Here is a 144179-nt window from a genome sequence, read left to right on the forward strand (position 1 = left end):
AAAATAAATGAGTCTTTATTTCATTTATTTGTTAGACCATTTATTTGTTACTGGAAAATCAACTTAACACATACTGCTTAAATATCAATTAGTTCAACTCTGTCCTTTTGCAAATTAGAAAACTAAGGCTCATAAAGGTGAAATGACTCATGCAAGGTAATATAAGCAGTAAGAAGATCCTGATCCTAGGCCAGGGCCTCTGACTCCAAATTCAAAACTTTTTTACTCTAGTACAGAACAGCCAAAAAACCTTTGTAACAGGTGAGAGGCAAAAATTTTCTGTGGGCTAATAATTTTTTTTTTAAACTAGTTGTCAAGAAACAGAAAACCACTCCTCTGCTATGCAGAGCCCTGTACATTCCAGGGAAATGCCACTAATCTAGGGAAACAGAGGTAGCATTTATAGCAAAGATAAAAAGATGGTCCTCATCAAAGCTAAGGAACAGCTTTGCAGAAATGGTTGTGGAGAATAATAACTTCCTAAACGATGCTGCAGAAACTGATGAAGCAATGAAGTTGCTGCAGTTGAGGAGAGTGACTTTAAAAAAAAAAAAGGAAAAAGATGCACAAATGCATTCACTGTGAAGTTTGAGAAAAACATGGCATTTCAATACCACCACCAAAACCTACGTATGGCATAAACCATGGCATTTGATAGAGCGTAGTTAGGGTGAAAACCCAGACCCCAACCTTCCTGTAAGAGGCCTGGAACTTGGCTAAATGATATTCTTCTTGCCTTTTTGGAGACAAGAGCGTGCTTATGTGGCTGCTAACTTCCTGAGCATGCTGTGATCCACATATTTTGCAATGTGGCTTTGGTTTGGGTATTTTTTTTTACTTTGGTCTTGGATATAAATCAAGATATAGTTACCTTAGTTCAGTAGCAAGCCACTCATGCCTTTTCATGAACTGAAATATTGGGACAAGACAGAGGGGAAAGATTGCCACAGCACTCAGCTGGACCACAGTAAGATAAGAAATTCAAGGCACACTACAGTTGTCTGAGAGATAAAAGGAAAATGACTACGAAAATTACCTACTTCTTAGGGCTTATGAATAGACCTGCGATTAAATGGCCTTAGAATCCAGGTAGGATCAGGAAGAAAATGATCCTGTTGCGATACTTCAGTTCTTCAAGGATCTATTATTTACATTGTGTGGGTGAAGATTTCCCCACCTTCATACCTTAGCAGATAGCCTTCATGAGCTTCTGGAAAAAACAACAATCAACACTGGGTGGGCAACCTCCTGGGGCTGAGGTTTTCTGAACTTGGTCAGGTTGGACCTCAGATGACAAATGCAGCCTTTGTGAAGTTTGAGAAAAAAACGTGGCATTTAATTAAAGAATTTTAGAAGCAGTTGCACAGCTGGGAAATTTATATTGAAGTAGTCATCCTTTCAACTTGTAAAAATCTAATCTAGCTTATTATATTGCATGGAAAGAGGAAATAAGGTAAAGAAAATTTTAGATGTTCCAATGAATGTTATCCCATTTCAAAGTATTCACTTTGAAGAGACACCTTAATTCCCCAATGATGCCATTGAAACAAATAGTCCTATGGTTCCTCTTTGGGAATTACCTTCAGAACCACTGATACATTCATTGAGTTTTCTCAAGGTCTCCTTCAAGGACAAATTTGATTCTTGGGAATAGCCAAAAGTCATATGAAGCCAAGTCTAGTAATTTGATCAAAGTTGGGTACAAAACATTTTGAATTGTGACCCTCAAGTAAGGAGTCTGGGGGAGGGGGGGAGAGGTGGCTCCTAAAGATAACTCTGAGAGCAGCTGCCAAAGAATTCATAACTGTTTTTAGCAATGTTAGCATCGTTGGAATAAGTGTACCAACCCCCAAGATGAGTACCTTGCAGAACAACAGCCATTTTAATGGATTAATTCTGGCATATTTGTTAATGATATCAATTTATGTTTGCACAGGGTTTTTTTTTTTTAATTTTCTAAGTGGTTTTTTTTTTTTAATGACAAACCAGGTAAGCAGGTAGTGCTCCCATCATTGTCCCCCATTTTATAGGGGAGAAAATAAAGGCTCAGAGAGGTTGTGACTTGGCAATTGTGACACCACTAGTAACTGTCAGAGCCAGGATTCAAATCCCGATCTGATTTCAAGTTCAATTAGTGCTCTTTCCATGACTCCACACTGCCCCCTATTTCATTATGCTAGAGTAATATTGCATCTATCACTTTAAGAATCTCTTCTCTAAATGGTGTTGTTGAACATGGTACTTTAACCTAAAAGTAATAACACTGTGATTTTCATGTAAATATCTTATTCTCGCAGTGATCACCATAGAATGTGTAGTGTAAACATTCAGAGAACATGTCCTTGCACTTTGAAGGACTTTCTCCTTGATTTCAATTTCCTGTCCTATACATCCCTCCCTGAGAATCTCTTAGAATTTTTTTTCAGTGAGCAGTCGTTATCTCTTTAAAATGGCCAAAGTAAATATTTCCATTCAGTTCAACAAACTTTGTTATCAACTAACTTTTTATTAAGGCATAGTACTAGACTTTGGGAATACAAAGAAACATTCAACAGAGAAATACAATGATGAAAAATAATAGCTAATATTTATGTTGAGTTTTAAGGTGTGCAGAGTGCTTTCCATATGTTATCTCATGTTATCCTCACCTACCCAGCCTTGTGAGGAAGATGCTCTTAAGCCCCTCTTACAGACAAGGAAACAAGCACAGGTGAAATGACTTGCACAGGGTCATACACTTAGTAATTTTCTAAGGTAGGATTCAAGCTCAGGATTTCCAGAGTCCAAAGCCATCATTCGTATCTACCATATCATAGAATCGCCTCAACTTGTACACAGATTAGTAAATGCAGAGTACACATATAAAGTTGTACAAAATGTTTTGGAAAGGGAAGAATGGTAAAAAATAAGGCAATAAGGAAAGTCTTTAGGAGAAGGGGAGGCAATCAGGAAAGGCTTTCGTGTAGGAAGGAGCGCCTGGCCTGAGCTTGCAGTTATGGGGTGAGTGCTAGGTGGAGGATGAGTTGGAGAGGACAGAGACTAGGAAAAGGAAGGTCAGTTAGTCTAGGTAGGAAATTAGTGGTGCCCAAACTAGACTGTGTTAGTGGAGAGAAAGGGACAGATGTGAAAGTTACTTTGCAAGGAGGATGACAGATATGCCATCTATTTGGTTATGGAGGAATTATGTAGAGGGAAGATTCCATTTGGTTATGATCATTATTATTACTAGGGATGGCTAAATGCCATGGCAGTTCTGGAACTTAGGTAGACCTGAATTCAAGTCCAGCCTTAGACACTTACTAACTGTGTGATCCTGGACAAGTCACGTAACCTCTGTTTGTCAGTAACCTCATCTGTAAAAAGGGAATAATCACAGCACTTAACTCCCTGGGTTTTTGTGAGGATCAGTTGAGATAATACTTGTAAATCAAGTAACATAGTGCCTGGCACATAGTAGCTACCATATAAATGCTAGCTATCATCACCACTTCTATTATTATTAATTACTTTGCATTCAGTAGTGACTGTTGAGAAAAAAAACATTTTTAAAATGTAGTCTTCAGCAAGGAGAGATGGAACTGATTGCTGTCAATTGGGAAATACATTACACATTTTCACTACATATTTGTGCCTACTTTTTAGTAAGTTGGTTCTAGATTCCTTCATAATTATGAGGTGGTAAGGAATGGGATCAATGAAATTCGGGCCTTGTTGGATTTAGAGAAGAATAATATATAAATGCATTATTGTTTGACAAGAAAACTTCAGAAAAATAATTTTATACAAATTTAGTTAGGACTGTAGAAAAATAATTTTTATTCATATTTAATCACTCATAATTAGATGCATGACTCTTATTACATGCACATATGTTCCATGGACATAGAAGGTGCATAAGGAACTCACATTTTGATCATGTAAATCGATACATAGAAGATAAATACTACTAAGGAAAATGTGGACTTTGTTATGTATATCAAATATCTATCAGGTTTATCAAATATAAATCCCCATATTGTTCTTTCAGGAAGAGTTCAGAAAGCATGTGTTTTAAAATGTATTTTTCCATGACCCTTACCTCAGTGGGATCAATAAACATTTATTAAGTACCTACTATTCACTAAGCTAGAAGTATAAAAATATAGAAGGGAAGAATAAAATTTTCCTGCTGCCTAATAAAGACACTTCAATATCATATCATTGGATGTGATCCAGTCTGCTCATCTAACTAGAGTAATATACATTGCTTACCTTTGTTTCAGATGATTTTTTTATATCCTACCTCTGTCTTTTTGCACAAGAGAGATACTTTATGAACATGGAACAGCCTCTTTCTCCCCATCTACCAAACTATTGACTTGGCTGTTAATACTTTACAAGTACATGTACTTAAGTATATTTTAAGTACATGTACTTAAAAGACATCTTTTCTAAGATATGTGTGTGTGTATACATACATACACATATATCTTTAAATCCTTCTGTTATAAAAAAATAAAATCTTAGGGCATACATGGTGTCTTTCTTCAATATGACATGAAAGAGGAATGAGATGTGTTCTACTTGTCCCCAGAGGGAAAAACTAGGAATGGTGAGTTGAAGTTTCCGAAAGGCTGATTTAGGCTTGGAGTAAAGAGGTGCTTTCTAACAATTGGGGCCCACTTGTGCCTCCTTGGACAATACTGATTCCCCCACGTTTGGAGGTTTTTCAGAGGAGTCAGGTTGATTGCTTCCTGGGGATATTGTAGGAGGGATTGTTTTTTTGGTGGGGCAATGAGGGTTAAGTGATTTGCCCAGGGTCATACAGCTAGTAAGTGTCAAGTGTCTGAAGCTGGATTTGAACTCAGGTCCTCCTGATTCCAAGGTTGGTGCTTCATCTACTACGCTGCCTAGCTGCCCCGGTATTGTTTTTTAGGTAAGGATTGGATCAGTGGCCTCTAAGGACCCTTCCAACTTGAAGATTCTATGATTAAGTATAGTATATGCCCTTAGATATGGGGCTGTTAAGCTGAGGTTTATTAATTATTTTTTTTTAGTGAGGCAATTGGGGTTAAGTGACTTGCCCAGGGTCACACAGCTAGTAAATGTTAAGTGTCTGAGGCCAGATTTGAACTCAGGTACTCCTGACTCCAGGGCAGGTGCTCTTTCCACTGTGCCATCTAGCTGCTCCCATTAATTTTTTAAATGGTCATACTATTTCAACATAATTGGTTCCTTTATTATCTTGGTATCTTATTATATGCATTTAAAAACACTATTCTGAGAAAGGACCTATAGGCTTCAGCAGACTGCCCAAGACACACCAAGTGAAGAATCCCTGCTCTATCTAGTGAGATAGAGACAGAGACACATTGACAAATGAGCATGTACTTGCAGTATAACACTTCATTGTGTGCAGCTTTGTGTTCTATGAGGTAATAGATAGATAAATAGATGATAGATAATATATTGTATATATTATATGTGTGTGATTTATATAATATTTATACATGTATATGCACATGTTTCCAATATATGGCTAATGAGGGGGCAGCTAGGTGGTACAGTGGATAAAGCACCGGCTCTGGATTCAGGATGATCTGAGTTCAAATCCAGCCTCAGACACTTGACACTTACTATCTCTGTGACCCTGGGCAAGTCAATTAACCCTCATTGCCCTGCCCCCCCCAAAACGTTGCCAATATATGGCTAATGAAAACTCAGTCAGTTCAATAACTAGGTTCCCTGTTATTTATGTCACATGGATGTTTACATATCCCTCAACATCAGTTTCTCTGAAATTCATTAATAGGAGCTATACTCTAATCCTAGACAGCTTTGATATTTTCATACTAGGCACTTCTGTTTCTTTGTACATATAAACAAATACATATATCCTCAATATTTCCTGATTCCTACAACTTAATGTAATCTCCCTCCTAGGATTGTTGATCTGAATTTTACCTTTCTCTGTGACATCCTGACAGATCCCTTGTATCACACTTATTTGTCAAATTCCCTCTAGTAGACTTTAAACTTTATATGAAAGAGTGTTGTAAGGGATTCCTTAGTAGGAATCAGGAAGTCAGGAATCTCAATATTTGAACTTATGCAGGAAAGCTTTGAAAGAATGGACATTTTAAGATGGCTCTGCTCTCTAGCAGAGAGAGTAAGAGTAAAGCTGGAGAAAGAAGGGGAGAGGGGGAGGGAGGGAGAAGTGGAGTGGAGGAGGGGTCACAGATTAAGGCCATGTGAGGAGCCTTTGGAAAAGTGGCATGGAGGTCTGGGTCCAGGGGAGCAAGATAAGGCAAAAGTTCACCTTTCAGAGCCAGGGGATGGGGGAGTGAGTCAAAGTTGATAGTTTCTTTTATAGAAGTGGGGAAATGATGGCGGTAGAGTTATAGAACCTAGGTTTGAATCCTAGTTTTGCTGCTACTATCTTCATGTCTTTGGGCACTTTGGATCCTCATTTTTCTTATTTGCAAAATAATCAGGTTGGACCAGATGATCTCCATTAGGTCTCTTCCAACACTATGGTCCTATGAGCCTGTGGTATCCATAGGAATTCCCCTTCCCTCCCAGTTGCTACATGTTGGGAGTTTTCTCTCCTCTTCCCCTCCCTTCCCTTCTTCCTTAACACTGGAAAGCCAGCTGCTCCCTAGGGCTGACCACCTCCAACTGGTTCCTTCTTTTTGCATTGTCCCAATTCCTGTTCAGGCCTGAGTGGCAAGTAGAACAGCAAAAGAGAGGGAAAAGCAAACGCTTATGGCCACTTCTGCCTCTTCCCCCCTCCCCCTCCCACCTCGGTTTTGCAGGCTCCCTTAGCTGCTGTGATGAAACACCAAGACAAGACAAGAGTCGGGGTAAATTTCCTAAACAAAGATGACTCTTACTTCAGCTCTTTGTAACCCCAAAGAATCAGTATTATCTCCCTTGTCTTTTCCTGCTGATTCTGTGGGAGAAAGAGAAGGAGAAGGAAGTTGGAAGGGGTTGGGGACACATCATAAAGGAACCTTCTAACTCTTGTTCTGCTGTTAGTAAGTCATTAGAATTACCTGAAAGAGCTGTGAGCCTGTTTCAGGGCTAAAATGAGGGGTCACTGCCAAGAGATTGGGTTGTGTTCTGTGGAGATCAAAGGAAAAGAGAAAATTCTAGTTAGAGGCTTGTCTCCATCATCTGATACACCCCCTGCCCTCAGGCTATGAAAACCATCCTCTGTGGTTAGGCTAGGAGAGTCCCTGCTCCTACTGCTTGAGAGATGTGGGATATGGAGAGAGGAAGTACCCAATTCTACTACCAGGGCTATAGCAGGCAAGGGTGGGGGTCAGGATGGGGGAATGATCCTCATCTCCCAAGGTTGAACTTGGAAATTTCCCAAAGAAACATTATTGTATACTCTATATACTATCCTGTATTCCGTAGGACTCTTAGAACAGGATTATGCTTTAAGGACCTTAAAAAAATCAATCCTGTCATTTCACTGGGCTAGTGAATTCCCAGTATGACTCAAACACAGCTCTGAAGCCAACTCTGAAGACTTAGAGTTGCCTGGAGTATTGAGAAGTTAAGTTACTTGCCCAGCATGTGTCAGAGGTGAGACTAAAACACAGGTGTTACTTGTAGGCTGGCTCTCTTCTCCATGCCCCCTTTCAGGCATATCATTTATTAAAAGAAACTTTGGGGGAACCTAATCATTCTGTGTAATATGTCAATACAAGAAAATGAGTGCCAAGTTCCCAAAAAATCAGGTTACAAGCAAGTTTCTAAACTCCCTAGTGATTTTAACCTGGGAATTGCCTTTATTTGTCTTCTTTGGGCAATACATCTACTACCCAAAGCCAAATTTCTCCATGGTATAGTCAGTTAATCCACAAGTATTTATTGACTACCTACTGTGTACGTGACCCTGGACTAGATATTGTAAAGAATGCAAAAAACAATAAGGTTCCTTCCATTCATGAGCTTAAGAGAGAAGATATATGCATGTAGAATTGTCATTGACATAGTACATTTTCAGCATCTTGTTGGGCTTCTCTGTCTGAATGTCCTATTGGTACCTCAGACTTAGTTGATCCTGACCTAAGTTCATGTGATCATAGATTTAAAGCTATAAGGAACCATTTATCCAGCCCCATCACTTGACAGATAAGGAAACTGAGAGACAGAGAGATTAAGTGATTTGCCTAAACTCACACAGCTAGTAAGTATGGGATTTGAACCTAGGTCTTATTGACCCCACCTCCTACTAATGCTCTCTCTTCTACTCTGTTCTGGCCACTCATTGTCTTCCCGTGTAATGCTACCCTTTCTTCAAACTTCCCCAATTCTGTTGCTGGCAACACCATCTTCCCAGTTCACCCAGACTTAAAACCTCATCATCTTCTTTGGCCCTTTCCTTTCATTCACCTTTTTTTTTTTTTTTTTGGTGAGGCAATTGGGGTTAAGTGACTTGCCCAAGGTCACACAGCTAGTAAGTGTCAAGTGTCTGAGGCTGGATTTGAACTCCAGTCTTCCTGACTCCAGGGCCAGTGCTCTATCCACTGCACCACCTAGCTGCCTCCTTTCATTCACCTTTTACATCTATCACTTGCCAACCCCTAACTTTTGTCCCACAACAATATCTCTGACATACAGTCATTTCTCTCTATCCTACTGATAGCACTTATATTAGAATGTCAACATCTTTCACCTTTAACCAATGGCCTTAACAGCTCTTCCAGGCCCCCATCTCTCTTCAATCTGTTCTTCACACAGCTGCCACAAGAATCTTTGTAATGCATGAGATCCCACCTCGTCACTGATCTGTGCTAAAATATTGGGGGTTCTGTTAACCAGAGAGCAGGTGACAAACACACAGTCCCAGTAACACATGAGGCCTGCAACACTCCCAAAGGTGGCCTGAGCCAAATTAAAATTCAATAAATGAAATATTTCACAAAATAAATAAAAATACAATAAAACAGTTCATATCACATTTTAAAACTAAGTCAATATGCAGTATCCAGGGATGTTTATTTATGGATTAATGGCTCCCTTTTTTGAGTTTGATATCACTAATTTACAGAATGAAATATCCCCTCCTTAAACTGGCATTTAAAGCCCTCCAGTATCTCCAATCAGTCAACTAAGCTACGGTTTCTATAAGTGATATTTTAGAACCTTAAAGATCTGGAATTCTTAGATCTTTCCTTCACCTCAGATTATGAGCCTTTTACCAATTCGGGTCACAGCTCCTCCATGCCTTAGTAATTTAGGTTTTATGAGTTCCTCAGTACTACACCAGCAACTTGTCTGACTTTTTCCCCCTTATTAAATTGACTCATGTGTGTGTGTGTGTGTGTGTGTGTGTGTGTGTGTGTGTGTGTTTTAAATGGAGTCATATAATAGGATTATAACTCCAAAGTGACTACTATAGACCTAAACACGAGTATTTAATAAAATAGATGCTTAGTATACTGAAAAGGATAGCATACTGGACTTGGAATCAGGAAGTCCTGAATTCATATTGAGTCCCAGACACATAGTAGCTCTGTGACCCTGGGTAAGTCATTTAACTTCTGCCTCAGTTTTCTCATCTATAAAGTGGGGATATAAATGGCTCCTACTTTCCATGGTTGTTGTAAGGTTAAATTTTGTAAAACACTTTGCAAACTTTAAAATTCCATAAAAATGCTAGCTATTATCATTTATTCCACTGTACCTCTTAAACTTCGTAAATACCACCATTTCTAATTTATACCTCTTGTTTAGGCACAATAGTGGATAGGTCACTGAACGTGGAGTCAGAAAGATGTCACATACCGCCTCAGGCAATTACTGGGCAGCTGTGTAAACCTGAATAAGTTACAACCTCCCTCAACTTTATTTCTTCATCTGTAAAAAGGGGCTAATAATAGTATGTATGTCAGGATTGTTGTAGGACCATCCAGGTGGCATAGTGGGTAGAGTGCTGGCCCTGGAGTCAGGAAGATGTGAGTTCAAGTGTGGCCTCAGACACTTATTAGCTATGTGAACCTGGGCAAGTCACTTCAACCTGTTTACCTCAGTTTCTTCATCTTTACAATGAGCTAGAGAAGGAAATGACAAACCACTCCCGTATCTTTGCCAAAAAAACAACAAAAAGACAAAAACAAAAAACCAACCATAAAGAGTTGGACAAGACTGAAACAACTGAACATCATCATCATCTAAGTTGTTGTAAGAATCAAATGAAATGCTTTACAAACCTTAAAGCACTACATAAATGTAATTTTTTATTATTATTCAGTGGGAAGACAGGAACTTTAGAGTTAGAAAAAGTTCCTTATTTCTAACGTTTTATAGAGCAAATCACCTTATGACCCCAAAGCCCTCTGGTTTAATTATATTTAATTATATTCTGTATTCACGAGTGAAGAAAGAAAAATATGCCATATAATAACAAGAGGAAGCATTTCTTTTGACCTAAGTGCCATCAATAAAAAGGCAAAAAATTCAAGTCCCAGCATCCAAGGAAATCACATTCACTTGACACACAATGTTTAAGAACAGAATGTCTCATGACATCTTGCACTCTGCAATATCTAAGTGACACCAGTCCTTTCACTTACTGTATCTGTATAATCTTAGGAGTTGAAATGTGACACTCCCAACAAGAATTGACTCTTTCCTTACTCAAGAACAAAAATGACATTCGATTCATTTCCCCAAATCTGTATCAAATATCTCCTGTATTCCATTCACTATGCATTGTGTTGGGAAAATATGAGGATTAATTAGGCAGAGTTCTTACCCTCCTGGATTTGACCATTTAGCAGAGTTGATAAAATATTCACAAATAACGACCATATAAAACAGAACATGATAAACACATAGACCACTGTGTCACAAGATCTACAATAGCTGGAATGAACTTTATTTTACAGATGAGCAAATGGAGGCCTAGAAAAGGGAACTTCATGCCCAAGGTCACACAACCAGAAAGTAGAAGAGCTACTAGCTTATGACCTTAGATAAGTCACTTAATGTCATTGGGCCTTAGTTTCCTCGCCTGTAAAATTCAAGGGCTGTACTACATCACCTTCAAAGATTATATGAAATCATATCCAGATTTGTATACAGTATCACTGTCATCCACTTGTCTTTCCCAAAGATGTGACCCATTATAGATAAGAAATAAATCCTGGGGCGGGGGGCAGCTAGGTGGCGCAGTGGATAAAGCATTGGCCCTGGATTCGGGAGGACCTGAGTTCAAATCTGGCCTCAGACACTTGACACTTACTAACTGTGTGACCCTGGGCAAGTCACTTAACCCTCATTGTCCCATCCCAAAAAACAAACAAACAAAAGAAAAAACCAAGAAATGAATCCTATATCACTGTAGGAACAAGGTAAGCAGGCTAGATAGTATATCTTGCCAAATGATGGATAGTTTTAAAGACATCTTCCGTATTTCCTCCTTTTATGGTTAATAGTTGTACAGCCCTTCAGAAGGCAGAATGTTTATACTCTTTAATAGTGTGTCAGGGAGTGGATATCTCAGATTTTCAGGAACTTTGTGGAGAATCTGTAATTCAGAAGAAAAATTAAAACAACAACAACAAGCCTGCAACGTAGTAATCTCAAGAAATACCCATCAAATATAAGGGAAAGGAATGCTGGTTGATAGCAGTATTATTACCTCACAAAAGGCAGGCATACTATCAGGCGATTGAGTGGTATAGGGGAAATAATACTAACTAGGGGTTGGAGCCTAGGATATCTACTGTTTCTTTGCTGTATGACTATGGACAAGTCACTTTGCCCCTCTAAGGAAGAGCTGCTTCCTCTCTTGAAAAAGGGTAATATAATACCTGCACTATTTACCTCACTGGGTGACTATGAAGAAAGCAAAGTAAAATGTAAGCTATTAATAAATTGATTCATCCTTGGAGGTATTTTTTTAGAGAGGAAGGGAAAATGGAGGGAGAATCCTGTGTGTGTTATTAAGATTTGGAAGATAGTACTAAAAGCTTTGAAGCTGCAAAAAATGAATAGACGAATGAATGAAAGACCATGTATCCATTTTCAAATGTTTACTTGTATTCCATCTGTATCCAAAGTTGTTCATAGATTTACCTGAAGCTATACCTCAATACTATTTAGTGACAAGTATAATAATCCAAATCATTCAATATTATTAAACACACAAAATTCAGTTCAACTCAACAAATATTTTATTACATGCTTACTATGTGTAAGACAATATAGTAAGTGCTGGGCATGGAAAGATGGAGAACTAAATAGTGCCTGCCCTTAAGGATCTTACATTCTAATGGGACAGATACATCAAATATACAGATACAAAACAATAAACAGTTGCATATTCTTTAGAAATTTCTTAACATTTGGTAGGAAAGCCCTGATAGGCCTACTTTATGGCAGAAATTCAGATGGATGGATGGATAGATGGATGGATAGATGAATATTTAGATAGACAGATAGATAGATAGATGAATAGAGACATAAAATCATATATGTAAAGCCTATGTGAAAATTGGATTATTCACTTAAGATAGCCCAAATACAATTCCAGATTTGATTCAGGGCTAAAACAAACATAAAAGCAATTCATTTAAAAAAAAAAACCCTTTCCTTCTTTGATACTTTTTCACCTTCATTTGGTTTTCATGGGGTGGATACTGGTTCCCAGCTCCTACCAGTTCTTAGCACCCAGTGTTGGTCTGTGAGGTTAGTGGCCCCTAGGGGAAGGAAGGTTCTACACCCACTAGTTCCTTGTGGCTCCCTAGTGATACTAGTTTTGAAAGAGAAGGAACAAATTGCAGGTGCTGGCGTAGCAAGATGGAGCCGACCAGACAGGAGTCCTGCAGACAAGAAGATAAATCGAGTTTCGATAACATGTTACATAAATAGGCTCTAGCGATGCCCTTACATCACTCCCCAGATAACTCTGCCTAATGCTCAACCGTCAGAAGTTCGTTATGGAGTAAAAATAATTCTCCTGCCTCCTTTCTCACCATGGTGTGTTCTCTCGCTGCTTGTCATTTGCATCTGTTACTGAGAAATGGAGATTCTTTGTGATGCTGGTCTATACATAGGGTTTGGGGAGAGAAATAACAACAGTAAGAAGAGCTGTACTTTTTATCCTTTTAAGAATCAGTTTTTGTGGGTTGTCAGAGTGGCTTCAAGTCAGGGGTGGGAACTCTGTCAAAGAGGCTTAAGGTGTGAAGGGAGGAGTATGAGAGAATGTTACTTTGGTATTAAGATTGTACTTACACAGCAAGGGTTCAAAAAGTTTCCTACACTTTCTAACATCCATGGTGTTGTATATACTATTTATCACAAGCTTCTGAGTTCTATTTATTCAAAAAAATGAATCTTTCAATGCATTGTTATGGAACTTTTTGGAGTGAACATTTTTTGGCAGTTATGGTTTTTGAGATGTTTAATCCCAAAATGTGTCAATTGATGTTTGAAGTGAAATGATATGTCATAAACCTTGATAAAACTCATTTTATTTCATCATTTCCCAGAAGGGGCACTGAATTCACCTATTTCCTGTTTTTATGCTAAATTGCTATACATTTCCTTTCCTGGAAACTGGACCATTGGAGCAAGTTTACACTAAAACATTTCTCCCTTGGTGTCTACATTTTCTGTAACATGCATTAAGGTTTGTAATTCTTGGACATGATTGCAATTGTATCTCTCTCCTGCCTTTGCTCAAGATTTGAAGTCTTGAGCAAAATTTGATGGTGCTGTTCAATACTTGATGGTAAAATGGCATGCAAGTTTCTTGAAATGTGCAAGAAATTCCTATCAAAGCTCATGGAAAACATTGTTCTAGAGCAGTCACTTGCCATTTCTCCAGCATTGTTGTAGTGTTCCACATGACCAAATTTTATAGAAGATTGAAACTTGGAGTAGTAGAGAGTGAGCCTCAGATTCAGCAGACTCTGGGTTCACGTCCTGTCAATAATGTTGTCACTGTCGTTCAGTCATTTCAGTTATGTCCAGATCTTCATGAGCCCACATGGGTTTTTCTTGGCAAAGGTACTTGAATGGTTTGCCGTGTATTTTTTCAGCTCATTTCACAGATGAAGACCTGAGACAAACGGGGTTAAGTGACTTGCACTTAGATAGTGATTTTCTGAGGCCAGATTTAAATTCAGGAAGATGAGTCTTCCTGACTCCAGACCCAGTACTCTTATATACTTTGCCATCTCTCTGGCCCTGCTAGTAATATGTATTGACTATTTTAGGACTGTGGACAAGTCACTTAGATTCTCTCTCTCTCTCTCTCTCTTTTTTTTTTTTTTTTTACAAAAGCTTGTGTCGGGGGCAGCTAGATGGCACAGTGGATAGAGCACTGGCCCTGGAGTCAGGAGTACCTGAGTTCAAATCCAGCCTCAGACACTTAACACTTACTAGCTATGTGACCCTGGGCAAGTCACTTAACCCCAATTGCCTCACTAAAAAAAAAAAAAAAAAAAAGCTTGTGTCAAGGGCTGACTTTCAATAGATCACATCGAGGGAGCTGCTCTGCTCTGCACAAAACCCCAACCACTTAGATTCTCAATGCCCCAAGTAACCCCCCAAAATAAGTGGTAGAAACACTGCTACCTTGTAAGAGGCCATTTCTTCTTTGAAAACTCCCTAATGAGGGAAATCATAGGTGTAGAACAAAAAACTACAACTTACTACCTTAAAATACAGAATTTAATATTTTTTAATGAAAATCTTTATAAAATGTATCACATACTTTCTTTCCTTTTTAAACAGCTTAATACTGAAAAATAATGTTCTTAAAGATTAGGAATGTTATTTATAACATATGTGTTGACTGAGAAGTCAGTCAACATGACAGGCAAAGCATTGCTTACTTTGTTCAGGCACTGAGGATAAAAACCCATTTATGAAAATAGCCATTGCCCTCAGGAAGCGTCCAGTCTATGAGGAGAGACAGTAGGCCCCAAACTTCTGTACCTGTGAGACCTTGGCTAGCTTCTCTGACTCTTCTCTAACTATCTGGATGTCAGTTGTCATTTCGCATTACCATAACCAATGCTGCTTCTAACCTTCTATTGAAAAGGGAAATTGGATAACTAAGTTTGTTAGAATTGTTTAAAATAAAGGACGTAGGCTCTGATTGAATTCTCCCAAGATTGAGGACCATGAACTTTGGGTAGGAGGGACTTTATATTTTTTTTTTTTGGTTACTCCAGAGTCTTTGGTTTCTCCTTCATGGTTCTTTGTTGGGTTTTGGATGGGTTGAGGTTGATGTGATGTCACTAGATAAATGAAATGTTGCTTTACTAAGAGCTGACGGTATTGCATCTGTTTCAGTTTTCTCATTCCAGAATATTCTAAAAGTCTCTTGCTTCCTTGGTTGCTATTAGTATCATTCTGATTATGAGTTATCTCCAACTTACAATAAATAATATGAAAATAATATTTCTTCAAGTCCTGTGCAAAAAATATGGCTATTTCCTTTTTGAAACAGTGATGTGGTACAGTGGATAGTGCAGATGGCTTGGAGTCAGGAAGAGCTGAATTCAAATTCACCACAGATACTTACTATCTGTGTGGCTCTGGACAAGTCACTGAATCTTTGTTTGCCTGTTTCCTCATATATAAAATAGGAGTAGTCATAGGGCCTACCTTCCAGGATTATTGTGAGGATCAAATGATCAAATGTAAAGTGTTTATTAACATAATACCTGGCATGTAGTGTTATCTAAATGTTAGCCACTGTTATCCTTATTATTTATTGGTATTATAAGTATCCCTCTACTGTGAGAAATCTTTGAAGAATGAAAGGTATAGAATGTGGAAATAAACAAAATAAATTTAGCGGAATGCCTGCACATGTTAGGTGCTTAGTAAATGCCTATCAATTGATGAAATAAATGTACTTATTTTTTTTCTAAATTGTATTTTTACTGAAAATGTAAACACAAGCTTTTTGCTTTATTCAATGGCAATAGTAATAAAAATTTATTGTTGTTGTGTCGTTTCCAACTCTTTACGACCCCTTTTGGGGTTTTCTTGACAACGGTACTGGAATGGTTTACCATTTCCTTCCCCAGCTCATTTTTGTAGATGAGGGAAACTGAGACAAACAGAGTTAAGTGACTTGCCCAGAGTCACACAGCTAGTAAGTGTCTTGGGCCAGATTTGAACTCTAATGAGGATGAGTCTTCATCACCTATTTATGTGGTACTTTATGGTTACAATTCATTTTACTTGTGTTGCTTCATTTAGCCCTCATAACAACCTCAGGGAAAAGGTAGCATAATCACTATTAGCACCATTTTACAAATGAATAAACTATAACTCAGAAAATTTTATGTGACATCACTCCCTAGTAAATGTCAGACCTAGAACCAAAGCTGAGGCCTGTTTATCCCAAGTCCAGTTCTCTTTCTACCTCAGCATCCTGCCTCCCAATATGGTTCTAGGATATTCTAGGATGCTGTCTTCTGGCTTTTGGATCATTTCACATACATCCTGGTATGTTAAATGAAAATCTTGGAGGACTTCTTGACGGTTGCAAAGTTGTCATAAATGATTCATCTCCACATATTGCTTCAGTTATAATTCTTTGAAATAAGCTTTGGGGATCAAATTCATCTGGTGAATATACAACCTCTTCTGGTTTTCTCAGCTCACCAGGGTCCTCTATATAATAACAGGAATAAACCAAAAAGTTTATTCAAGCCTACTAATCAACATTATTGCTTTAAAATGTTCCAGATACTCTTACATGCCACATTACTGGCCCAGAAGATGCTCAGGTTGTCAGGGTGGCTACTGCTAACAGTGAATGAAACTTGAAAGTTTAACGGACTATTCACCTTTAGAGAACAAGGAATTTCAGGGACAGCTAGGTGGCACACTGGATAAAGCACTGGCCCTGGATTCAGGAGGACCTGAGCTCAAATCCAGCCTCAAACACTTGACACTTACTACCAGTGTGACCCTGGGCAAGCTACCTAACCCTCATTACCCCACCAAAACAAAACGAAAGAGAGAGAGAGAGAGAGAGAGAGAGAGAGAGAGAGAGAGAGAGAGAGAGGAATTTAATATGGGAGACAGTGTGGTACAGTGGAAAGAGCTCTGGAGTTGAAGAACTTGGATTTAGACACTAACTATTATACTTGCATCCTTGGGAAGTCATTTCAATTCTTTGCTAGAACTCAGTTTCCTCAGTTGTAAAATTAAGGAATAGGACTAGACTAGAAAAAATTATAAAGTCTGCTCTACCTCTGATTTCTCAGTTTTTGTCCTGCTCTTCCCAGCACCTTAGCCCAGTGCTTGGCATATAGAAGGCCCTTGCTAATTGTTGGTTGAATAGAATAGAATTTTCCTTACAATTTAAAATTGCTTTGCTTTGGTACTATATATATAAATGAATCCTACTTAGAAGATTAAAAGAAATGAAGTTTTGTCTTACTCTCTCTGTCTCTGTCTCTGTCTTTCTCTCTTTCTCTCTCTTTCTCTGTCTGTCTCTCTGTCTCTCCCTTCCTCAGTCTATCCACGATACTGCATAGGTGACTCTGGGGTACCAAGTTTAATTTATGGATGGCATCATAACATACACAGCAATTTCTTGAGTTCTCATATGTTTAAGATTCTTCACTTTAAGACATAGGATCAGGGGCAGTTAGGTGGCGCAGTGGTTAGAGCATCTGCCCTGGATTCAGGAGGACCTGAGTTCAAATGCAACCACAGACACTTGACACTTACTAGCCGTGTGACCCTGGGCAAGTCACTTAACCCCAATTGCCTCACAAAAAAACCCAAAACAAACAAACAAACAAAACAAAAGCAAACAAACAAACAAAAGAAGACATAGGATTATAGAATTAAAGATTCTAGATTTGGGGCTAAAAAAATCTTAAAGATATTTTTGTCTTAAATTCCTACATTTTATAAAACAAAAATGGAGGCTCAGAGAAGAAAGGGAATTGCCCAAAGTCACACAGCTAGGAGTTCCCTTGACAACAAATTCCATGCTCTTTCCTGTAGATCACAAATCACTCTGAAATATTGTCATGAAATAAATTGAATTTACTCATCATTATTATTTAATTCTATCTTGAGATGGATCTTAATATTAATGATGACTGGCATCTGGGGCTGTCAAACTGTGTCCACCCTTTGATCAAAAATACCACTATTAGGTCTGTATCCCAAAGACATCAAAGGCAAAAGGACCTATTTGTACAAAAAATATTTATAGCAGCTCCTTTTGTGGTGACAAAGAATTTGAAATTTAGGGAATGTCCATTAAATGGGAAATGGCTAAACAAGTTGTGGTATATGGTTGTGATAGAATACTATTGTGGTATAAGAAATGACAAAGGGGATGATTGCAGAAAACTTGGGAATATTTATATGAACTGATACAAAATGCAGTGATCATGGCCAGGAGAACATTGTATACAGTAACAGCAATATTGTAAGAATTAGCTACTTTGTTCAAGACAGTGATCTATGTCAAGTCCAAAGGACACATAATGAAAAATGTCTCCAGAGAGAGAACTGATGTACTCTGAGTACAGATTGAGACATACTTTTTTTTCACTTTTTTTTCTTGCTTTTTTGCCACATGGCTAATATAGAAATATGTTTTATATAACTTCACATGTAATTTATATCATATTGCTTTCTTTCTCCATGGGTGAAAAAGGGCAGGAGAAGAAAGAATTTCAAAACAAATTTTAAGTGATTAAAAAAATTAATTGATCTCAATAAAAAAATGAAATACAACACTGATTCCTGTTTTAAAAAACACTATAAAGTTTAGGAAAAAATGTGGCTTTTCTTAAAATGAAAAATAGTAACTATCTAAAATCCAGAGCATTCATTATCAGTAATGGGTACAAACTAGAAGCCTTCCAAATAAAATCAGAATGAAGCCAGGATTTCCATTCTCATTACCATTATTAGTACTGTACTAGAAATGATAGCTATAGCAATAAGAAAAAAAAAGAAAAATTGAAGGAATAAGAATTGGCAATGAGGAAGCAAAATCATCTTTGCAGATTCTGTGATGGTATATTTTTTAAAAAATCTACCATTTACATGATACTTTTCACAAAGTGCTTTACAAATATTATCTCATTTTATGCTCTCAACAACCCCAGTAGATGGTTACTATTATTATTCCATTTTATAGATAAGGAAACTGAGGCAGAAAGTGGTCAACTGACTTGCCCATGATCATATAGCTAGTAAGTGTCTAAGGCCAGATTTGAACTTAAGACTTCATGATACCAGGTCTAACACCATCCACTCTGATACCTAGTTGGTTTATGATTACAAAGGCAAAAACCTCTGTTCAGTGATTATTCTAAAACTACTCTATAAATATTTTTCCATATAGACATTTGAAATAAACTTTTCCCACAAGCAAATGTTGCTAAGGTCAGACAACCTAGATACTACATCTGTTTTTGCACAAAGCACATTTTGAGGACCTAAAATCATTGGTTCAATCGACACACCTGTATTAAGGGCCAGCTATGTGAAAGCCACTGAGCTAGAAAATGGAGGTGAATATTAAAGAGAGAAAGCCCCTGCCCTCAATTAGCTTACATTCGTTCAAGGCAGGGGACCCTTTTGGCAGCATGGTGAAACCTATGGACTTCAGGATAATGCTGTTCTTTTTAATTCTTTATTAAAGGAAATGCTAAATTTCAGTTAGAGATTGGTAAAAAATAAAGATGTACATTCCTTCCCTTCTAATTCCACAGACCCCCTAAAATCTATCTTTGGACCTCGTGAGGAGTCTGTAGATGTCAGGTTAAAAATCCCTGTGCCAGGCAAACATAACACATTTAGCAGTGAGTTTAGAACTTATACAAAATGAATGCAAGGAGGTGATATTGGAGCTGAGACTTAAAGGAAGCTCAGGATTCCAAGGGGCAACAACATTCTAGGCTTGTGGGAGATGGTATAGCATGTGTGAGCAACAAAGAGACCAGTGTGGCTATACTATAGAATTGCATGCAAGGAAGGAGTAACTAGAAGTCCTGCATAATCTGACTGGAAAGATGGGTTCAAACAATCCTGCTCTTCTCTCATGCCTTAGCTTTAAAATGTGGGTGCAGTGGTGACATCTACTCAGGTCAGAACCTCTCCCCTAACCTATTAGAGAACTTTAACGTCACACTTTAGTTTTACCAAGAAACATCATAATGAATGCAAGAGAAAGTGACAGATCCAGAGAAATAAAGGAGGCCGTTCACATTCATCCTGCTTCTCAGGTCGTGCCAAGTAGAAATGATGTCAGTATCTTTTTTTTTTCTGTTGAGGAAGCGGAGGTGGAGGCTAGGGGTGCCCTGCCTTTTGTGAGAAAGTCTTTTTTTGGTAATTAATTCTTACTATACTAGTGTAAGCCTGGGAAGCCTGGCTACTATTCAGCTTTTAGAAAAAGAAAACCAAAATTCAGAGATGGAAAACAACTTGTCACAGCCAGTGGGAAAGAATAAAAACTCTCATACTTTGTGGTCCATTCATACTACTAGAGCTATAGTCTGGGGTATTTATTATTCATTTTGTTCTGTTTTTAAAAAATAATTAGGGTTTAGTTCTCATCAGCTGCCTTTTAAAATGTCTAAAACCATGGCAAGGTATCTTTGAAGTTCCAGGGTTCATTCCTCCCAAAATTGGAGTAAATGTGCTTACATGATGTTTATATGTATAACTTAGATAATAATTCTATTAAAGGAAAGACTATATATCCCAAATAACACTTCATTGCTGCAACTTTTATCAGCAGAGGTAGAAATCCTATTAGAGATAGAGGAATACTTCCAGGATGTCTGCAAAGGAGAATTATGTCATGAAATTATCAGTACATACTAAAATAACATAAGAAGTATCAGATGAATATCCTATCTGGATCTGGGAGTCATCAACATATGTCACCATAAGCAAACATATATTAATCACCTACTTTGTGTAGAGCCGCATACTAAAAAAATGGGGAATACCTGAAGTTTAGATAAAATGGATTCCCTCAAATAACAACTTCATAGAGATAGTCAGAGGGGTTGAAATTATAAGATATATAGGAAGCACAGGTGCTCACTTGAGGAAGGATCTGAAGGAAGGGTATTTACCAAGAAGATTTGTGAAGGAAGATCCTGGTAATAGAATAAAAGCTTTAGTTCAAACACCATTGATTTAGCATCTACTATATTCTAGACTGTGCTAAGTATACAGAGATAAAAGGTGGTGAATGGCCATATTGTATAAACAGATAAGTAAATACAAAATATAGGCAAAGTTAAAATTAAGTACTTTGTGAGTAGTAAGGGTGGGGTGAATTCTTTGCATCCATTAGCTTCCTAGAATAACTCAATTACCACCACACACTTCCCCAAAGAGTGCGCGATAAGGTCATGGAGGTATGATTCCAGAGATTGCAGGTTCCCTCTCAACAAATCTTAATACCTTACAACTGTTACCAGAATGTTGGGTTTTTTTAGATGAAATCTTTCTTTGCACAGTTTGCTTAAAATGTGAATTCTTAGTCAGGATAGCATTGACTGAAACCCATTCACACAAGTGTAATTTGGTCAATGAATACATGTAAATGTCTTACATTGATTATTTCCCTTTTTTAAGAAACAAAGTTTTAGGCAGCTTGAGGATACCATGACCTGAACTAGGAGAGGAACCCAACAGGAGCTGTAGAAAGTCATAGGAGAAGGAAGCTAGGGAGATGACAAAGACAAACTTCTCCAAATTTTACCAGGCTTTTACTAGAACCATTTTAGCTTCAGCTGTGTGGAGACAAACTAAAGCTCTGTTAGGGTATAAACAAATTGAGTCATTGGACACATCATTTGCAGCTGACGCTTTCTTTAGGAGAGGGAATGTTTCCTTTCCATATATTTTCACTTAGTCAACCATTAAAAAAATGCTTCACTGCCAGAAAATTCATTAATTGAGGTATCTAGTAATAAGCAAACATTGCTAGACCTTTAATATCTGTTCATGCTTTGTTGAGCCTGTTCAATAGTCATTCACCCCATTGCTATATTGATTGATTTAAGTCACCTCATCTCTCTGGGCCTCACATTCCTCATCTTTAAAATTTAGGGGTTGGGGGGCAGCTAGGTTGCACAGTGGATAGAGCACTGGCCATGGATTTGGGAGGATCTGAGTTCAAATCTGGCCTTAGACACTTGACATTTAACTAGCTGTGTGACCTTGGGCAAGTCACTTAACCCTAATTGCTTCACCAAAAAAAAAAAAAAATTAGGGGTTGGAAGAAATGGTTCTTCTGTACCCTTCCAGCTCTAAATGTATGATTCTACAATTCCATGATCTGGTGAAGCAAGGAGAGATTGAGATGTTTGTTGGTAAAGCCCATAGTGAAAAAGTGATGGAACTTTGTTATGAAGGCTTCCTTTGCTACAGTGTTTGATCTGTACAGTTTTAACCTTAATTCAAAGTTCAGTTTGTTATATCATGAATATCAGCATGGAGAATACAATTGTCAGAGAGTCCCACTAAAAAAATAGGTGTATGCAACAGATAGTCTTCTGCCTTCTCTGAAAGGAACAATAAATAAGTTCTCAGTGTAGCCTGGGCTTCTTCTGGAAATAGAGAAGAGGAAATACTGTACATTAATTCCAAAACCTACACTAGCAAAGGGAATTTTCCATCTAAATTCACAAACACTGGATGTGATTAATGGACTGAAAGGACCTACGAAATAATCCTACCCATTGTTAACTTCAACAGAACAACTGGGTAGATGATGTATGAGAATGTTTCTTTATCAGCTTTCAAAGTCATCATGTAACAAGAACTTATGAACTCATCTTTGACTAATCATTCCACTTTGAATGTTTTCAAAAGTCTAATTCAAATTTTTATTCTCATTCCCACCCACCTCTGTTTCAAGTGATATTCTCTGTATGCTCTCCCCCATCTCTTAAATGACCTTTGTTCCATGTCTAAGGTCTCACCATGTTCATTTTCAATAGTTAGCCCAGTTTTTGTTCCTGTATTTAATTCAGTTGTTAATTATAATGGTGTAAACATTCCTAATCTTTATACATTCCCTGGAAAAACTAAGAGTAGCAGAAACATAGCCTTAGTGATGTGAGGTTTAGGTGTTCAAGATTTCCAGATAGAGAACTAGAAGGAGCCTCAAAAATCCTGTTCCAGCCCCTTCATTTTGCAGATGAAGTAAGAAAGGCCTAGAACCAGACCCTCTGGATCTAGAACTGATGCTCCTCCTTTGGTAGCTTCCAGTCTCTTGGAATCCCTTGGTATTTTTGCTAAATCAGTTCCCTCATCTCTAAAAGGATTGAACTAGATTATCTCTAACATCCTGCTCTGCTCAAAAATTATGAGCACTTCTATAACTGGTTGGAAAATCGCCACTTCATCAAAGGGTCACCTGGTACCATTCACGGTACAAAAGTATTACAAATGGGCTGGCACTTTTTGAAAATGGATTTAGAGGCGAGGAAAACCATGTGTTCTGGGCTTTTTTTGGGAGGGGGGACGGCTAAGCCACCAAATGTAATTCCTTGCTCTTGCTTCCTTTTCTGTCACTTCTCCATAATTCTTAGTATTTCAGTTGGGCCACTGTCTCCCGGCTGCTTCCTCTTTTCCTGCATTCCTATATTTCATTATTTGCACTTGTTCCTCTTCTAGGGCTTTTACAATACTGACAGGAGGATGTGGAAACCCAGTTACAATATGACACACTGGCTTCAGTGTCACAATCGCTGGCGTTCAGTACTACCTTCTGGAGCCTGGGGAAGAAGGATGTGTGCTTCTGGGTGGTATGAGTGGAGTGGAGGGAAGAGGAAGATAAATTGTGTGGAGAGAGGAGATGACAGAATGTGGAACTTAAGGCTTCTGGAAACCTAACGCCTGCAGGAAACTAGGATTCTCTGGGGTGTTTGTTTTTAATGTATGATTGCCCAATTATTATGGAAACCAAGTATGAGCTAGAATACAAACCAGCCTAGCTACTAAAAATGATGGAGCTGAGACATAGATCCAACTTTAAGGTCCCAGGATTTTGCTTTTTCATCTTATATACTAAGATTTGAAATCATTATAGTGTTAGTGGTATGATGATCTGACCATGACAGATCATTGCTTCATAAGAGGTGAGGTTTCTATGCATCTCTTGCTAGGTGAGGGTGTTAATATAATAAACCTGATCCAATATTAGGCTTGTAATTTTGTACCTTTAAAATGGGAAGGCTCCACTAGAGCTGGGTTTTGTTTTGTTTTGTTTTGTTTTACAGCTCTTCAGTGGATGATTGGTAAATTCAATCCAACCCAATTCAGCATAAATGCTTAAAGCACCTACTCTGTGCAAAGCACTGTGCTAGGTGCTGAGGATAAAAAAAGTCACCAAGGAACTTATATTCTACTAGGAGTAGGGATTGGAAGACAGGGAGTAAGCTGACAACATGCACAAAAATAAGTATATAAATTCTAGATAAATTAAAACAAAGTCATTTCAATGCTAATAACAAAAGGGATCAAAGAAAGACCTCATGTAAGAGGTGATGCTTTTGTTGTACTTCAAAGAAAGCTAAGGATTCTCTCAGGTGATGGTGAGGTGGAGTGCATTCCAGACGTGGGGAAACACATGTACAAAGATGAGGAGATGGGAAATAGAATGTCCTATATGGAGAATAGCTAGTGGATCAGTTTGATTGAAACAGTATGAAAAAATGGGGCAATATAAATAATACTGGAAAGATGATAGGGCTTTAAATGCTGGGGTAAGAATTATGTATTTTATCCTAAAGGTAATAGGGAACCATTAAAGATATTTGAGAAATGAAGTGAAATGGTTAAAATTGCATGTAAGAGGGGCAGCTAGGTGGCGCAGTGGATAGAGCACCGGCCCTGGAGTCAGGAGGACCTGAGTTCAAATTTGGCCTCAGACACTTAACACACACTTACTAGCTGTGTGACCCTGGGCAAGTCACTTAACCCCAATTGCCTCACTAAAAAAAAATAAAAAAAATTGCATGTGAGAGAGAGAGAGAAAGAGAATTGAAGGAAGGAGGCTAAATTGCAAACTCAGTAGTCCAGATAAGAGGTGGTGAAGGCTTCAACTAATGCAGAGGCTATGAGAATGGTGAGAAGGAAGTAAAGGAAAGAGATTCTGGGAGATAGGATAGACAAAACGTGGAATCTGTTTGGATATGGGTGTTGAGAAATAGTGGCTAAGAGTTAAGAAAGATTACAAGGTGGCAAACCTGAGTGACCATAAAAATGATGGTGCCATCAGTAGAACTGGACAGGAAACTTTGGAGAAGAAGTGACTTTTGGAGAATACATAATAGATTCTGTTTTGGACATGTCAAGTTTAAGATACCTATTAGACATCTAGGTGGAGATGTCTAACAGGCACTTGGTAATAGAGAATGGAAGTTCCCCAGAAATTGAGGCCAGATAAATCTGAGAGTTGTACAAAGGATGACAGATGAAACTTGAGAGCTAATGACCAGTGTATAGAGAATATAGAAGCAAGGAGGGCCTAGGACAGAATTTGGGGCCACCCGTACTTGATGGACAAGAAGAGGAAGATGATCCAGGAAAGAGAACTGAGAAGGAATGATCATACAGATAGGAGGAGAACCAAGAATAAGCAATGTAACGGAAGCCAAGGGAGAAGAGAATGCCAGGGGTGTGAAGGGTGTAAGGGGAGAGGGAGCCCAACGCTATTAAAAGCTTTAGAGGGTTCCAATTAAATTTTTAAATTGGAAAAATTTGAGGGAAAGTAACCATCATTGGGTGACCTCAGATATTCAGAAGGAATTTTGAGTCAACAACTTCAGGACTTTTCCATACAGCACAAAACCTGAGTTAATCTGATATCTTCTAGAGAAAAATTATATATAGGAGTTACTGCTGAGAGAGATTGGGAATTTTTTAAAGAAATTCGAGGAAGCCAGAGGCTTCTGGGGAATTTGTGAATTACAGAGAAAGGATATCTCATTTCTCAGCCAAAGGTTGATTCCTTAATTGGCCAAATACTGTGAAAAACCAAATATCAGCTTGCAACTTGGGATGGAACTTAAAATGTGGATACAACTTCAAGTTTCTAGGAATTTGTTCTTCAGCTCATAGAAAGACTTGCAATCACCATTTGATATTTTTGCCTTTCTGAACTGGCTCTTAGACGGTATGGTATAATGGAAAGATGTAGAGCAGAGGCCTGTCTTTCCTACCTCTCTGACCTTATTAGACAAGTCATAGTTTCTCTGGATTTTAGTTTCCTCTTCTATTAAAGAAGTGGGTTGGACTAAAATATCTCTAAGATCCATTCAAACTCAAAATACTAAAATTCTAGTTCAAAATACTAAAATTCACAGCTCAGGCTCCTGTGTGCTCATTAAAGCACTGAGGAAGGGGGAGCTTGATTCCTGGTCTAGTTCATCCAGATAAACAAACACAAATACACACACACACACATACACACACACACACACAAAACACTAAGTTGAGCAAAGCCTTTTTGTCCACAGTCTTTTCATCTTCACCACAACCCTGTAAGTTAGACTACATATACTATTTTCTCAGTGTAGTAAATGAGGTAACTGAGGCCCATTCTGTAATTGCATAGCCAGTAACTATCTTAGATGGTATTCAAACGTAGCTTTCTCCTAATTCCATGCACACTATTCTTTTAACTACATCACTTGACCCACTGCCTCTTGCATGAACAATGGCAGTAGCCTCCTAATTTGTCTTCCTGCTTTCAGGATCTCCCCTCTCTAATCCATCCTCCACAACAGAATAAGCTTCTTAAGGTGCAAGTCTGACCATATCACTCCCTTACTCCAAAATTTTGAATGGCTTCCCATGGTCGTTTTTTTAAAAAAATGCAGGGGCAGCCAGGTGGCAGGGGCAGCTAGGTGGTACAGTGGATAAAGCACTGGCCCTGGATTCAGGAGGACCTGAGTTCAAATCTGGCCTCAGACACTTGACATTACTAGCTGTGTGACCCTGGGCAAGTCACTTAACCCTCATTGCCCAGCCAAAATAAATAAATAAATGAATGAATAAGTGAATAAATTAATTAATTAATGAGTGAACAAATGAATGAATGAATAAAATATAAAAAAAACAAAGGAAGATAAAATACAAACTTTTCAACTTGCCTTATATGGACCTCCATAATCTGGTTTCCACTATACTTCCCAGCCTTATTTATATTATTTCCCTTAATTCATTCAATGTTCCTATCTAACTAGCTGTTCCTTGCACTCCATATCCCATCTCCCACCTCCACACAGAAGCCATCTCCAGTGACTGGCATGCATTCTGGCCTCATCTCTGCCTCTCAGAATCTTCATATTCCTTCAAGACGTGGGTCCAGTGCCACCTCTTCTGTGAAGCCTTCCCTGGTCTCCACAATCATTAGTGCCCTGTACCTCCTCGGATTAACCAGGATTTATTGATCTTGTACATGTTGTGCCATGTCCAATAGAGTGTAAGCTCCTTGAGGACTTATGCTGTTTTCTTTTTTGCCTCTGTATCCCTAACACCTAACCTAGTGTCTTGCATATAGGGATGGGGCCTGGACCTATATGTAATTTATTGGCATAGGGAGGTCACATTGAGGACCTTCCTCTGTCAATCCAGGTCAGCATCTTTTCTTTTATGTTACTTAGAGTCTTGGAGAGTTGCCTGAAGTGAAATGACTTTCCCAAGTTCCTGTAGCTAGTAAGTGGCAGAGGGAAAGCACTTGAACCCGGGTCATTCTGGCTTCAAGGTCAGCTATTCCACAGCATATAGTGGGTGTTTAATAAAAGATGGTTGAAATGACAGCACATCCTCTGCCAGTAAATGGTAGCCATCCCAATGATTAGTATAATTTTTCCTGCCATTAGCCCTAGCACTGAAGCTGCCTTCAGTTCCCACCTTCTGAAGTGGCACTTTGAGAACCAGTAAATAATCCAGGGAAGGTCATTTAGATTTTATAAGATGACTACTTATGTGTACCATGTGTTGAAAATTATTTTGCCAAAATGAAGCAATAAGTTGATACCAAGTAGTTTTAGAGGAAAAATGGTTGAAGCTCTTCTTTCAGGGAAATGATAAAGATGGTGACGATGGTGGTGGTGGTTTACACTTTGTCACTCTCACATCTCTTATCTCATTTTTTCTCACAACCACCCAGAGTCTACTAAAGGTAAGTTTTACTGCCAAGCAGGATTCTACAGCAAGCAAGTTAGATAGTAGATATATCTGCCAGTTATGACCCCAGGATTTTTGTTAGACCATGTTACTTCAGTAAAAATCAGTAAATGTATGGATTTTGTTATTGCTATTAAGTATCTTAACACAGTATTTATTTAGTCTTATTGTATCATTCAGTGGCCATAGAAAAAGAAGGCCCCCCAGAAACTGGATGATTACTTGTCAAGGAACATTCTGGAAGGACTTCCTTACTCTGGCTAGTACTTATGGACTAGGTCTGAGGTTCCTTCTGAAGCTGAAATTCTGTGAAATGGGGTACCACTATCATCCTTAAATAAATTTACTTTCCTCTGAGCCTAGAACAGCCTAATAGACTGTTAAAACACAATGGAGTTGGGGCGGCTAGGTGGCGCAGTGGATAAAGCACCGGCCCTGGATTCAGGAGTTCCTGAGTTCAAATCCGGCCTCAGACACTTGACACTTACCAGCTGTGTGACCTTGGGCAAGTCACTTAACCCCCATTGCCTCACTAAAAATTAAAAAAAAAAAAACACAATGGAGTCTGTGCTATTGTCCTTAAATTCATGTTGCATACAGAGAAAGGAATAAGTGATTTAGAGTATTCCTCCTGACATACTTCTGTTTCACTAATAGGCCTGTGTAACCTTCTGCTTTTAATATATGCTCCATTCATGTATTTTAGGAAGATGAACACAGTTATAGCCACATCTAATCTAAGTATCCCAGTCCTAGATGCTTTTGCCAAGCCCAGCCCAACCATCATGTCATGTGCCACCCAAACTGCAGGGCGCACCATGTTGTTACCTTCCCAAACACACTTTCCTTTCATCACCTCATATTCTGCTTTCCATTCTGGTTTCCTGAAGCCCAGTTTTTTCTGGGAAGAGCACTGGAGGAAATAAAGAAGAAAATCTCAAAATCTCAAATATGTCTCTGTCTCTCTCTCTCTGTCTCTCTCTCTTTCTCTCCCTCCTCTCTCTCCCTCCTTTCTTTCTTTCCTCTCTCTCCCCCACATATACACATGCCCACATAAGTGTGTATGCCTGTGTATATGTGTGTATACACGTATTTTATAGGTATAGTGGATAGTGTGCTGGCTTCAGAGCTAAAAAGACACCTGGGTTCAAGTCCTAACTCTGACACCTACTGAGTGTGTGACTAAGGATGACTCTCAGTGCCCCTAGGCAACTCTTTAGGACTCCAAGTTACATAGTGATGAATTGCCAGTATACATCAATGAAGGAGTTCCCACATTAGGATTTTCTCATGCTGATGAAAGATATGCCTGGATTTATAAATATGTAAAGTGTGTGTGTGTATATGTGTGTGTGTGTATATATATATATGGATGGATATACACACAAACACACAAATGGTTAGTCAATTGCAGTGTAATACCATAGTAATGGTTCATATCCCCATTCCAATAAATTTGGGTTTCTGAAGGTAGGAACTGTTTTCAAGTTTTCTTTATCTTTTCAGCATTTAGCATAGTGCTAAATAGAGGCCTTTCCCAGCCCCTCTTAATTCTCATGCGTTGCCTTTCTTAATTATTTCCTATTTATCATATACATAGCTTGTTTGTGCATATTTGCTTATCATCTCCCCTCCCTTGCCCCCACCAGTAGATTGTGATTATCTTGAGGGCAAGGACTGTCTTTTGCCTCTTTTTGTATCCCTAAATGTTTAGTACAGTGCCTGGCATGTAGCAGGTGCTTAATAAATGTTGATTGGTTAATTGATTCTTAAATTGGGGCCTACTAGTATATTTAAAGGGCCCTGTGAACTTGGTTAGGGAAAAGGTAAATCTTTATTTCCACTAACCTTTGGTTTCCTTTATAATCCCATGTATTTCATTTTATGCATTTAAAATCATTTTTCTAAGGACTTCATCAAATTGTCAAAAAGGTTCATGATACAAAAGATTTTTTTTAAAATCTTGCACTCTTCTTTTACTGACTGCTAAAGAAATGGAGCTCCAAATGAACTTCAAAAGACAAAGAAATTCCATATGGTCGATAGCTCTGTCTTCCTCTGGCTAAAGTACATGGAGATAGCCAAGCCTTCTCTAAATAAATGAGGTTCATCTTAGTTTACAAAACTCAAAGAAATTCAACATTCACTTGATACATAACTTTATGCCAACATAGTGGATAGAGTGCTGGAGTTGGATTGAGGAAGAGCTGGATTTGAATCATTTCTTTGGCACTTAATAGCTGTGTGACCCTGGGCAAGTCACCTATGGCCCTCTGAGCCTTAGTTTCCTTCTCTGTCAAAATAGAGATATCAATTTGCTAGTACCTATTTCATGTGTTGTTTTAAGAATTAAATGAGTTAGTGTAGGTAAAATGATGAAAATGTTAGATACAATTATTCAAATAAATATTTTTAAAAGGGAAAACTGTAAAGTTATATCAGAGATAGTTGCAATTCCTCCTGCAAGGCAGTTTCTGTTAAGCTGCTGTTTTCCTTTTACTTGGAATTCTATCACAGGCATTTTGAGCTCTTAAAATGGGGAGACAGTAGAGCCCTAACATAGGAAGCCATCCTTTCTGCATGTCCAGGAAGAGATGAGTTTATCTCTAGCCTCAGTGAAGTTGCCTAGGCCTCTGGGATTGTTATTTCCTTATTTAGATGACAAATTTAGGTTGAGAAGGAATTTTCTACCAGAGCATGTGAGCAGATGAATCTTGTCAAGGTGGTTTTACTTCCTGTGGTCTCTGGATCCATTGGAGCAGAACTTGGAACTTGTATTAGACTCCAGAGATGGCTTTGTCTCCCCAATACTTTTTGCCTAGGCCAGGCTGTTCGTTCATCTGTGAGTTCCCTGTGTGTTAGTTCATTTTTTAAAAGATAGAATGTCACTTATTTCAATAAAGTGTTAATTAAGTACAGTGCAATTAAGCCTGATGTCCAGATTTAAAGAAAATCTAAGGGAGTTTTAGTAAGTCACTTATTTGCTTTGTTTTAAACTCATTTACTTTGCCAGTATTTTTAGTGAGGAAGTACTAGCTGGGGAAAATGGGTCCAGAAATATTAGCCCAGTTTAGTCCAAGCCTTTATCTAGGACACTTGGCAAAATACTGTTGATTTTCTGGCATGATATTTGCAACCGTTTTGGTAAATGATGATGTGTTTCTTCCTATCTGTCTAAAGGAAGTACCATCATTTAATGAATAGAGTGTTACCCAGAGAACCAGGAAGACCTGGGTCCAAATACTAATTCTGACACTAACTGCATGACAATGGACAAGGCATTTAACTTCTTTGAGATTCCGTTTCTTCCTATAAAACAAACATCAAGATGACTCCCGTACTTCTGCCTCAGGGCCATTATGAGAACAAAGTGAAGGTATGGATGGACACTGTCTTACAGCCTTTTCAGTACATGTGTCCGTTCCTATTATAAAAATTTGCCTGCCTTCACAGCTGATGTTTAGGTTATATATAAGAACATCCTGGGGGCAGCTAGGTGGTGCAGTGGATAAAGCACTGGCCCTGGATTTAGGAGGACATGAGTTCAAATTTGGCCTCAAACACTTTATGCTTCCTTTGGGACCCTGGGCAAGTCACTTAACCCTCATTGGCTCACAAAACAAATAAATAAACAAACAAAAATAAGTAAAATAAATAGGAGCATACTTTTTAAAACACTTATGAAATTCTTTTCCAGTGGTTATAGGTGCCAATTGTTGTTTTATATATTTAATGACAATAAAAAATCAGTAGAAATTTGTTCCAATTTATACACATGGCCCTCACCAGGATAGGTTTATAGAATTTGGATCTGGGAGGGATCCTCCAGGCAATAATAGTCACTAAATGCAACCCTCTCCATTCTACCCCCATCATTTTACAGATGGTGAAACTGAAGGAACAGATCAGCAATCTAGAGTTGGAAATAGCCTCAGTGACCAACCGCCTCAGGGTCAGGCTGGGTGGCTGAATGATTTGTCCAAGGTCAAACAAGGTAGAAAGCAGCAGAGGTGGGCATTTGAATCCGGGTCTTCTAACTCCAGGGCCAATATACTTCAAAAGTATCTAGCTAAGAAGTCCAGTGACATGCCTAACATCACAGAGGCAGAAAGTAACAGAGCCAAGTTTCAAACCCAGGTCTTTGGACTCTAGGTTGGCAAAACAATAGCAACAACAGCAGCAATAACAACAATAATAATAACTGACATTTCTATCATGATCTAACGCATTATCTTATTAGTCAGTCAACAAGCATTTATTAAGCTTTTACTAACTTCAAGACACTTTGCTAAACACTGGGAATACAAAAAAGAAGCAAAAAGAATAACAACCCTGTAAAATAAGGCTCTACTGGTATTGTTATACCCATGTAACAGATGAGGAAACTGAGCCTTACAAGTGACTTATCTGTGGTCACACAGTTAATAATTATCAGTGGCAGAACTGGAACCTAGGTCTTCCTGACTCCCTAATCCTATCCTTTATACACTCTATCCTTTATATAATGCCCTACTTATAGTGAGGTAATTCAATTCAGTTCAACAAGAATTTCCTAAATGCTTATTATGGAAAAAGAATAGAACCATGAAGTGGGGAAATAAATGATAAAAATGAAAGAGCCCAAAGATAGCGGAGTAGAGAAAGTGTTTAGGTGAGCTCTCTCAACATTATAAACAACTTTAAAATAATGCCTTGAATAGAATTTTGGAGTAGCAGAAGGTCAGAGTGAGACATTCTTCCAGCCCAAGACAAAATAGGAAGTCAGAAAGAGAGGGAGGGGTAATAGAGGAAGAAGCTGACCTGCAGTCCATGTAGATGAAAAACCAGTGGTGGGACTAGTTGGTGGCAACAGAAGCAGCAGCAGCTTCAAGCGTTCTTAAGCTAGAGACAGTAAGGGAATGTGACTTCTGATCAGAAAGAGATTACAGGGGACTCCTGTGCTAGCAATGGACACAGTACTAGATGTTGTTTGGCAACTACTTTGCCTATACCCACTCCTGAGTCATAGCTCAAGGGTAAAGGAGTAACACTTTTGGTCAAGAGGGAGTGGAAGCCCCAAGGGCCAATATAATTTCCAGCCTAAAGGGAAGAGAAACCCTGAAGAACAGGTTTGTTTCTGGTCCCAAGGGAACAGGAGCCCTGAGGAGCAGTATCAATTGCAATCCCAAGGGATCGGGGCCATTTCTGGATAGGAACCAGAGTGCAGACCAGGAGAGCAGTTACCACACCTGTCCTCAGACCATACCACCTTGGAAGCACCAAAAACTTCCAAACTCCCCGAACTAGCTCTAAAAATAGTGCGGAAAAAACCTGGAGCTTGAGACAGTACCCCCCCCCCCCGCCCCAACACACACACACACACACACACACACACACACACACACATATACACACACAAACTAGGAACAGAGCCCAACATTAAGATAAAGTTACAAATCAAGATACAGAGTGAAAAAATGAGCAATCAAAAAGAAAAGAAAGACCCTGCTCATAAAAAGCTACCACAGTGACAGGGAAGATCAAAGCACAAATAGAAAATAATAAAGTAAAAATATCTACAGGCAAAGCTCCAAAGAAAAATATCAACTGGACACAAGTGCAACAAGAATTTCAGGAAGAGCTAATTTTTTTTTAAATCAGAGGAAAAATTAGGTAATGAAGGGAGAAGAAGAAACTAGTGAAAAGACAATAACTGCTTGGTAAAAGAGGCACAAAAATACTGAAGAAAAAACTCTTTAAAAAAGCAGAATTAGCTAAATGAAAAAGAGGTACAAAATTCACTCAAGAAAATAATTGCTTAAAAATTAGAATTGGGCAAGTAGAAACTAATGACTATGAGACATGAAGAAAAAAATAAAACTAGATCAAAAGAATGAAAAAAATAGAAGTGTAAAATATCTCATTAGAAAAACAACTGACCTGGAAAATAGATTGAGGAAAGACTGTTTCAGAGTTATTGAACTACCTGAAAGCCATGATCAAAAAAAGAAACTAGCATATTGCTATATCCTGTAACCAGAGGATTAAATAGAAATTGAAAATAGTATACAGATTACCACTTGAAAAATGAAGATTTATCCCAGGTCAAAGAGAAAATATATCAGGCATCCAGCAAGAAACCATTAGACCCAGAATTAGGATCACACAAGATTTAGCAACTACCACATTAAGGGAGCAGAAGGCTTGGAATATGATATTCTGGAAGACAAAAGAGCTGGAATTACAACCAAGATTAACATACCCATCAAAACTGAGTATAATCCTTTAAAGGGCAGTAGTGGATATTTAATGAAATAGAGAACTTCCAAACACTTCTGATGAAAGACCAGAGCTGAATAAAAAATTGGACTTTGAAATAGAAGACTGAAGAGAAACATAAAAAGGTAAACGTGGAAGTGAAATCATAACAGACTCAATAAAGTTAAACTGTTTACCTTTGTATATGGGAAAATGAGACATGTGTCTTCTAAGACCTTTACCATTAATAGGATAGTTTGAAGGATTTCACATAGAAAGAGGGTTTGAGAATAAGTCAGTTATGTTGGGGTGATGTAAAAAAATGATAAGCAAGAAAGAGGGATTCCCTGGGAGAATGGGGAAGGGAACAGAAGAATAAGGGGTACTCATAGACAATGAAGTAATATCAATACTAAACATATATGCCACAGATGATATAGCATCAAAATTTTTAAAGGAAAAGTTAAATGAGTGATAGGAGGAAGCAGAAAAGGGAGGATTTATAGCACATTTCTCTGATAAATGCCTCATTTCTCAGATCTCTCTCTCTGTGCATGTATGTATATACATATATACAGACATATATATGTATATGTATATATAATGTATGTATATGTGTATATACATACAGAGAGAGAGAGAGAGAAGTGAACCAAATTTATAAAAATAAGAGCCATTCCCAGTTGATAAGGATTCATATCAAAGGATTTGAACAGGCAGTTTTCAGAAGAAGAAATCAAGGCTATTAATAGTCACATTTTTAAAAATCTCTCTAAATCACTCCTAAATCACTCAAATTAAAACAATTCTTAGGTACCACTTCACATCTATCAGATTAGCTAATATGGCATAAAAGAAAAAATGACAAATGCTGAAGAGGGGTGGAGAAAAGAATGGGACACTAATTCATTGTTTGTTGGTGGAGCTGTGAACTAGCTAGTCCACTAATTCTGGAGAATAATTTGCAACTACTTCAAAAGGGCTATAAAACTGTGTATACCCTTTGACCCTGAAATACCACTACTAAGTTTATGTCCCAAAAAGATCAAAGTAAAGGGAAAAGGACTTACTTGCAAAAAAAAATATTTATAGCAGCTCATTTTGTGGTGACAAAGAATTGGACATCAAGGGAATGTGCATCAATTAAGGAATGGTTGAACAAGTTGTGATATATAATTTTGATGTAATACTATTATGCTATAAGAAATTATAAGCAGAATGGTTTCAGAAAAACCTGGGAAGACTTGCATGAATTGATGCAAAATTAAATGAGTAGAACCAGAATATTGTACATAGTAATAACAGCAAGAAGGAACAGCTTTGAAAGAAACTCTGATCAAGACAGTGACCTAAGACAGTTCCAAAGAAACAATGAGAGAGAGATGAAGTTTGAATGCATATTGAAGCATACTTTTAAAAACTTTATTTATGTTTATTGTCTTATTTGTTTTTTCTTTTCCAATATGGTTAATAGGGATATATGTTTTGCATGACTTCACAGGAGGGAGGGAAATAATTGAGAAATTTAAAAAATTTTAATGATTTTTTAAAAATACATGTAATTGAGAAATATTTAACAAAATTTTAAAAATAAAAGAACCCCTGCTTTCAAAATCCTTACATTTCCCAAGAAGATAGAAAAAATGCACAGAGACATTGGGAAACCATTGAAAATTTCTAAGCAGGGGAGTGACATTGACCTGTACTTTAGAAATATTGCTTTGGCAGCTTTATACAGGATGGATTGGAGAGCAAGAGAGAGGAAACAATGAAACCAATTAAGAGACTATTGTAGTAATCCAGGTGAAAGGTTATAAAGGCCTGAATTATGATGTTGGCAGTTTGTGCAGAGAGAAGGGGATGAATGTGAGGTATGTTGTAGAGAGATAATCAACAAGACTTAACAGAATTCACTGTCTATACCACCTTGGCATATGTGTTATTGTATAGATCTTCCTAGTAAGCTTGAACATAAAAGAACAAACAGAATGATATCCCACTGCTCTTTAAACATACCCAGAATTTCAAAATCATCTTAATACCCTACTGCCTACCACTTAGGACACTATCTTAGGACACTATCGTCTCTTTCTGTTTCTATTTTTTTCTTTTGTTGCTTCTGTATAATAGTTTCTCTCTTTTTTTCTTCTTTTTATTTGGAAATGTTGACTATCAACATATTTCAGTTTCTGCTTTCCTCCCATTTTCTTAATACTTTTCCTACTACATAACTTTGAATGTTTCTTCCTATATAGAAAAAAATGAACAGAAGATTGGGGATGACCCATATTTACATTGTTAGCTATCCAAACTGGGATCCAAAATGTGTGGTAATGTATTTGATTAGGTAACTCAAGTTCTTATAACAAGAATGCACAAATATTAATATAGTAAAGTCTACTCTGTAAAATGAGGGGGGTGATTAGATGGCCTCCGAGGTCCTTATCACTTCCAGGTCTTACTTGTCCAGTACTGTACCTAACATGGGACCTTTCCTACAAATGGAAATTCAGGAGGAAATGGAAGGATGAGAAAGGAAAACACTTCTCAAGAATATATATAAGTAAATAACTCTTATAACTCATTTCTCAAGTGAGGGTTAGTAATTCAGGTACCTGTAGCTGTTTCTCTTCTTGAACAAGGCACCATTTGTACTCTAAAGTCTTCACCATATGGTCACCTACAAGTGGTCCAGGAGCCAAATAAAGACATGTCATGTAATGGAGAGAACATGGTCTGGAATCACAGGCAATCAGCTAACTTTGACTCCAAGAGAGGAAGTTTAGGACCTCTGGTTGCTAGCATCATAAGCCGCATTTAGATAGCTCGAATTAATCTTTAATTTGTCCTTGTATCCTGCCTAAATGTGTCCTTCTGAACCTCCTATCCAGTGGTGCTTTTTCTGCTCCTGTAGAGCAAGTGTAATCCCACTTCCTAGTGACAGTCCATCATATAAATAGCCATCTCTTGTACCCATCCTTTGGGCTCCTATTCTTCTCTAGATCAAGGATCTGGATTCAGATCTTATACTTGTTGATAACATTTTTATGTTAGGTAAATAATCAAATCATTCTAGCATCTTTAAGTGCATGCTATCTGCTAAGCCCTAGGCTGTGCCCTAGGGATACAAGGCAAGGAAAAAAAAATTCCCTGCTTTCAGGGAGCATACTTTCTAATGGGGAAGCTAATGTTTAAATAATTAAGTACATTAAACTACAAAAGTAAATCACTTGGCTTCTCCTGGGCTGCTCAGTGTCTTCATCTGTAAAATGAGTGATTTGAACTGATCTCTAAACTACCAATAAGAGCTTTCTACCTGTGTAACAAGTGATTAAATTTGTGTTATGTGCTTATGGTGGTGTTTTTTTCCTCCTGTACATTTTAAAGTAGCTGGGAATTCTCAGCAAGGTGGGCATTGAGAACCCCAAAACTATGTGACTGACTACTGTAGCTTCATAATAAGCCTACAGGAGGAGATGAGAAAAATAATCACCTACTCCCTGCCTACCACCTTTCCTGGCTTAGGAATGGAAGAACACTACCTAGCATGTCTCCACTTGGGTCAAAATCATGAACCTCAGGGTCCATACTCCTTATACCTATATACCTCTGCAAAGTTATTCCCATACATCCAAGATGTATCCAAGGTAGGAGTGGCCTTCATCTAGCTCTGTATCTCAGGTAAAATTATGGCAACAAAATATCTCTTTTTCTCCTCCACTGGTACGTAGGCTTAGGTAAGAATAGGCCAGCGAGTCATAGGAAATGAAACCTTTTCCTTCTATATTGAGAAAACTTGCCTCATTTGGTACATACTTCATGATTTCAGTGGTTCTGTGCTCTCACCAACGTGGGTGTTCCCCCTCCATGATGCATTCCTATCTTCTCATGCTGTCTGACTCTTGTCCGTGATTTCCCATAGATTCTCTGAGAGGATGTGCCTAAGATGCCACAAAGCCTTCCTCTGGGTTGGGTTGTTGTTGGGTTTTTTTTAATGTATATCACAGGTACCAGCTCCCAAAGTACCTGTGGGAGAATGATGCTTAGCGCTTCAAAAATTAATGATTTAAAACATTATTTAGAATTTACAGTCACACAAAGTAATGTATCCCAACTATTGACTTGATTCAGAAGAACTCTTTCATGGGGACTTTTTTTTTTCCTTTGCTAGGCAGTGACTTTCTCATTGAGAGGCCTTTTGATCCTGGTTACTTTGCTATGAAAAACAGGAAATTGTATCATCAAAGTTAAAAACCCAAAGGAGGCAGGTGCCCAGTCATGCCACAGAACATGAAAAACTTTCTGAAATGGGTATTTCCCTTTCTTCCTCTTTTCAGACTGATGTTTAGCTGTATACATTGATCTCCTATTCCAGATGACTGATCAGATATTATTTCTGTGTTATGATGATGATTAATAATAGTAATAATAGCTAGCATTTGTACAGTGCTTTAAGATTTACAAAGTGCTTTAGGTAATTGTCTTATTCAATATTCACAACCCTGTGAGGTAGGTACTATTATTATCCCTTTTTTCCAGATAAGGAAAATGAGGCTGAGAAAGGTTAGATGATTTGTCCAGGATCATTGCAACTACAAAGCATCTGAAGCAGGATTTCAACCCAAGTCTTCCCGATTCCAATTCCAGCATTATATTCACTATGTTAACTAAACTAAAGGAAATCCTGGTTTGAACATCTTTTGGAATGTTTTACATTTATTCCACTTAAGAGGGCAACAATGGTTCAAAGATAAAGTGGGGAGGATGTTTTATTAGTCCAACAGTGATACTGAAATTTTTAGTTATAAGATCATAGATTCAGGGACCTGTTTGTAGTATTTGCCTATTTCCAAGGTGCAAATACTCACATTTAAAATTTACCATTTGGCCAATTTGGCTAAAACACACCCTTGGATTTATTTACCCCTTTCAGTAAATTGAAAGTAAGTATCAAGGATGTTTTAGAGTTAAAAATTAGGCTTGAAAATCTGAGCTCTACTTATTTAAAAAACTAAATATAGGATTAGATAATAATAATAGCTATTACTATTATTACTACCACGTAAGACAATTCTGTTTTACAATCACCAGGTGACAACATGTCATCACCTGCCACATAATATGGCATTTTTATACCTCCTCATTTATGCTAGTTTAATGTCATGGATATAGATATTAGCTCTAAGTGTATATATTATAAACATAAAAATTTGGTGAGACATATGTATACATATAGGTTACCATCCTAACAAAATCAAATAAATCTTACCCAATTTCATTTAGCCTTTACTTCCTTGTTCTCTTTTGACCTGCCTAGGGAATTCCGTGTCACTAAGGAAGCTAGCAATAGGGTCAACAGATATATTACAAGACAAATAATTCAAAAATTTAACCAGTGGAAGATGGGGGTTGAAGGGCGACGGAATATAAGAGGAAGCTAAAGATCATTTCCGATCTGACACTTTTTCACAAAATCTACCTGGAGTTTTTGGAGATATCAATCTCTTTCAATATTATATGTAATAGTTATTGAAAACTAAAGTAAAAATGCAACTTTGCAAGCTACAATAAATGCTCCTACACTTTTCCCATTCCTATCCTGGCCCAAATGCATCCTGGTGTATAGCCTTCCCTGATATTTTTCCAGTGTTAGGAACAGAAAGTGACAGGTAGGCCTCTTTTACCAATGACCTTCAACCACCACTTTTTTGCCTCTTCACACCTGGTTGGAAGTTGGATTCCTAAAAGTGATGAATGCCATTATACTAACTTACAGAAAGGAATCCTGAGCTGCTCCCTACTGAGACACAGCTTAATGTAATGGAAGGAATGCAGAGGATGGAGACATGGAATCTGGACTTGTAATCCTGGCTTTGTCACTTACTGCCCATGTGTCTTGGACAAGCCAGTTCATTTCTTAGAGCCTCATTTTCCTCATCTATAAAGCGAAGGGGTTGTATTAGATGATCTTTAGTGCCCTTCCCTACTCTTCGTCCTATGATTTCTTACAGTTAACCTTTAGTTCATCATTTCTGTTGCTCTCCACCCCACCCAGGGAGCCATGTTGTCCACAGTATTAGTGGTTAGCAGCAATCTGATTAAGTTGAAAGAAATGCAGGTAAGCCTCTAGCATTCTGGAGGTGTTCTTATCTTTTAGACACAAAAGTCAGGGTAATCTTTGTCATTATTATGTGATCTCTTTTAGGAAAACATTTCCGGAACATTAGCACTAACTGGGTGGTGTGCTAACAGAGGATTGCTTAAGTTATAAAGCAATGTGTATTTCCTTGACCTTTTTTCCTCACTGGTACATAATGGGGGGATTGCATCAAGGAGTATCCCAGCAAGCATATGCTGGCAGTTGACACTAAAGAAATGGCAGTTCAAAGAATGGTGCTTTGCAAAAGGTTAAATGAATGCCTTCCCACAAATAAGAAGATTTTGTCCACTCTAAAGCTGAAAAATGGATTGGTCATAGGATCATATAGATGTAGATGTAGATATAGATGTAGATGGGGTGAGGTGTTTACATATGTAAGATAAACTCAAATACACACACACACACACACACACACACACATACATGAGAAAAGCTGGAAGGGACCTCAGAGGCTATCAATACAAAGACCTCATTTTACAGATGAGAAAACTGAGGCCCAGGAAGAAATGGTGATTTACCCAATGTCACATAATTTGTATGCATCAGAGGTAGCCTATGAACCCAGATCCTCCGTTTCCCCAAACTGGGGCTTACAAGCAGATCTAATTTTTCCATGCAGGGTTTACTCATGTCTAGATGGCTGATTTTTTTTACCAGAATGTTTTGGGTGATTGAAGATTTCAAAATACTCAAATAGATCTGGGATCTCATTTATTTGGATATTGCCTCCAGTGATGCAGATCTCAGCATCCGTTTCTGCCCATCCTCTTTAACTCTTGTTCATATCCTCTATCAGTTTGCCACATGGGATGGCAACATGTTAGATAGAGATGTTTTCTAGAATGCCAGTACACATTCAGGCTGTTCATCTCTTAAACCTCACTCTTGCCACATGACCCATCCATCTTATTTTTCAGTCAAACAAAATGGTAAGAAATCATGGAGGGAATTCAGGAAGGCGTGACCCTTACTAAGGAAAAATGCAACCATATCTGCTAGTTAGTGGCAGTGGAGAGAGATGAAAGAAAGGGCATCAAAAGGAAGACTTCTGTCTTTTAGGAGGAAGAGTTCCTAAATTGTATAGAATGGCAAACACATCCTAAGTGTTCAGACACTAAAGCTGGATATCAAGGATTTTATTCAAGGGATTCCCATAGTACATTGGACTAGATCAATTCTAATTCTGCTCTAAAAGTCAATAATTCTTTGGCAGAGGAATTTCCACTTTGACTTGCTCTACCATTCTTTTTTTGTGAATAGAATTTTTTTCCAAAATATCTGTAAAAACAAAATTTTAACATCAATTTTTTAAAAAACTTTGTGTTCCAACTTCTCTTCTCCCCTCCATTCCCATTCCCCACCCACAAGAACTCAAGCAATTCAAAATAAGAGTGTTGTGTTTATTCTTTCTTGCCTGAACTGGATATATACAAAACTGAAAATCATTTCAGCAAAAGGAAGGCTGATGGGAATAGATAGACCAGCACTACAATCCATTTGTAAGAGCTGGTACTGATAGAGACCAAAGTCTGGGATTACCATTTAATTCAATGCAACACTAAAACTCTGCTCAATACTCAGCATTGTGCTGGACACTTGGGGGCAGAAAATGAAGAATGTAAAAGAAATATAAAAGAAGCTTCAGGGGAGAGATGATTGCTGCCTTTGAGTATTTGAAGTGTTGTCATATGAAAGAGGGATAATATTTATCCTCCTTGGCTCCAGAGGGCAGGGTCCAGAGCAATAGATGAAAGTTTTGAATAGACAGATTAAAGTTTGATATCAAGAAAAACTTTCTAATAATCAATTTTATCTGTAAGTAGAATAATAGCTAATTTTAACTAGCATGTATATAGTACTTTATGAGGGCCAAAATTTGACATATGGAGCATTATTTGGGTGACTCACCTTAATATTGAGGTCCCTCATGTTTCCAGCCAATGCTTAAAAGTCTAACTCTTGCTAAAGCTTATAATTTATTGGTGACCACTCATTAGATATTTTAGACAGACTAGCTAGAATTTTAGCCCCTTACAGATTTAAAGTTTGCAAATTATTTTACAAATATCTTATTTTATTCTCACAACAACCCTGGGAGGTGAGGTGTTGTCTTTATCCTTTTATATATAAGGAAATTGATGCACACTGATGTTAAGTGACTTCTCCAGGGTCACACAGCTAATAAGTGTCAGTGGCTGGATATGATGACTCTGGGCCCAGAGCTCTGTCCACTGTGCCATCTTGGACTCCCCTCATTGGATGTCTTCAGTAAGAAGCTGGATGATAACTTCTGGGATATGTTATAGTAAGAATTCCTTTTCTGCTGCTCATGTCCTTTCCAGCCCTAATATCCAATTCTCTGAGATAGCAGTCTCTTCCAGTGGTCTAATTTAGGGACAAGGTATACAGACATGAAAGTAATTCAAAGCAATAAAAGATCAACACAAACTATTCTACAACACAGCAAATGCTGTAGTAACACTGAAAAGGAAGAAATCAGTGTATGCTTGTAGTAATTAGGACTTCAGCCTGACAGTGGGACTTAAGCTGGCCCTAAAGGGATATAAAAGGATGGGATATGAATGAAAAAGAATCATTGTTGTGTGTTTACAGATCCAGATGGCTGAACTGGCACGTCCAACTTGAGTTTAAGATTGGAGAATTGAGTTGGAGAAGAACATGGCACCAAATTGTAGAATACGGAATTTTAGGGAGAGGATTTTTTTTTTTGTTTTATCCTATACCAAATGAAAAATCATTAAACATTATGGAGTCAGAATTGATGCGATAAAAGTGCTATTCACAGTGATGAATCTGGCAGTGTGTGCAAAATTTGTGGGATAGAGGAAGGGGAGACTGGAAAACAAGGAAATTATTAAAATAATACAGATAGGATGATCAGCACCTAGACTGAGGTAGAGGAATAGGATAGAATAGAAAGGGAAGGGGAAAAAACATGAGATATTTCCAAAGGAAGAACTTATAAACTTGGTGGCCTATTATTAGGGTAAAGTAGTGAGGTGAGTCAAAGATGACTTTAAGAATGGTGATGATACTATGGGAAGTTAGAAGAGGGAACCAATTTGGAGTGGTAAGTGTCCAGAAATGATGATTTTCATTTTTTATTTGCTGAGTTTGAGAGAATAGAAACACATCCAAGTGGAAAATTTATTATATAGTTAAAGATTCAGGCTGGAACTTGACTAAGAGTCCAGGAGTAGAAATGAACATTTGAGACCTATTGATTGACAAAGCAGTAGAGAGTTCCTTGATGAACACAGGGACACAAAGTCACATATAAAAGATGGAAGAAGGGGTTCCTAACAAAACCAAGAAAGCATTTCCAGAATGGCAAGGACCTAGAAGAATATTGTCAAGAAAGTTGAATAACAAGATGAGCTCAGACTTGGGAAAAATACTAAAGACAGTAAAAAGGGCTTTTAAAGCTATATTTAGGACAAGAAGGACAAGGAAATGATTGGCTTTGTTGATAGGGTTTAATGTTAATGAGCAACAGAGAGGAAGCAGAACTCCTTTTTCTCAACTTCTGTTTCTGACTTTTCTGTCAACAAGGATGATCTGCAGATGAGAATAAATGAGACATATATTAGGGACTCAAGACCAGGTGTGGATGGAGAGCTTGTAAAATGTTACTGAACATCTCTGAATTTGACTTTGTCTTCTGGCCTGAATGAAGCATAACCCAGGGTGCCTAAAGCGTTTACAGATCTACTCTGAGGAATCAAAGAATTGTAAAATCGTAAATTTAGAGTTGGAAGAGACTTTAGAAGCCATTGTCTAACCTTGCTCATTTTAGGGATGAGAAAACCGAGTCCCAGAGAGTCTAAGAATTAAGTTATTTACCCAGGATCACACAGGATCCCTATAGCATGTTGAAACTTTGAAGAAGGATGCAGAGCAAAAAAAAAGCTGCTTTAAGCCTGGAAATGGAAAAAGAATCTACTTTAACTAAAAGTGAAGGAAGTAGATTATGTAGACCATTGACAGATGACCTTGAAATTGATCCCTGAAATATAGGAGAAGTAGGAGGCAGCATGGTACAGTGGAAAGTACACTGGCTCTAAAGTCAGAAGACGTGGGTTCAAATCGTCCCCTTTGACTTTTAGCCACTTAACTTCATTGGGCCTCAGTTTCCTCAACTGTAAAATGAGGGGATTGGACTAGATTAGGGCATTGGAGGGCCCCTTCCAGCAACAGAACTATCTTCACATTAGATGGATTATTTACAAGCACTTAGAAAAATAGGCAAGTTAAAAAGACAATGTGGGGAAAAAAATACCAAGCTAACTTCATTTCCTTTTAGTATATTGTGGTTTCATCAAAGTATTTGACAAAGTCTCTTACAGTAATGCAGACCAGCTAAAGAAATGTGGACTAGATGATAGTAAGGTGAATGCGTAGGTGTTAGAATGAGTAGATGAGTGTTGATTAATAGATTGAAGGCAACCAGAGGAAGGAAGCCTTAGGCTTCAGAGCTGCAGTCTTTTGTCCCTGTTCTGTTCAACATATTAATCAGTGATTGGTATAAGACAGACTTTGTGTGTGTTTGTGTGTGTATGTGTGTGTGTGTGTGTATACACATGCACATGTGTGTATGTATAAATATATTAAATTTATGAATGGTATCAAGTTAGGAAAAAGAGCAAAATTTTTGTAAGATTGAATCTTATGGCTGGCAGAAGCATGGTGACTATCTATTCCAGCTCCCTCATTTGTAGGTTAGGAAACTGAAGCCCACAGAGGTCACATAGCTTGCTCAAGGTCCAAAAGGTAGAAAGTGACAGAGGTACCTGTCCTGGGTGTTCTGTGTCCTCTGACTCAAAAAGTAATGTTCTTTCCTTGGTACCATACTGCTTCTCTTCTAATCAGTCCATACTTGAACAGGAATTCCTGGGAAGTGATCATCCAGCTTCCACTTGGAGGCTTCTATCAATGAGGAGCTCACTAACCCCTGAAGCAGTTTATTACACTTTTAGAGAGCTCTTATTGATCAAGAAAATGGTTTTCTTTATGATCAGCAAAAATTTGTTTCTCTGCAACTTTCCAGTGCTCCTAATTTTGCCCTCCATGGCCTGACATAATACAAATCTTTCAGAACACAGCAGTCCTCTTTATCACTGCTCAACTTCCTCAAGTCCTTCAATCAATCCCATTAAATAATTTCAAGCCTCTTCCAGCTTGACAATATCCTTTTTAAAATGTAACACCAAGAAATAACACTTTTCCCTTATCAGGACAAATAATGACAGAGATAACTTCCCTTGTTTCGGATAACACATACCCTAAGATTGCATTTGTTTCTTTGGATGCTACCATGTATTGTTGATTCATACTGAGCTTGCAGTTCACTGAAACCTCCAGACATTTTTCATATGAACTGTTTTCTGGACACGTGTCTGCCTCTGTGTTTATACAATTGATGCATTTTAATTCAGATGTATTACATTTCACCTTATTAGCTTTTGCTCATCATATTAGCCCATTGAAATCTTTTTGGATCTCAATTCCATCATCCAGTGTATAGCCAATCCCACTGAAGCATTATGTCTTCTATAAATTTGATAAGCATGACATCAATGTCTCTGTCCAAGTTATTGATAAAAATGCTGATCAGTGAGGTACCTTATAAGCTATATCACTCCAAATAGACATAAGTCTTTTCCTTTGTTTATACCATTCATCCAGTTTCAAATCCACCATATAGATGACGTAGCTCATGTTCTTGGGGATACTATGAGAGACTTTTTTATATGCCATACTAACGTCCAAGTATGAACCTAGAATTCCAAAAAGAGGTTATTCTGGCATGATTTTTCTTTCTCATTTTCCTTCTTTCTTCATTCCTTTCTTCCTCTCTTTTTTTCCTTTTTCTTCTTTTCTTCCTCCTTTTCTTCCTTCTGTCCTCTTTCATTTCTTTCTTTCTGACAGGGTCTCCTTATTTTTCCCAGGCTAAAAGTGCAGCATCCATTCATGGGCATATTTCTACTAATAGTCAACATGGAAGCTTTGACTTGCTCCATTTAAAGCCAGCATCATTTTGCACCTCCTTAATCAGGCTGGTGCTGCCACACCACTACACCCCATCCCCCAATTCTAGGGGCCTCCCCATAATGGTGCAGGTACATGATTGACTCAGCCCTATTGCTTTTTAGAACACCTGTGCTCAAGCAAACTACTAGCCTTATCCACCCTGAATTATAGGTGTTTGCAACTACACCTGGTACATGACATTTTCTTGATGTGCCCATGTTGGTTTGTAGTGATTAGCTAGTTTCTGAGTGTGTATATGCTTATAAACCATCCCTTTAGTTATATGTTCTAGAATTTTCCCAAATGATAGAACTAATAAGCCCTCAAAGGACAAGAATAATGGACTGAATCTACCAGGATGGATTTTAATGGGGGGATAATAATAACAAGGACCTTCTCTGTATAAAGCACTATGGTAGGCAGTAAGAGAAAAGTGAAGATAAATCAAATAGGTGCCTTCTTTACAAATGATTTGAGGGCCATACAGTCTAATAAGGGAGACCACTGTATTCACATAACTATTAATACAAAGCCAAATATGAGTTCATGACACAGTTGTCAAAGCAGACAAGGTAAGTGTTCATGATCCTTTTCTTTAGTCTCAGTGCAGATATAAGGTGGCCAGTCAGAAGCTGTTGTCTCAGATATGCACCTACATCATCATGGACCACCCATGCTATGTTATTTCATTGTCAAGGAGAACAGTTTAGCAGTCCTCCTTAAATAGGCAGATTAGGGAAATGCCAGGTGGAGTCTCATTCCTCTAGGACAGTGGCCTATAAACCCAGCCGCAGATAGAACACACAAACTCATACCCAGTGGACAGGAAGTCTCCGATACCAGACCACTGATAGAATGAACGATAGCCAGAAGCAGGAGAAATCAGCCAGTTTTCTATAACTGCTGCAGCACAGTCTGTAGCCACTGCTTTAACCTCCTCTATTTGTTATGACAGCAAGCCCTCCAAGTACTATTCCCTCCCCATCAGGAACTGCTGATAAAGGGGACAAGTAAGGTGCCATAGGAAGGCTGAGTATAAATTAAGGTATTGCCCTTTGTACTTATTTTTTTTGTTTTTGTTTTTGATTTTTTGCAGGGTAATGACAGTTAATTGACTTGCCCAGGGTCACAGAGCTAGTAAGTGTCAAGTGTCTGAGGCTGGATTTGAACTCAGGTCATCCTAAATCCAGGGCCAGTGCTTTTTCCACTGTGCCACCTAGCTGCCCCTTGCCCTTTGTATTTAAAAAAAAAAGTAGGGGGCAGCTAGATGGCGCAGTGGATAAAGCACCGGCCCTGGATTTAGGATGACCTGAGTTCAAATCCAGCCTCAGACACTTGACACTTACTAGTTGTGTGACCGTGAGCAAGTCACTTAACCCCCATTGTCCCACAAAAACAAACAAACAAACAAAAAGTAAATGTCCAGGTTGAGGATAGTTCATGTATAAAAAGACATAAGGTTTAGTGGGTTGCTATGATGAGTCAATGTGATCTGCTGCATTGACAGAAATGCAATGTCCAAATAAAGATAGGTGATAATCCCATGTACTCTGTGCTAGTCAGACTACATCTGATCTATTATGTTCAGTTCTGGACACCACATTTTTAGAGAGTCTTTAGCAGACTAGAGCTCATTCACAGGAATTCAATATCGTAAGGGGACTCAGAACCCTCCCAGGAACAGTTGAAGGAACCAGGCATATTTATCCTAGACAAGAGAGGAAAAGAGCTTCACATTTTTAAGTGCTCTCTAATGTAGGAGAGGGCAGAATTAGGATCAATGTCATGGAGTTCAAGAGAACCAGATTTAAATTCAATATAAAAAAGGAACTTTATTTCACTAAGGGATGGTTGGTTATTGGTGACTTTTAATAAGGCAGTTTAAGTTTATTGAGTAGTGGAGCATGGAGCTGGATTATTGTAGGGTTTGGAGGGTATAAGTGAGGAGGAAATAGAGATAACAGGCATACACCACTCACTTAAGAAATTTTGCAGTGAAAAGGGAAGTGGAAGAATAACCAAAGGGGGAAGCGAGGTCAAGTGAAAGTCCTTTCAAAATTGGGGAGACATGTACATTTGATATGAGAGGGCAATACAGTGGAAAGAGTATACAGGAGTTCTAGAGTCTGTCTGGGTTTAAATTCTTCTTATCCTTATTCCTTGTGTCACCTTAGGCTAATTATTTAGCCCCCCTAGGTTTCCGTTTCCTTACCTGGAAATTGAGGGGATTTGGATTAAGTGTCTTCTGAGGTTCATTCCATTTGTATGTCTACAATGGCAGAGAAGCAATGGAAGAACAAGGACCCAATGAAGAGAGAAAGTTGGAAGATACTGAGGAACAAAGAGATAGGAAAGAGAGTAAGATCTTATCTGTCCCTTCTGTGAGAGGAATACAATAAACCCTTCACCTTCTTAAGGGACTGAATATTGAGTGCAGATGTACACAAGAAAAATGGTTTCCAAGTTTAGTTTATAATCAATGACTTCAACATTTCAAGGACCTGTGATTTCACTGGGGTGGGCATTCCCTTTGCCAAAGCAGGTCAGGTTCCCTGTGTTTTAGTAGATACTGCTTAGGAGTTATTGTATCCAAAATATTAATCACCCTGTGGTGTTCCTACTGGTGAGTTTAAGCTCAGCAAGGCTGGTCCTAGAGATATATTGCCAAGCTTGTCTGTACTCAGAACACAGGACTCTATTTGCTTAGCCTTTCATAGGAAGACTTTCTTCTTAAAAGATTATAGATGACCTATTCAAGGTATTGCTTTAATTTCTCTTGAAGTCACTTCACATCACTTGTATATACTTAGCATTTACTTCACCTCCATACATGTTTTATTCCTCCCAATAGACTGTAAGCTCTTTGAAAGAAAGGATTGTTTTATTTTTGTCTTTGTTCCCCAGAAATTAGGACAGTGTCATTGATAGATAGTAGAAATGTAAGGGGGGGGGGAACTAGGTGGCGCAGTGGATAAAGCACCGGCCCTGGATTCAGGAGTACCTGAGTTCAAATTTGGCCTCGGACACTTGACACTTGACACTTACCAGCTGTGTGACCCTGGGCAAGTCTCTTAACCCCATTGCTCTGCAAAAAAAAGAAAAAAAGAAACGTAAGAAATATTTGTTGAATTTGCCCTAGGATAGTAGATCTAGAGACTGAAGGGATCTCAGAGGCCATCTTATCAAGGTTCATCATTTTATAGATGAGGAAACTGAGGCAAAGAGACATTAAATGACTTGCCTAAAGTCACATACAGGTAGCAAGTGTTAGAGATGAGATTCAAGTAGCTAATGTAACTATGCTAGCATATTTACTTACTAATGTAAAATATCTTCCCATCACTATCCCATTTGTCTATCTTCCTAGCTTGATGGCTATTTGCTTAGCTTAGTCGCAATGTGGCAGTTTTAGGAAATGAACCCATTAAATACCAAATATATAGAAGCTGTGAAAGTAATTTCAAACCACATTTAACCCAGTTAATACAAGAATAATGGCCTGAATAGGTCTGAAAGGCTAACTTAATTTTAAAATATACACATCCAAGTATACTTCCAGTTATATTCTGAACTTGGGTCTAAATCTTTTTACCACCCTCAGAGAATATTATAAGCCAACTTTCAATTGGATGTGGAATATAATTATTTTTAGTTTTCAACAGATTATCTCTATTTTAAATGACAGTGGGTATAAAAATCCTATAATTGTGCATATAACTAAGTGAACACTAAAAAGGAAATAAAATATTCCTTTTTTTATCCTCCACACTTAACTTAGTGCCTGGTACAGAATAGGTGCTTAATAAATGCTTGTTGACTTGTTGACATTGCTAACATGTTTTAATTCTTTTCAGTCTTCTACTCAGCTTGATTAGGGGAATTATGAAATGACCTGAGAAAGTGATTACAAACTCTTGGTTAATGATTCCTAGGAATAAAAAGCATTCTTCCAAACCAATGGAAATTAGTTTAATTTAGAACAGCAAATTTCAGTAAATTTAGGAAGCTGAATTTTAATTTAAAGTGTTGCCTACTTAGGTCTATACCATCTTCCAAAAATAGGTTTGAGAAGTTTGAAGATATATGAAAAAAAAATTTAATTTGTGACCCAAGGAGAGTCATGAACTGTTCTTTCCCATTCCTGTCAGTCACCCTTATAGCTCATCTGGAGTATAGCCTCTGGAGTAAGGACCTTGGCCTATCTCAGTGATTATCCTTTTTCTGCTGTCCTTTGTGTGTGGTGCAGAACAAACTATGGCCCAGCTACCCCACTTACTCCAGTTTAGCCCTGACCAAAAAAAAAAAAAATCCCACCGGAAGTAATATGAAGAATTGTGATTGTTGCTTTTAAAGAGTCACTAAAAAGACCTCACTGTAAGTAAATCAGTAAGTTATACTAGAAACTGAAGTACAGACGTTATTGGAGTATAGCAGTTAAATAAATAAATTGGGAGAATGTTCCTTTTGCTAAGGGATTCAAACAGAAGCTTATATTCATTGTTCAGTACTTTTCCCACTGGCTTCCTGAAAACAGAGCAAACAATGTGGATGCAGTCAGTTCAAATTCAGTTCAACAAGCACTTATTATGTACCTTCTCAATAAGCAGAAACAGCACTTGCTGAGGAGTTAGAGAGCTGGAAGTTCAGTTCTCTCCACCAATGCCCATGACCAGTATGATCTTGGTCAGAACACTTAAGAGTAGCTAAGTAGTACAGTGAACAGAGATCCAAGCCTAGAATCAGGAAGATCTGAGTTCAACTTCAGCCTCAGACATCTGTTTGACTTTGGGCAAGTCATTTAATCCCTCCCTGTCTTCCTCATTTTCTACAACTGTAAAATAGGGATAATAATAACACCTACCTTGCAGGGTTGTTGTAAGGATCTAAGGGGATACGGTTAGTAAAGCACCTAGCAGAACACCTGGCACATAGTAGACTCTATATTTTTATTACTTACCTTCTTTGGGCCTCAGTGTCCTCATCTGTAAAACAAGAAAGGTTGGACTAAGTGACCTCTGAGGTCCATTCCAGCCAGAGATTTATTATCATAGGTGATACAAAGACAAAAACGATACAATCTCTGACTTCATTAAGTTTATAATCTGTAGAGATGCATCTTGTGCTCAGATGATTGTATACAAAGTTATTTGAGGTCTGGAGAATGGTGCCAGTCAATGCAGATTGCTACTTTTTTTCAAATCCTTCTTTAGTACTAGTTTCATTGTCAAGCATGTCATGCTTTTGTGTGTCTGAGAGTATATGTGTAGCTTCATTGACTCATGCTTGTCAGTGGCATCTAGGCAGCATGAAAGAGAAAAATTGAGCTTCAAATGCTGCCATATTTATTCAAAGGGAGATGCTTATGTGCTAGGAGAATCTTTAGTATCCTGAATATGATCTGGTTATTATGTGTAGCTTTAGAATTTGCATATTTACCAGCAGTATGCATGGTAGCCACTTACTACTGGATCTTGTACATAATGGAGTGGAATAAAGTGAATTTTTGCAATTTCTGGTTATTATAAATAACCCTAATCAGGCATTGTATAGTATATAGCACTTCTTCATCTTTTGAACTCAGAAACCATCATATGATTTGGTCTAAATGAAACTCTCCTGCCAGAAATTTCTGCAGTGTAAATAATCAATGTAATTAGTATTGCCATATTTTGTTTTTTATTTAACCTCATAGAGTCAAGGGTGGGTATTTGTGTATGCTTACTAATGTCTGAAACAAATACCTTCTACGGTTTGCTACCCACCTTCAATATTATGTATGCAACTTGACATAAAATAAACTGGCATTTTGGCATTAAAAATTTTGCGAATAGGGGCAGCTAGGTGGCGCAGTGGATAGAGCACCAGCCCTGGAGTCAGGAGTACCTGAGTTCAAATCCGGCCTCAGACACTTAACACTTACTAGTTGTGTGACCCTGGGCAAGTCACTTAACCCCAATTGCCTCACTTTTTTAAAAATTGTGAATTTATAAATACTAATTAATTTATAAAATTTGTAATATTTTAAATATCCCTTACTTCACTCTAGCTAGCCACTTACCTTGCCTACTTCTAACCCATGTTCTGGTCTTCAATATGTTATCTTTTCAAAGATTTCCATGTTTAAAAGTCCCCCCCCAAAAAAAATTAATTTGACAGAAACCTCGGCTGTCAAATGAATTTTCATGAAAATGTTTTTCTGCATTCCACATCTAATAATGTGTTATAATATTATCTACTTGTTTGTTCAGTGTTATGGAATGCAATGGAAAGCATTCCTTTGAAATAATGCATAGTATAGCTAAAACTCATGTCCTATTTTAATAAATAAAAGGTGTGTCAGGGCATCTTATTCAGTTCTGTTACATACCTTATCCACTCAGAATGATCAACATTTCACTTAATAATAAACTTAGATGCTTTACACACTATTGCAGGCTACAGCTATTTGACTTTATTTCTTAATAAATCAAATGTGTTTTTTTATCTATAGTTTGCATTGGAGGATATACTTTTCATGTAAAAACATTTCTAGCAACAAAACTATTAAAATTTAAAATAATCTCATGCCCATATAATAAGTTAAACTTTTATGGACATGGTAATTTTATGCTAATTTGAATTTTTGTAGATGAAATATTTTTAACTTTTTCTTTTTGTCACAGACCCCTTTGGTAGTCTAGTAAAGCCTAGGAACTCCTCAGAATAACATTTTAAAAATTCATGACATGGAATGCATAGGACTACAAAGGAAATCAGTTACATTAATCTCATTAATAAAAGTATTATTGGTTATATTAACATCACTTATATTAGCAATGATTTGTTTAATGTAATGTTAAAAAAAAAAGTTCATAAACTCCAGGTTAAGAATCTCTGTTGTAGATCCTCTTTTCAAAAACATCTTTGTCCTTGTTCTCATTACTTGTCACCGTATTACCACATACTCCCATTACATAAGTGGGAAAACTGAGTCAGGGTGGTTATTTTCTCACCCTTACAGAAGAGAAACCATGTGGCACAGTGGATAGTATTCTGGGCTTGAAATCAGGAAGACATTGGGCAAGTTACTTAACCTCTCTGTACCACAGGCAACTCCCTAGGACTTATCTTAGCCAGATTGTGATCTATGATTTTTTCAGATAGAAGAAACTTGTATAGGGTTCACCATAGATCCTTCAGATATCCATAGAGTATAGAAACTTTAAGAGAACTTCCCTATGTCAGATCACTAAGAAATGCAAATTGTCATTTTCATTGGTTTGATAAATGGTGTCCTAAATATTTGTTGATAATATATTTTCCATTTTCCTTGTATGATGATTAAGACTCTACCATGTGGTTAGGTAAACAGTGGTTTTCAATTGACAATGTCATCTTTTTTGACTTTTGCGATATTTCTCTAAGCAATATCACAACCCAGCTTCCTGTTTGCCTTCTTTATTGCAGTTACATATGGGGCTGAAGGCTTTAGGGATTTTCACGCATTAATTCCAAAATCTTATTCTCGTAAGTATACAACTTGCTTCTAGAAAATGACGACCCATTGACATTGAATCCAGTTTTTTTCTTGGTGTTGTTCATTCCAATGCTTGGTATTCAGTATTACACATTTTTAAAGACCCAATGGCATATGCCATTTAAAATTTGATTGGCAAACAATATATGAAACATCTCTTTTATGAGTATTTTAAATCACTATAAAAAAGTTTCAGTTTTCACCATTATGAATCCATATCCTTTCAGAAACAGTTTATACTTAGCATTGATGAACATTTTGCATTTAATCCTACAGTAAGACTATAGGAAAAGTGAAATGGAGAGTCGAGTAATTATCTAGTGAATTTAATCCATATTCAAAAGACAATTGGGATCATTCAGGCATTGAAGAAAAACTCCTTTTCCTTAAAGAAAATTTGGTGATCTTGAATTGTCCAGATAATTGTGATAACTCTCCACTTCAGCTCATGATCGCAATCATATGTGTTATTTAAGGTGGCCATTTTCCCTCAAAATTTGTTTCAGTTACTGCAAATAGTATGGCTATGTGATTCATTTGCCTGCCATGTTACTCCCAAGGAAACCACTGCATGCTGCATGCTCTTTGTTTGTGTGTGTTGTTTTTTAATGTAGATGCATATAGCTATGGATGTCTACCTATATTTTTCTGTATGCGTATATGTATGATAAAGATCTATATATGCACACACATATATATATCATACCCCCAAAAGACACATTTTATATGTAAAGCATCTAACCATCAACTTCCCTGAATCTTAAAAGTATCTTAGAAGTATGGAAAAGTGTTTTTATCAATTATTTTAATATTTATAAAATAAAATCTTCAAATAGTGTTCTTGGATGTTTGGATGACATAAAATAGTGATGATGTATTTTAGAAGAGCAAGAACATAGATTTGGGGCTAAAAGAGATCTCAGGGTTCATCTGGTCCCAACTTCTCATTTTACAGATTTAAAAAAAATACCCAGAGAAGTTAAGTGACTTGTCCAGGGTCATATAGATAGCAAGCAACAAAGCCAGGATTTGAATTATAATAGCAGGGGTGCAGGGGCAGTTGTTAGAAATATAAAACACTACTTTTACTAATGTTATCATTATTGTCCAATAAGGAGCACCATTTGAGCCCTAGTACAGTGTACACAGTTTCTGTCACAAGCAGATCCTGAGAACTGTTTTTATAGAAAATAGATTTTTTTCATTTTTATGGGAGACATAAAAATGAAGCCCTGTGATACCTTCAGTAATATTAATCAATGAACCTGGGGGTAGCTTTTGAGACGAACTGACATCATCACTTGTAACCTGTCTTGCTGCATGAAACAATGTACCATGTATTAAATTACTCAGTGCATGCTGAATATTCTCCAATTGATGTTGTTGAACCAAAAGAAATGTTAATTTCCATTTCTTTTTTATTATTAACAGTTGTCAAATGGGAAGGGACAAAACTGATAACAAACATATCTTTGTAACCTTTTTTGAATGAGTATTTCAAAGTATTAAGAGTTTGGGAAATTAAATCACTCACTGAACCTCTTGTAAATTGTACAAGATAGCTACTTAATTAAAGCAGCATGAGTTGGTCACCATTTTGGAACTTAAGTAGAGAAACCATACTGTTCAGTATCAGAGAAGGGGCACTCTAAGACTGACCAGGCAACACTGAAAAGGTAGTTTGAATAAATATCATAGAAATGGATGTGTACAAATAGAACTGGTTTCAAAAGGAGTTGGTGACACTCCAGTTTATCACATATGTCCTTTGGGGCAGTCTTGGTTTTTTAGGGGGGGAATTGGCTTGGTTTGGGTTTGTTGGGGTTTTTTAGGCCTGATATCTTTGCAGGTTTCTGACATCCTACTTAACAATGTTCTCTCCTTTTTTTTAATAGGATGGAAAAATATAAGTGTCAAAGTTAATCCCTTGCAGCATGTTTATCATAAATAAATTACTTTAAATTTTTTTACACAGTCTTATTTGCCTCTCTCTGATTCAGCTTTACATGCTGATGTAAGGCACCGTTTTTTATAAAAACCTAGTATATAATGTATGTTTGTATCTCTCCATATATATGTGTGTGTATATTCACATGTATGTGTGTATACCTGTGTTTCTCTACATATTTTTATTTGCAAATGGTCAACAACTCATGCCACTTTAATTAGGTAGCTATCTTGTACAACTTACAAAAGTTTCAGTGAATGATTTAATTTCCCAAGCTCTCAATACTTTGAAATGTTCAGTGTATCAATGTGCATGTATCTATAGATATACATACATAAATAAATGCATATTTAACACAGATCCTCTGGGTACTCTCTAGATACAGACACTTTGCTCTTGTGAATGTCCCATACTTATGGCTGGTTACATATTACTTCCTTGTCCCCTTCCCACTCACCTACAGGTGGTGTGGACAGCAACCAGGCTTTTCTGTACTGAGGATGCCTCCTGGTGGTCGAGATGGGAGTACAACCCATCTCCAACTTTATTCCCCCTCAGCTAGACCATATCCACCCATTTCACTGTCTTTAGAGACTCGCAGCCCCATTGAGTCTTCTTCAATGAATCTTTTTCTTACATTACAAATGTTCCTTTTAAAAAACATTTCCTTCTTTTTTCTTTCTATTCCAATTTCTTGGCTAGATATTTGGTAAATGTCTTTTTATTCCCGTTATTATGGACAATAGGACAATCTCCTTTATCCAGGCCACCCTTCTTCCTCCCAAACAAGTTCCATATATATCATGCATAGGCCCACATAGGTCATATCTCCAGACCCCTTCCTATGTATAAGACTTTATCACTATTTCCTTTTTCAGAACCCATACAGTCCTCTCCCACATTCTGCTCCATCTTCCTAGTCAAACTGACCTTTCTTATGCTAATAATAATATCCACATTTTCACTAAGATATGTAGTGTAATAGAAGGCTTGGAAGTAGAGTATATTGGATTAAAATTCTGGTATTGTTATTTACTACTTAATTGACCTTAGGAAAATGATTTCACTTCTTTGAGCCTCAATTTCCTTCTCTTTAAACTGAGGCGATTGTACTAGATAATCACCAAAAGCCTTTCTTGCTCTAAATCTTATGAAGAAAAAAGCAAACCCCACTCTGACTAGTGTCCTCTTGGTGCAAAAATCAAAGCTAAATGTAGAAAACAAGTATAAATGTGCTGTGGATTAGTTTCTTTATTCTAAAACCCCCTATATTTCTGGCATAGTCGATCATTTTATAAATTATTACTCCCCTGGGAATTTCTTAGATGAGGGTTATTCAGACCATTGTACCCTAGAATTCATTCAGAAACCACAGTACGTGCTTGAACCACTCTGAAGTAGATCATTTAAATTTTTTTCCAAGTTAAACCAGTGCTCAGTTAAGATGTTTCTGCATCTTTAATGTGCCAAAGCAGCTTAGTGAACTGCTAGGGTCCTTCCAAATTTATATTTGCCCCCAAAGTGTCAGTTAAGTATTACTGTTACAACAACTATCTCAGAGATTATAAGAAAATTCACAAATTTTCAGCCACTGTTTCCCAAATCACAAACTTAGGACATTTATACGGCTTTCTCTTTTTCTCATGTAATGGCAGTAACATTTATCTCTTGTCATCCAAAGAATTTTGTTTCATTTTCCAGTCACACTAAGAATCTTCAGGGCTTTTTTTTCTTTTGAAAGGCTGCCTCCCTGGATAAAACTGGGGGATGTACTTGTTATTTTGTCTGTGGAGCTTATTCTTATTCTGATGCAGCCTTTCAAAAGGCTGGCCCAAGGTAACAATGTTGTCCATGGGCTCTGGACCCCTAGGGATCTTGAGTTATCCATAGCATGAATGTGGAATGGAAGGTAAAGACAGAAGACTTCACACAATTTCTTTATATCTGGGGACCTCCTAGGGGATCTATCACAAGTCCCAACTTATTGACTGATAATATTTTACAGTGATTTTTCTCCAAAGAGATCAATGCACAGTCTAGTTCAACCAAAGCTGAACCTTCTGCAGAGAGGGCAGTTTCTTTGTGGTATATCTTTACTTTCCACTACTAGTTTCTTACCAGATCTATTCCAAAGTCATAGAAAAGTCAACCCCTTATAAAACTCTGCCTCAGGAACTTAGCTTGACAGTCTTTTGAATCAGTGTAATGTTGTTTCTCAGTGACTACCCAAAAGTTTCTTCCAGGATTTCATTGGTGTGGGACCTGTCTGAAATTGAACCACTGGCTGATGCTTGAGGACCATGCCATGTGTATGTGCCCACTAGGATAAGGCACTGGATTAAGACTTTAGTGGAGTCATCAGATGATTAAATTAGTTAAATTACATTTAAAGCATCAGTCTAAAAAGCTGTAGTAGCCTGAATCTAGATAAACAGTCACAGAACCATTACTTTCTCTGGCAAAGAGCATTACTAGCTCAATCTCTTCTGTGCATATATGGTTTCCAGTAGTGTGTTATTAGTCAGTACTTCAGAAGAGGGCAAATAAAATTTCTCCAGTGAACTTTACAAGGCAAAATGTGTGAATGAAATGAAAATTACCATTTATGTGACAGTGGAATAAGTCTCAGAGCCAATAATGAATTTGTCTTCACTAATACAAACCCCTCCCACAATCTGTTTTTTCTTTCTTGGAGAAATTATTAGAGAGCTCTGTGACATTCATACACTAGTATAATCACCTCCTTAGCAATCCAAAAAAGGAATTTGGTTCTTATTTCAGAAAAATATTTTGTTCCACAAATTTCATTTATTTCAGAGTAAATGATGAGGAACTTGAATATTAATCTCAATTAGGTGCTTTCAGGAATATGAGATTAATATAAAGATGGGAGAAATTCTGATTTCATTTGGGAGAATGGACAAACAGGAATTAACGTATACAGACACATGTATCTGGGTATATATAAGTATATTTTTGTACCTGTATTTGCCCGTTCCCCTTCTCCATCTAATAATGTTTGTAAGGGTCTAGGGGAAAAACGCATTGCAATTATATGCCATTCAGTGGTGACTTTTGCATGCTTTATAGATAAGAATATGTTTAAAGTGAGAACTTTACATAAATATACCCATGCACACCAATCAGATCTATTTGGAATGCAATCAAGCCATCAATGATGAGTTTTGGATCTAGCTGCCTGCCTTTCATTCCGTATTGCCCCATATGCCATTGAAGTTATCCAGACAGAACAAGCCATGGCTGCTCTCATCTTGGTATATCACTTAATACCCTTTGTTCTTGTAGTAAGTCTTGTTGTTACTTTGCAATGAAACTGAGTGGCATCCTGTATTATTTCTTTCAGCCAGTAATGTTAAAGTAGAGACTCAGAGTGATGAAGAGAATGGGCGTGCCTGTGAAATGAATGGGGAAGAATGTGCGGAGGATTTACGAATGCTTGATGCCTCGGGAGAGAAAATGAATGGTTCACACAATGGCCAAGGCAGCAAAGCTTTGTCAGGAGTTGGAGGCATTCGACTTCCTAACGGAAAGCTAAAATGTGATATCTGTGGGATCATTTGCATCGGTCCCAATGTGCTCATGGTTCACAAAAGAAGCCACACTGGTAAGGCCCCACATAGTTTTTCCTTTAAGGGCCTAGAAATGGTCACATGGGTCACCTACATAGAACAAACTTGTTTCTTTTCTGGGTTGGGAGCATGCTCCAATAACTTGCTTTGCAGCAGCTCAAATCATTTGAAACAATGTAGGGAGATATATCTTTCTTACCTGAGAATAAAGTTAAAGAGATTGTCTAAAACTGTCGAATCCATACCATAAATTAAGGGGGAAAGAGAGGAAAAAAGATTGATTGTTTAAGTGCCAACAAACAGTATGAGTTTCCTATCACGGGCCTAACTTGTCATGTAAGAAACAGTTTCAAGCTTGCTTCGAATTAACTAATGTTATATAGCCCTAAATGAATCCACTTCTCATGTCTTAGAAGGGTAAGAACCATTGGTAAATTAACTACATTAAATGGTAAACATAGAATATATATGTATATATATATATATTTTTTACATATATATATATATATTAAATTCTTTCCTAATGAGGCTTAAAATTTTAGAATGATTTTATACTAGCAGAATTTTATTCATCATTTAAAATAGCACAATTGGACCTTGAAAAATGGTCCAAATGGGAATGTATGGAAATCTGAATGAAGTTTTTCCCGTTCCACCATCTCCAAGCTATAACTGATATAAAAGACTAGAATGCAGGAGACTGCCACAGGAAAATAGCTAGTTGTATGACTAATGTAATACAAAAGAAAGAGCCGATAAAAGCTGAAATTAACATTCTGTGTGATTTCAGTTAGATGTGATCATTATGCACACATTCCTAGGATGTTCTCCACTTATAAAAAGACTGAGAATTCCTTAAGGTGTAGAGAGTAGGGTACCATAGTATGAGTCAGACAGTGAACTAAGAGAAGCTAAATGGCACAGTAGAAAAAGTGCTAGACCTGAGTCAGGAAAACTTGGATTTTAATCCTGCCTTGTGTACTTACTAACTGTAAGACCCTGGGAAAGTCACCTAATCATTTTTAGCCTCTGTTTCCTCCTCTGTAAAATAAAGATAATAATAGCACCTACCTCACAGGGTTGTCAAGTGGATCAAATGAGATAACATACATAATGCTTTGCAAAGCTTAGAGTTCTATATAAATTAAACTTAACCGACTAACCATCCTTCGAGATTTGATATATGCTGTGTGTCTAATATTTAATCACATTGATTGAATAGTGCAGCAATATCCAATAGAATTGTTGGATCCCTTTCACGGATACTGCAGAGTCTGGAAGTTAAAATATGAATGGGACAAATTTGGCCATTGGTTGTGTGCTGGAGCTTCCTTTGTATTTAAACGAGACCCTCACTTTTGTATCTGTGGAGTTTTGCCTTGGTTAATTCGAGAGGTCATTGAAATTTCACACTGATATAGCCTGAGACTTCAGTTGATTCTGTCACTTCAGGGAATATTACTGACTTTTCCACATTATTCACCCACCTCACAACCTAAGAGAAATCACGAAAATGTACATTCTCATAGAGAGAAAAGCAGAATTAATTAGTCTTTCCTAGAAGAATGAACATTTATGAAAATATGTAGGATGGAATCAGTATCCTAAGGGTTGGTAGAGTTTAACTGGTCAGAATATGCAATTCACCCTAGGTAATCAATCTCCCAAGGCTTTAGTTTGCTCTTCAGTAAAATGAGGGGGTTGGAATAAATAGTCTCTAAGGTATCTTTCACTTTTAGATACATGATCTAAGAGTCTATGACTGAATAGCCTTTTCCCAGGTCACCCTACCTATTGTATTTGTAGAGATAGCTATGTTTCAAGGGTGCTAAAGAAGGTGGTTATATTCTATCTATGCCTGAAGAAAGCAAGACACAGAAAGAGGCATGACAAGGCATGATATCACTAGGCTTTTTATTTTACCCTACAGTTAATTTCAGCTATAAATATTTCTCTTCAGCCATGGGTTCTCTCATCTTTACAAACCTACTGTGTATTGGGGGTAAATACTGTAGTTTGTAAAAAATTTAAAAAGCAGGAGCTCCAGAACCCATTTAATAACTAAGCTGTATTCCATCGCTAAGTTTTTTGGCTGATCTAAAGACTTTATTGGAGGTGGAGAGGAGGTAGATTCTCAAAATAAGGTAACTAACTTATGTAGAATATTCCTGAGGTATTTTATCTAAATTCACTAATTAGCCCCTGAATTTATCTTAAATGAAAATGTAACTTCTAGAATGAGCAAACTTTGCTTTGCCAAGTAGGCCCCTGAATCCTGAAATTATCCAATTAAATAGACACATTACATATAGTCTGAACTAAAGCTGTGTAATAGTAATAACATTTCCCCCCTTTTGTAGTGATGTGAAAATTAAAGTGAAAATAGGATACTCTGTGATAGACACTTAACAGAATACATTGAAGCCTGTTTTAATACATTCCTGATGAAGGAATAAACCTTGCAAATGAATTACTTTGCCGCTAATTCATGTAAAGCCTGCATGTATGGTGAAATTCTCTTAAATAAATATTTGATAAATGAATAAAACTCTGGCATACTAAAATGCTGAAATATAATGACTGCCTGACCTGATAAAAGGAATAATTACATTTAATGAATAAACCTGCCAAGTGCAGATATGCATAGCAGCACCTGCTGTTTGCTACCCACTTCTGCCCACAAATAGCAGTAAAGTACCAAGGACTCTCCAGTATATTTTATTTCTTCTACCTAGAGAGCAAGTCAATTCAAGTCACGGTCACCCACCCCCAGTCTTTTAGTGGGCAGCAGATCTTCAAATTATTTTTTCCCACATTAGCCTGTAGGGAAAACATTTGAGACAAATTATTTATGCTCAGTGATTTGTTAGAGGACTGGCATCCAACGTATTTTCCCTCACACAGACCAATGTGTGTCTTTGTCCTACAGAGTAGCTTTATGCAGATGGAAATCTGTTGATCATACCACATTTGTGGACTGGATCCATTGATTAAAAGAAGTATTTGACATTTCTGGGTCCTGGCTTGAGTGTGATACATATGAAAAAGGCATAATAGCCCTACCTTCCAGTGTTATCTCCTCTGTGTTATGTAAAGTGACCTATTTGTAGCTCTTCCTGAATTCCATAAATCAATGCAACATTTAGGAACAGTGGTGTGCTGATAAATGTTTAATGATCAGTTCACAGGGAGAGAAAAATGCATGTGTGACACATTTTTAAGTTTATTAACTTTTTCTCCATTACTTTCTAAAGTCTAAACAATCAACAAAAAACAATAAACCAAGCCCTAATTTATAGTGCTTGTTGATTTCCAAAGTATAAATACATAAACTGAAGATTTAATACTTGGTTGTACTGAATTGGTAGTTTTAGCTAACTTCTGCAGCCCACCTATTTAGGAAAATCTTTAGATAGAATGGAAGTGCAGTTATGCCGGGAACAATAAGTAATGTTTATCTCAGAGTAGTCCTTTATTTTAAATATTTCACTGAAAATGGATTCTACATTTCAGAAATCAATAGTAGAATTTAAGGATTCTGTCCCTTGCATTGTCATGTCAAATAAGATTAGCCATGGTGTTCCAAGAAGTTGTTCTCCAACTCTTACCTTTGTAGTGAGGACACAACTGGGGCTTTTCTTTAGTGAGCTCTCATTTGTACTGAAGGAATGTGGTATTGTAAAAAGAGTACAGGCTCTAGAGACAGGGACCTTGGCTTGGAATTCCATCTCTACTATGTACTGGTGTGACCCTTGGGCAAGTCATCTCTCTTACTCTGAAACAACATTTCCTTACCTGAAAAATGAGGAGGGATGGGGTTGACTCAATCACTAAGGTCCTTCCTAGCTCTAAATCTATGATCCCATAAATTCTTTATCTTTTCCCCTCACTGGTTTTGGCTGAGTCCCTGAAACCCAACTTAAAAGACAATGATAATATATATCTGACTTATAGATCCCATTCCTCTGATTTAGATAAAATGATCCAGAGCTGGAAGGGACTTTTACAATTTTTTTTATTGGTAACAGTGTTTTATCTGCAGTCATCTTTATAGCCTAACTTTCATTCAACAAGAATTTCAGTCCCAACTATGTTCTAGAGATTATGCCAAAAGTGGAGTATGTAGGAACAAAAACAAAACAATCCTTGTCCTCAAAGAGCTTATGTTCTATTGTAGGTTTATATGTGTTAACTAAGGGCAGCTAGGTTGGTGCAGTGGATAGAGCATCCTGCCTGGAGTAAGGAAGACCTGAGTTCAAATCCTGCCTCAGACATTAATTAGCTATTTGACCCTGGGAAAGTTATTTAACCCTATTTGCCTCAGTTTCCTTATTTGCAAAATAAGCTGGAGATAGCAAACCACTTCAGTATCTTTGCCAAGAAAACCCCAAATGGGTCATGAAGAGTCTGACACAATTCAAGAACAATGTGTTAACCTGTTATTCTTTCAGTAATAATAACTCTCCTACTAATTCCATTGGACTCTTAAGAAATTGAATAGAGGGGCTAAGGATTTAAAAGTGCTCAATAAACTGTGCTTATAAATGCAAACTACATATCACAAAGAGTCAGATTTTTCAAACATAATTAAAACCTTCTTGCCAAAAAAAAAAAAGTATGTGAATTATAGCTACTTCAAGTAGTCCCAAGGATCATCTTAAGAGAGAATCTTTTAAAGTAAAAGCTTTTTTTTTTTTTTTAAAGTGCTGTAAAAAAGGATGTGTACAAGGGGAAGCTGGGTGGCACAGTGGATAAAGCACCGGCCCTGGATTCAGGAGGACCTGAATTCAAATCTGGCCTTAGACACTTGACAGTTACTGGCTGTGTGACCCCGGGCAAGTCACTTAACCCTCACTGCCCCACAAAATAATTAATTTTTTTTTTTTAATGATGTGTACATGTACCACCTCTCTTTTTTTTTTTTTTAGTGAGGCAATTGGGGTTAAGTGACTTGCCCAGGGTCACACAGCTAGTAAGTGTTAAGTGTCTGAGGCCGGATTTGAACTCAGGTACTCCTGACTCCAGGGCCGGTGCTTTATCCACTGCGCCACCTAGCGGCCCCGCCACCTCTCTTTAATGAATCAAGGACTATATCCCTTACTTGGAGCCAAACAGGAATTCTGCTGAGCTAAAATGTGTGAGAAGGTTTTTGCTGCCTGAAGCTAAATTTCACCAAAGAATATTCTTTTTTTTTTTTTTTTTTTTGGTAAGGCAATTGGGGTTAAGTGACTTGCCCAGGGTCACACAGCTAGTAAGTGTTAAGTGTCTGAGGCCGGATTTGAACTCAGGTCCTCCTGACTCCAGGGCCAGTGCTCTATCCACTGCGCCACCTAGCTGCCCCCGAAGAATATTCTTAATTTGGATCAGAGTATGTATCTACTCCCAAGCTTCTTCAAGTTGTAGATTTTTGTTGCTCAGTTGTTTTCAGTTGTGTCCAACTCTGTGACCCCATTTGGGGGTTTTCTTGGCAAGTATACTTGGAGTGGTTTTCCATTTCTTTCTCTTCATTTTACTGATGAGGAAATTGAAGCTAACAGAGTTAAGGGACTTACCCAGAGTCACACAGCTAGTAAGTTTCTGAGTTCAAATTTGAACTCAGGTCTTCCTGACTTCAGGCCTGGCACTCTATCCATGGCATCACCTAACTGCCCAAAACAAAATATTGTTAGTTTTTTCCCCATGAATTTAAGGTGTAACAATTGCCTGACATTTCTTAAGAGATGGTCAAGAATGAAGGACCTTAGAACTGCTAGTTAAATAGAGTCACTGCAACTTATGGATGTTTTATCTGCCTTTACACACCTTATATGCCCCCGAATTTTCAGAATGTATGTGTGTATTTGTGTGTGTGTGTGTGTGTGTGTGTTTGTGTGTATGTGAAGACTTGTGATTTATTGGTGTCAGGAATTCCCAGTATGGAATCTCCACCAATGCAGATTGACAATTTGACTATCCCATCATAGGATCATAGTTAAAACTGGAAGGATCTTGTGCCATGGAGGCCAAGCTCCTCATCTTATGGTTTAGAAAATGAGGCTCAGGGAAGGAGAATGATTCGTCTTAATGTTACATAGGTGCTAAGTGGCAGAACTGGGGATCTGAACTCAGATTCTTTGACTCCAGATTTAGTGTTCTTTCCACCGTAGTACTGGACACTTGTCTGGGGAACTGAATGGTTGGATAATACTTGTAATTAGATAGGTAGCATTGATATAGTGCTTTAAGATTTACAAAGTACATTTATATATGTTATCTCATTTGATTAAGTGATTGGCCAATGGTCACATGGCTGAGATGTATACAGCTTCATCTGCTTATAGATTAGAGCTGGAAGGGACTTTAGATTATTACCTAGTCCCACCCACCTCATGAAACCAAGTCTCAGATAGGTTAAGGGACTTGCCTAAAGTCAGAGAGTTGTGTCAAAATTAGGAATTCAAACCCAGGTCCTCTGACTCAAAGATTAGACCTTTTTTTGTGGAACATTACCACACATTTAGCTCTATTAAATTCAGAAACAGTATAAGAAGTTGTATTCCCATTAACTGCAAGTATAAATATGGCATTATGAACTCAGCAGAATAAATAGAAAATCTTTATACTAGCACATACCATGGTAACATTCATGCATGCAGCCCCCTGGAATAGGCTCCCTCCTAAGAACATCTTCAGGGAATCAAGTCAATTCAAAAAAGGATGTATTAAATACTTGATGTGTGGAAAACAGAAGCACACAAACAAAAAGTCAACAGCAGTCCCACCCTCAGGAAGATCATAATCTAATAGGGCAGACAAAATGTAAGCAACTATGTACCAACAAGTTATATACAGGATAAATAGGAGATAATCAATTGAAGAAAGGACCTTGGGGGGGCAGTTAGGTGGCACAGTGGATAAAAGCACCGGCCCTGGATTCAGGAGGACTTGAGTTCAAATCCAGCCTCAGACACTTGACACTTATTAGCTGTGTGACCTTGGGCAAGTCACTTAACCCTCATTGCCTCCCCCCAAAAAAATACCTGAAATCAAGGAGGATTGGGAAAGAATTCATGAAGAAGGTGGGACTTTAACTGAAACTTGAAGGAGGGCTGAGAAGCTAGGAGGTAGCCATGAGGAAGAAGAGAATTCCAAACACCAGAGACAATCAGTAGAAATAAAGAGTCAGGAGATGAAGTGTCTTCTTTGGAGAAGAGCAAGGAGGTCAGCAGCACTGTAGTAGAGGGGAAGTAAGGTATAAGAAGACAAGAAGAGTAGCAAGGGTTCAGGCTATGAAGAGCTTTAAAAGTCAAATGTAATAGTTTAGATTTGCTCCTGAAGTTAACAGAGAACCACTGGAGAGTATTCAGTTAGACGGGGTGACATTCAGATTTGAGTTTAAGGAGGATCCCTTTGACAGATAAGTGAAGGGTGGACTGGAGAGGGGAAAGACCTGTGGCAGGGGGACCAACCAGCAGGCCAGCTTGTGCCTTGGCATCCTGCTCTAACTGCCTGGAGCATGACCTACAAAAAAGCACCATACCCCAACTAAGGTACACATTTATGCATGCTTAGGCATTCAGACAAAAAAAAATGGAGTTCCAGTAAACTTGGCCAGCAGGAATATATAGATCTTTAAGACATAGAGCAGGAAATCTGAGAATTGGTTACTCAAATTAAAAGACAGATTTTACTTTCTAAGAAATGATGCCTTCCTTTCTTTCATGTCTTGTTCTGAAGAAAGTTGACATGACTGTCAGCATCCCACCTTTCCCCATCTCGGACTGACTTTACTATTTTTGCTTTAAAGACAGTTCTTCCTGCTGAGGCATACACATTCATGTTTCCCTGCATCCATTTCAAATTGCGGAAGAAAAGTGAAACTGCAGCCCCTTTTCAAATCAAAGGCTAGCTGCCCTTTTGGTGGGGGGGTGACCCAGGTATGGGTGCTGTAGGCTTAGCTCACACAAGTGCCATCTGTGTGGGTAGGCTTGTGCCCCCACCCACTTGCTATGTACATCTTGAGAACTTTAGATCCTCCAGCTACCTTTCATTCCCACACTGCCTGAGGTTTCGTCTTGTCAAAATGAGAACTGGGGGCCAGATACACATTTTGTTCTTACACTCTCTGGGTCTCCCTGCATACTATTACATCCTTTTTCTTTTATGTCCAATTTTCCAAATTAAAATAAGAAAATAAGAAATAAAATGCTGACTGACAGAAAAAGCTGCTTATTAAGAATTAACTGATCCTTCATATTGGGAGTCCATCAATGAGATCTAGTTTTCAGCTGTTTTTAAATTCTACTTTCAGATCTACCCCCAAGTCTCTTATCATCAGACACAGAGATTTAGACTGACTAGTAATATCATGAGTTATTTGACTCTAAATCCTTTCTGCATTCTTGGGAAAGTGCAATCCAGAAATTAAACTCTGGGAAGAATGCACAATTTAGCTTTGTAGCATTAATACAGATATTGAAACCTACCAACCAGCCTACAATTGGTTATTAGGATTTTTTTCCAAGTATTGTAATACCCACCAGACTTGGAGTGGGGGCTGAGGGGAGGTGTTGGGGCGGGGAGGGGGGGTGTAGGGAGGCACAGAGAAAGAAGAAAAGAGAAAAACAGATTGAATAAAATGAGAAGTTAAAAAAATAAATTGAGAGAGAAGGATGTGGGAATTAAGCAGATAGAAGCAGAGAACAATAGATTGAATGAAAGTAGAGGTTAAGCTACTATGAAGGCAAGGGAACTAGCCTTTTTTTTGTTGTTTAAGACTTTTAAAAAGTTGTGCCTTCTCTAGAAACTCATTGCCACCTCTATGGTTCATTTCAGCTGTGACATTATGGTTTATATCCTGGACCCAATGTAGACTTTTCCAGCCCCAGCTAACCTTCCATTTACCATTGATTGCCAACATTTCGTTTACTAAAACATGTCAATCAGTTGTTAAAGCAAGTCAAATTCTTTTTTTTTTTTTTTAAAGCAAAGTCAAATTCTGCCTTATGGAAGCATAGCCCAAGAAATCATTGGTTTTTTCCCAAGAAATAATTCTTAATAAAAATAACTATAATTAAATATTTCTGAAGGTATTGTAAGGTCATGATCATTTGAATCCCATAACACCCAAGTTAAAGGGTTCATCTTCAAAAAGACTTAAACTCAAATGTTTTTTCCATGAAATATAGAAATAAATAATTCATGTGATTTAAAGGGTTAAATTAAATGTCCAGTTGGTTGATCTCTAAGTCTCGGAACTCCTTAGAATGATGGCAGCGTATAACATTCTTTTCTTACGTAAATTTTCACTCATTTACCCCCTTTGTTAAAGCTCAGAACATTGGCTATCACTCTTAGAAAGATCTACACATTTTTTGAGTCACATACTTTGGTTTCAAACGAGATTATAAATATTACTCCCACGTCCTCCTTAAATAAAAACCCTAATAATAACAGTTTAAACTATTAAAATCTTTCTTCTCAAATGTAGCTTACTTTCAATAAATTTAGAGAAACAAAAATTTTAAGGTTTTAGGATAGGAGAAAGAGGATATGAGGGAAAAAAGAACAAACAGCATTAATACAACTCTGATTTTATTATCCTGCCATATGGAGAGACAAGACTTTTATTTAGAGACAGTTTCCTTCATAGTAGCTTAACTTCTTATTTTATTCAATATTTGTCTCTCTCACTTTTTCTGTCTCTCACCCTCACTCTCTCTTCTCTCTCTCTCTCTCTCTCTCTCTCTCTCTCTCTCTCTCTCTCTCTCTCTCTCTCTCTCTTGTCTTTCTCTCTCTCCTTCTCTCTTTTTCCTGATTTGCCTGCTTAGGGACAGACAGGTAATGGAGAAGAAATTGAAAGGGAAAATACAGGGAAAATGTAAATGAAAGAAGTTATTATAACTGTTATAATGAAGTGCCTTTCATTTAAATATAAGAATGTAACGCTGAAATGAACTTGTGATCCTGAAATGCATTTTTAATGAGTTTCCTTTTTATTTTGCTGCTTCAGTGGCATATTTTAAAGACCCTTTGAAAAAAGCCACATTAAAAACCCCACCAAATGCCACAACACGCAAAATTGGATATTGGTTTATTCCAAAACTGCTGATCAGGAAGAGTGGCTCTTCAACACAAAATGTTGCAGTCACTTTATTTAAATGAGTTTGAATTTGCATTGTGATGTGCCATTCTGATTTAGGAAAAAAAAATTAGATTTTCAGATCAAATTGACCCAACCAGTGAAGCGTTAAGAAACTGGCAGGTTTAGTCTGAAAGCCTCATGTTCTATCAAACCTGCAGCCGGTAGAAGTCATGGAGCACCAGTAGGAAAACAACTTTTTCACTGAAATCTTTCTCTTGTTCCCGTGTTAGATTTTTGTTCTCACATATTTCTTCCTCTCCCTCTCGCAGGAGAACGCCCTTTCCAGTGCAATCAGTGTGGTGCCTCTTTTACTCAGAAAGGCAACCTCCTTCGTCATATCAAGTTGCATTCTGGTGAGAAACCCTTCAAGTGCCATCTCTGTAACTACGCATGCCGCAGGAGGGATGCCCTCACAGGTCACCTGAGGACTCATTCAGGTAGGTTCCTTGTGAAGTAACACCCATGGGCCCTTAAGAAGCTCAGCCTCCCCATCTTGTTTCCGATATGGCTGTGGACGTCTTGGCTGCCGCCATATGTGTTTGATACATTTCACAGTAAGGAAAGGGAGTCCCTCAGGCACTAGGCTTAATTCAGTCTTCAGTCCAAAGCTTCCAAGCCCATCCAAGTTCTGTCAGAAGAATTTCCCTACTACTTCAACATTATTATCCCCTTCAATAAATCCATGGTGGAAGGTAGAGAAAGGACAGGTTTATTGGGAGTCGTGCCTTAGGGGGACACATTTCCAAAGTCGCCCGATCCCCCTTTTTCTTACTCAGCTTGATCAAAGGGTTCAAAGTCAAGTAGTATTTTGATTTGATTTTTACCTAGAAGTACTGTTGATGCCAGTGGTATCAAATAGTTATTTCAGATAACTTGTTCAGTCTTTTTTGATGCCCGGCCTACTGTTGTCTTTACCAGACTTGTATTTTCCAGTATCAATAGTGGGATATTTTGCTTTCCGGAACTGGTTGATTGTGCCACTGTTTGCTAGTGGTTGCAAAACAGGGGACAATAGCCATACTCCCTTGGACTGCAGTCTTAATAATTATAATACTTAAAACCAATTAATCCTGGAATTAGAAAATTCAAATCAGAGATTCATCAGTGAGAGGAAGCTCCGCTTCACCTTTTTTCCCCCCTATATAAGTCTATAATAGACTCCAGAGGCTCCAGTTTCTTAACCATTCCCTTCATAATTCTTTCTGGAATCCTAGATGAATCTTACTTTTTCCCACCTGTATAGGAAACAAATCATGTTTCTTGCTACCTGAAAAACTGGCCACTAATAACTCACATCTTCCTGCAGTTAAGAAGAGGATAAAGTATTTTATTGAAACCTCTTTCATTTGATACGACATAATGTGGTTTTCAGAGTAAAGGTTTTTGTTGTTTCAATCATGTTCAATCAATAACATTCATCGAACATCCACAGTCCAGCAAACCGTTATTCTAAGTGACTTGGAGGCTAATGGGGGAAGGGAGAGATACAAGGAAATAAAAAACAGCCCCTTTCTTTAAGGAGCTCATGAATTCGCTAGGTCATTCACTTCATCCATTATTCCATAAATCTTTATCAAATACCTTGAATGTGCAAGATAGTGACCTAGCAGCTCTGAGGTACACAAAGATGAATAAGACATAAGCCCTACCCTCAAGGTGTTGGAGTCTAGAAGAATGTATAATGATAGCTTCCTTTGTACAAGGAGTGAATGGAATCACTTCTCTGTTTTTCCTAGTAGTGATGAACAAACATGAAACTAATGAAATGGGTGACTTAAGAGGGTCTGACAGCTTGGGGCCACTGGTGAATGACTTCATGAGCTTTTAGTTTCCTTTATTGAACTACAAATCTGAGAAATTGTTATAGTCATTTCTCAAATAAATGTCATAAAAGGTTTTAAGTTTTAAGCAGTGGTTATGATAGTTGGAGGTTTTCCTGGGAGACAGCAGGATATGCAGCCAACAACGATAGGCCTGCATTAAATGGAATAAAAAGAGAGAAGTGGGATTGTAATACTATGAATGCGTGTTCTGTCACCATTCAGCATGACTGAACCATGACTGGTTCTCTACTAGTTAAATGGGCATAACTATTCCAGTCATCCACATACTTAACAAGAGTGTTGTGAGGCTGTGTATTGTCTGATGTCTACATGAAATCTCCTTAAATAGAATATCTAAGTGAAGACTTTTAAGATTATTGTTTAGAAAGACATTTACAAAATCCATTGCACTGTTATTGGTATAATTAATAGGTAAACCAGTAACTGAATGGAAACAGAATACCTTCTTCATATTCCCATTTCTGGGTTGGTGAACATGGGGAGTAAAGGTGGAGGACAGGGGAGCAGGGGTCTCCAAGAAGAAAGTTGAATCCTTTTATATCAGTTGGTATAAACAGTGATATTAACTTTTCCTAAAACCAGGTTTAACGCTCCCCTCTCTAGTCATCTTAAATCAATAAAATGATATGTAAGTGGACATTAGCAACAAGACAGAGAGAAATCAATTGCATATCTTAACACATTTCTTAGCTAGTTACTTAGAAAAATGAATAGTGTACCATTGGATCTGTGAGACCCTGTCATCTGTACCCATTAGAATAGTCTTTAAAATAATCACTTACCCTCCTGACTGAGGAAGTTTACAAGTTATAATGGGTGAATATAGTTTCCATCATTAATCTACTACTTGTCTACATGCTAGGGAGCAGTGGAGTACTGACTCTCAAAAGGTCAAGGCTACAATTCGACAATAAGGATTTTAAAGTATTTAAAAGGGTTACCAAGGATGGTTGTGAGTTGAGTGATTGTGAAAAATAGAATGTGTGGGCCTAGCACCCTGCCGAGGGCTCCATAATGTGATGATCCTAGTAGAATATAATAGAAACAAAGAAAAGATCATCTAGTCTCCTGAGAGTCTACAATGAAAAGAATACTGAACTTGGGGTCAGAAGACCTGGGTTTAAATCATGCTCAATTCAATAAACATTTATTAAATACCTTGCATATGCAGGGCACTTTTCTGGGACACTTACAAGCTGGGTGACCATGAACAAGCCTGATCTTCAGTCCCCTCATTGGAAAAAGGGGGTAATAAAAAAACGGGAAAAAAAATAAAAAGGGAGTGAAAAAGGCTTGCACTGCCTAACTCACAGGATAGTGAAGAAAGCACTTTGTTAGCCTTAAAACAATAGAGGAATGTGAGTTATTATTAGTCTAACCCCTTTGTTTTACAGGTGAGGAAAGTGGTAGGCTTCATCTCTCATTTATCAAACAGTTAAGATATATATAAAAGGACAGTTATCCCTAGGATCATCATTCACTGGCATGACAATACCCCTATTGGTTAAAGATATAACTTTCCATTCTAACAGAAAGTATGAGTGCTTATACTGAAAGGGTTAGCAATATTTATGAGCAGGATGGGACATTTGGAGAAATCTCTTGTCGCTGGCTCATCACTGGCATCTGGAAATGTTTAATTTCTACTAATAAGAGAGATCCAAGACTGGGAACTCTTTCATTCCAACATAAAGGAATGTTGATTTCTTTTTTCTCTAGTTAGAACATAGAATCTGAGATGGGAGGACAATTAGGTGTGGGAACTGCCCTAGATATTATTCCAGTCTCATGGCTGCTAATTTTCCTTGAGACTCAACAGTATCTTGCCCCAGTCGTAACTAATTACTTAAGTAATCAGACATGACAGGCAATGCATTTATGTGCTGCTGTGGCACACCTTAGCTTGTGTAGTACGGAGACGCTAAACTAGAACAAAATACCAGAGCGAGAACACCAGACTGCATCCATCTCTGACAACTAATCTGATGTTCTAAAATAGTACTGGTATCTGGCTCCAAAGGAAACAATGATTTCTGCTGCTTCCCAACTTTCCATGTTGAGGTTTTATTCAAGATCAGGTGACTCCTTGGGTCTTCACACTTCACTCAATAAAATGAGAAGGAAGGACAAACAACAATAAAATTGGTGGTAGTGTAATAATAGTATATTCTTCCCAGTCTCTACATAAGCTTAAGATGACTACAGTGGGATACCATAGGATAAAGAGGGCTGGATCTCGTATCAGTATTCCCAGGTTCGAAGACCACTTTGACACTGAGTAAGCCACTCAACCTCTCTCGTACTCGGTTTCTTCATCTATAAAATGTAGATAATAGTGCCTCAGAGTCACTGTTTAAAGCATTTTCAAAGCCTTAAAATGCCCTATAGATAGGAGTTAGTATTAAAACAGCATGTAAGCTTGACAGTAGGCTACTGGTTTGCACAGTGAATAAATTCTCTCCTGCCTCCTAGATTCCATGGCCATGCGTAAATGCTTTAAATATTAAATGGGCGGGCAGTCAATAAGCATTTATTAGGCACCTACTATGTGCCAGGCACAATATTTTAAGCACAGAAAGTAGTGTAGCACAGGGTAAAGAGTGTTTGAACTTGGAGTCACGCAAGTCCGAATCCTGCCTCTTTCCTTACTCCCTATTAGATCTTGGGCGAGTTACCTCACGTCCCTAGGGCTCAGTTTTGTCATCTGTAAAATGAAGAAGTCAGATAAAATGGCCTTTCAGGCCCCTTCCGGGTTTAGAGACATAATTCTACTTAAGACTAGCAGCTTGGTTTAAGGATCCCGCTAAACCAAATGCCTGGAGTTCTATGTACGTTATCACTGTTATCAGCAAATCCCCTATGGATCTTCCATTTAAGGAATATCCCTAAAAATCAGTAAAAATAAATAAAATTTTTAAAATTAAAAAAAAAACACACAAAAGATCACATCCTGTAAGGAGTTATACAAGACCACAAAAAGATACCACATCCATCCTTCTTTAGCTCCTAGAGAGCTGAGGATACCCATCCAAACTGCTGAGGCAAAGGTTCCTTTTCTGTCCAGAAGTTTTTTGCTTGCCCTCAGTCTCCTGAATTATGCCTGAGTTAAACTAAATTATTTACACGTGAATTGTAATATAGGGTGTAATTTCAGGGAGGAGAGCAGGGAAGAGCCCTATTCATAAACAACTTATCTTCTGGAATGACATGCCAGAAGACAGAGTGATATCATGGGAAAGTAAATAGCTGGCGGTTTGCACCCTTTTAAACTACGAAAGCAGCATGCAGGGAGATCTGACGTTTTATCCAGCATTTTGACAAGAGGTATTATTAAATAGACTGCTATATGTAACTTTCTTCCAATTCCATTCAGTAAGCATTTATTATGCATCTACCATGTGTCAGGCATTGTGCTGGGGACTGCAGATAAAAAACCAACCAAACAAAAACAAATGATGACTGCCTTCAAGGAGTTTAAATTCTCAGAAGTTATTGAAAAGGACTTTGAACTCCAAGTTCATCACTGGAGTCATTGATGCCTAAATTTAAATCCTAGCTTTGCCATTACTCCTGTGTGACATAGAACAAGTCACTCAAACTCTCTGGGCTTCAGATTAAATGAGGGAGCTGGATTAATAACCTTAAAAGTTTCCTTTTAGCTTCTAGATCTGTGATCCTATTATACCAATTTAACTTCATTTCTTCCATAATTAAATGCTTGTGGTGTCAGATTTTGGCCTCAATTGCATAGCCAAAATTAGGTCTAGGCTTTTTTTTTTTTTTAACCCAAGGAGTAAGCTGTGATACCCAGCCCCTAATCTTTGGCACTATCTTAAAAATGTGTCACTAAATACTCATGCTTTTGGTGGTTTGATTATCTTCTAATATTTTAAAGTATATATAACTAAGTAATATTAAGAGGCCATAAAGGAGAATTCAAATATTTGCACTGAATTTCACATGCTCTTCATCAAAGTTTGAAAATTATGAAGAAAGCTCCAAAGTTCCATTTCATCAATACAATTCACTTTCCTTAAACCTTTGTAAAACAAGGGCTGCTTGTCATGCTTTCTGTTCATATCACTTAAAATTCAGGAAACAGTGGGGCAGCTAGGTAATGCAGTGGATTAAAGCACCAGCCCTGGATTCAGGAGGGCCTGAGTTCAAATCCAGCCTCAGACACTTGACACTTACTAGCTGTGTGACCCTGGGCAAGTCACTTAACCCTCATTGCCCCACCAAAAAAAAAAAGGTAAAGAAAAATAAAATTCAGGAACAGCTAGACTATTAGAACCTAAGTGTTTAAAAAAAAACACAAAATTCTTCAGGTTCAGTTAGGTCTATGGCATGTTAGAGTAGAAAGTACTTTTTGGGGAACATAGAATACTTATTTAAATGAAGTCATTCTTCTGAGGTGGTCTGGAGGTACCAACTTACCAATACTTCATCTCATGGATAGTTGAACTATCCATCTGTTTTCCTCATTTTCAGTAGATCCAGCTAACTACACTCTGCTAAGCTTTGTCCAGAATGTCAACTCAGTTTTGAGTCCTGTTTCATAGACCTAACTATGATTGATACCTCATTGAAATCTCCTTCTACCTCCACTTCCAACCTCCCAAATTCTTAGACAAATGATAAAGGTTACATCTTGAAAAGTTACATGGCCCATTAGGCTGCTTTGGGGAGAGATGGTTAATTTTACAATTAGCATACTATACAAATGTAGATAAAGTAAGATTAGGCTCTTGGCCACAACATAGGAGCCACTCAAGTATTAAACCTGTTTAATAGGAGCATTTTGGCCAAATCGATATTGCTTTTTAAAGCTCTGAGTTGAATTCTGCTTTTCTTAAAAATTTTTCCTAATGACTATATTGTGTGCATTTCCATTACATTCAAGGCAGACATTTAATTGGGGTCTCGAACTCAATTGTGTTTTCTGCAGTTGGTAAACCTCACAAATGTGGATATTGTGGCCGAAGCTATAAACAGAGAAGCTCTTTAGAGGAGCATAAAGAGCGTTGCCACAACTACTTACAAAGCATGGGCCTCCCAGCCACCTTGTACCCAGGTAAGAGCCCCAGGAACCCAAACCCACCCCACAAGTGGCTAATGGAGCCAGTGCGAGAATGTCCCCCTGGAAGTAAGTCGCTTGAAGAGTACACCTTTATACCTATTCCCCTCCCATTCCCCAGGAACATCTAAAGGGTTAGGGCCTGTGACTTGTTTCTTCTTTCTTTCTTTTTTTAAAGGCTCTTGTAGATCTCAGCTTTATGCTTGGTAACTATTGGAGCTATGAAATCTCATTGAATAAATCATTTCAGAAGTCGTCGAGTCTTATATAAAATATATGAGTATGTTCCTGGGAAACAGAGCACATGAGTCCTAACTGAAAGCCCATATATTAAAATAGACATAGTAGTGCAGTAGATAGAGTACCAGGCCTGGAATCAGGAAGAACATGAGTTCAAATGTGACCTCAATCACTTACTGGCTATGTGACCTTGGCCAAGTCATTTAACCTCTGTCTGCCTCAGTTTCCTCATCTATAAAATGGGGATAATAAAGTACCCACCTCTCAAGGTTGTTACAAGGACCAATAAGATAATAATTGTAAAGTGCACAGTGCCTGGCACATAGTAAGCACTATATAAATGTTTATTATTATTATTATTATTATTTTCAAAGGTTTGCAAGGCAGAGCTTGTAGGAAAGACTTCTCTGCATCAGTTCAGGAAGAGAGCATGCCATCCACAAGGAAGAGGGAGGAATGTAGGAGGGGTTTACATGTAAGCTAGTCTCTTGTTTGATAAGCTGTGCGTTTATGTCTGACCCTGACAATCAAATGATGCAACAGAAGTGTTACTTCTGGCCTCTGAGCACTGATGCTCCCTTTTCCTAGTGCATCTCTGGAGTAGTAGTATATGAATGTGTTTCACATGTCATCAGAAAATACAGAGTAGCTAAACCTTATAGTTAAAAAAAAGCTGGGTTAGGACAGGAGTTGGCGCTATTAGCCACACCTCCTCCTAATTTTGTTAAAGGATTAAAAATTTAAAAACAGAAAAGGGGAGCCCACTTACCTGGACTGTGGAAAGAGAGGATTATTTAAATTTGGTTAAAACCCAGAGATCTTTATCCAAACCAAATGCATTAGTCAACTCATCAGCTAATAATAAAGGGTATTACCATAGAGTTGCAGTAATCAATCAGGATTTAAGGAGTGCTTTAAGCTTTACAACAACACTGTGAGTAGACTGTATGATTACTCTCATTTGACAGATGAGGAATTTGAGGCTCAGACAAGGTAAATGACTTGCCCAAAGTCATACATCAGGAAACATGGGAGCAGGGATTCAAACCCATATTTTTCCTGACTCCCAAGACTAGAAGGGGTTATATACAATATATTTAGGGGTTCCCAAAAGTGGTGATTTTTGTATTCTATTGACTAAAGAAAATGGCAGGATTTCATAAGGAATATTTCCCATAAAACATTATGACCTTGTTTCCCGCCTCAAAAGTGAATGGAACTTACTTTCAGTACCACATATTCTGGCTCTTGGCTCCATTCAGTATAGCCCTGAATTATATACTCCTTGATGTTCAACTGATTCCTCAAAGACACTGTAAGTTTTTGAACGCAGAGACTTTCTCCTAGACCACTTGATATCCTTTACATGCCAACTACAGGGCTAGATGCATAGTAGACCCTCAGTAATTGAGCTCAAATCTGGCCTCAGACACTAATTGTATGACCCTGGGCAAGTCAGCCTCTGTTTTCCCTCGATTTTGTTATATGTAAAGTGAGGATAAAAAATAGCACCTACCTCCCAGGTTGTTGTGAGGACCAAGTGAGATATAATTGTAAAGCCCTTAGTTAAGTGCTTGGCACATAGTAAGTGTTATGTAATGTTAGTTGTTTATTATTCATTGTTATTATTATTGTTACTGAAATTCATTGGACTTGGAATTCACCCTAGTATTTACTTCCAAATCATCTCTGGCCTAAATCATCCAATTCAGCAGATTGGCTCCCTCATTTGCTTCTAGATTATCCTTAGTTCTTGATTTAACAGGAAATCAATAGGCAGCTACCAGGATATAATGCTTGTCTTGGAGTCAGGAATACCGAGTTCAAATTCAGCCTTGTATACTTACTGTCTATGTGACCTTAAACAAATCACTTAACCTTATTCCCCTGTGAAATGGGAATAATAAAAGCACCTGCTTCCCAGGGTTGTTGTGAGGATCAAAGGAAATATTCTTTGTAAACGTGTTTTGCACACCCTAAAGCACTCTAGCTGTTATATAAAGCATAACAGGAGAGATAATATGGAAGTCATTGATGAACACAGGAAAATTTAGCTCTCTGGGATTTAGGTGAAAGTGGTTCTTTGATAGGAACTTTGAACTGTGTCAATAAACAGTATAATTATGTCAGAAGTAGCTTAAAACCACCGACTAGCTAATGTGATCTTGAGTAAGTCACTTAAAGAATCACAGAGTTGGGGGCAGATAGGTGGCACAGTGGATAAAGCACCGGCCTTGGATTCAGGAGTACTGAGTTCAAATCTGTCCCTCAAACACTTGCATACTTACTAGCTGTTGTGACTCTGGGCAAGTCACTTAACCCTCCATTGCCCCACAAGAAAAAGGAAAAAAAAAAAAAGAATCACAGAGTGACAGGGTATCAGAGTCCACCCAATCTACCTAATTCCTTTATAGAAATTTCCTCTGTGACATCATTATACCTCCACTTATACTTTTAGGGAAGAAGGTTTCCTGAGGGCAGCCTTTTCTACTTTGGGCCCAGCACTAATTGCTAAGACATCTTTCACCTGTTTGGAGGCAAGCCAGAACAAATCTTAATTCTTCTCTACTCCTTTCAAAACTTGAAGAAGGGGCAGCTAGGGGCATCGTGGATAAAGCACTGGCCCTGGATTCAGGAGGACCTGAGTTCAAGCCGGCCTCAGACACTTGACACTTACTAGCTGTGTGATCCTGACAAGTCACTTAACTCTCATTGCCCTGCAAAGAAAAAAAAACCACCTTGGAAAAAAGCTATCATATCCTCCCAGGTCTTATCTTCTGTGTAAACTTCTTCAGTTACTTCAACTGATCTTTATAAAGCAGTTTCTAGCCTTCCTCCTGTCTTAATGCCCTCTTCCTTGTCTCCCTCTTCTGTATATATGCTGCAGTGAAACCTGAGGTGGTATTCACCTTTTTTTTTAATCAGCACATCACACTCAACTAATACTAAGTTTGCAAACACATAAAGTAAACACCCAAAAAACCAATAGCTTCTTCTGTATATTATGCCACAATGCAATCTAAGGTGGTATTCACCTTTATTTTTTCTAATCATCACATCATGCTCAACTAATATTGAACTTGTACATACACTAAAAAATTCAAATGTCTTTTACACAAACTATTATCTAGGCCAACAGTTCTCGAAGTGTTGTCTGAGGACCCCTTTTATGGGATCTGTGAGGTCAAAACTATTTTTACAATAATACTAAGATGGTTTAATTTTTAATGTGGTGTTTATAGATATTATCCATATAAACTGAGACTTTTTGGGAAGGGTCTTCATAATTTTTAAGAGTGGATCCTGATACTAAAAAAAAGTTTTGAGAACCCTAATCTAGGCTTTCCTCCTCCAGCCTCAACTTGTGCAGTTGATTTTGATTGTTTTGAGCCTAAATGAAGAATTTTACATTTACTCCTATTAAATTCCATCTTCTTTCATTACTCATCATTCTAGCTTATCAGAATATTTTGGCTCCCTCCCAACTTTGTGTAATCTACAAACTTGATAAGCAGATTGCTTATCTCTACATGCCAGTCGTTGATAATAATAATAAAAAAATGTTAACCAGCAAAGATCCAAGTCCCCATCAGCATGCTCTCCAAATCTGCACAATTCTATTTGCTCCCTTACATCTCTCCAACTTGTCCACAAGGAAATCACAAGACATTGTCAAATGCTTTGATAACATTCCCCTGATCTTCCAGTCAAGTAACTGTCAAAAATAGACATGAGCTTAGTCTGACCTGTACTTGATGATTTGATCAGAAGATCTAGAATTTGAAGGGACCTTCAGGATCATCTAAGTCAATCCTCTTGACCAGAGAGATTTAGTCAATCAATCAACAAACAAGTATTTATTAAATTATTATGCGCCAGGCACTCCTGCTAAATACTGAGAATACAAAAACCAAAGTGAAAGTACATTTCTACAGAGGGCTACCATTCCATGGTATATATATAAAAGGGGCTACCATTCCATGGTGTGTCTGTGTGTGTGTATGTGTGTTTATATATATGGTATATATGTAGTATGTATATATATATATATATATATGTGTGTGTGTGTATATGTGCGCGCGCACACACACACACATATCATGTACAAAATTAATACAAGGTAATTTGGGAAGAAGGTGCCTTAGCAACTGGGGAGTAAGGAGGGGACCAGGAAAGGTCTCATGGATCAGTCATATATTTACTAGCAAAAGTAGAATAGCCAGAATTTTATCCTATTAATTCCTTTGGTCTCCAAATCTAAGGACTCTTCCCTAAAGTGTACTAACTCTTCCTCCCCACACCTTTAAAATGATGTTGTTGCACTAAAACATCTCAAAGATCTTTTATCACTCTGTGATTATATAATTTGTTAATGTCATTTATATTATACATTATTATATGTTTATATAATTTCTTATAATTTATTCAATTACATAACATAAGAACTTGAAGCAGCAATAGTTGTTAAGATATATGCCCCTAGTGCAAAGGAAATGATAATAACTAGATCACATTTCTTCATTTTCTTCAGTGTTGGAGGTCCTTAAATTAGTCAGTTTAAGGGATTACTGTTTTTTATTGGGGATACTCTATAAGCATAATTTAAACTAGAGGTTCTTAATTTTTTATGTCATAGACCTCTTTGGCAGTCTTGTGAAGCCTATGGACCCCTTCTCTGATCTTAAATATTGTTCTTTAAGGAAGCTAAGTGGCATAGAGGACTGAGCTGGGGCTGGAGTCAGGAAGACCTGAGTTTAAATCCAGCTCAGACACTTATGAGCTTTTTGATACTGGGCAAGTCACTTAATCTCTGTGTGCCTCAGTTTCCTTGTCTATAAAATGAAGATAATAATAGCACCTTACTCCCATGGTTGTGAGGATAAAAATGAGATATTTGTTAAACATTTTGCACTATATAAATGTTATCTATCTACCATCATTATCATTATCAAATGCATAAAACAAAATTATGGAATTACAAAGGGGACCAATTACATTGAAATAAAGGTATAATTTTTTCCCAGCCAAGTTTGCAAACCCCCTGAAATCTACACACACACACACACAGACAAACCCCCTGTGAAACCCAGATTAAGGAACTCTACTTTTAAGTCCTTCCTCTTAATTCTCACAATCTACCAACCCCCTCTGTTCTATTTTTTTTTAATATTAGGGGGAAACCATAAATTCCTATAAACAGGAGGAATTCAGCATTTAATTAAATAATAAACTTTTGGGCTAATTAAAATTGAACTTAGTTTTCATGAAAATACTCAAAGAAATTAAAAAGGACTAACTATCATCTTTGAATGCCTTCTCATTTACTAAAAGACCATCACTAACCCACTCGATGATTGTGTTCCTTTGAATCACACTATATAAGACTCAATAGAAAGCCCTGAACCTTTTGCAGTTGAAGCACAAAGGCCATTTGATGTTCCATTTGCAAAGAAACAACATGTTTCTTCATACTTGGATTTCTATCTTTAGCACTGGAATGTTTAATTAGCACATGGGAGGCAATGAGGTATAGTGTAAGAAAGACAAAGACCTAAGGATTCAGGAGGCTTGAATTCTAGTCCCTTATCTATGAGAAGCACCCTGGATAACACTGGGTGTGTTAACTCTCTGAACCTGAGCACCTCCATGTGTTTCATATAAATTATAATCCCTGCCCTGTCCAAATTACAGGATTATTGTGAGGGTCTAATATAATAGCCCTGTGAAAAGTGAAGTGGACTTTGCCAAATAAAAATGAAATAGGTTTCTAAACGCTAGCCACTACCATTATGAGCACTGAAAGTCAACTAGGGACTTCTGTTGAGTTACTCCAACTTTGTTAAATTGCCTTAGCAAATCGGGCCCTTAAATTTATTGATATCTGTGTTGTTGACCATTCTGATTTCCCTTGGCTTTAGTCATTAAAGAAGAAACCAACCATAGTGAAATGGCCGAAGATTTGTGCAAGATCGGATCTGAGAGATCCCTCGTGCTGGATAGACTAGCAAGTAACGTCGCCAAACGTAAGAGCTCTATGCCTCAGAAATTTGTGGGTAAGAGTTCCACGTTTGATGTCTCTTAAAAACCAAACATGCTAATGGGTGCTTTAAAATTTGATATATGCTAGGGGGTAAAGGAAGGAGGAAACTGAAAAACAAACAAACAAACAAAAAAAAAAAACAGGTAAGCTGAATGTTTCTTCCCCTTTTAAGGCTCATTTGTAGACAGTTGGTGCTTAATAAATGTTTGTTGACAAATGGACAGTTTTGTGTGCCTTCCATCTATGTTGTTGCCAGTTGGCATTTTGGAGCAAGCCCTTCTAGTTCAGAGGGAGGATTGTGTGAACAGCTAGTACTAGGCTTCATGAATGTAATCAATACTAATCATAACCCACATTTATACAGAACTTTTCAGTTACACTATTTTATCATTTTACTTTCACCCTTTGAAGTAGGTACTAAAGGTGATCTCATTCTACTTGACAGATAAAGAAAGTGAGACTAAGAGGCATTCAATGATGTGTCCAGTGTTAACAATGCTAACAAATAATGAACCTGGGATTCAACCTTCTGTCTTCTGACTCTAAGTCCAGTGCTCTCTAAATAACATTCAAAAACCTAGTTGAAAAGAGATACTTTTTTTTTTTTACTTCTTCGACTTCAGCCTCTGAAACGGAAATCCTAGTGCTTTAGTAAATTAAAACCAGTATCTATTTCAGTAATATGCATGCTGTGATTTTACTGCATTCCGTCTCCTGGCTGAAAGGTAGCAGAAATTCTGTGTTCTCTGGATCTTTACATCTAAAGGCATCATTCCATAGAGTTCCTTTACAGCCTATACTTGGAATATTACCTTCAGCTTTAAAACCATTAGGGTTAAAAAAAAAAAAAAAGAAAAAAAAAAGGATCTATTACAGGAAATTTGCAGGGATTTCAAAAAGAGAAATGAGAATGAGAATGAATAGGGAAAGGAAAAACGATGGGGTTAAGCAATCTCTTTCAATGACAGAAAAGCCACCTCTTCCTGAGGCTAGGCCATTCCACTTTTGGTCACTAATTAGAAAGTTTTTCTTTTCATTGAGCCAACATTTTTCTCTGTAACTCTTATCCATTACTCCTTGTTCTAGGAATTCTCAATTCTGAGCTTTGAGTTCTGAGTTAAAATGCACTCATTTATGGCAAGGTCTCTATGTGAGCTTCACAAGTATGTTCATTATCATTTAAAAAACCTGATGAGAGAACAGTGACTACTCCCAGTATAGATTCAGAAATACTGGTCTGTGTTTACTTTAAGCTTATGTGAAGAGAAGCACCACCCATTTCCTCTGTTTGTAAGATGGATATCTGTTGATTGGATAATTTATAGAAGTCTTTAGACTTGATTAACTGCTTCTATAAGAATGATGACTTATTGAAACTTTTCTCCCCATTAGATTCAAAAGATCTTTGGTTCCTTTGGTTCTGTAGATAAGGGTGCATAATCATAAAGCAAGTAACTGCTAAATGAACCCCATTATCCCACATTAATGACTACAATTGGATGAAAATGAATGCAGAGTCAAGGCTGAATATGAAATTACAGATAAGAAAGGAGGGTGGAATATGGCCCTCTTTATATGGGACATTATAGTTTTAGAGAGAGTATACTTACCAATGGCTAATGACCACAACAGAGAAGTCCAATCAGCAAATTCATGAAGCATGGTTCTGTTTTTATATTTACATATATATTTATTTATACATATATGCCTGCATATAGTTATATGTCTGGATATATACACATATGTGTGTATTGTGTGGATATATGTGTGTGTATGTCTCCTCACTCAGAAAATTATTACATTGACAGCAGATATCATTATCATACAGGAAAACATTGGGGCCCTTGTGAAATGTAAGACAAGCAACATTAAATCATATTTGTAGAAATTCAAACACTTTTCATTGATTAATGAAAACTAATGGCTTTATTGAAGACAGAACACCTTAAAACAAATAAATAACTAGCTTTTAGAACCGAAGTAAAATGGGGCCCTAATTAATGACTATACTACTTTTGTGTTACAGACATTAGCCAACATTTGGTCTTAAGCCTTGTCATACCTATGACATATATGATAATAATGTATAACAAAGGAAATTGGGTTACTTCTTTCTTTGTGAAATAACTTATCTGAAGAATTGGAAAACTAGCTTGTAAACACAAAATTAAAACTAAACAATTGATATTTCTCTACTAGATCTTTTCCTACTCTTTGATACTGTTGCCTTTTCTCCCTCCCAGCAATTCCCTTGGTTTTGTTTCTGCCTTCCACTTCATACTTATCAAATGGACCTCTGTTCTCCATTGTTATTCAATTCAACAAACATTTGTTAAAGTATCTACTATGTGTGTTACTACATTAGGTAATGGGGATAGAATGTTGTCTTAGGTAGTTATGTTCTTCTTTAAAGGCTCAACTCTTAGGCTTTGCCTTCCCAGAAGCCTTCTAGGTGAAAGTACCTTCCCTCCCTCCTTCCCTCTCTGTCTCTCCCTTCCTCCCTCCCTTCTTTTGTCTCTCTGTCTCTCTCTCTCTTTGTCTCTCTCTCTCTCTGTGTCTGTCTCTCTCTTCCTCTCTCTCCCTCTCTCCTGACTTCCCTTTAGTATTCCCTATATCATTCAACAAACATTTATTAAGCATCTTCTATATGTCAGGCACTGTGCTAGGCACTGGAGACACACAGATCAAAACGAGACAGTCCCTGCCCTCAAGAAGTTTATATTCCACTGTTATACTTCTTTTACTTCATGGAAATCAACCTCGTGTCATCCTTAATTTTCTACACATCATACCTCTCTTTTCAGTCTAGAAGTTCCTTAAATTCAGGAACTGGAGAGTTTTTCCCTTTGTATTTCCAACACCTGTGGATTATAGTATCATAAATGTAGAGCTTAGTGGGACTCCAGAGCCCAGCTCTCTCCACTTTCCAGAGGAAACTGAAGTCGAGAGAAGTGATATAACTTTTCTACGGTCATACAGTTAGCAAGTAGCAAGGCCAGGATTTGAACTCAGATTCTGACTCCAAATCTAGTGTTCTTTCCACTGGACCATGTTGCCTAGCAGAACACCTTATAAACAGTAGGCACTTAACAAAGATTTTTTGTTGTTGTCACTGTCATCATCATCTCTCTGAAAGGAGATTAGAAATCTAGTTGGTTAAAAGGTAGGAGGGGGAAGGGAATTAGACAGAATAAAGGGGATAATTCTAATTAAAGGTCACCATCCTTGTTGCAATTATGATGGTAATTGTCTTTAAAGCTCTTGACTATTGCACATGAGTTAAATCATGACACAATGCTCTGAAGTGAGTCATTGTCATTCCTCTGTTAGGATGAAGAAGCTAAGACAAACATGGTAACTGAGTTGCACTCAACCATTCACTAAATCAGTGTCATAATCACAAATGGGGATTCTTCATTCCCAAGGTCATACTCAGACCATCACTACTCTGTTAAATATTTTATTAACATCTCAAAAGCAAAACTTGTTCGTTTTTCCAGGGGAGTTTCAGGGATATATTTTTTGTCCAAGACTGTGGGAAGATGATTATCATTCAAATTCAATATAATGTCAAATGATAGAATAAATCTTTAGCTAATCCCTTCACGTAGAGATACAGAATATGATAATGATGATGATAGATAGATAGGAACTAGACCTGTGACTTTATTAGTACAAGGAACTCCTGGATAAGGAAACTCATTTCAACCAATGGAAGCCTTTTTGAGAGTTGCCTGTAGCATTGAGAGGTAAAAGGATTTGTCCAGGGTTACACAGCCAGTATGTATCAGAGGCAGAGCTCAAGCAGAAATCTTCCTGGCTTTCAGTCTGGCTATCTTTTATATGATGCTAAAATTTTACAGCACTTTAAAGTTTGCAAAAAGTTTTGCATACATTATCTCATTTGATTCTTATTATGATGCTGCATTGAAAATCATTTGTATGGTATGCCTGCCTTTTTTCCATTATTTCCCTAGAATATTTTCCAATATGCCGAGACTATTTAATTAAATCCTTGATTAATTAATCATTAATCAAATATTTAATTACTTAAATGCAATTAAGTGATGTTTTATATATGCCCACAATTTACTATAATTTAAACAATTAAAATGTTTTCATATTGATTATTTCATATAATCAGTGTGCCTAATAAATAATGATAAATGTTTGTTAACTGATTGATCTTGGTTCTCAATAAGAAATAAATAAATGCTTGAGGAATTCAGGTCTCAACTGACTATTTCCCGTTTTAATCGCCAGGTGACAAATGCTTGACAGATCTCCCATATGATGCCAGCACCAATTATGAGAAAGAGAATGAAATGATGCAGACCCACGTCATGGATCAGGCCATCAACAATGCCATCAGCTATCTAGGGGCCGAATCATTGCGCCCACTGGTGCAGACACCCCCCGGCGGCTCCGAGGTTGTACCAGTCATCAGCTCCATGTACCAGCTCCACAAACCCCACGGTGATGGTCACCCACGCCCTAATCACACAGCCCAGGACAGTGCAGTGGAAAATCTATTGCTGCTCTCTAAGGCTAAATCCATCTCCTCTGAAAGAGATGCCTCCCCAAGCAACAGCTGCCACGACTCCACAGACACAGAGAGTAATAACGAGGAACGGAGTGGCCTCATTTACCTGACAAACCACATAAACCAACATGCCAGAAATGGTTTGTCCATAAAAGAAGAGCATAGGCCCTATGATGTCCTGAGGGCAGCAACTGACAATTCCCAAGACGCTTTCAAAGTTATCAGCAACAATGGGGAGCCATTGAAGGTGTATAAATGTGAACACTGCAGGGTCCTCTTTTTGGACCATGTGATGTATACAATCCACATGGGTTGCCATGGCTTCCGTGATCCTTTTGAATGCAACATGTGTGGCTATCACAGTCAGGACAGGTTATGAATTCTCTTCCCACATAACACGAGGGAGCACCGTTACCAACATGAGTTAAACTCCTTTTCTGCTAAGCACTCACCTTGAGAGGCTGTATGCCTAGAGTTGCATGAACATCCACATATAGGAAAAAACAAAAAACAAACAAAAAAAGGCATGGGAGAAAAGAAAAAAGGAATCAGATGCCTGGTTTTCCTCCTTTCTGCAGCATGTAGTAGATGGTTGTGGTAATTGCAACTCATTTTTTTCTTTGAGTTATTTTAAGAAAGCAACGAGATTTTTAATTGTTAGTTGCAGAGTTGAATTTTAGATCATAAAAATTATTAGTTAATGTACTAGAAGCTTTTGTAGACTGCTAGACTCCCCTTCTTCATCTTTTGCATCTTGTAAGCTTCCCTCCTCTCAAAAGCTTATTTCATAGAGAATCCATACAAAAGCAGGCCATGGGTTGGAAAAGAAAAGAACCCACCCCTACATGTGACCCTTGGCTAAGAGTAAGATTTTCAGGTAAGGTAGGTTCTGTGACTTTCCATGAATAATCTCTACACAAGAAGAAATTTGGCTATGTTAAGGAAAATAGGGGTAAAATGATGTTGAGTGGGACAGAATCAAAGTTAATCTTCCTGAATCTTTTGGGTTAGAAGGATTTGTGAGGCCTCAAAGCTCATGTTTCCAAGGACTGATGTTTCCTTCTTGCTGTGTATGACTGTGTATGACTGTGTGTGTGTGTGTGTGTGTGTGTGTGTGTGTGTGTGTGTGTGTGTGTGTTTTAAAGTAATGCTATTTGGAATCATTCTCTGTATAGGAAAATATCCAGTTTGTTTAGAAAAGGTAATACTTCGAGAAAAACCTAAGCTGACAATGAAGAAATGCTTAATTAGGAGAATCTTTTTATATGATCAATTTGATTTCAAGGACGTTTGCACAATGCCTATAAGACCTTCAAGGATATTGCTGAAACCTATCCAAGTTATACTCCAAGTTACTGATGGTGCATAGACACATTTAAACATTCTTCTCCATTTGGTCACATGGAATTTATTTACAAGCACTAGAAATTTATTTTAAGCCACTGGTTCAGATACAGGAACCCTGATCATTTTTGCAGCTCCCCTGAGAAATTCAGGACCCTTTGAAATATTTTACTTTATCTGCCATGGCATTGATGTTTTTTGTTGATGAGTAGTATTGTCCTTTACCATTACAGATGGACACCTCTACAATTTATAGCCTTAAAGAGCTGACTGGGGCACTGAGAAATTAAGGTACTCGTTCAGGATTACACAGACAATATGTGTCAGAGATGAGACTCAAAACCATATCTTCCTGGTTACAGGGCCATTCTCTGTCTATCACACCACACTGCCGCTCTAAATATTTACCTTCTAGAAAGCCAAAATTTCATGCCAAACTTCTCCCTAATTGACCCCTCTTTCCACAAATGTCTCCTCCTTTAAAATCTAATCAAGATCCTTAATAAACACATATGCATATGAACCCTCCCACCCTATCCCTCTTTCTCTCTCTCTCTTTTACATCCTTGTAACTGAAAAATCCATTCCACTGGAATATGATCCTACAAGTTTATCCATGAGTAAATGTGATTTATTATTCTTTTGCGCCATTTCAAACATCAGAAATTACTAGGAAATAACAATATTAACTATGTCATATGGCTGAAATGGGAATATATATATATATATATACATATATATATGTCTCAATCTCACAAAAGGGGCATACAAGATAGGTGTTAATAAAGATGGCATATTATCACTATGATTCAATGAGTGCATCCCAGAAGCCATAGTAGTGAGATAGTTTGTGAAATATTTATTGTGTATAAGCAAGAAGTAAAGGCTTTCTTTACAGTAGTCAGGCATATCTTCTGTTTCCATGTGAATTTGTATCATTGTTTTAGTAAAAATGTTTTATTTTTATGTATGCATCTGGAAAAATAAAGAATAGCTCTCCACCATTACAGAGGCACAGAAGGACAAAAATATTTATATCTCTGTTCCACATTGAAAGACTTCTTGGTTATTTCCAAAGTATTCAGGGGGGATGAGAAAGGATTATCACTATTATTTTCTCTGAGGTTTTAAAAGTGTTGAATTCCCCCACTCCACCTCGATATTCAGCCTTTGTCAGATACCAACAATAAGCCATGTTTTCAGAATACGGTATCATTGATCTCATCTGGGATGTGCTGGGTTTGTAGTGATTCTTTAAATATGGAATTCCTTTAACTATTCCTGTCCATGGGCAATTGAGTATTCCTGATATACCCATGAAATAATATGGGCACAGGTGTTTCTTTGGCCCCAGATTTTCATATTTTCCAGGACAGCCTTAACATTTAAAAACTGGAAACAAACAAAATGGAAATTTGATATTTCCTGCAGAGGATACTTCAAAGCAAAGGAAAGAAGAGGCAAAACTGGTCCTGTCTTCTTATTTCACCAGTTCTTGCTTTTTTATCCACTGACAAATAGAAGATTGTTAGAATTCTATATAGAACTTTTATTTTGGGGTTTTTTTTAATAAAAGTATTTTATTATTTTCCAGTTACATGCAGAGATAGTTTTCAACATTTGTTCATATAAGATTTCCAATTTCAAATTTTTATCCCTCCCTCCCCTCCCTCCTCCCTCTCCTAGACAGCAGGTAATCTGATATAGGTTATATATACATAATAACATTAAACATATTTCTGCATCAGTCTCATTATAAGAGAAGAATCAGAGCAAAAAGGAAAATCCACAAAACAGAAAACCAACAGCACCAAAAACAAAAGAAATAGTATGGTCCAATCAGCATCCATATTCCACAGTTCCTTTTTTTTTTTTTTTTTGGATTTGGAGAGCCTTTTCCATCATGAGTCCTTTGGAACTTTCTTGTACCGTTGTATTGGTGAGAAGAATCTAGTCTATCACAGTTGATCAACACATAATGTTGATGATACTGTGTATAATGTTCTTCTGGTTCTGCTCATCTCACTCATCATCAGTTCATGCAAGCTATATAGAATTTTTAATATAATTTTATTTTCCAAAATATATGTAAAAACAAAATTTTAACATCAATTTTTAAAAAATACTTTGTGTTCCAACTTCTCTTCCCCCCTCCATTCCCGCCCCCCCCCACAAGAACTCAAGCAATTCAAAATAAGTTATACATGAGTAGTCATGGAAAAATTCCCATATTAGCTACTTGTGAGAGAAAACAGTCAAAAAACCCAAAACTTCAGATTAAGGAATTGTCAAAGAGGAAAAGAAAAAAAAATTTTAATGTGTTTCGATCTGTTTTCAGATACTATCAGTTCTTTCTCTGCAGATGGGCTACAATCTTTGTAAGTCCTTCAGGGTTATATTGGATCATTGCCTTGCTGAAAATAACCACATGCTTCCCAGCAGATCATCCCCCACTATTGCTGTTATTTTGTATACAGTACATTTCACTCTGCTTCAGTTCATGTAGGTCTTTCTTTTAAAAAATGGATAAACCTTATTGAAAGTAAATGCTTACTGAGTAGCACCCTGCTGAGAGCACAAGTTTGGGGCAATGTACTTGCACACTCTCCATCCTTTTTCATCCATCCCATAAAAAAAGTAAAATCTGGTTTATGCAATTTGTCTTAACCAATGACATTCCAAACAACTGTACTCACTGTATATAGTATCTCCTGAAGGAGTATTTTTCTGAAACTCCTATGCTACTTCCCTCCTGCCTTTTATAGACAGTACAAACTTACATTTACACACCCTTTCTCTGTGGTTTTATATTGTAATACCATTCTTCCCCTTTCAACCATTGTAGATTTCATAAAATGTCAACATGTAATTAAATTATGTTTGATATGTGCCCATATTCTGTATCAGAATTTTTCTTCTCATTTGGTAAAAGTAGAATTTTGCATGGTTTTACACTTTTACATTCTGTGCCTCATTTTGTTTTATGTGATGATATGCCTGTGTGGTGTTTGGGGTACACTCATGCAAGAGAAGTGTACCTAGCTGTGTTCTCATTTGGAAGTGAGGAGGTTCCACATACTTTCACATTGCACTTAAAATATGTAGAGGCATTCAATGGATTAAGAATAACTTGTTGACCTGTCTTTCACAAGTCAAAATTGCCATTTCATATACCCATACCCTTCCATAGCTTACGCCCTTAAAAACTAATTCTTTTATTTGTCTCCTACACTGTATTTTACTCCTTTTCACTGGCAAAGAAAGCATTTAAATAGTAGAACTGCCCTACTTTTTGGAGGAGTTAAGATGATTAAAAACACAACCCATTATCAGTTATTTTCATTACCATTTACTATCACCAGATTCATGTCCAAACCTTTTCTGGTATCCAGGGCACACTGCAAATAAATGCCAGTTTTCTCTAAAAGTCAGAACAATTCTAAACTAGAATCTAAAACTCTTCTATTTGGGCTGATAATTGTTTTATTTGGTTGGGGGTTTTTGTAACTTTTCTGATTTGGGTTGATTTGATTTGTTTGGGTTACAACCATCAGTCTGTTTTTAAAAAGTTATGAAACAGACTTAGTAACAACCGAAGAGGCAACATGGCTTACAGTTCTTCATCCATCAGTTTCAGCAATAAAAAGGATCAACAGTTCAAAATCATCCCAGATGTTCTTAGCTGATGTAAGGTGTGATATTTTTGTTCATATGGTTTGTTCATTTTTTAAAATTATTTTTTACTCATTATGAGCCAAAATTAAATGTATTTAAAATGTATGGGTATCAATAAAGAAAGTGCATATGCTATTTAAGAAAGAGCAGTTACTATGAAAATGTCTGGCCAGATCTGAAATATGCAGTATGGTTTCAGATGCTTTCTAATGTTTTTGTAATGATTTCCGTGGTTGTTGTTGAAGTTTTTCTCAACAATGGTGAGATTCAAGACCAATGGTTTGATCCAACACCATTCAGATCCTGAAATATCTTTTTGGCAAATCTGTGTACAGAATTGTGAATGGGGGTGGGGGGGAAGAGAGGGGGAAGCATGCATTTCCAACCTATCCCCGATAGTGCTTATGTTAATAATTTTCTGTTTAACTGTGAATACAAGAAAGGAATATACAATTGCAAAAAATAGAATACCATTTTGTACCCATTTTGAAATTCTTCAGTACTGTATAGTGTATTCTTCTATAGTATAATTCTTCTGTTCTATCACAAATAAATGCAATAGATGCCTTCCTGCCCCTATCAGATGGAAATTTTGGCTCACAGGTAGTCCATGGGGCTATCACAAAAGCTTTGAAAAGAGTACTGCAAAGCAGACAATGGACTTCCCTGCCATAGGTAAATATCAGCATGTGATATTGACATGAGGATTGCCCAACTTTTGATGAGCTTCACCAAGTCCTCATCCAAAGTCTGACTCTATGGTAACAAGGTAGATTTTTTCATAGCCATACTGGGACTAAGAGAACCAAATGAGAGTTGTCTACTTGAGAGGCAACTTGTTTATCCCAGTGGTGCTTTTAGCTATTGCTCAGTACTCTTCTAGAATGCCTTCTTTGGGGTTACTCTCAAAGCCTCAAAGGATCTAAAAATAGAAAGCAACTTAGAGATATAGTTCAACTTTTTTCATTTTACAAATGAGAAAACTAGAAGCAAAGTGAAATGAAATCACTTGACTAACATAGTACAGGCAGTAGACAAACAGCACTGGTATCCAATCCTAGGTCCTCTGACTCCAAATCCAGTATTCTTTGCACCCTAGCACACTTCCTGTTGTACATTCATCTTTTATATCAGGGATTGTAAGTATTTTTAGGAAGGGTGGTGGGTCCATGAATTTGTTGGGGTTCTTTAAAAGTATTTTGACAGTTGTATTTCAACCTAATTGGTTTCCATCATATTCCTATGTATTTTATTTTATGCACTTAGAACCATTATTCTAAGAAAGACTTCACCAGACTATCAAAGGGGTCATAATTTTTTTAAGTGGAGAATTCTTATTATAAATTAACTTGAGTGATAGTGAATCTTCATCTTTTGAGGATAACTTTCTAATTGCCCGTGGCCAAAAGCCATTTGGAGCCAAATTTAGTGAACTAGTGGTTCATCAAGCTAATCAATAGCTTCCACATGGCTATAAAGTAATGAGAGCGATTTTTCTGAGGTCATTTGTAGACTGATACTAAAGGCTGTTCCCAAATCATTCTAAACATGTTTTCAGAAATGGCCAGATTGTTGGAATAATCAATGTTCTCCTAAGGATGATGACTTTGAAGGACCATAGTCATTTGCCTGAGCACTGGCATGTTTTAGAAAATAGGTCTAATTACTTCATAATCACATCTTGAATTTTCTTTTATCCAACTCAAACTTTTCTGTGATGATTTAAGGTCCACAAAGTAGTTTATGGATATGATCTCATTTGATCATTACCACAACCCTGTGAGGCAAGTACTATGCTATTATTATCCTGAGTCTGCGAATGAGGAAACTGAGGGTCAGAAAGATGAAGTGACTTAGATGTGGGAACACAGTAGTAAAGGTCAGAAGTGGGATTTGAGTACATCTCTTCCTGATTCCAGGTCCACAGTCAGTCTTTCCAGATAGACTAATTATACTGCCTCTCTCTAGCTACATTCAAAGAAGTATGAGAATATAGTTTCAATGTCAGCTGTACAAGTCTAGTGTAAGATCCTCACTCAGCAATGACAAAATCCTGTGATAGAAGAGATTGTGAGATGAGGATCTCTTTGGTAGAAGAGATTAGTTGTTTTCCACAAAATACTTAATGTGTTTCTATAACTACACATCACACCTAGAACTTACCACAAAGATTATCATGAAGAGAGTAATCTTAGGGGTTGAAGGAGAAAAGAGCAAAACAAAAAGTATCAACATATGCAGTGGACTTGTGGGAATGTACCCTACCCAAAGATAATCCCCTTCCTCCAGGAAAACTGGTAGAGCAGACTCTTAACAGGGAGATGGGATATCTCAATTTAGGCTACAAAGAATTAGGTAAATCTTCTTGGAGCAAGCAAGATTAGAATCAGAACTTGAGGCCCTTTTACAATTTGGATAGACAACAAAGAGAAGGGAGAGAGGATTCCAGTCACCACATCCCCCCAAAAAGTGAGTAAAAGCATGGGTAATACTTCAGGGATATAATAGGTCTGCTTTGATTGGAGATAGAGCTGAAGTGAAGGCTAAATGTTCACTCAATACCATCACAATGGAATTCTGGAGGAGGATGAATCCAATTAATAAACAAACATTTCTTAAGTGCTTCCTATCAGCTAACTGGTGCTACAGAGACAGGAGTGAAACAATCCCTGCCCTCCCGAGCTTACGTTATCAGAAGAGATGGTAACTTATACACATATATGGAGGGACAGAGGTCATAAGCATCAATTGAATCATGAAAGTCTTCATGTACATGGTGGTATCTGAGCTGACTTTGGAAGGACCTGAAGGATTCTAGGAGGCAGAGGTGATGAGGGAGGGCATTCCCGGGCATAGAGGATAGCCCTTAAGAAAGGGACAGAAACAAATAGAGCGCCAAGGTATAAGGAACAGTAGGACTTCATCTTGGAGGAATGAAAGAAAGTAAGGTGTAATAAAACAGGAAATGTTAGGTTGGGGCCAGGTTATGAAAAGCATTAAACCTTTTTTTAAGTGTTTTTATTTTATCTTGGGGGTACTAGGGAGTCAAACCTGAAATAAGAGAAATTTAGACATTTTAAAGTGAGAAGGAACATCACCGATCATCTAGTCTAAATCAGATCTGTTCAGGAATACTCTACAAGAGCACATAGAGCACTGGACCTGGAGTCAGGAAGTCCCGAGTCCAAATTTTACCTCAGATACCATATGACCCTGGGCAAGTAACTTTATCTGACTCAGTTTCCTCATCTATAAAATGGGGATAATAGCATAGTAAGATAAAATGAAATATTTGTGAAGGACTCTGCAAATCTTAAAGTACTATATCAATACTAGCTCTGGGGGCAGCTAGATGGCACAGTGGATAGAGCACCAGCCCCGGAGTCAGGAGTACCTGAGTTCAAATCTGGCCTCAGACACTTAACACTTACTAGCTGTGTGACCCTGGGCAAGTCACTTAACCCCTATTGCCTCACTAAAAAAAAAAAAAATACTAGCTCTAATTACTGTCACTAAAACATGGTAGCCCTGTCAAGTGTATATCTAGTCTCCATATGAAGACCTCAGTGAAAACTAACTTATTACCTATCAAAATATAAGACTAGCTTTTCTCCTCTAGACCTAGAAGAAAATAAGCCTCTTCTCTCTTGGTCTCCAGGCAAAGACGGGAAAAGAATAACCAAGAATACCTTTAGCTGAGCCTTATTTTTGAGGCATCTAGGCAACACAATTTAGCAGACAATTTCATTTCTCGTTAGTCACATGTAATAATAGTAGCTGATATTTATATAGCATGTTGAGGTTCACAAAGTGCTTTACATCCATTAGCTCTGTGCAGAATACCAAATCTCTCCATTTTACAAACAAAGAAAGAGCTAACCAATGGCAGAGCTGAGATGCCCACCCAGGTGTTCTGACTCCAGATGTGGCATCCTTTTCGATATACCCTGCTATCCCCCTTAACATGCTTCAGGAAATACATGTATTCCTCAAAAAATCTGTAACATTTACTTTCAAATTCTACCTTATGGGTTTTAGGAATTTTACAAGAAGGTTGGGACCAAGAGCAAGGGGTCAGGTGACCTAAAATCTAAAAATCTCTTACTTTGCTTCTTACAGGGTATTCAACCCCCAACCAGAATCCTCAAATAATTTACTAAACAGTGAGGTCCATCTAACCTTTTTATTTCAGAATTAAGTCGGGAATGACAACAAATAGGAAGAAAGCTATATAGAATAATCAAATTTATCCCAGACTTTCCAGGTTAGAAGGGACCTCAGAGGGCATGTAATCCAATCTACTGCTGAGGATCCCTCCCCAGCCAAGCAATTGAATCTATCTGAACATGCCCATCAAGTGGTCATTTGGATTCTATTAAAAGATCTAGGGGGGGCAGCTAGATGGCGCAGTGGTTAAAGCACCGGCCCTGGAGTCAGGAGGACCTGAGCTCAAATCCGGCCTCAGACACTTAACACTTACTAGCTGTGTGACCCTGGGCAAGTCACTTAACCCCAATTGCCTCTCCAAAAGAAAAAAAAAGATCTACAGTGAGGGGGACCTATTACCTCCAGAGATAGCCCATTCCACTTGGGGACAGCTCTATGGGTGAAAAACTATTACTCAACAAAACTGTTTTGCCTTTGTGCCACTCTCCCCCATACTTAGTTTTGTCCTCGAAAAACAATTCTAACCAGTCTTCTCCATGCCAGCTCTTTGAAGACAGAGAAATCATCTCTTCTTGAAACTAAACCTTCCTAGGACCTCACTATCCCATTGTCCTCAGCTCCACCTTTTTTTTCCCTTCCAAAATGGGGCCACAGAACTTAATACAACATTCCAGATGTAATCTGTACAAGGCAGAGTAAGATGGAACTCCCCATTCATTTATCCTAAGGTCACCTTGGCTTTTTTTTGGTGCTATATCACATTGTTGACTCACATTGAGCTTGTAGTCTACGAAAAAACCCAGGTCTTTTTCTATCATGTAGTCCTGACACCTCCCCACCCCCGTCTGATGCTTGTGAAGAAATTAATGTTTTTAACCCAAGCATAGAACTTTACACTTATAGCTTGTACATTTCATTTCAGTTGAAGCGTCCCCTTGCTTCTAGTGTTTTTTGAATGCTGATTGTATATTCCAACGGAAAGGTATTCCTCCCGTATTTATATTATTCACAGATTTGGCAATCATGCTGGATACTCAGTGATCTAGTGATGCTAGCCTTACTATTCCTCACACAGGACATCAAGAATGCCACCTATAAAAAATGTTTTTGTAAAGTGAAAGTTATTTTGTCAAGGGGAAAAAATCACACCATTATTTCTCTTTTAAAAAAGAAAATATAGATTTTTATCTACAAAGTTTCCTTAAAGTGAGACTAAAATGAAATATAGGATCTTTGTAATTTTCCACAAAACATGAAGGTATCAACAAAAATTAAGTCTATTTGGAAAACAATGACTAGACAAGCAAAATTTATGTTACAGTACTCAATATCAAATTAAGCCGACAAGCATTAAGTGGTTGCTATGTTGCAAGCACTATACTACATTCTAGGGATGTAAAAGGCAAAAGACCATGCCCCGCCCTCAGAGAGCTCACAGTCTAATGGAAGAGACAACATGCAAATAACTATGTACACACAGTATATAGAGGATAAATTGGAGATAATCAACAAAAGGAAGTTACTAGTATCAACAGGGACTAGTAAAGACTTCTTGAAGAAATTGAGACTTGAGCTGAGGCTTGAAAAAAGATAGGAGGTGTCAGTGGAAAATGCTCAACGTTCCTCAGAAAAATGCTCAATGTCCTGTGTGAAGAATGGCAAGAAGGCCAAGATCACTAGATCACAGCGTATCAGGGAACTCACCTACAACTGGCAGCTAGAACTAGGTAACAGCTAGGTGGCTTCTAGGTGGTGTAGTGGATAATGCTGTGGGCCTAGAGACAGGAAGACCTGAGTTCAAATCCAGCCTTAAACACTAGCTGTGTGATCCTGGACAGGTCACTTAATCCTGTTTGTTTCAGTTTCCTCATCTGTAAAATAAACTAGAGAAGGAAATGGCAAACCATGCCTATATCTTTGCCAAAAACAACAACAAACAAAAAACAAACAAACAAACAAACAAAAAACACCAAGTGGGTTCACAAAGAGTTGGACTTGAATGAATAACAACTAGATGGCAATTAAAAAGCACTTTGAGTCTTAGAAAGTTCTTTACATACATATGTTATCTCATTTGAGTCTCATAAAAACTCTTTAAAGCTGTTATTATCGTTCTCATCTTGCAGATTTGGAAATGGAGAATTTTAAAGGTTGTGTGACTTTCTTGGAGTCACACAGATGCAGAAGTAGGATTCAAACCCAGGTCCTGTTGATGCTAATTCCTGTATAGTATCCATTGTGCCACACTGATATTCTCATGGATGACACAGTTTATGAAGTTGTTTTTTTTGTTTGTTTTAAATAAAAAATGCTTTCCACTATTGGTTACTGACCCTCAATTTGCACAATTGGCTAATTCCACTTGAGGAAAATTTTAATATTGTTGATATGTAGAAAAAACTCTTGCCCTGCCCCTAGCTATCTGTATGACCTTCTGCAAGTCACTGACCTTCACTGTGCTTCCCTTTTATTAAATAAGGAGGTTGATCTGGATCAGGAGGCTGAGGGGGCCTGTGGATCTCTTCTCAAAATAATTTTTTTACCCAAATTGGAAACAGAAAGAAAAAATATTGCTCAATTTCAGTTAGAGATTAGTCAAAATAAAGATGTAATTTTCCAGTCAAGTTCATGGACCTCCTGAAAACTATCCATGGATCCCAGGTTAAAAATTATTATGTGAGATTATTTCTAAGAATCCTTTAAGATCTTTGAATAAACTGTGAAGCCAAGAGAAATACTGAATTCTCTTTTACCAACATCAGATATTCAGAGCTGGTTTTCCCTACCTTCAGTAGGTGTTAGACTATTTTTCTGTGAAGAGGCACATAACAAGAATTTAAGAGTTGGAAAGAGGTAAAAAGAGAAGAGGCGGACAAAGGAAAGAGGAAAGGAAGAGAAAGAGAGAACGCAAACACAGATGCTGTAATGTTTGTGACCAAAGTGTCTTTAACTTGCACAGTCCTACTCTTTCGATAACCCAGAATATTAAAATGATATGTTAATTATCAACACTAATAATTGCCACTGAAAATTTACATGTTAAATATAGGCAGATTCCTGAGTTGCCATGTCATCCTGAAGGAAAAGATGTCATTGGGTCATTTAGTGACCCAGAAACACATAAATGCAGAGGCGGGGCGGGGAATTTGTTCCTGCACCCTGCATACACTATTGAAACCTCATAAGACTGAGCAAAAGAGACTGAGAGATGATTTACATATACTTTTTGCAAACTACTGGAAAGTTATTGGGTTTACATATGGAAACTTTTCTTCCTCTAAGGAATTTCCCCAGGAAAAAATGGCCATTTCCTGGGATTTGTTCTGCTTCATGGAGGTTACTTTCAAATGACTAAAATGGATGAAGGAATTAAGTGAACAGAAAGATGGATTTAAAATGGTAAAGAGAGACCCAAAGAATTAGCTCAGTCAATCACATGTAGATTGTGGTACCTGAAAATATAGGAACTATCCAGAAATGCTGATTATAGAGCAGAAGGATTGGTATTAAAGGGAACCAAGGAAATTTATGTTGACAATGATAGATATTATTCAACTCAACAGATATCATATAGGCACCTTCATGGTACAGTCAATAGAGCATTAAGTTCAAATACTCAAACACCTATTTGTATTGACTGTGCGACCCTGGGCCAGTCACTTAACCTCAGTCTGCCTCAATTTTCTCAGTTGTAAAATGGGGATTATATAGCACCTACCTCATGGGTTTCTTAGTGAGGAACAACTGAGATGATATCTTTACAGCACTTAAAACAGTGTCTAGCACATAGAAGGCACTTAATAAATGTTTATATTTAAGTGCCTTCTTGTTTAATCCATCAGTCCAGAGTAAGGGTTCTTCACCTGGGGTTTGTAAACAGATTTCATTGGTCCATGAACTTTGATGAGGGAAAAATGTTTTGTGTTTTTTTTTCACTAACTTAAACTGAAATTTTGAAATTAACTATTAAATAATAATTGTGAAATTATTAAATTAACTTGTCATTAATTTTTTTTAAAAAATGTATTCTGACAAGAACCCCATAGGCTTCATCAGACAGATTACCCAAATGATCCATGACACAAAGAAGGGTAAGGATCTCTAGTCTAGAGAAATGTCCACAGAAGCAGCCAATTTGTCTTTTCCCAATCTGCTAGATTGAGTTTAACATATAATTCTGGGCTTAGTCCGTGATTAAGATTAAAAAGCTATATTTTAACTATCAGGGAAAGTGACAAAATCACTGAGAAAGAAAAGTCAAACCAACTCCCTAACACTCCCTTAATATACTGTCAGTGTGGCAACTTTGACCTCACACTTTAAAAAATAGAAGATGGGGCAGCTAGGTGGCTCAGTGGATAGAGCACTGGCCCTGAATTCAGGAGGACCTGAGTTCAAATCTGGCCTCAGACACTTAACACTTACTAGCTGTGTGACCCTGGACAGGTCACTTAACCCCAATTGCCCAGCAAAAAATAAAAAGAAGAAGAAGAAGAAGATACTGTGTTTGGGGATTTGTTTCCAAAGAGAAGCTGACATGGGAGTATGTATGGCCCAGTGGATGGAGAACTGGCCTCAGAGCCAAGAAGACCTGGGTATAAGCCTTGTCTCTAATCCATAATGATTGTTTGACTCTGGGCAAGCCCTTAAACTATTAGCATACAGGCAACTCTCTAAGATTGTAAATTGCCTAGAAGATGCTGACTTGCATTGGTAGAGAGAGTTTCCTTACCTGGGAGTTTTCTGTATCAATGAAATTATAAACCCAGTCCTATTTTGTCCCAAAGGAAAGTAATCTTTTTGAGGAAAATCTAATTAAATGTCCATATTATGATGCATACAAATTCCTTGTAAACCCTGAAACCCCACCAATCACAACCTGTTATGCTATTCACATGGAAACCCTGGTGTGGAAATTCCCTCCATCTACTTCATCTGTCACTTATAGTCTTACATAATTGCAAGAGGTTAAAGTGACTTGCCTAGAGTCACAACAGGCAGGATATGTCAGAGGTGAGACTTGATCCTAGATCTTCTGAACTTTAAGGTTACCTGTGTCGACCAAAACATGCTCCCTCTCCAGACTCTTTTCATTTTGTTTTTGTGGGCACTGTTTGTTTAGGATTGTTTGTTTTGTTTATAGAAAGGCTTAAAGGCAGGACTTGGGATATGCATCAGCTCCCAGTTTTATCGATCATAACCTCAGAGAGATCAAGGATGAGAATTATTACTCCTACCTACAAAGCACAAGATCTAGTGTCTTCCTGTCTACCAGGAGAGGTCAGGGTTCATAAACAGTTAAAAAAAAAAAGTCAGACATACACCTTGCTGCATCCAGCAGCCAGCTGACCCTGTGCTAGTGCCGGGAGGAAGTTAATCAGCTCTGCACAGGCTGTTCGGGATGAGACCAAGCAGATGGTTTCTCTGTGAATCGGCATAACGGGAAGCAGATGTACCCACCACTGCTCCCCATGCATAACTGGGAACCAGCCACTTGGTAAGGAAATTTGCATAATAAGGATAATTTGGTATCAAAACTGTCCCCTACAAGTGAACTGCATGGATCTCAGTAGAGTTAGAGAAATTTCACTTCTTGTTTCCCATGTTCTGTGAGGCCCACCAAATTTGATTCTGAGCATGTGAATTATCCAGGGCTTTCTTTTTTTTTCCTTCTTCGCTGGGTCTATGACCTCCTGTCCCTCCTCCCTTTCTTTTCCCAGAGTCCAGAAGATTGCTGACCACACAAGGTGCCTCTGTTACTTTTCCATATCCATTTGGGGCAGCGGCTCCTTCCTTTTCATTAAGGTGACATTTGTACATCTACAGAAAGCCATCTACAGAAAGTCTCATTTTTGTCAGGGGGCCCCTGAAAACTCCAACCTCTTCTTCACTTTTCGATGAGGAGGGAGATAATCGATTCTTCTTCAGATATCTATTTGGCTTGAGTTTCTCTGTAACAATATTCTAATGAGTCTCCTCCACTATTTCCTATTTGAGTGTATTCAGTGTGACTCTCCTTCCTCTGAGAGGGGACAGAGCATCACCTCACCTTGGACAACAGTAGCCTTGTTATTTATTCCCTGGCCTTTTTGGTATTCTCCATCCTCTTCAGTCCTCCTTATACCCCGTCCAGATCCCCCGGATGCCTGATGTTCTCCCACTGTAGTACATCCCCACAAGCAGGCCATACCGGAGAGCTTTCCAGTCTCCAGCTACAGTATCAGAACTCCTTAATCCAGCGTCCCATTCTTTCAGAGCCCAGCTGTTTGGTGAGCTGATGTGTGTTAAGGCATTAATAACTGAGAAGTAAGGTGATGCCCTGACAAGAACTCACCTTGAGTTCTTAGACTCTATGACTTAATATGTTACCCCCTTCCAGGCAGGGGTACTCACTCAGTGCCTTACCCTAAGAAGATGAGTAATATGGGAATTTCAAGCAGGGATAGTTATTGAAGGGCAGCAGAAGGGGGATTTTCCCAGGACTTTCCCAAGATGCCTACAAAGAAAGGCTGCCTTATGTGGGTGGGGACTGTGCTTTACAAGGCTAGGGTAGCATCTGCCACATGCCCACCTCTGAAAGACAAAGATTGTAAGGAAGGCGGCTGATGGCACCATGGTTTTCACATCTAGCTGGGAGGAGTAGACCTGAACTCATTTCTGCTCCTAGCTTTCTTTAAGTTCCACTAAAACCCCAGGTTCTACAAGAAGCCTTCTCTAACCATCTTAATTCTTGTGCCTTCCCTCTGTTAATTATTTCCTATTTAACCTATATGTAGATTGTTTTGTAAATATTTCTTTGCATGTTGTCTCCCCATGAGATTTTAAGCAGGGACTATCTTTTGCTTTTTTTTTTTTTTTTTTTGGTGGGGCAACAAGGGTTAAGTGACTTGCCCAGGGTCACACAGCTAGTGAGTGTCAAGTGTCTGAATCCGGATTTGAACTCAGGTCCTCCTGAATCCAGGGCCGTGCTTTATCCACTGCACCACCTAGCCGCCCTCTTTTGCTTTTAAAAAATATATATATCATTAGTGCTTAGCACAGTGTCTGACATATAATGAGCGCTTTGTTGTGGTTCATTCTTGTCTGACTCTGTGACCCCACTTGGGGTTTTCTTGGCAACGATTACTGGAGTCATTTGCCATTTCCTTCTCCAGCTCATTTTACAGATGAGGAAACTGGCACTTTATTGATTATAACAAGTGCTTAATAAATGTTTATTGATTATTGTTTACCTTTTTTATTGATTGCTCCTGGAAAGCATTGAGCCACTTCTCCCTTGAAAATAGCTGACTTTTTTAGGGAACCCTTTATAGATTAAATTATTTTTCTTATAATAACCCTGGCAGGTGGTATTGCAGGTATTATTATTCCCATTTTAAAGTTGAGAAAATTCAAACACAGAGAAGTTGTTACTTGGTCTAAGGCCATTGATCTCAGAACCAGGACTTGAACCTAGGGTCCATGAAAGTAATAAATAAAAGCAAGTATTTCCTGCCAAGCTATTATCGTTGTAGGCAAAGATATTGCTACTTCATTCAGTTGTTCCCTGCTGCTATCCACCTCAAGTCCCCCATCTTGCTGAAAGCCTTTGCATTCTCTGTCAAAGTGACCATAATGATGGGGATGGTGGAAACTGACTGTGTGCCTACAAATGTCAGTTTCTTGACCTTTGGTCCAGGGACATCTTTCTAACAGAGGAGTGGTTTAGTGATGTAGGGATGTGGTATCCACTGACCCTGAATATATTTTCTAATCATATCACTCATATCACTTCCCCTAGATGAAAACATAGCCCATCTCCTTGGCCCCAGATAATAAAGGCATAGACACAAACAAAAACCAAAGAATCGTGGGATCCCAGACTTGCCTCTCATCATGAGGAAGTTTTTCCTTACAATCAGCCAAAAATCTACCTTTCTGTAATTTGCACCCACTTCTAGTTTCTGCCTACTGGGTCCAAACAGAAGTATCTAATTCCTCTCCTTCACTCTAGCCCTGAAGATGTGTACTTGAAAACTGCTATTATAGTCATTCCCTACCTTCACCCATCTTCTCTTTTCAATTACTTCTAGAGGGTAGGAAAAGGGTTGGATTTGAACTCAGAGGAACTGGGTTCAAATCCTGACTCTACCACTTAATACCTGTATGACCGTTGGGTACATCACTTAATGTCTCTGGGCCTCATCTTCCTCATCTATGAAATGAGGGGTTCTGGTCTAGATAAACTAACTTTTTAAAAAAGTAATACATATTTTTATTTATAGTTTGGGGTTCCAATTTTTATCCCTCCTTCCCTCCTTCCTCTCCCACCTCCCTGAGGTGGTAAGCAATCAGATATAGGTTATACATGTATGATTATGTAAAACATGACCATATTAGTCATTTTGTATAAGAAAACTTGAATAAAAGAAAAAAATTGAAAGAAAGTGAAAAATAGCATGCTTCAGTCTGTGTTCCATCAATATCAGTTCTTTCTCTGGAGATGGATAGTATGTTTCAATAGTCCTTCAGGATTTAAATAAAATTTTTAAAAAAAATTTGGGGTGAGGCAATTGGGGTTAAGTGACTTGCCCAAGGTCACACAGCTAGTAAGTGTCAAGTGTCTGATCCTGGATTTGAACTCAGGTCCTCCTGACTCCAGGGCTGGTGTTCTATCCACTGCATCACCTAGCTACCCCTTAAATTAACTTTTTAATCCTTAACTAGATACTTTCCAAAGTCCTTTCCAATTGCAAATCTGTGACTCCACTGGAGGCAGGTAGGTGACACAATGGAAAGAGGGCTGGGCCTGGAGTCAGAAAGACCTGAGTTCAAATCTTCAAAAACTTACTGTGTAACCCTGGGCAAGTTGCTTAAGCTCTATTTTTACAACTGCAAAATTGGGGTAATAATAGTACCCACCCTCCCAAAACTGTTGTAATTTAGCACAATGCCCAGCCCATGAGAAATACTTGTTTCCTTCCTTCCCTGTGGATCCATCCTTCAATGGCATGGTTCTCAGTCCCCTGACCATCTTGATCACCCTTCTTTCGGCTCCACAGCACTACTACATTAATGCCATTCTCAAAGGGAGAATCACCAGTGGAGCATACAAGTAGATATACATGTAGAAGAGGCACACTGGGAGGCAGCTAGGTGGCACAGTAGATAAAGCACCGGCCCTGGATTTAGGAGGACCTGAGTTCAAATCTGGCCTTGGACACTTGATACTTACTAGCTATGTGACCCTGGGCAAGTCACTTAACCCTCATTGCCCTGACAGAAGAAGAAGAAGAAGAAGAAGAAGAAGAAGAAGAAGAAGAAGAAGAAGAAGAAGAAGAAGAAGAAGAAGAAGAAAAGAAGAGGCACACTGAAGGAACCTAACTGCATGGTTTATACAGCCTAGCTATACCTAGAAGGCTTCCTAGGCTCCTCTCTTGCTCTTTCCTTGTACACAATCTCTCTGCAAAACCATATTATATTAATAGTTTGTCCCATACATACCAGGAGTATTAATTCTATTTCCCTTAAATACCTTGGTTATAGCAACCCCAGGAGGAAGTATTGATGCAATTAGATGACCTCACCCTAACTACTCTCAGTAATCCTGACCCTGTGGAAGGCTCCTGGGGAAATCTCTAGCACGCACCCACAACTCCCCCTCTACTCTCTCCCTTCTATGACTTGTGAGTCATTGCACAGAATGTGTTTTCTTTTCTCATACTGCTCTGAATCTATTTGTATTCATACTTAATAGTGCTTTGGATAAAGACACACTTGAAATAATGAGGAATAAACCCTAAAAGTTGGGGCTTTTATCCGTCAAAGTCAATTTGAAATGTTGAGGAAATTGTTTAAATAAAGGAAATTTACTATAATCACATACTATATTACAGAAAGTATGAAAATGTTTTGGGGTGTTATATATCCTCAATATTGATGAATAACCACTACTCTAGATATTAAAGGAAGGTGAATTATATTGGAAATGATAGGAAGATCAGAAGAAAAGTCAAAAGTAATGGAAAATTGAGTGAAAAAAATTGGATACATTATACTCAACATCACTGAACTGATTGCATTTGACCATGAAGAAAGTATTGACCAAAAGCTGACAGGTCAAAATAAATTAAAATATCACATTTCTACTTGTTCATGAAGATTATTAAGCATTTAAACATACATGAATGAATGTATCCAATGTGTTTAGCCAAGTATGCTATATGATATTTGGCTAAAACTAATAATACTAATCATTTCTAATATTTCATAAAATTAAGAATATAAATTTATAGCTGAAGGAATCCCCATTTAAGTAGTAAGTCTGGGAAAGCTAGAAAGAGGTTTGGCAGAAAATTATTCTAGAGTAGCATCACTCTCATCCTTTGACCTAGAAATTCCACTATTAAACATATACTTATAGATTTCCAACACTGCTATTAACAACAAAAAAGATAGCTTAAAAAGAAACAGAGTAGGTTTCCATTGATTGAGGAATGTTTAACAACCTGTAGTATCTGCATGTAATGGAATATTATTGCATCATAAGAATAATAAATATAAGGAATTCAAAGAAACATGGGAAGACTTGTATGAACTGATGCTAGATGAGAAAAAGAAGAACCAATAGAACTTTGTACACAATGATTAAAATAATGACAATAAAACTACAGTACAATGCAGCCAAATTCAGATTTATTGTAATAACAAATCTTGATCCCCATGGGGTCCTTAGTGCAGAATCTTGCATGCCTTGTCAAACTTATTTTCTTTACCAACTGGTTTTGCTTAACTCTTTTTCTTTTTTAAAAATGAGAAGCGGGGGGGGGGGGGCGCAGCTAGGTGACCCAGTGGATAAAGCACTGGCCCTGGATTCAGGAGGATCCAAGTTCAAATATGACCTCAGACACTTGAAACTTACTAGCTGTGTGACCCTGGGCAAGTCACTTAACCTTCATTGTCCCGCCCCCCCCCCATTTTTTTTAAATGAGAAAAGAGTATATATTAAGAAATGGCAGGGGTAAAAAAAAAAAGGAAATCATCAATAAAACTTCATTTTAAAAAATAGAATAAGAGAATTGCTTGGCAGGCCAATATCTAAATTTCCGGACCCTTTATGCTCTGTGTTCAATAATTAGTATCTTTTGAGAATTAAACTAGACTAAAGCTTTCAATTTTGTCATTGTTTTGTCTTCTTCTGAAAGTGCCAACAAATGAGATCTTCTGTAAATGGTCACAGGAGAAGAGAACGCAGAAAACCTAAACATGAACCAAGACGCATTACCAGGATTTGAGAAAACCAATTGTTGCCTTGCTTTTGGATGGTTATGTCCATCTCACAGAATCACAGGATTTCAGAGTTTGAGGGAACCTCAGAGATCATAAAGCGTGATCTGTTCCCATGAAAGGATCCACTCAACAACATCCAACATAGAGTTATCCAACCTCTGTTGGAAGACCTCGAAGGTAAAGGAAACCTACTATGCCTTTGAGGAAACCCATTCAACTTTTGGACAGTTGTAATTGCTAGGAATTTTTTCCTGACATCAAACCTACCTTTTCCTCCTTCCAATTTCCACCCATTACTATTGGGATCTGCCCTCTTCCACATAACATCCCTTCAGAGACTTGAACTCATCTTTCGTGTTCCCCCTGAGTCTTTTCTTCTCCAGGCTCCCCATGGGTCTTCTGATCACTTATCAATGTCCTTCTTACCCTGTAGTGCCCAGCACTGAACATAATCCTCCAGATAAGGTCTGAAGAGGGCAGGTGATTAGAATACCATCTCCTCATTCCTGGAAGCTGTTACCATCTTAATGAATCTGAAAATCTCATTTGTTTTCTCATGCTGCCTCCTCACACTGCTGACTCATTTTGAGCTTGCAGTCCACTAAGATCTTCAGCTCTTTTTCAAACAAACTTCTGTCTAGCCAGGCCTCTCCCATTTTCAAATTCTTGTTGTTGTTGTTGTTGTTGTTCACTATTTTATTATTTTCCAGTTACATATATGGATAGTTTTCAACATTTAAATTCTTTCTTACAGTATGTTAGGTACCTTTCCCAGGTTTGCATCATCAACAGATTTGATAAGCTTTCATTTGGGCTTCTTTTGAAGTATAGGATGGAAATGTTAGTTTAAACAGGAAAAAAGCCAGTACTGAAATTCATAATTATTGATTTTTTAGAATTATAGAATCTTGGAACTAGAAAGGATCTTTAAAATCCCTTAGCTCAACCCTTTATTTTAAAAATGAGGAAACTGAGATTGAGAATAAGTAACTTGCCTAAGGGTTACACAAAAGTTTCATTTACCACAGGTTTGAGCCAGAACCAGGACTTATAGTTCCTAGTTCAGGGCTCTTTCTCAGGCATCTGTGGAATGAAGAAACAATCCATTCGTCGTGTGAATAAAGTAGTGTTTCTCATAATTTACCATTGCATTAGGAACAAAGGGGAAAGGACATTGGCCTTGGGTTCTAGTGTTCTGCCATGAACTAGTTATATGAGATTAAGTAATTCATCAACCCTCTCTGGGCCTCAATTTCTTCTGTAAAATAAAGGAATTGAACTATATGATTTCTAAGGTTACTTCCAGATCTATCATTCTGTAATTATCATGATCTCCAAATAAATAATCACCACTTGCATCTACCCTACAAATGGGAAAAACAGGCTTAGTTAAAGTTTTCTTGCAACATCATTCAAGGTCTTAATTCTTGGCTTTGAAACTTCTATTTCTAATCTTAAAGGAACATTTGCCCCAGAACATATGAATGAAGTAAAGGTTAGAATATCTTTCCATCTAACAATTCCCAACTACCTCACCTTTGTATCCCTCTAAATCTCTTCTCCTTCAACTTCTATCCCCTGACCAAAAAAAAAAAATCACAGAAAAAACAAATTCAGAAATTTTGGGCTATTTGTAAACAAGCTTTTGATTTTATGACAAAAAAAATTTTTTTGGAAGATCAGCTCGGTGATACATTGGGTAGACCATGGACCCTGGAGTGGGGAGGACCTGGATTCAAATCTTACCCCAGACACTTACTTGCTGTATAACCTTAGGCAAGTCACTTAATCCAATTGCCTTAGATAGATAGATAGATAAATAGACAGACAGACAGATATATAAATATAGATATGTTGATGCAGACTGGCAAAATGCCCTCTCTAAACTTTAAAAAGTAAAGAGTACATATTATGGACATTGATATAAAGATAACAATAATAGAGGTCATTATTTAGCTTAAGAAGCATGTTGAGGGGCAGCTAGGTGGCGCAGTGGATAGAGCACCGGCCCTGGAGTCAGGAGTACCTGAGTTCAAATCCGACCTCAGACACTTAACACTTACTAGCTGTGTGACCCTGGGCAAGTCACTTAACCCCAATTGCCTCACTAAAAAAAAAAAAAAAAAAAAAAAAAGAAGCATGTTGAGTGTCTATATTAAGGGACAGTGGACACAGTGCTGAAGTCAGAGACAGGAAGACTGGGTTTCAGATCCAACCTCTCATGTTTATTAGCTGTGTAACCATGGACAAGCCATTTCAGTTCTCTGAGCCTTTTCAACTCTTTGACTTCTCTCTGGCTGCAGATCTGTAGATTCCTGAAATTTCTACACCAGTGAATCACTGATTTTTTCTATATTGATGCTGATGTAAATTTCTTTTTAAAAAAAAAGATCCAAACCAAGAGAATACCTCTAAGTAGATTGTCCTTAAAACTGACAAATAATGGCTAAATTATTGTTATACTAACTGCAGTAGAAGTAGAACTGGATTGAGAGTCACAGGACCTGGCTCTATGTCCTTGGTGGCCTGCCACCTGCTGCCTGTGTGACCTTGGACAAATTACCTAACCTCTCTGAGCCTCAGTTTATGTATTTAAAAATTGATGGGACTAACTAAATGACCTCTGAGTCCTTTTCATCTCTACAGCTTATGACCTTATGAACTACACAATTTCCTAACTGTTTAATCATATACATCATATATTGCAAATATGTTCCTTGGGCAAGTCTTTTGTATGAATCTAAAGGAAAAGCAGTCAAAATTAAGCTACATTATAAATTTTAACTTGCTTTCATTTCACTTGCCCCTCTTAGAGAAAAAAAAAACCTAATCTATATTAGGCAGAGTACATGGGAACTATATGTTCCCTATAAAGCAGTCAAGGTAGGTAGGTGGTGCATTGGGTAGAGTGCTGGTCCTGAAATCAGGAAGACCTGAGTTCAAATCTAATTTCATACACTTACTAGTTGGGTAACCCTGGGCAAGTCATTTAACCCTGTTTGCCTCAGTTTCCTCATCTGTAAAAAGATCTGGAGAAGGGAATGGCAAACATTCAAGTTTCTTCACAAAAAAAAACAAAACACAAACAAAAAACCCCACAAAGGGCACACAAAGAGTCAGACAGAACTGAAAACAAGTAAACAACAACATAAAGCAGTCATTCAGTGCCCTGGTGACTTCAAGGTGTTTGCCAGTTGACTAATAGATTTTGTGATTATATTTCCAGCATCTAGCTAGACATATGTTGAGAGATCTCTAGTTTACAGAATCTGCCATCTTTCCCTTTTCATAAGAAAAGAAACCATGCTGGCTCCTCTCTAACCTCAAGGCATCTAGTCAGGTCAAAGAGCAACATACAAAATGGAAACTTAGATAAGTTTCAGGAGGGCGGGCTTTCCAACAAATAGGGAAGGACTTGTTACGCCCTGTTCTTCAATTCTTGCAGGATCACCCTGGCCTTGGGAGAAAAAGAGGAAAAAAAAGGCAAAGAACTTTCCTTTTGTTTCTGCTTCTCCTAAATAAACTGCTTGCCTAATTTCCTTTGCAGTTAGAGCAACGTTCCTTGTGAAAACCATGATTTCCACATGTTGCACAAGGCTTAGCACTCCTAAACTGGCTCTGGGAGACAGTTTGGGAGCAGCAATATTCAATGCATTTAGCATCATGGAGGTGTAAGGCACATTGGAAAGCATATCCTATAACCTCATTTTACAAATGAAGACATGAACCTAGGAAGAGAGAAAGTGACCTGCTTAAGGTGACACATACTGCTTTATTTAGTGGCAAAGAAAGCCAAGACTGTAATCTCTTTAATAAAGCTGGTCTTCCTAAGGCACCCCAGAGATAGTGGGAAAGACTCCAGTAAGTGCAAAATTTGCCATTTGCTATTTTTGTTTTTACTATCTGTTCATCTTGATTTTCAGCAAGTCTTCCTGACCTCAGTTTGCTCAGTAGGACAATTGGAGCATTAGACTGGATAATCCCTAAAATCCCTTCCATCTCTAAATCTATGGTCCTGTGAGCTTTGTCATAGCGTTTATGTTCCATTCTCTCTAGGGAAGTAGAGATAGAGAGAGTTAGGGGTCCTAAATCTGTCCATATAGTAACCCTGGTTAACTCTCATGCTACTTTGTACAAGGATGAGGCCCTTAGAAGGACCAAGCTTGACAAAATTATGAATTCGATTAAATATTTTAAAAAATTATTGAGCATCTACTATGTTTCAGGAATTGGAGATATAATGACAGCAACTTCCCCTGTTTTTTAACTCTCCAATTTGGAACAGTTTCCTAATCCTGAGTGCTCATTCATACCATAATAACCTCTAGAAGGAAGAAGTCACTCTAAATGCTCAGGGCTTTTCTGTGTCAAATGAGGATTCCTCGGAAGTCAAGAGAGGCATAAGTAATATCAGCAGGGCTATCACTTTGGAGTCAAAAGGGAGGTGAGACATTGAGTTCATTCCTAGAGGTGACAAGAGGCTAATGCCTAGGAGAATGTCTAAACAAATGAATGTATGTGAGTGTCATGGAATGTTGGTGTGCCATAAGAAAAAAAAAATATGAAGAAGTCAGAGAACTATGGAAAGATTCATAAACTGATACAGAACAGATGAAGTAGAATCAGGAAAAAATGACTCTATAAATTAAAACAAAGAAGAGATCTTTAAAATTCAAGGAAACAGGGGCAGCTAGGTAGCACAGTGGATAAAGCAGTGGCCTTGGATTCAGGAGGACCTGAGTTCAAATCCAGCCTCAAACACTTGACACTTACTAGCTGTGTGACCCTGGGCAAGTCACTTAACCCTCATTGCCCCACAAAAAAAAATTTCAATGAAACAGAGGGGGAGTGAAGATGGCAGAGAGAAACCAGCAAGTTGCCTGAACTCTCCCAAGCTTCCCTCAAAAACAACATTAAATCAAGCCCCTAAACAGATCCTGAAACTACGGAACCTACAAAAAGAAAGAGAGACACAATTTTCAAAGGTGAGATAATTTAGAAGACTTTAGGAAAAGTCAGTCTCACTTGGACAAAAGGGGAATGCAGCATAACTCATAGCACCACAGCACAGAGGGGGTCTGGGCAAGTCAGCAAGAAGCTTTTGGCCACAGTGGAGCAACTGAGGCCCCCTGATCCTGGATCAACAAGCTGGTGGCACAGTAGGGGCACCAGCACCAGCAGAAAGGGTAGGCTGCCAGTTGGAAGGCCACCCACAGGACAGGCATGACCAGGCCTAGCCATCCCAGCACCTAGAACAAGCACAGGGAGCAAGCCCAGGGTGGTGAAAAATCCAGAAGCCATAGAGACCTCAGACTAGAAAGTCAATGACACAGCCCCTATCCCCCAGCACAAGAAGCTTGAAACAGTGACCCTTGTGCCCCACAAGCAGACCTCAACTTTAAAAAACTGAGCTAAAATATGAGTAAGAAACAGAAGAGGGCTCTTACCATTGAGAGCTTCTGTGTGGACAGGGAAGAGCAAAGCAGAAACTTAGATAAGGACAATACTCTCAAATCGCCTACAGGTGAATCCTCAAGAGGGAAAATGAATTGGTCTCAATACCAAAAAGCCTTCTTGGAAGAGCTCAAAAAGGATTTTAAAAATCAATTGAGAGAGGTAGAAGAAAAATGGGGAGAGAAATGAAAGCAACACAATAAAATTATGAAAAAAGAATCAGCAGCTTGGAAAAGGAAGCACATTCCTTAAAAAAATAATTTGGCCAAATGGAAAAGGAGGTGCAAAAGCTTACTGAAGAAAACAATGTTTGAAAAAAGGAAAAAAAGAAGACAATGCATTAAAAATTCAAATTGGAGGGCAGCTAGGTGGCTCAGTGGATAAAGCACCAGCCCCAGATTCAGGAGGACCTGAGTTCAAATCCAACCTCAAACACTTACTAGCTATGTGACCCTAGGCAAGTCACTTAACCCCAACTGCCCTGCAAAAAAAAAAAATTCAAATTGGACAGATGGTGTCTCATGGTGACTCCATGAGACACCAGGAATCAGTCAAACAGAATCAAAAGAATGAAAAAATAGAAGAAAATGTAAAATACCTCATTGGAAAGACAACTGACCTGGAAAATAGATCCAAGAGAGACAATTTGAAAATTATTGGACAACCTGAAAGCCATGACCAGAAAAAAAGTCTAGACACCATATTCCAGGAAATTATCAAGGAGAACTGCCCTGATATTATAGAATCAGAGGATAAAATTTTCATTAAAAGAATCCACTGATCACCTCCTGAAAGAGACCCCAAAAGGAAAACTCCAAGGAATATTGTAGCCAAATGCCAGAATTATCAGATGAAGGAGAAAATACTCTAAGCAGCCAAAAAGAAGAAATTTAAATAGCATGGAGCCACAGTCAGGATTGCACAGGACCTGGCAGCTTCAAAATTAAATGATCACAAGACTTGGAATATGATATTCCAGAAGGCAAAGGAGCTTGGATGGCAACCAAGGATGAACTAACCAGCAAAACTGATCATTCTCTTTCAGGGAAAAAGATGGACATTCAATAAAATAGGGGACTTTCAAAGTCATCAGTTTCCTGGTGAAAAGACCAGAACTGAATAGAAAATTCAATCTTAACATTGTAATGATTGGAGTGACATCACCTGCTGGAGAGTTACTGTAGGAAAGCTCTGCCATGAGGAGACAGTATCTGAGGGCAAGCCATGCGGTCAGGTCCTTGGTGTCAGGAAGCAAGGTTTGCTCATGGGTACTGTCTTTCAAAACTACCAGCCAATCAACTTCAGGAGCCTCCCATTTCTGGGAGAACACGAAGTAGGGAAGGGACGCTAGCAGAGGACTTCCTCCTTTGGCTCGAGACATCGGCTTGGTGGCAGGACTTCAAGTGAGAGGTTAGGAAGGCTGGGATTTCCATGCTACAAGAAATCTGTTCTCAATCTTTCTCTCTCTTCACCAAATTCTTATTCCCCTTAATAAATGCTTAAAAGTCTAACTATTGCTAAAGCTTATAATTTATTGGCGACCACTCATTAGATATTTTACACAGACTAACTAGAATTTTAGCCCCTTACAACATATAAGACTCAAGAGAAGTTTAAAAAAGTAAATGGGGTAGGGGGAAGAGGGGTTGTTATTCAATATGGTTAAACTGTTTATATTCCTACATGGGAAGATAATACTCATAACTCTTGAGAACTGTATTGCTATTTAGACAGACAGAAGGATTATACACAGAGGGTATAAATATAAACTGTCTTTGGTATGATGATATAAAGAAAATTAAGGAGTGAAAAAAAGTAGTTTATGGGGGGAAGAGGAAAGGGGAGGTAGAATGGGGTTAATAACATCATATGAAGATGTGCAAAAAACCTATTACAAAAGAGGGAAAGAAGGGAAGTGTGAGCATTATTTCAACTTTACTCTCATCAAACTTGGTTCAAAGAAGGAATACCATATACATTCATTTGGATAAAGAAATTTAGCATATTCTTTAGAAAAGAAAAAGGATAAGGGGGGAAGGGGGTAATAATAGAAGGGAGGGCAGAAGCTGGGGAGAAAAGGGTAAAGAAAAGGGAGGGGGCTGATAAAAGGGAGGGCATATTGGGAGAGGGAGGGGTGAGAAGCAAAATGTTGGTGAGGAAGGATAGGGTGAAAGAAGGGGGGAAGTACAAAATGGGTAAATAGAATGGAAAGAAATAGACAGTAATAATAACTGTGAATGTGAATGGGATGAACTCTGCCATAAAATGGAAGTGAATAGCAGAGTGGATTAAAAACCAGAATCCTACAATATGCTGTTTACAAGAAACACATTTGAAGCAGAGAGATACACACAGAGTAAAGGTAAGAGGTTGGAGCAGAATATACTATGCCTTAGCTGAAGTCAAAAAAGCAGGGGTAGCAATCCTTATCTCAGACAAAGCAAAGGCAAAAATGTATCTAATTAGAAGAGATAAGGAAGGAAACTACATCTTGCTAAAAGGTACTATAGATAATGAACTAAACATGTATGCACCAAGTGGTATAGCATCCAAATTCTTAGAGAAGTTAAATGAGTTACAAGAGGAAATAGACAGCAAAACTATACTAGTGGGAGATCTGAATCTTCCCCTCTCAGAATTAGATAAATCTAGCCACAAAATAAATAAGAAAGAAGTGAAAGAGGTGAATAGAATATTAGAAAAGTTAGATATGATAGATGTCTGGGATGTCTGGAGAAAATTTAATGGAGATAGAAAGGAATATACCTTTTTCTCAGTGGTACATGGCACATATTCAAAAATTGACCATGTATTAGGGCACAAAAACCTCATAGTCAAATGTAGAAAGGCAGAAATAGTAAATGCCTCCTTTTCAGATCATGATATAATAAAAATTACATGTAATAAAGAGCCATGGAAAGGTAGACTGAAAATTAATTGGAAACTAAATAATTTCATCCTAAAGAATGAGTGGGTCAAACCGCAAATCAAAGAAACAATGAATAACTTCATCCAAGAGAATGACAATAATGAGACAACATACCAAAACCTAAGGGATGCAGCCAAAGCAGTGCTTAACAGAAATTTTATATCTCTAAATGCTTACATCAATAAAAAACAGAAAGAGGAGATCAATGAATTGGGCATGCTACTGTGATAAAATAATGGGATTTGGCAGATGCCCAGGGGTCTCACCAGAAGATTGATTTAGAATTGTTTGAATTGGGTGAGATTGAGAAACTAAGTACCTACTTGAGGGTGATTGGATAGAGACCACACCTGGCTGGCCCTGAGTGACATGTTGTTCTTAGAGGTGGTGTACTATTGACATCAGCAAGAAACCACTCTCAACCAATCAGCTGGAAGGACCTCCCCTTTCAGGGAAGGAGAGAGGAACTAGGAAGCAGAGATTAGCGTGCTGACTCTGTCTCTTTTTTGTTGAGGAACCGGCATGGTGGAAGATAGAGAACAGGAAGGCCCCTCTTGGTAGTTTGGACATCAGCTTGTTGGTGAGAGACTTCATGTGGGCTTCTAGGAAAGGAAGTTTGGGGTGTTTTTCTCTCTGGTTATACCGAATAGATCCAAGATGGATTATTCCATGCTATAAGGAATCTGTTCTCAATCTCTCTCTCTCTTCACTAACTTATATTTTAATAAATCCTTAAAAGCCTAAACTCTTGCTGAAATTATCAGTGAATTTTAACCAGCTTCTCCCCAAAACCAGGGGGGGGAGATTAGGACCCACAATTTCGATTTTAAACAAGACACAACTTAAAAAACTAGAAAAAGAACAAATTAAAAATCCCCAATAAAATGCTAAATTAGAAATCCTGAAAATTAAAGGAGAAATTAATAAAATTGAAAGCAAGAAAACTATAGAATTAATCAATAAAACTAAGAGCTGGTTTTATGAAAAAAAATAGATAAACCATTGGTTAATTTGATTTTTAAAAAAAGAAAGAAGAAAACCAAATTACCAGTATCAAAAATGAAAGGGGTGATTTCACCACCAATGAAATGGAAATTGAAGCAATAATTAGGAATTATTTTGCCCAACTGTATGCCAATAAATTTGACAATCTAAATGAAATGGATAAATATTTACAAAAATACAAATTGCCCAGGTTAACTGAATAGGATATAAAATTCTTAAATAAGCCATTAATGAACTCCCTAAGAAAAAATCTCCAGGGCCAGATGGGTTTTCAAGTGAATTCTACCAAACATATAAAGAACAATTAATTCCAATATTATACAAATTATTTGGAAAAATAGGTGAAGGGGCAGCTAGGTGGCACAGTGGATAGAGCACCGGACCTGGAGTCAGGAGTACCTGAGTTCAAATCCGGCCTCAGACACTTAACACTTACTAGCTGTGTGACCCTGGGCAAGTCACTTAACCCCAATTGCCTCACTAAAAAAAAAAAATAGGTGAAGAAGGAGTCCTGCCAAATTCCTTTAATGACACAAATATGGTATTGATACCAAAACCAGGCAGAATCAAAACAGAGGAAGAAACTTATAGGCCAATTTCCCTAATGAATATTGATGCAAAAATCTTAAATAAAATATTAGCAAGGAGATTACAGCAAGTGATCACCAGGATAATACACTATGACCAGGTGGGATTTATACCAGGAATGCAGGGCTGGTTCAACATTAAGAAAACTATCAGCATAATCAACCACATAAATGAGAAACTAACCAAAATCATATGATTATCTCAATAGATGCAGAGAAAGCTTTTGACAAAATACAGCTCCCATTCCTAATAAAAACACTAGAGAGCTTAGGAATAGATGGAGCTTTCCTTAAAGTAATAAGCACTATCTACCTAAAACCATCAGCAAAGATTATATGTAATGGAGATAAGTTAGAGTCCTTCCCAATAAGATCAGGGGTGAAACAGGGATGTCCATTATCACCTCTATTATTCAATATTGTACTAGAAATGTTAGCTTTAGCAATAAGAGAAGAAAACAGAATTAAAGGAATTAGAATAGGCAAGGTGGAAACAAAACTAAAACTCTTCACAGATGATATAAGGGTATACTTAGAGAATCCTAGAGAATTGACTCAAAAATTACTTGAAACAATTAACAACTTTAGCAAAGTTGCAGGAACTCTATGAACACAATTACAAAACACTTTTCACACAAATCAAATCAGATCTAAATAACTGGGAAAATATCAATTGCTCATAGATAGGCCAAGCTAATATAATAAAAATGACAATTCTGCCTAAATTAATTTACTTATTCAGTGCCATACCAATTAAACTACCTAAAAATTATTTTATAGAGCTAGAAAAAATAATAAAAAAATTCATCTGGAAAAACAAAAGGTCAAGAATATCTAGGGAACTAATGAAAAAATGCATAGGAAGGTACGCTAGCTGTTCCAAATCTGAAGCTTTACTATAAGCGTCAGTCATCAAAACTATTTGGTACTGGCTAAAAAATAGAGTGGAGGATCAATGGAATAGGCTAGGCACAGGAGACACAGTAATAAATTACTTTAGTAATGTACTGTTTGATAAACCAAAGGACTCCTAGCTTCTGGGATAGGTCCTCCAATATTTGACAAAACTTCTGGGAAAACTGGAAGAATAGTATCTAGCAGAAACTAGGCATAGATCAACATCTTACACCTTTATACTAAAATAGGTCAAAATGGGTACGTGATTTAGACATAAAAGGTGATACAATAGGTAAATTAGGAGAGGAAGGAATAGTTTACCTCTCAGATGTTTGGAAAGGAGAACAGTTTATGACCAAACAAGAGATAGAGAATAGTATGAAATGCAAAATGGATGATTTTGATTACATTAAATTAAAAAGGTTTTCTACAAACAAAAGCATGCATCCAAAATTAGAGGGAGCAGAAAGCTGAGAAACAATTTTTATAGCCAGTATTTCTGATAAAGGCCTCATTTCTAAAATATATTGGGAACTAAATAAAATTTATAAGAAACCAAGTCATTCCCCAAATGAGAAATGGTCAAAGGATATGAACAGGGAGTTTTCTGATGAAGAAATCAAAGCTATCTATTGCCATATGAAAAAATGCTCTAAATCACTAGTGATTAGAGAAATGCAAATTAAAACAACCCTGAGGTACGACCTGACACCTATCAGATTGGCTAATATGACAAAAAAGGAAAATAATAAATGTTGGAGAAGCTGTGGAAAAATTGGAACACTAATGTATTGTTGGTGGAGCTGTGAACTGATCCAGCCATTCTGGAGAGCAATTTGGAATTATTCCCAAAGGGCTAAAAAGCTGTACATACCCTTTGACCCAGCAATACCACTATTAGGTCTTTTTCCCAAAGAGATCATAAAAAAGGGAAAAGGACCCACATGTACAAAAATATTTATAGCAGTTCTCTTTGTGATGGCAAAGAATTAGAAATCAAGGGAATGCCTCTCAATAGAAGAATGGCTAAACAAGCTGTGGTATATGAATGTAATGGAATAATATTATTCTGTAAGAAATGATGTACAGGCAGATTTCAGAGAAACCTGGAAGGACTTAAGTGGGCTGACGCTGAATGAAGTGAGCAGAACCAGGAGAACACTGTACACAGTAACAGCGACATTGTGTGTTTGATCACTGTGCTAGACTTGATTCTTCTCATCAATACAATGGTCTAAGATAGTTCCAAAGGACTCATGATGGAAAATGCTCTCCAAGTCCAGAAAAAAAGAACTGTGGAATCTAGATGCCAATTGAACCATACTATTTCTATTGTTTTTGTTGTTGTTTTTCTTTTTTGAGGTTTTTCCTTTTTGTTCTGGTTCTTCTTTTATAGCATGACTAATGCAGAAATATGTTTAATGATTGTACATGTATAACCTATATCAGATTACTTGCTGTCGTGGGGGGGGTGGAAAGGGGAGGGAGGGAGAAAAATTTGAAACTAGAAATCTTATAAAAACAAATGCTGAAAACTATCTCTACATGTAACTGGGAAATAATAAAATACTTCTATGGAAAAATATTCAATGAAACATACTTTTCAGCACCAATTATTATTATTAAAGTACATACCCTTTGTTTTCTTTTCCATTTAGTGTAGCAATACCCTGGTTTTACCTGCCCAGCTCCCACACACATCATCAGGTTGGGTTGCCAGAACTCACTACATCTTCCCCTTAAGGTTCTAGGGGCAACTCTGAATGTTTAAGGGTAATTCTAATGCTATTGGCTCTAATCCCTATTCTAACGTGATCTACCCAATGTTAATCACCAGTTATTAGCACTCACTCTCCCATCTATCACTTCAATCCCTGGGAAGAGTGAGTTCACACTTAAAGCATTTATTTACCTTACCAAGTTCACTTAGAAATGCCAGATAACCTTATGGATGGACAAAACCATATCTCTATTATGCAGGGCTAGGTCAAATACCAGAGTCAAAGATAGCTCTTCAGGGTATTGGCTGTCACCTTACCCACGCCCAGCCTCTTGCAAATCCTGACACAGACCACAGCTCCCAGATTGCTGCTGCTGGTGGTTATTCTGACCTTTCAGAGTTCACAAGATTCTTGCAAGTTCTGATATTACTTCACATAAAAACAATGAGATAGATACAACAGATTCAGAAACAACAGCAGTCATGCAATTATGGATTGCATGGTAGCAGTCCGAATGGCCTAGAGGGTCTATGCAGTCTTCAGTACAACTCAATCAAGTGGAAAAGACTAAAAGAGTCATGTTTGTTGTGCCTTTTGAATGAACCCCAGCTGTGGCTCAGCAGCCAATCAAATGCCCACCTCCTTATCCTGCTTTAGCAGACTAGCACCAGTTGCAGAATGTCTACATATGCTCTAGATCTGTGAGCAGTGCCCGGTATCCATTATCATATTTTTCTGGAAGCAGGCTCCCCAGACTCTTCCACATGGGCTTGCAGCAAGCCACATATACTGAATATACTCTGTGCTCCATTAGCCAGGCTCCCATTATACCAACAAGCATTTATGAATACCTACTGTGTGCCAGGAGGGGCAGCTAAGTGGTCCAGTGGATAGAGTGTCAGACTTGAAGTTCAAATATGGCCTGTGTGATTCTGGGCAAGTCACTTAGCCCAGTTTGCCTCAGTTTCCTCATGTATAAAATGACCTGGAGAAGGAAATGGTGAACCACCCCAGTATCTTTGCCAAAAAAAACCCAAATGGGGTCATGAAGAGTTGTACATGACTGAAACAACTAAACAAGAGCAACTGTGTTTTGAGCACTCTACTTGAGACACAGAGAGAAAAATGAAACAGGTTTATCCTCAGGGATCTTACAGGGGAAAACTAAAGTAGAAGGTTGCCTACACTATCAATTATAATTGCATTTTAATGCTGTTTTGCTTGAGTATTGGCAGGATCGAACTTGGCATAGAATTCAGTGTGATTTTGTTGGAGTTTGTGTGATGCATCCAAAAAAAATTGTCTAACTAAAAAAGTGTCAAAGAGCTGACTTGTCAGGTTAAGGAGATACCCAAAGTGACATCAGTCCACAATAGGTGTATAAAGTAAAAAAGTCAAACAACAATGTCAAAAAAGAGACATAACAGATTCATCAGATCACTGAATGGGATAACTCTCCCAGAATCTCATAAAACACACTGCTAGTTCCCATCTCAATCTTACCCAAGGCAATGGAGCCTTCATTACCCCTCCTCAGAAAGAGTACGTCGTCTTACCGGAGAGCAGAGATACAGCAGAAATGTCAGCTGGGGTGTCTCCCATACACAATTCCTAGAGGCAAATTTGGTTGAAAAGTTCTTATGAGCATCTCTTTTTGTGGTGGCTAAGAATTGGAAATCAAAGGAATACCCATCAACTGGGGAAATGGCTGAACAAGCTGTGGTATATGTCTGTGATGGAATATTATTGTGCTGTAAGAAATGACAAACAGGATGATTTCAGAAAGGCCTGGAAAGACTTTTATGAACTGATGTATATAGTGAAGTGAGCAGAACCAAGAGAACATTGTGCACAGTGACAGCAAAATTGGTTGATGAATAACGGTGAATGATTTAGCTATTCTTAGCAATACAATGATCCAAGACAATCCCAAAGGACTACTGATGAAACATACTGTCCACCTCTAAAGAAAGAACTGATATTGGTTGAACACAGAATGAAGCATACTATTTTTTACTTTATTTCTTTCATTCTTTTTCTTTTAGTAGCTTCCTTGTACAAAATGACATATAGTGATCTTTTACATAACATAATTGCACATATATAATCTATATCTGGTTGCTTACTGCCTCAAGGAGAAGGGAGGGGAGAGAAGGAAGGAGGGATAGGATTTGGAACTCAAACCTTTAAAGAAAAAATGTTTATTATCAAAAAAAGAAAAAAGAATAATGACACTTTTCTGCCTTAGCTTTAAATGGAGGGAAAACCATTCAAAGCAATGAACATAACAGATGCAGTACAGTAAATTCTTCTATTGTTCCTATAGGCTAAAGCAGATGGATTCAGAGGGTACTATGACACCCTAAGCTCTAAAACCCACACTGTGATGCAATGATTCCATTGCAAAATTCCATCGTTCTGTACCACCCCCAGGTCCATTGACTTAATAAGAGATATTAGCATACCTTGTCAATATGCTAACATATCTGTGTTGACTTCTTTTCAGCCAGCAACTAGCATTTTCCTCCCCAGGACTAGGAGTTTAAAACTTTGATTTAAAACAACTTTTCTTTTCTTTTCTTTCTTTCTTTCTTTCTTTCTTTCTTTCTTTCTTTCTTTCTTTCTTTCTCTCTTTCTCTTTCTTTCTCTTTCTTTCTTTCTTTCTTTCTTTCTTTCTTTCTTTCTTTCTTTCTTTCTTTCTTTCTTTCTTTCTTTCTTTCTTTCTTTCTTTGCAAGGCAATAAGGGTTAAGTGACTTGCCCAGGGTCACACAGCTAGTAAGTGTCAAGTGTTTGAGTCTGGATTTGCACTTGGGTCCTCCTCAATCCAGGGCCAGTGCTTTATCCACTGTGCCACCTAGCTGTCCCTAAAACAACTTTTTAAAAAGACAAATTCATTGGGAAGAAGAAAGAATCCATAATAATAAGGCCCCCAAACCAGAAACCAGAGGACACTTACCCCCATGGTTAGATAAGACCACTGCTAGGTAAGGATGTGAAACAGACTAGGAAAGGCCAGGAAGGACATCCCCTAAAGTTCCTTTTTATTTCAAACAAACAAACAAACAACAATAAGAACCTTATTGATAGCTTCCTATTTTGACTAACCATTCTTGCTGGCTAGGTGCTAAGGTCAATTGTTTCTAAGCTGGTAGAACAAATGATTTGGGTGCCTCTAAATTCTAGTGCCCTTGAACAGTTTTTCCACCCCAATTACGTTCCTACTTTTTTCCAAGGATAATGATATTTGTGTTTCTACAAAACAAGCAAAACTATAACTTGGATTCGATAAGTGCCAGAAAGCATTACATATGCACATGTGTATAAGTTTGTTTTGTGCATATAGGTGTATATTCATCCACATCCACATATGGATATAAGTGTGTATATATACAGGGTGGGCCAAAAAATCACAAAGGAGTCTGATGTTTTAATAAGTTTTTGAAAATTATTTCTTTTTTGCCATTTATAAGATTTTATTTTTTGTATGTAATGTAAATTCATTTCCTATATATATACTATATATGATGTAAATATAATGTATATGATGTAAATGTAAATTTAAAACAAAAAATAAAGGAGTTATTAAATATTTATGACTTTTGGCCCACCCTGTACATGTACAAATATATACATACACATATACATGGAAAGGCAGTCTAATATAATAGTATTGGACCAGAAGAATTGAATTCTAGTCCCATTTCTGACACAAACTAATGGAGGAACTATAAACAAGTCACTTACATTTTCTACACTTCAATTTCCTAGTATGTAGCAACCGTTTTAATAATGCCAACATAACCTACTTCATGAAATTATTTTAATAAGATAATTATAATTATTGTCAAGATAATCTCTGTAAAAATTATTTGAAAAGTAAGGAAATGATTGGACTAGATATCTGTAGGATCCCTCCCAACTCTAACATTTTAATATGTTGGTGAGTTCGGTAACACAGAGGATAGGGAGCTGAGCTTGGAGTCAGAAAGACCTGAGTCCAGATCCAGCCTCAGACACTTACTGGCTGTGATCCTGGGCAAATCACTTAACCTGTTTATCTCAATTTCCTCATCTATAAAATGGGGGTGATAATAATAGCCATTTCCCCACAAGATTGTTGTGAGAATTAAATAAGGTAGTAATTATAAAGTACTTAACACAATACCTGAAATATAGTAGGTGCTATATTAACATTAGTTGTTATCGTTGTTGTTAATAGCAAACTTTGGATGTATAGAACTATAAAGTTTTCAAAGCATTTTTCTCACAATCCTGTCTTATAGGTAATTTCGGTATTATTTCTATTTTATACATTGAGACAACTGAGGCTTAGGATCACATAGCTAGTAAATGTCAGAGCTAGGATTCAAATATGTCTTACTCCAACACTAGTCATTGCTCTCACCAGCTAGCTGCTTTTCCAGACCTATATTCATCTCATTCATTTATTCAACAAGCATTTTTGAAGTGCCCATTATCTCAGTCAACAAATCAACAAGCATTTATTAAATGCCTACTATGTGCCAGGCATTGTGTTAAATGATAATGACATAAAGACAAAAATGAAAAAGCCCTTGTCCTCAAGTAGCTTACATTCTATGAGAAAGATAATATGTACATAATAAATGAATAAATAAAGATCAGGAAAGATACTATGTTCAATGCTAGGCATGAGAGATGTAAAGATAGCCTGAGGTGCACTTCTGAGCCTGAAAGGGCTTACATTCTATTGAGGAAGGTATTGTGAAACACCTTAGGATAGTTAAATTAAAAATCATTTCTAACAAAAATTCAAATCCAAGATGGGGTTAGAACTTTAAGAAAGGAAACGAAAAAACTGGGTGACTTTGACCCTTGACCTTTATGTTATATCAGCACAAGCAGCAGGCACCGTGATATCAATCTTAGGACTGTTGACAGTCATTAATTGTGACACCATCATTTGATTGTATCTTGTTAACAGAAGAAAGTACTTTTAGCTTAGAAGCAATTTAAGATCTTTCTGGACCATGAAGAGGGAAGTAAAATCTGCACAATACCGTTGAAATTCTCTGTGTAATGAATTTAGGCTAAAAGCATTTTAAAATTACAAGTGGAGTGAATTGAATATTAAAGTTTGAATGGTGTGATATAAGTACATTGAAATGGACAATGGGAAGGAAATCCCAACTTTGAGGTTCTGAGCAACATTAATTCAGCCAATATTTTTCCAACATTCAAACTGTAAATGCATCTCTCACATAGATATTCTTCATCGTGGTATTAATATTCAACATAGCTTTCTACTTTGGGGATAGAAAAGGTGAGAAGGAATTATTTTAGTCATATTTACTTTGAGAGTTCTTGGAATTTCTTTGAGAAAAGATCTCCATCTAGTGGTGAAGGGCAGTATAGAATAAGAATAAGGACCCATAAAAGTTTGTACTCACTTATTTTTTTTCATTCCGATATGTTGTTTGTTGTTTCTAAATTAGCATATCCCCCCCCAAAAAAAAAACCCTGTATTATTTTCAGGTATTATATCTAATAACATAAAAACTCCTCAGCCTGGCATGGAAAGCCTTCCATAATCTGGTTCCCAGTTGCCTTCACATACTTATTTCACATTACTATCTCCTCCACAACTCTTGATTCCTGGTAAACTGGCCTGCTAGTTGTAGGCAATGGTATGCTGGTAAATATTTAATAACTGGGTCTCCAAGGGAAAAATGAGGACACTTTTTAAAAAATTTAATATGCATTATTAACATTTTCTCCATCACTTTCTTAAAAGCCTAGACAGTCAACAAAATAATAAATCAAGCCCTATTTGTAGCAGTTTGTAAAACTCACACTGAGATTTTAACAATCTGCTCTCAGGGAGAAGATGGTGGAGTTATAGGAAGCAGTGGGGTAAGTTCCCCTCCACAAACTTCTCTGAACAGATCTAGAAAATGCACCAGACTGAATCCTGATAGGGAAATCGAGAAAAAAAAAATGACAGTGAGTTATTTGTTCAGCCCAGCTCCACAAAGGGAGACAGGCAGCACTGGGAACCCAGTTGGACAAGACACTCCAGCACCCAGAGAGAGGCTAGGCACCAAGGCAGGAAGAGGTCTCAGACCCCCACATGGCCAACTGTGATGGGGACAGGTGAGCAGAGTAGAGTTCCTGGGTAGGGAGGTTCTGGGTGGTGTGTGGAGAAAGGAAGAAGTTCAGAAGCAAGCAGCAGTGGTGTGGCTCAGACCTCAGGAGGAGAGCAGGGAGACCCACCTCTCCTTCCAGCCTGTAAAGCCTGAATAGTTCACATTCCAACCTACAGAGGAATAACTAAGGCCAGAATCCCGGACCATAGGGAGCTTACAATTATGCCACTCTGAACCAACAGAGCTTGCCAGCTTTCCAGATTGACAGGAGCAGGGTCTCCTCTTGCACAGATCCAAACACAAGTCAGGAACATTCAGGGTTCAGACTAGGTCTTTGTCTCCTACCGAAAATATGGACGCTTTTCACAGAGGGCTCTCTCTTCTTCCCTCCTTCTAATCTCACATCTCTCCACCATCTTCCCCTGTTATCTCCTCCATTCCAGTCCCAAATGAAGACATGGCCAAAATCACCTCCTCTATATGCACCCATGCATCATCTCCATCTGACTTCTCCCACTATCAGCCTCAATGTCTCTCATCTTTAATCTCTCCTTCTCGATCTCCCTATGATTCCTTACCTATTCCCTTCAAACATACTCATGTCTCCCTCATCCTTAAACCCCCTCCCTTCATCTTCCCATCCTTTTGATCATTCTATGTTCCTCCCCCTTGAAAAAACCAGCTACCCTAGATGCCTCTACTTCTTTCTTCTAAACTCTCTATAATTTGTCTCCCAACCTCTTTAATCAACCTAAACTGTTCTCTCTACAATTAAGATCTTATTTGCCAAATAAAATGGCTTTTTCTCAATAATCATTCCTCTTGACCCCTCTGAAGGTTTAACACTGTCAATCACCTCCTGGATATTATCTCCTCTCCATATTTGCATGACACTCCCTCATGCTGACTCTTCTTCCCTGTCTGACCACTCTCGATCTCCTTTGCTGGTTCTCATCTAGGACATACCCACAAATCGTTATGCACCCCAGAGCTCTCTCTTGGCTATTTCATCTTCTTCCCTCCATTACAGTTTCTCTGGTGATCTCATCAACTTCCATGGGTTTGATGATCATTTCTACATAAATGATTCCTAGATGTGTACATCCAGGTCTAGTCTCTCTCCTGAACCACAGTCCCCACCTACCACCAATCATTCATATCTCAAACTCAAAGTACTTTACATATGTTATCTCATTTGATAATCACAAGAATCCTGAAAGGTTAGTGATATTATCCCCATTTTACAGATGAGGAAATTGAGGCTGAGAAAGGCTAAGTGACTTGCCCAAGGTCACAAAGCTAATAAGTGTCTCAAGCAGGATTCAAACTCCAGTCTTCCTGATTCCAACTGCAGTGGCTCCCTATCACCTCCAGGATTAAATATAAAATCTTATATTTGGCATTCAAAGCCCTTTAAACCCTAGCCCCCTACCTTTCCAGTCTTCCTAAACCTTACACTCCTCCCTGCCCCTAAATGCTTTGTCTCAGGGACACTGGCCACCTTGCTGCTGATGTTCCATCTCTTGGGTCCTGGCATTATTTATTGACTATCCCCCATACCTAGAATATTCTCCCTCCTTATATGCACCTCCTGGCTTCCCTGGCTCTCTTCCAGTCCTGGCTAAAATTCCATCTTCTGCAGGAAGCCTTCCCCAATCCCTCTTATTCCTAGAACACAGTTTTTGCTTCTTCTCTCCCCCAGACTTTCACTTAACTGAGTGCCTTAGACATAGTAGGTGTCCACTGTGCCACCTAATATCCATGATACCTGCATGGGTCCTATCTTATCAAAGAAGAGCTTTTAAACAGAATTGCTCTATTGAATCAAAAACTTTCTCTTTTTAAAAATAGAAACAAATAACAAGGGGCAGCTGGGTGGTGCAGTGCATAGAACTCTGGCCCTGGAGTCAGGAGGATCTGAGTTCAAATCCATTCTCAGAAACTTGACACATACGAGCTGTGTGACCCTGGGCAAGTCACTTAACCTCAATTAAGACAGACAGACACACACACACACACACACACACAAGAAAGAAAGAAAGAAAAAAGAAACAAATAAACAGAAATCTTATCTTCTCTGACTCAGTTAAGAGACTGGAAAGATGTGGACTGCTATAAAATATCATCTATGAATACCTGATTATTCTTTTCTTATAAGAATCACAAGTGTATGTGTGTGTGTTTATGTATGGGAATCTGTGTTCATATATGTATGTGTGTGTAATTCACTCTCATGAAAATTTTGTTGAGAAAAGAAAGTAAATATGGTCATTAGTTATTCATATTCTTTCATTCACTTTTTTTTCTGGTAACAGGATCACAACTTTAAAAAAAAGAAAAGAAAAGAAAAGACTGTGTAGAGTAATAAATAAGAGCTAGGCCTACAAGCCAAAGACCTAGACTTAAGATTTGCCTGATACGTAAAGACTATGGGACCCCAGCAAGTCGTTTAACTTTTAAATAATTTAGGTAATCCTTTAAAATAAGAGTTCTTAACCTGGGGTCCATGAACTGATCTATGGAAAAATTCCAGAAAGCCTCTGAATTTGGATGGGGAAAAAATCTACATCTTTATATTCACTGACCTCTATGTGCAATTTAGCATTCCCTTTCATCATGAATGTAAACAATATATCATAATAACATCAGGCATCATCAGACTGGCAAAGGGGTCCATGACACACAAAAAATTTAAGAACACATGCTTCTTTGGGGGGGAGGGGCAGAGCAATGAGGGTTAAGCAACTTGCCCAAGGTCACATAGCTAGTAAGTGTCAATTAGTGTCTGAGGCCGGATTTGAACTCAGGTCCTCCTGAATCCAGGGCCGGTGCTTTATCTACTGCAGTGCCACCTAGCTGCCCCAAGAATACATGCTTTAAAACTTTTAAACTGCAGAAAAGGTGCTAACCTAAATAAATAGAGGAATTTCCCCACCAGGGAGTCTCTCTAACCAGGACCAGCATAGGTCCATGTGTTTCCTTATACCTGTCCCTAAAAGGTATTGGGGGAATCCTAGGTAGATAGAGTTGCCAGGCCAGAAGTCAGGAAGATTCCTCTTCCCTGAGTTCAAATCCAGTTCAGACATTTACTAGCTGTGTGACCCTGTGTGACTTGGACAAGACACTTAACCCTTTTAGCCTCAGTTTCCTCATCTATAAAGTGAGCTGGAGAAGGAAATGGCAAACCACTCCAAGAAAACCCGAAAAGAGGTTATGAAGAGTCAGATATGACTAAAAAACTACTACACAACAAAAAAGGTGTTAGATAAAGTTCCATATTTCCCTGCACTTAACCATAATCTATTAAATAGATGGGATTATTTGTTCCTTGGAAGTTTTAAAGAATTAGGTGTAAATACATCTGGTCTAAGTGTTTTGGGTTTTGTGTCTTTTTCCCCGCCCAGGTAATTCTTTTATGCCTTTCTTATTTCTTCTCAGAGATTGATCTATTTGAATGATTAATTTCTTTCTGCACAAATTCTGGCAATAGTTTTAGAGATATTCTTTTTCTTTAAGTACTCTAATTTTTAGTATAACTTGCCTTTAAGGCAAAAAAACTGGGGGGAAGAACTGGCTGTGACTCCCAAATTTGTGGAAGAAGAAGGCAGGAAAGAGCCATGCAAGCAAGAAGAAGAGAACTGAGAGATGGAAGTAGTCAGCATGTCAAGAGATAAGTCATGATAGCTTATCAGGTGATATTGATTGATGCAGTGCTACAACATAGCAGGAGCATTCAAGACTGGGATTCCCTATCTCTGGGACAGTGATAGCCCCAGGGGGTGTGACAGATTGCAAACATCTCCTTCTGAGCAAAAACACTTTTCCCTTTTCCAATGTGCTAGTGTAATTAATCTTTATCTCTTGCTTTCAATTTATAGTTTACTTACCTACTATAAAACCCTGTGGGGGAGAGATACCTTTCCAATATTCTGGTTCTCTCCCTGTGGTAACCCACAGTATTGCAATAAAACTTGGGAAACTGAAAAACAAAACAAAACAACAACAACAACAAAAAAAAAACAACCTCGTGGGCCAGCAGAAATTCTAAGCTTTGCATGTGTTATTTAAGGTTACAGATGGGACTTTAAGGGAAATAGTATGAGCATTTCTTATTGTAAAGAGATGAAAACAAAGATGTGATCAATAGTGACTGATTTGGGGTGTGAGTTATTAGGATAAAGTGGGGACAATGGGTATTAGACTACATCCAGGACTGCACACACCTGGCATATACATTTGAGACTCAGCTACTCCTAGAAACAAATCATAAGCTGTTGAGAGAGCAGGCTGCACCCATCAAAGCATCTGTGAGTGTACTTTCGTTTTTGAACCAACGCTAGCTATTCTTGGTGGAAAGGGTTAGAAAAGAAAGTGTCCCCTTGAGGCAGGGGGAACCTCAAAGTCACACTCCATTGCCCCCAGTCCTCTGCAGCATAATTGCCCTTGCTCACCAGCACCACCTGCTGTCTATGATAATATAGTTGTGCAAAGTATTTTCTCTAATATTCTTAGGGTTTGTTTTTGGTTTTTCTTCCCCCCCCCATTAAGATCTCTTTTTTCATGAATAATTTTACTGATTTTCATTTTCTTTATCCTTTGAAAAAAATTAATTTGTTAATATTTTATCCATTTCATTCCCAGAACCAGCTTCTGATTTTTAATATTTAAACTGTTCTCTCCTATTCTATTTATTTCTGCTCTAGACTTTAAATAGTCTCTTTTTTTAAATTTTTTTTTGTATTTTTTTTAGTGAGGCAATTGGGGTTAAGTGACTTGCCCAGGGTCACACAGCTAGTAAGTGTTAAGTGTCTGAGGCCGGATTTGAACTCAGATACTACTGACTCCAGGGCCAGTGCTCTATCCACTGCGCCACCTAGCTGCCCCCTAATAGTCTCTTATTTTTAAAATACCTTTCTTTGGACTACTGCTGTGGTCCTTTCCTGGAGTACCTTTAAGTGCTAGCTTGTTTTTTTTTTTTTTTCCCCAAAAATTTTCTCCCTTTCTCTCTTATTAATGTATACTCAGTATATGTTACTTAGGATATAAATTTGGCTCTAAGCTTTGGCAGCATCTCATGTATTTCCATAGGTGTCAATATTGTTTTTATTCTCTTTTCAAAAGTTTATTATAGCTTTCTGACTTTCAGTAGGGGTGAGACCAGGAATTCAACCAGTTAATGAAGAAGCATTTATCAAGTGTCTGCTATGTGCCAAGCATCATGATAGCACTGTGCAATACACAAACAAGCAAAACAGACAAACAGTGCCTGTCCTCAAAGATCTTATTTCTATTGGGAAAAGCGTATACATATATAGGAAAATACCAAATATATTTAAAAGTAAATAATAAGCACTCAAAATTATATCTTTATTTTATAAAATTTTATAAACTATATAAATTTACTTATATGATATAATATACAAACTGGATTTATATGTTCTATTTATATATAAACATATTTGCTATTGTATTACTATAGTAATATAAATTTATATTATTCCTACATAAGTATATAAATAAAATATAAATATAAAATATATTTATGTTTATACACATTAATTTTATAAGCATTCATATTTATAAATTATTTATAAATACATATAAATAGCAAACATAAAAGAAACAACTATATGGCGAAATGCTTAGTACACTGGACTGGAGCCAGGAAGGCTCAGATTCCCAGTTCAAATCCCACCTCTGACAATTGCTACCTGTATGACCCTAAGCCAAGTCACATTACTCCTTTCAGCTTCAATTTCCACATCTGTGAAATGGGTATACCTCATACAGTCATTGTAGGGATGAAATTCAATAACACATGAAAAGTACTTTTCAAACCTTAAAGTGCCATATAAACGCCAGTTGTTGCTATATCAAAGTGATTGGAAGGAAGGTGTGTTGAGTGGGAAGCACTAGTTGCTGTGAAGGTCAGGTAAGGTCTCAAGTCGAAGGTAGTTAGAGCTGAGATGAGCTTTGATGAGCTGGGGGAAAAGAAATGCAAAACAGGTCAGCCTCCTCTGTGGAGGCTTGGAGTCAAGGAGAAGGAGTCAGAGGTGTTCCCCACTGCTTTTACAGGGTGCCAATCATATTCTTGGCTGCTTGATGGGGAGTTAGGGGGACAGAGCAGCCCATTAGGTCAGGCTATGCTTTGGGGTCTAGAAACCAGATTACCAAGTTCTGATTAGGGATGGGAATATTCCTTCCTGGCTGGCTAAAGATGACATGGAGGAAGGGAAGGAAGGCCTGAGTGATCTATAACCCTTCAATCAAAGCAGGGAAATGGGAGGAGATCATGAACATCCTGCATTGGTAGTGCTGAGAGGAAGAGTGCTCCGTGGCTGCAGGGGTCAAGACTTCTGAGGGACAATGCTTCAGGAACTGTGCTACTAATTTCTCCTCTCTGTGGTGGATTTTACAATCTCTTCCACTTTTCTTTTTTGCTCCTTTTTTATGGGTGGGAAGTAGATCAGGTGGTATTGCTAAATTGTTGAAGGGAGTGGGTAGAAATGGCTGCTCTGAATTCTATAGAGCTGCCATCCTAAGGAAATACCTGTCACAGCTATTTTCCATGAGGCTTCTGTTTTCCTTATATGTCACATGTGGACAGACTAAGATAACAAAACCAGTTCAAACAACCACGAGGAAAAATAAATGTACATGCATCATGCCTTGGATGTACAAGGGACCTTAGTAATTATCAAGTCTAACCATCTACTGGAAAGAACAAGGACTCTGGAGTTAGAGGACTTGGGTTCAAATCCTATCTCTGATGCTTATTTTGTTAACTTGGGAAAAGTTTATTTAAACTGAATAGTTTTCATCTTTCCCCCTAGGGGAAAGTTTCTGGAACATTGAGTGGATCCCTCTGTGTAAGAGCTACGAGAGAACAAGGACTATAAGTGTGCAAGATGAAAAGAGTGATGAATTGTGGTCTGCATTAACAGGGAGAACATACACTGAAGAATAAGCATTGGGGTAAATATTTTGTAAGAAATGGATTCAAGGCAGCTAGATGGCACAGTGGTTAAAGCACTGGCACTAGATTCAGGAGTACCTGAGTTCAAAGCCAGCCTCAGGACACTTGACACTTACTAGCTGTGTGACCCTGGGCAAGTCACTTAACCCCCCTTGCCTGCCAAAAAAAAAAAAAGAAAGAAAGAAAAAAGAAACGGATTCCATCCCTTTTTGCATACTGCTATGCATTTTCCCTTACCAATGTTATTGAAGGGAAGAGGGGAAAGGGGAAAAGACATTATTAAGCACCTGGGCCTGGCATTTGATCTTCACAACTATCCTGGGTTACCAGGCTACAATGCCCATTTTGCAGTTGAGGGACTGAGGCAGAGGTTAAGTGATTTGCCTGGGGTCACATAGTTATTAAGTTCCTAAAAGTCAAAATTTGAAGTCAGATCTTCTGACTCCAGGCCCAGTGCTTTATCACTGCGACACTCAGCAGCCATTATTCATTGGAATAATCAATTCCTTCCCACTGTTTTGTGAGCTTCCATTTATCAAACACTAATCTGTTATGTGTCTTTGGTTACCAATCTGCATTATTGAGGGGTAAATAGCTGTTAACAAGCTGACTTGGATCTAAGATAAGAAGTCATGTTTTTTGACAGTATGTGGTACAGCTACCATTTATATTAAATATATGTACACCCATTCCTGTCAGGAATCTACGAATTGCCAGTGTGGGTAATCCTCTATTAATGAAGGTCACAACCCTTTTACACTCTTTGAGGGTGATCTTCATGAGAAGTTTGGGACTCATTGCCCTGTGGGTGACAGAGCACCCAATTCATTGCATTGCAATAACAGCATCAGAACCCTACTAGAAGATTTCAGCTTGGTGCAAAATCTTCCAGACCTCTGCTGGCATAAAATTTATAGTTTTTTTAAAAATGATTTTAAAGAAAGCAATAACATAGAACCATGCAGAGGTGAAGTCTTTTACTTCAATAAGTTTCAAAGCTAGTCAAATCTGTTTCAAGCAAAACAGTGTGACAAAACCAACTCTAGTTCCACACTAGCTGTTTTAATGGTTTCCCTCACTTTTTTTTTAACTTTCTTGCCCTTTTCTATCAGCCATCCTAAGGAATGGCATTAAATTCGATACCCTAGATGATACAACTTCTTTTTTTCTTTTCCCTTTTTTCATCCTCCCCAATTTCAGAGAATGGTTTAGTAGGAAGAATTGCAGGACTTCAAGTCAGGGAACTTGGGTTTAAGTTCCAGGTCTGCCACTTTCTTACTTATGCACCTTTGGGCAAATTATTTAACTTCTCCAGGCCTCAGATTCCTCATTGGTAAAATGAGGAATTGGACCTCTGAGGTTCATTCTAGTTCCACAAATGTACCTATGAACTTCTGTTTTCAGACTAATACTGTGATATGGATCATTAGGTGACCAGTTACAAACAAAACTTTATTCAAAGACCGAGGGCATTTATTCATTTATTTATTCATTCATTCAAGTGGAAACTAGTAAAACAAAACAACTAATCTGCTTCCCCTATAAAAACTGCATTGTAGTCCCCAGGTCTTTCCTTACTGAGGACATTTCTAATATGTTGCCATACATCATTTCCTTTAAAAATGCAGGCAGCCTCAGAACCCAGGAACACATAACAGTTGATAATGGTAATTCTCTATGGGGAAATAGCATTAAGCTGACTGATGTTTTGATACTTTCAGTATCATGACAGAGTTTGTCATAGAGGAGAGGAAAAGAGAGGTCAGAAACAAATTACAGGGTACCCTTGTGCTAGTGCTGGAGACAGGACCAAATTCTGTTTGGCAATTCCATTACCTATACTCACTTTGGGGTCATAGTTCAAGGGAGAAAAGAGCATTTTGGTCAAGAGGGGGCAGTATAATTTGGTCCTAAGGGAGGAGGGGCTCTGAAGAGCAGTATTGATTGCAGTTCCAAGGGATAAAAGCTCCTTCCTGGATAAGGGCCAGAGTGTAGGCCAAGACACCAGTGGTCACATCCTTCCCTAGATCACACCACTTTGGAAGCATTGAAAACTCCCAAATCCACAGAACTAGGTCTGAAAAACAGCAGTATGAAAAAATTCTGAAGCTTGAGACATTGCCCCTTCCTCCCAACAAGGAACTGAACCCAACATTAATATAGAGTTCCAAATCAAGAAATAAGGTGAAAAATGAGCAAACAACAACAACAAAAAAGAACCTGACTATAAAAAGCTACATGGGTGGTGCAGTGAATAGAGCACCAGGCCTGGATTCAGGAGACCTGAATTCAAATCCGGCCTCACACACTTAACACTTACTAGCTGTGTGACCCTGGGCAAGTCACTTAACCCCAATTGCCTCACCCAAAAAAAAAAAAAAAAGGCTACATGGGTGACAGAGAAGATGAAGACACAAACTTAGAAAACAATGAAGGCAAAATGGCTACAAGAAAAGCCTCAAAGAAGAATCTTGGTGGGAAGGCATCAATTTTATTCCTGTCATGGATAATGCTTGCTCTTGGTTTTAGATAGATACTACTGATCATTTTATAGGAAGCCCCATTGATCCCTATACTTTCTAGTGGTTTTATTTTTGTTTTGTTTTTGCATGGCAGTGAGAGTTAAATGACTTGCCCACAGAGCTAGCAAGTGTCAAGTGTCTGGGTCTGGACTTGAACTCAGGTCCTCCTGAATGCAGGGCTAGTGCTTTATTCACTGTGCCACCTAGCTACCCCTGTTTGTGTGTGTGTGTGTGTGTGTGTGTGTGTGTGTGTGTGTGTTTAAGAGGAATGGATGTTTTAGTTTATCAATAGCTTTTCTCTATCTATTGATATATTGGATTTTTTTTTGTTTTGGTTTTCGATGTTGTCAGTTATGCTGATAGTTTTTTTAATATTGAGACAGCCATACATTCCTAATATAAATTCCACCCAGTCATAATGTATGATCTTTGTGTGGTAATACTGTAATCTCCCTGCTAGCATTTTATTTAAATGTTTTGCATCAATATTTATTAAGGAAATTTCTCTAACGTTTCACTGTTTTTCTTTTTCTGGTTTAAGTATAAGCACCACATTTGTGTCACAAAAAGAATTTGGTAGGACTCCTTCTTTGCCCATTTTCCCCAAATAGTTTATATAGGATTGGAATTAATTGTTCTCTAAATGTTTGGTAGAATTCAACTTGTGAATCCATCTGGTACTGAGGATTTTTTCTTAGGAAGTTCACCAATGGCTTGTTCAATTTCTTTTTCAAATACAGTTTTTTAGAAAGTATTCTATTTCATCTTCTGTTATTTTGTAAACATTAATCCATTTCACTTATAGTATTATATTTATTAGCATATAACTGGGAAAAGTAGCTTCCAATAATTGTTTTAATTTCATCTTAATTGGTGGTCCATTTACTCTTTTGGTTTCTCTCTCTTTTTTAAAAAATCAAATTAATCAGTGACATATTTTTTTTTTCATAAAACCACCTCCTAGTTTTATTTATTAATTTAATGGTTTTCTTATTTTCAATTTTATTAATCTCTTCTTTTATTTTTCAGTATTTCAAATTTCAAATGGGGAATTTAAATCTGTTATTTTTCTAGTTTTTTTAGTTGCATACCCAATTCATTCGTCTGCTCTTCATTTTACTTTATTTTATTTTTTTATTTTATTCTTTATGAGCAATGAGGGTTAAGTGACTTGCCCAGGGTCACACAGCTAATAAGTGTCAAGTGTCTGAGACTGGATTTAAACTCAGGTCCTCCTGAATCCAGGGCCAGTGCTTTATCTACTGCACCACCTAGCTGCCCCCGATCTGCTCTTTATTTTATTGTTTATAAGTGTTTATAGATATAAATTTTTCCTAAGTACTGCTTTGCCACAAATTTTGCCATCCACAAATTCTAGCATGTTGTCTCATTGTCATTCTCTTTATTAATTTTTAATCTATATTTTCCTTAAATGTAATTTGTATTACATTATGATCTGAAAAGGATGCATTCAATATTCCTGCTTTTGTACACTTGGTTGTGAGGTTTTTATTCCCTAATTACATGATCAATTTTTGTTGTTGTTGTTTGCTCATTTTCCACCCTATTTCTTGATTTGAAACTCTATATAAATGTTGGGTTCTGTTCCCTTTCGGGAGGAAGGGGCACTGTCTGCTGTTTTTCAGAGCTAGTTCTGTGGGTTTAGGAGTTTTCAATGCTTCCAAGGTGGTGTGATCTGGGGAAGGATGTGACCACTGGTATCTTGGCCTACACTCTGGCCCTTACCCAGGAGGGGGCTTTTATCCCTTAGAACTACAATCAATACTGCTCTTCAGAGCCCCTCCTCCCTTAGGGCCAAAAGTGATACTGCCCCCTCAGTGCTTCCATTTCCTCTTGACCAAAAATGCTCTTTTCTTCCCTTGAACTATGACCCCCAAGTGGGTATAGGTAATGGAATTGCCAAACAGAGTTTGGTCCTGTCTCCAACACTAGCACAAGGGTACCCTGTAATTTGTTTCTGACCAGTTTCCAGGTCACCTCTGTCTTGAGAGCTCCTGAAAAAGTCACTGTTTCTGCCACCATCACCTAGTGCTACCACTGGTGTTTCATGCATGTGGATTCCAAACCAGCCTCTACTCCCATGTCACAGATCTCTCTTTCTGGCCTCCTATGTCATCTGAGCTGGAAGAAAGTCCTCACTCTGCCATTCCAGAATTTATTTGAGGTGTTATTTTAAAGTCGTTTGGAGGGGAATATTGGGAGAGCTTAGATGAGTGTTCTCTATACCATTTTTGGTTCTGCAAATACCAAATAGATTTAAATGTTGTAGATTTCTTTTTAATTAGGCAATTTAACATGAATAAATATAAAGGGACAATAAGTTTATACTATTATAGCTGACAGCTTTCGTCATCGTTAGAGGCTAGGTTCATCTGCTAGCCACTGTACCACACAGAGTGCCTTTTGCATAGCTCAAGCAACTCAGCTGGCTGGTTAACACATGGGTTCACAAGATCATATTTGAACAGGTCACACGGATGATCTAGCTAACTGAGCTGATTACTCATATCTAACAAAGAAACCCTTATACAACATCTTCCACAAGGAGTCCATCCAGCCTTCACTTGAAAGAACGCACTGACTCTCATGATAGCTCATTCCATTTTTGGACAGCTCTATTAGGAAGTTTTTCCTAATATAATGTCAAAATTTGACTGTATGTAGCTTCCATCTTTTGCTGCTAATCTGTCCTCCTCCACCAAAGAGGACATGTCTAATCCCTCTTCCACACTGCAGCCATGAAACTACTACCATGCTTCACCACTCAAGTCTTCTTTTCTTACTCTCAATTCTTTCAAGTAATGTATAATAGCACGAATTTGAGGCTCTTCTTTAGAATTTGAGTGATAAGCCTCTGGATGCTCTTCAGTTCTATTATTGTTCTTCCTAAAATACCTTGCCTGGTAAAACCACAGGTAAAGTCCAAGCAGAGCAGAGTACAAGTCTATCAATTGCCTAGATACTATACCCTCTCATTGAAATCTAATAGAATTAGCCTTTTCTGGATATGAGGAAGGTCTATTTTCATCAACTATACTCTGGAATCAATATTAATTACTGTGACCTATAGGTTTGTTTTTATTCACATTATTGTAGTCAATGTGTATAGTAGTATCCTGCTTGTTTCCTTCACTCTGCATCCGTTCATGTCTTCTCATGCTTCTGCAAATTCCTCATATACATCATTTCTTACAATGTAATAGTATTCTCTTACATTCATATACACCAATTTATATAATAATCCTCCAGTTAATGAAAACCTAATATGTTTCCTTTTTTTGCTACTACAAAGTGCTATGAATATTTACATGTATGAAACTTTTCTTTCTTTCTCGTCTCTTTAGGATACATGTCTAGTAGTGTCAAAGGGTATAATCAGCTTAATTATTGTACTGAATAATTACAAACTGTTTTCTACAGCGGTTGCAGCCATTGACCTATGTTTATCTTCCCATAGTTCTTACATTGCCAATGTGATGAGAATGAAATAAACCTAAGAGTTATCTTAATTTGAATTTCTTATTATTAGTGATTAGGAGCATCTAAATATTATGGGTGTTATAGTTTGCAATTTTTTCTTTTGAAAACTTATTGAGGGGTAGCTAGGTAGTGCTGTGGATAAAGCCCTGGCCCTGGATTCAGGAGGACCCTGAGTTCAAATCCAGTCTCAGACACTTGACAATTACTAGCTGTGTGACCCTGGGCAAGTCACTTAACCCCAATTGCCCCACAAAAAAAACCCCAAAAAACAAACAAACCCAACAACAACAAACCCTTTATTGATATCATTTGGCCACTTACCCTATCAGAGAACAATTCATAGTCATCTATTTGTGCCAGTTACCTACATATCTTAGATATGAGACTTTTATCAGGGATGTTTGATGCAAATATTTTTTCCCCATTCAAGAGCTTCTCTTATTTTACTGCATTAATTTTGTTCCCATAAAATTTGCTTTTATATAATCACCTACTTTGTTTAGTCTTATTTGATTGCACATCCTTTATATGGTTATATATTCTACATCTAACTTTAGTCAGGAAAGGAACTTCCATTCTTGAATTTTTAATGAATTTATGTATTTAGTCATGTATCTTTTTGTACTTTTTTTGTGATATGATGAAAAATGCTTGTGTTAAGTGTTTTCTCTAAAACCACTTTCTTTTTTCCTTAATATGTCATTGATTGATTCACTAGAATTTATTAAGTACTTACTATATGTTAGGTAGACTTGGGGGTGCTGAGGACAAAGACAAAAATACAATATTCCCAATATGGTTCAACAGGGCAGAGTATGAAGCAGCCATCCCTCTTGCCTGAAACCATGCCTCCCTTCTTGTTGGTGTTCAGACATTTTCAGTCATGCCAGACTCTTCATGACCCCATTTTGGGTTTTCTTGGCAAAGATACTGGAGTGGTTTGCTATTTCCTTCTCCAGCTCATTTTACAGATAAGGAAACTAAGACAAACAGGGTTAAGCAATTTGCCTAGAGTCACACAGCTAATAAGTGTCTGGGGGCCAGATCTGAACTCAGGAAGGCAACTCTTCCTAATTCTAGGCCAGGCACTCTTTCCAGTATGCCTTCTAACTTCCCAGTATGCCTTCCTTATTTTTTTTAATAATTAAAAATTTTTTTTCTAGTTACATGTAGAGATATTTTTCAACATTTGTTTTTATAAGATTTCTAGTTTCAAATTTTTCTCCATCCCTCCCCTCTCCCCAAGACAGCAAGCAATCTGATATAGGTTATATATGTACAATCACATTAAACATATCTCTGCATTAGCCATGCTGTGAAAGAAGAATCAGAGCAAAAGGGAAAAAACCTCAAAAAAGGAAAACAAACAAACAAAAAAGTAGAAATACTATGGTTCAATCTGCATCTAGATTCCACAGTTCTTTTTTTTGGTGGGGGGGGGATTTGGAGAGCATTTTCCATCATCAGTCCTTTGGAACTATCTTGGACCACTGTATTGCTGGGAAGAGTTAAGTCTATCACAGTTGATCAACACACAATGTTGTTGATACTGTGTACAATGTTCTGGTTCTGATCATCTCACTCAGCATCAGTTCATGTGAGTCCTTCCAGATTTCTCTGAAATCACTTGTTCATCATTTCTTCACATTGATTTTTTTTTTAAACTTTGTGTTCTAAATTTTCTTCCTCCCTCCCTCCTCAACCCTCCCTATGGAACCAAGCGATTCAATATGTGTCATACATGTGCTGTTACGCCAAGCATCTTCACGTTAGGTCAAGTTGTGAAAGAAAACAGAATAACATGACTTCCTTATTGAAGCCCAAAATTGCACTATATTTTTGTCCAATTTGTCATACTTTTGACTCATAATGAATTTCAGTACAATTTTTTTCTCAGATGAACTGCTTTCTAGCAAGTCTGCCCTCATCTTTTAGTTATGATGTTGTGGGGAATTCTTTTGGACACAAATATGAGAGTAAGTATACTACTGTTATATTTCATCATTTTAGATTTGTTTAAAGTTCTAAATGTGCAGATATTTCAGGTTCCTGACTCAACTCTATAGGTTAGTTAGCCACACTTGTTTGTGTTATCCACAAATATGAGCAAGACACAATCTATACCTTTTCCCAAATCACTGATAGAAATATTAGCAAGCACAGAAACAAGTACTGATCTCTGGGACACTCCAGTGGAAATCTTTTAATCTGACATTGAACCATTAATCATTAATTGAATCATTTTTTAGTTCAGCCATTCAACTATTTCTAAAGTTATCTAACTGTACTATCCTCCAGCCCAGAGATGGTAAATAAGCAGCCTGCAGTCCCCCACTCCCAAGTCTGCCCAAACAAAATTTAAATGTAATTGGCAATATTTAACAAAATAAAACATAGATAACATTTATGTTATTATCTAAATGAATATGTGGTCTACAGGGATCTTTATTTACGGTTTATTGTCCCCCTTTCTATTTGAATTTGGCAGCACTGATTTAACCTCCAGTATCTACTGTGGGGGCCAAATTAATATAGGGAGAGTTAATTGAGTGGCTCACCATAATATTGGGGTCCTGGAAATAATGAGGACCTCTAGGTCCAAAGCCCCCCCACCTTTGAACTGCCTTTTTAGATATTTCTTCCAGGCCATAAGAAAGGAGCCTAACAGCCTCTTTTCCACAAATAAATCAGGTTTTATTAATGGGAATAAAATAAACCAGCAAGGTGAAATTAATAAAAGCAAAGACAAGGGAATAGAAAAAGAAAATATGGATAATCCCCCTAACTCTAACCTAAGTCTGTACAGTCCCCAAACTCACCTTCCAAGTTCAGCTAATTCAAAAGAGCAGGGCTTGTATTTTAACTCACCACCTGGGGTCCCTAGCTTCAATGAAAAATAGCAAGGGGCTGCAGGACAAAACTCCTAAGAAAGAACCTCTTTCTCATCTGCTCCTGCCAGCTCACCCCACCAGAAAGGAAGGGTGACTCTGGAAAAAGACTGAGCTCCCTCAGTGAGTGATTACTTTCCCTCCCCCAAAAGGGGAGGTCCTTGAAAATCCCTGTGGAGAGTGGTTCCTCCTGCTGACACAGCAGCATACCTCACTCAGGACAGGACAGGTGTGGTCCATCCCAATCAGTCTGCCAAATTCCATTATCTTACCACATACATATTTTCTAAAAGAATAGTGAGAGAGATAGATAGAGAGGGAGGGAGGGAAGGAGGGAGAGGGAGACAGAGGCAGACAGACAGACAGAGACAGAGAGAGAGAAGTACAGAGGGAAGGAGTAAGGAAGGAAGGAGGGAGGGAAGGAAGGAAGGAAGGAAGGAAGGAAGGAAGGAAGGAAGGAAGAAGGAAGGAAGGAAGGAAGGAAGGAAGGAAGGAAGGAAGAAGGAAGGAAGGAGAAAGGAAGGAAGAAGAAGAAAGGAAGAGAGGGAGGGAGGCAAAAAAATTTGAATACCTTTCAGAGGTATCCCCTATTTCTAGGGGATGATTTTTTTTCCCTCAATCATGTCAACACAAATTTTAGCATCCAGTTTTACAATATTTTGAGTTCCAAATTGTTCTCCCTCCCTCCTCTCCCCTCCCCTTCTTCCTACAATGGCATTTCCATATTAGTCACAATTGTGAAAGAAGAAACAGATCAAAAGAAAAAAAGACAAAAAGGATAATGTAGTGAAAAAAGTATGCTTCGATGTGCATTCAGAGCCTACCAAGTCTTAATCTGGATGTGGATAGCATTTTCCTTTGTGAGTCCTTAGTACTTGTCTTTGATCATCTTGTTGGTGAGAAAAGCTGTCATTGTTGAGCATTACACAATGTTGCTGATACTATGTATGATGTTTTTCCTGGTTCTGCTTATTTCACTTTGCATCAATTTGTCCAAGCCTTTCCAGATTTTTCTGAATTTGCCTGTTCATCGTTTCTTATCGCACAATAGTAATTCGATTATATTCATATTCCCCAGATTATTTACCTATTCCCCAATTGATGGGCATCTAGGGGGGTAAATTTTTAACCAAAAGAGGAATAGAGGCAATTAAAATATATAATTTTGATTAAGTTAAATGGAAAAATCTGTGCAATAAGCAATTAACAAAACTATATTAAAGAGAAGAGGTTGGACTGGGGAAAATATATTTATATTAAATATATCTGACAAGGATCCAATATCCAAGATATATAGGCAACTGACAAATATATAAGACTAAAAGCCATTTCTGAATAGTTAAATGAGCAAAGGATCTGAACAAACCAATTCTCAAAGAAGAGTTACATACTAACTAAAGAATGCTATACATAAAAAATAAAAATAGAAGACATGCAAATAAGCTGAAAATTTACTTCATGCTCAGCAATTGGAAAACTACTATTTTTCCCCATTTCCCACACTAATTAATATAAAATACTAACTCATTGCCTATTTAATCAATTCTGTTCTTTCTGAATAAAGGATATCCTTCCAAAGACAT

General features: G+C 37.8%; 1 protein-coding gene across 1 annotated transcript; it reads left to right on the forward strand.

The window, feature by feature from the left end:
* The first annotated feature begins 40465 nt into the window (after positions 1–40465).
* Positions 40466–90480, forward strand: IKZF1 (IKAROS family zinc finger 1). Its single transcript, XM_044001199.1, is given in 9 exon segments — positions 40466–40522; positions 41262–41383; positions 56543–56604; positions 59444–59704; positions 70062–70229; positions 76585–76710; positions 82872–83006; positions 87257–87909; positions 87911–90480. Coding segments are annotated over 9 exon segments (1638 nt in total). The 3' UTR covers positions 87965–90480.
* The last annotated feature ends 53699 nt before the right edge of the window (positions 90481–144179 follow it).

This window comes from Dromiciops gliroides, chromosome 1 (assembly GCF_019393635.1).
Source record: "Dromiciops gliroides isolate mDroGli1 chromosome 1, mDroGli1.pri, whole genome shotgun sequence".
NCBI lineage: Eukaryota > Metazoa > Chordata > Mammalia > Microbiotheria > Microbiotheriidae > Dromiciops > Dromiciops gliroides.